Genomic DNA, 144,179 nt, shown 5'->3' on the forward strand with positions numbered 1-144,179 from the left:
ATATATATATATATATATATATATATATATATAAAATTTGTGCCTGAAATAGCCCAGATGTTGGATTTACTGAAAATGGACTCACATCCTTTCAGGCAATCCGCTGATAATTCACTTACTTCAAACTTTCCACATCAATTTCTTTGCAAAATGAAAGGTACATATATATCTGGAGTGCCCTTTTTATCTTCCATCTCCGCATGGCCAAGCAAAATGCCACCTATTCCCATAAAGATTTTGCTTAGTAACCTAACCATAAATACTGTCTTTTATAAACTCCTAAAGTAATTGTTTTTTCTTACAAATATGGTATTTTCTATTATGTTTTCATATCTTACTTTATAGCAACTTTTTTTACATTTCTATTTTTTCTTTCTCATTAGAATAAAACCTTAGAAGATAGTATATTACATATAGCCTTGGAAACATGTCAGGCATTTAATAAATGTTTTCTGAATGATTGTATATATTTAAAAATAAATAAAATATATGTAAATGAATACTATTGTCTTATCTCTTTTAGAGAAAGAATTATTTATACTTTTATTTTTCCCCAGTATTTTCTAATAGACTCCCTTGTGTATAATAAGACTGTATTAAATTACTAATCTGAATAGGACACCATTTTATAATGTTAGGTTGGAATTATATTTACTGGTCATTTCCATATGTTTTAACACTTTAAGTATTTACAGAGATGAGTGGACAAAGACATTGACACTTAAATAATTTTTAACCAAATTATTTTCTAATGTCAAATATTTATGTTGGGATACATTATCTAGTATACTAAAATACTTCAGTCTTTTTTAATGCATACCTAAGTCATACTGAATATAATTGGTGTTATGGGTTCCTAACAAGAACCTTCATATCATCTACCTTGAAATACTATAGTCATTTCATTTGTTGATTGACAAAGCAAAGGCAATTATGTTGACAGAATTTTTGACACATAAAGCATCAGAAGAATGAGAATCAAGAATTATCAGCAGCCAATCTATGACCAGATGTCATAAAAAAGGACTTTGATTCTGCTAAAAATGCACTATAGTCCCTCTGCTACTAGAATAAAATCCCTCTTGGGAAAATTTTCTATTCTTTATTTCTCAAGTACTGTTAAATGATTTACTTTTGAATAATGGAAAAGATACAGTCTAACATTTACTCAAATTCTTATTTCAAAGTATAAACAAATATCTTGATTGGATTAGTAACAAAACATAAAATAAGGTGAATCATGCTTGGAGATTACTGATAATATAAACCTGAAATTTGTTGGAATAACACTTGTGGCTAGAATTTAAACTAAAGCAATATAACAGCTAATATTGCTTCTTAAATTTTTCCTTTCATTTGCAGTCTGTAAGATGGTTACCATGCAGCTTTTCTGTTTATCCTAATGAGTGGCACTTTCTGGAAAGCATTTTATGAAAAGCAGCCCCATTCTACTATTTATTTTGATACCCACCCTTTACAATGGGACATGAATGCATTAAGTTCTCACTTTTCCCCCATTTGAAGATTTTAGAAATGAATATATGCTTACAAGAGGAGGTACTGAGGATTTGCTTCTATAGTCACTATGTCTATATTGCTTCCTTTTAATTTCATCATAAAAACGGTCGTCTTTTAAGAGAGACAAGGAACTGAAAATGTTGCTCAAGGAGGAGGAGATCCAAAAGGTATCCAAAGAAAGTTGGGAACCTCCCCGTCAAAGCTGATGAGTCACAGCACAAAGACAATAAAACATCCTCTATCTTTAACATAACATTATGACTGTGTTTCCTAAGGAATTACTTCAAGCTCAAAGTCCCACCAATAAAGGGCAATTATTGAAAATATATTTGCTAAAGAATATAGGCAGCAATAACAAAAATAATACCCTTATCTGAGCATCTGGGTCTGGCAAGATTTCAGGAACACTACACAGTTGGGCTCATAAAAACAGGAATGGAATTTGGGAAGTGATGGCAGTATTTTCCAGCTCAGCAGTGGGTCTGGAGCTCTCTTTTTCTGTTTGACTATCATGCTGACTTTGGTGAGTCTTGCCTCTGTTTCTATTGCTCTTGCCTCTGACAAACACCTTCTCCTTTTTTTTTTTTTTTATTTTTTTTAAATTAATTTATTTATTAATTAATTTATTTATTTTAATTTTTTTTTATAAACATATATTTTTATCCGCAGGGGTACAGGTCTGTGAATCGCCAGGTTTACACACTTCACAGCACTCACCAAAGCACATACCCTCCCCAATGTCCATCACCCCACCCCCCCTTCTCCCAACAAACACCTTCTCTTGATTGGCCTTTTCTTTGCTTCCTTGCTTCAGTTTACTCACAGTCTGCTTCCTCTCCATTGTTGCTTATGAATTGCTCTTCCTCATGTCTTCTGCTTGTTGCCTTTTTCCCCTATATTTTGGCTTCTGCCCCCTGCCACCAGTCAGTCACTCTGTATGTCTTCAATTCAGATTCCCAGAATCCACATGCAGGTCTCGGATCACGGGCACAGGAGGAGGCTTGAGATTTGAACTACAAGAGGGAAAACTTCATTCTTTGAGACTGAAGGGGAAAAGGTGAGAAAGATACTTCTCTTGGTTTGGGAACAGGAAGTTGAGAGCAATCATGTCTAATGATTTTGCCTCCTTAACAGAGTAAGAGGGGTGCCTGGGTGGCTCAGTGGGTTAAGCCTCTGCCTTCGGCTCAGGTCATGATCCCGGGGTCCTGGGATTGAGCCCCGCATTGGGCTCTTTGCTCAGCGAGGAGCCTGCTTCCCCCTCTCTCTCTGCCTTGCTCTTTGCCTGCTCATGATCTCTCTCTCTCTGTGTGTCAAATAAATGAATAAAATCTTAAAAAAAAAAACACAGAGTAAGAGACAAGACTGTCTGCTAAGAGTGAGAAACCGGGTTAAGGTAAGGTGTGTGTGGAACTGTGGAGTTTGGACTAGTTTTAAAGGGGGAAGTGGAGAGGAATTGGCCAGGAACAGGAAAAGGGCGGACGGTGGAGTTGAGAGCTGAGGTCTGAGACTAGATGAGGCCAAGCTTCCAATCCATTTGGTTAATGTGCTTCCTCTCTGACTGCATGATTTCAGTACTGCCAATGCCAGCGCAACACCCTTCAAATCCCTAGGTAGAAACGATGAGGGCAGACAAAGGATGCCCAGGACATCAGCCATTTGCACTGAGAGAGAAGAAAAGTTAGGAAGGGGCTGGGAAGCTGGAGAGGTCAGGGACAGGAAGTCTTAAAGAGGTGGATGCCAATGCAGAAGGATGGGTGATTTGGTTTAAAAAGTAGGACATTGGAATGAAGTGAACTGGATTTCAGAGGTGATGCCATGATGTGGTCAGCTGTACAGCTCTTTTTCACTCTGCATCTGAGCTGGGCTTAGGAGTTGCTCTGACCAATAGAATGCAGATGAAGTCATGTTGGACAAGTCCTGGAGCGTGAGCCTTGAGAGGCCCAATGGTTCCTGTCTTCCCCCTCTTGGGACACTGCCCGGACTGCCATAGCCTGAAAAAGCCCAAGGTGAAAGACTCTGCAAAGAGAGATCCAACCATCCCAGCTGTCTCAGCTGGGCCCATGCTCTCTGTACCTGTTGCCAACCAAATGCAGCCACAGGAGTGAGCCCTGTGGACATCAGCAGAAGGACTGTCCAATCAACCCACAGACACATGAAATATAATAAATATTTATAAAATATGGCATATTTAAAGAAAAATTAGTAATCCTGTCTTCTTTGGGGCCCAGAAGGTAATCCAGAGCAACTAAGAGATGCAGTGAGAGAGGATAAGAGTGAAAAAGGCGATGATCATGTTAAAGATTACTGTAAAACATGGACTTCTGCTTTGTAATGCAAAGCCATTCAATGGATTCATGCAGGGGAATGACATGATCTGACTTGACTTTTAAAAGCATCACTTTTATGAATAGCTACAATAAAACATCACATGTAAATATGATGTGACATTGCTCTATTTATTAATTCACTGAAGGCTGATTAGCATGTGAATACAAAAAAGTATGGATTTGGCCATCACATTGACTACGTTGACAGCTAAATTGGATAATTTGAGTCCAGATATAGACATTTTGGCTTCAGTTTTTATAGATGAGGTTTATGTTCTCATTAACTTAATTTTGCTTCTACAAGACTCTAAGTTACTTTTCCCTGGTATTGTTTGAGTTCACAATCACCCAAATTCTCCAAAGTATAGTCTAGGTCAAGTAAGAAACTATAATAAAGCAGATTTTTGTATGAGAGTCAATCTTCTCTAGATTTCAGTGATGTTTTCCATAAACATAACTGAATGAAATCATTTTTTTTACAAATCAGAAATTTTGGGGTGCCTAGGTGGCTCAGTGGTTTAAAGCCTCTGCTTTCAGCTCAGGTCATGATCCCAGGGTCCTGGGATCAAACCCCACCTTGGGCTCTTTGCTCAGCAGGGAGCCTGTTTCCCCCCTTCTCTGACTACTTGTGATCTCTTTCTGTCAAATAAATAAATAAAATCTTTTAAAAAAATCAGAAATTTTTAAGTAAGTCATAAAATCTTTTTTTCTAAATTCTGTAAAACTACAATTAAAAAATCCCTCAATAATACAATATTTGGGATAATAAAGCTAAATAAACCCAATAAAGCTAAAATGATGTATGAAAGAACTAGAAAATGCTGCACCATTTTAATTTACATTGACAGCCTCCTACAATGACCTCTCCTTGAATATGGCAACATATTTTAACAAACAACTAAATTCTACTAAAATCAGTCTAACAATCTACCTCTAACATTTGATGTAGTAAGATACATTGCACAATTTATTTTTATATTCAGTTATCTATGCCTCGAAATATAATAAGATGCTGAGTTTAAATTTGGCCAATATGACCTCAGTAATGATTTTTCACAAACCATTTTAAGGCATTATCTCAAATTTCTTGCTTGAAAACAAGTGTTGTCAGGAAAAGGTTTAAATAATTACAAGGATAAGAGGAAAAAAGACAATAAGAAATCAAGATAACATTTGGAAGTGCAAAACTCACAGTCTGGAGGAAATAGATGCTCTAAAAATCACTTCAGCATGATTTTAAGTCATTTCTCCAAGACTCAGACAAATGTTTATAGCAGGGTAGTGCATTCAAATATTTTTGGTGCATGTATTCTTTTCTTCTTTCTTTTTTTTTTCTTTTTTTTTTTTTAAGATTTTATTTATTCATTTGACAGAGAGAAATCACAAGTAGATGGAGAGGCCGGCAGAGAGAGAGAGAGAGGGAAGCAGGCTCCCTACTGAGCAGAGAGCCCGATGTGGGACTCGATCCCAGGACCCTGAGATCATGACCTGAGCCGAAGGCAGTGGCCTAACCCACTGAGCCACCCAGGAGCCCCTCTTTTTTTTTTTTTTTAAATTCAAGGTAGCTAACATATTGGTAGTATTGGTTTCTGGAGAAAAATTTAGTGGTTCATCACTTACATGTAACACCCAGTGCTCATCACAACAAGGGCCCTCCTTAATACCCATCACCCACATAGCCCATCCCTTCACCCACCTCCGCTCCAGCAACCCTCAGTGTGTTCTCTATAGTTAAGAGTCTCTTACAGTTTGTTTCCCTCTCTCTCATTTTTTTTTCCTTCCCTTCCTCTATTTTCATAAGTTTCCTTTTCTTTTCTTTTTTTAAGATTTATTTATTTATTTGAAAGAGAGCGTAGTGAGAGAGCATGAGTGGGAGGGACAGGAGGAGAGGGAGAGAAAATCCCAAGTGACTCTACACTGATCATGGAGCATGACACAGGGCTCAATCTCACTTCTGAGATCATGACCTGAGCTGAAACCAAGAGTCAGTCATTCAATGGACTGCCCCACTGAGGCACTCCTCATCTGCTTGGTTTCCTAAGTTTACATATGAATGAAATCATATAGTATTTGTCTTTCTCTGACTGACTTATTTCGCTTAGCATAATATACTCTAGTTCCATCCACATCATTGCAAATGGCAAGATTTCATTCTTTTGATGGCTGAGTAATATTCCATGGTATTTATATACCACCACCTCTTTATCCATTCATCAGTCAGTGGACATTTGGGCTTTTTCCATAGTTTAGCTGTTGTTGATAGTGCCGCTATAAACACTGGGGTGCATGTGACCCTTAGAATCAATACTTTTTATCCTTTGAATAAATACCTACTAGTGCAATTACTGTATTTTAACTTTTAGGAAACCTCCATACTTTTTTCCAGAGTGGCTGAACCAGCTTGCATTTCCACCAACAGTGCAACAGGGTCCCCTTTTCTCTCATCCTCACCAAAATCTGTTGTTTCCTGTGTGGTTAGTTTTAGCCATTCTACCAGGTGTGAGGTGGTATCTCATAGTGGTTTTGATTTGTATTTCCCTGATGCTGAGTAATGAACATCTTTTCATGCGTCTGTTAGCCATTTGTATGTCTTCTTTGGAAAAGTGTCTGCTCACGTCTTCTGCCCATTTCTTACCTGGATTATTTATTTTTTGGGTGTTGAGTTTGAGGAGTTCTTTATAGATTCTGGATGCTAACCCTTTAGCTGATATGCCATTTGCAAATATCTTCTCCCATTCCATAGGCTGCCTTTTAGTTTTGTTGATTGTTTCCTTTGTTGAGAACAAGATTTTTTGTCTTGATGAGGTCCCAGTAGTTCATTATTGCTATTGTTTCCTTTGCCTACTCAATGTGTCTAGTAAGAAGTTGCTGCAGCAAAGGTAAAAAGGTTGCTGCCTGTTTTCCCTAAAATTTTTATCATTTCCTGTCTTATATTTAGGCCTTTCATCCGTTTTGAATTTATTTTTCTGTATAGTATAGGAAAGTGGTCCAGTTTCATTCTTCTGCATGTCACTGTCCAGTCTTCCTAGTATATTAAAATACTAATTTTTTGTATGTTACATATTTTCCCATACCCATATTCTTTTTTTTAAAAGATTTTGTTTATTTACTGGAGAGAGAGAGAGAGTGCACAAATGGGGAGGAGAGGAGGAAGCAGGCTCCCCACTGAGCAGGGAGCCCCACGTGGAGCTCAATCCCAGGATCCTGAGATCATGACTTGAGCCAATGGCAGACACTTAAACAACTGAACCACCCAGGCATCCCCCCGAAACATTCCCATATTCTAAGACCTTTTATAATTCCTTGCCTTAGAGAAATTTCCTGTTAGCAAAGCAATAGTTGCTTTGAACTTCTATTTTGCACAAACTTTTATTTTCAAGTTTTCAAACTTTCAATTCTGGCTCTTGTTTTCCTAGAGCTTGAGGTGTTGCATTAATTATGCTAGGAGGTCACAAAGGAAGACCAAGGGAAGAGTGAGGCAGAGCAGCAGATAGTGGGAAGTGAGATGTATCCAGCCTGAATACTATAGGTCTGTCTGGCTTTTACTGGGACCAGAACCTATAAGGTGATTTGACCTCAAGAACAGGCAGTATAGGGCGCCTGGGTGGCTCAGTGGGTTAAGCTGCTGCCTTCGGCTCAGGTCATGATCTCAGGGTCCTGGGATCGAGTCCCTCATCGGGCTCTCTGCTCAGCAGGGAGCCTGCTTCCTCCTCTCTCTCTGCCAGCCTCTCTGCCTACTTGTGATCTCTTTCTGTCAAATAAATAAATAAAATCTTTTAAAAAAAAGAACAGGCAGTATAGTACATCACGGAACCTAGACACTGGCTTGGGTGCCCAAGGTCACCACAGCTTGGAGTACATCTAGTGTTGTCCCAAGAAAGCAATGCACTGACCATTTTGGGCAACTGAACCTCACTTGAGAAGTTTTCTTCATACCTTGGTGACTTTTACACAACTCTAGGGTAGCAGGAACCCCAATATTGATTGAAGCTGAATAGCCATTAATTTACATAAAATGTTAACTATAGATTCCTGTCAGGTAGGTGAACTGGCTTGAGCTGTCTTATCCCAATTCAGCTCTCAAAAACTTGAGAAGAAGAGTGCAGTGTGAAATTGAGTAACCACCCCTGACAGCTAGATAACACAGCAAGAAAACTTTTGGGAGACTGACTGCTTCCTTGAACTACTTTATGTTGTGTGATGAGGTGTGGGGCATTACAGCCTGGGGCAGAAGGAGGAAAGACTAGAAAAAGCTTTTAGCATATTTAAGGAAATCAGCCTGTGAAGTGAGTTTCAGTATTTCACACCTAGGTTGCTATTTGCTTTTTAACTATTCTTAAGCCATGTAAAAGTTTTGGACATCAGTGTGTGTTTTTATTTATTTTTTGGGTTTTTTTAAAAAAGATTTTATTTATTTGACAGACCGAGATCACAAGTAGGCAAAGAGGCAGGCAGAGAGAGGAGGAAGCAAGCTCCCTGCTGAACAGAGAGCCTGATGTGGGGCTCGATCCCAGGACCATGAGATCATGACCTGAGCCAAAGGCAGAGCCTTAACCCACTGAGCCACCCAGGCGCCCCTTCAGTTTGTGTTTTTAAAGTTCTCTTTTTCTTTTATGGCATCTTCATTTTGGTGTTATCTGGAAAGACTTATCCTCACTCCAAAGCAACAGAGACTTCTCCCATATTTAATTCTAGCACTCTTAAAATATTAATTTCTACATTTAATTATGATCTGTTTGGATTTTATTCAGGTGCATGGTAAGAAATATAAATCCAAATTTATCTTTTTCCAGATATTTATCAAGCTGTTCCAGAACTACCTTTTAATTATTATTTTTAACTATGTTAAAATACACATAATGGGAAATTCACCTTCCTAAAGATTTTTAGGTGTACAGTTCAGACTGTCGTGCAACCATCACCACCATCCACCTCCAGAACTCTTTTTGTCTTATGAAATGGAAACTCTATACCCATGAAATAATAATTCTCCCTACCTCCCTCAATCTCTGGTAACCACTCTCTACTTCCTGATATTTCACATAGCAAAATATCCGCAAGTTCATCCATGTTGTAGCACGTGTCAGAACTCCCTTCCTTTTTAAAGATGTATTGTCTGTATATGTATTGTCTGTATATGCCACATTTATCCATGTTTCTGTTGTTGAACTCTTGGATCATTTGTTTTTGTGAATAATGCTGCTCTGAACATGGATGTACAAGCATCTCTTCAAATTCCTGCACTTAATTATTTTGAGTACATATCTATAGGGATATTTGCTAGGTCATATGGTAGTTCTATTTTTAATTTTAATTTTTAATATTTAAAATACACATGTTTATATATATATATAATATATATATATTCATTTATATATACATAGCTTCCATATCCAGCTAAAAACACTCTGAAAATAAATACTAACAAATACTTCTTTAAGATTAATATGTAAATATGTGATATATATACATTTATATTTACATACATATATATATATATATAGAGAGAGAGAGAGAGAGAGAGAACCAATCGCAAATTTAAAAAACAGGGAAGTTTTGCTACTAGGTGGAAAGGTGTCCACTAGTAGTGTCCACTACTAGGTGTCCACTAGTGGTGTCCACTACTAGGTGTCCTTTTGACACTAGCCAATTCATTAAAGAAAAAGAATAAAGTTCTAAGAATTTGAAAGAGGAGGTAAAACTATTACTATTTGCATAGAATAGCAATACTTTAGATATGTATACCTATATAATACAATAAGCATACAATAACATAGGTATCAATCTATATAAAATGTAGATATCAGTACTTTTATGTAAGTGTGTATAGGTATGTTTGTAAGTATATATAAGCATATATATAGATATATATAAAACTATGCTAGTGTGTGTATATAAATTTCCATATTAATTTTAGAGAAATGTTTATTAGAATTTACTTTAAAAATATTTTTAGTTGAATATTGAAGCTTTGTTAAAGGCATTTTTAGTTACCTTAGAGCAAATTATAAGATATTTCTATTTTGCTGCATAAAATATGATCAAAGTCACACTGATAATATTCCAAGAGTGAAGCTCTTTGCATTTCTAAAAATGTTATCATGGTATGTAATTGCTTAATACATGATGCTGAATACTACTTGCTACTATTTCTCTTGAATTTTTTCATCAACTGATCTATAGTTTATTTTAAAGAATTCTAGTAACACTGTTGTATTGCTTCATGAAAAAATTGAAAGCATTTTTACTTTTTTATGCCCTGAGAAAGTTTAAACAACAGCGATTCTGCTCCTTAAACATTTGATAGAAGTGTCCTGTAGAAGCACTGGAACCCAAGGCTTTGGAAGGAAGGGAGTTTAGCTCATTTGCAACTTTCTCCATCCTCCCATGGAAATTACACCTGTTTCAATATCTTGCAGACTGCTTTAGTAAGTCTATTTTCCTTGAAAATTACCTATTTCATTCAAGATATCTACTTGAACTGCCCCCTGCATCAACAGTTTCTTAAGATAAAGTTTTAAGATCTCTAGTCAGGAAGATTTTTTTCTCTGACTTTTAAAACTTTGATTTCTGGGCTCCTGGGTGGCTCAGTTGGTTGAGTGACTGCCTTCAGCTCAGGTCATGATTCTGGAGTCCCAGAATGAAGTCCTGCCTCAGGCTCCCTGTTCAGTGGAGGGTCTGCTTCTCTCTCTGTCACATCACCTTGCTTATGCTCTCTCTCTCTCATTCTCTTTCTTTCAAATAAATAAAATCTTAAAAAATTTTTTTGATTTCCACTTTTATTAAATTTTTATCCAAGAATACTATGTTTAATTTTTTTTTTAATTTTTATTAACATATAATGTATTATTAGCCCCAGGGGTACAGGTCTGTGAATCGCCATGTTTAAACACTTCAAAGCACTCGCCATAGCACATTACCTTCCCCAGTGTCCATAACTCAACCGCCCTCTCTCAAGAATACTCTATTTATTATTTTACTTATTTGAGATTCATTAAAATTTGCTGGTGGTCTTTACATTTGGTCAACTTTTGTGTATTTTCTATGGGCAGGTGAAAAGAAGGTATATTCTCTATGTTAAGGTATAATGTTAGATCTATATCACTTGGATTTACCACATTGATTTGATTCTATAAGTCTTCTATTCCTTACATATTTTTGTTCATGTGGTATGTCTTTGAACATGAAAGATACAAACCTCCTCATATAATTGTTTCTGTATATTTCTTTTCATACTCCTTTAATTTCTGTTTTATAAAAATTTTTGATAAATTACTTGGTATAAAGATACTTAAAATGTTACATCTGTATTATGATTTTACATTTTGGCAAAATAATTTGTGTTCCTCTGTCTGATTTAAGAATTTTTAGCCCAAATTCCACTTTGTCTGATAGAGAAAGATGTATTGCATTTGCTTGGTATTTAACTAATAAAACTTTTAACATTTTGAAACTGCTTTGTTTAGTGTGACACTTATATGTAACAGAGTTGTTTTTTTACTTTGTGACACAATATAGAAGTTTTTAAATAGGTGAATTGAGCCTAATTACATTTATGGAAACCACCTTTCATTGACTTTATCTAAGTCATATTATGTAATTTGCACTCTTCCTGTAATTTTAAGGCTTTCACTGTATTATCTGTTTACATTGTTTTGTGCATATATGTGTATGGATAGCCTTTTTTTTGTCATGGCTGCTATATCTATACAGAATTCCTTTGGTAATTCTAATTTATTTCCTATTACAAGCAAAAACGAAACTGTTATCTCCTCTCCCTTCATCACCCAAATTAATTCTGTAGTATTAATATTCTTTACCTGTATATTCTTTAAACTTCTACCACTGTATTTATCCACTTTAATTGATGTTGTTTGATTTTAAATAATTAAAGATTTGTTAATTACTCATATCATTTCACTTAACCTCTCTTTGTTTCCCATTTTTTTTTTTTTTATTTTTTATTTTTTATTTTTTTTTTTATTTCCAGCATAACAGTATTCATTATTTTTGCATCACACCCCGTGCTCCATGCAATCCGTGCCCTCTATAATACCCACCACCTGGTACCCCAACCTCCCACCCCCCGTCCCTTCAAAACCCTCAGATTGTTTTTCAGAGTCCATAGTCTCTCATGGTTCACCTCCCCTTCCAATTTCCCCCAACTCCCTTCTCCACTCTAAGTTCCCATGTCCTCCATGCTATTTGTTATGCTCCACAAATAAGTGAAACCATATGATAATTGACTCTCTCTGCTTGACTTATTTCACTCAGCATAATCTCTTCCAGTCCCGTCCATGTTGCTACAAAAGTTGGGTATTCATCCTTTCTGATGGAGGCATAATACTCTATCCCCAGGGGTACAGGTCTGTGAATCACCAGGTTTACACACTTGTTTCCCATTTTTTTGATAGTTGTATCATTTCCTCCTTGTCAGAACAGATGGCATGTATATTTCATTTGTCACTCATCCCACCTTCACTTTTCTTTAGGTTTCAGCTTAAATTATTCAAAGTTCTGTAGCTGTCTTTTGCTATAGTTTCCTGAAAATATGCCTGGCTAAATGTTGCTCTCAACTTTTCCCAGAAAAGCATCTTTGAATATGAATATAGTTGCCTGACTTCCTCCCCCACCCCCAATTGGCTTTTTTACTGGAAAGACATTAAATATGATACACATTAGGTAGTTTCAGTGGCACGAGGGAGAAGGAAGAGTGATGGAATAAGAATGTGAATAAGGGGACCTATAATAATATAACTTAAACCGTGGTTAAAATGCTAAATACTACACCTGATGAACACCTAAATTTGAGAGGTGAAATTTTTATCACTCAATATCATCATTCTAGGCAATAAATCTTTCTGTGTCTAGAGATGAAGTAAAACTGTGTGTATTAATTTAAAATGATACTAATGTATGACTTGTAATCATAGGCAATAAACATTCATTAGCCAATATATCGTGTAGCAACATGATTCTGTGTGCCAAGGTGCAGCAGCGAAAAAGGCAGATTCTGACCCTTGCCTTTCTAGAGCTTACATTTTTTTTTTTTTTAAAAGACAGAGAGTGTGTGCACAAGAGTGGAGAGGAGGGGCAGAGGGAGAGGGAGAGAAAGAACCCTGAAGCAGATTCCCCCACTGAGCAGGGAGATTGCCGCTGAAGAGCTTGATCTTGGATCCTGATACCATGACCGGAGCCAAAATCAACTACGTACGCAGTACAACTTGAACTTAACCCAGTGGCAGGCGCCCCTGAGAGAGAGAGAGAATGTTAAGCAGGCATCATGGCCAGCAGAGAGCCTGCCAAAAACCCTAGGACTGACTGAGCTACCCAGGACCTCATTTCGGAACTTACATTTTCACCAGTTAAAAGTATTTGTACTTCAAAACCTTTCTTTATGTAATCTTTGGACATTCTGTTCTTCTGAGTCTGAGACAGGTGCAGAATTTTAACAAAATGTATTTATATTTGTGAAACATCTTTTAGTTGTAGAAAACTATATACAAGTCACTCATTTCACTCATAGAGTACTGTTTTTGCAAATAATAGTGCCAGCTGTGTATGTAATAAAATGTATCAATCAGTAAATAAAACATCATATTTTACAAATAATGATTAAGATCCACAAGCACCATGGACCTCCATGCCAGCTTACCTAAATCAGCCAAACATGTAGGTGACTCTAATCCTTCCACCTCTTAGGTATTTTTATTTAGTAACACTCTTTTTTTCATTTTATTTCATTTTATTCTAAATGGAATTGGAGAATGGTGAGCCATGCTTTACTGGAAGCTGTTCAAATTCTACTTACATACCCTTTGTCAACACTTTATGTATACCTATATTTTAGTTCTTGCCATATGATGCTGAAATTCTCTATTTCTGGGCCCAACTCTCCAAACGGAATATAAGCTCATCCATGGAGGCAACACAGTGCCCCTTTGTTTTTGTATCTCTGTACTCAGCCAGGGTCGGGCGCATCACAGGCCTCTCAGTAAGTTTGCTGCCTTGTAAAGCGCCTTTCCTTGCATGATGAGAGCTGCAATGATACTAGATTTGCTGTGAAAATGCTTATATAAATAATAGAGTACTTTCCACCTAGGTCCACTTCTGTGTTTTTCTCCAAGCACTGCAGAGTTCTTTGCTTATATTTCCAGATGTGGGAAGCCAGACCTGCGTGGCAGAGAGGAAACTAGGTCCCAGGGACCACGAAGGCTATCTACAGGGAGCCCTGCATCTCAGTTCCATGACATGTCATCTCTACGTGAGACCTCTCCAGTGCCTCACCCAGCATGTGTGTGCAGGAAGTGGGGACCCAGTCCAGATCAGCGGCCAGTCTCCCCGATTCCCAGTCCCCTAGTTTTACCACGATGTCAGCCTCATACAGGATGCTTTCCTTAAATTCTCTCCCTTGAGCTTCATACAATTTAGTCATGTCCTAAATAACTAAGAAGTGGAAAATGGATGCACAAGGGATTGGCATTTTCTGCCAGGCAGCTGAAAATAGTGTGCCATCAAAATGTGAAACCAAACTGAGAGTCAGTGTCAATAATGTGAAGTAGCAGGAAGCGGAAGGTCAATGAGAGAACGAGCCCTCATGTGCTCCCGGCTGCGCTAGAAGCCGATAAACCTACAGAATCTGAGGACCCAAGAGATAGAAAGAATTTCCAAAGTCAGCTAGAACCTTCCAGTTCCCATTCAGACACCACACCCCTTCTGCATTGCCCAAGCAGAAGGCCATCAAGGCCATTCTAGAACAGTTAGTATCTCTGCTCCCTAGGATATGACTCCCCAGGACTACATGTGATAATGGAGACCTAGGAATAAATGCATGCTAATTTATTACATTGTGAGGGGTAGAAAACTTCATTTGTAATACACAGAGGTAAATTTTAATTATTGAGTCAATGACTAATTGAATTTAAAAATACATCTTTGCCCGGAATGCACAGACTCTTTTATACCTTGTATTACATGAATTAACCCCACTTGGTTTTCTAAAGTAGCATTATAAATAGAAACAATTCCTCCTGACTTCTAAAACCCCAACTTGTTTTTTAAACTTTTTTTTTTAACTAATTCACAGTAATACATTTTCCTTCACATCTTGATACACACACACACACACACACACACACACACACACAAAACTGAAATTCAAACAAAGCTTCACAGGACAACACTCACCTTTGGTCTGGTGCAGCCTGATGTTTTCTATTGTCTAATATTCTCCATTTTTGTTTTAGGAAATCATCAACACTGTAATTTTTGCTCATTTCAACTGTACATTCTAAGCAAGCTGGGGCCCTTCTACACAGTGTCTTTCCACCGGGAGCAGTGTCCTTCTAGAACACTGTCCTTTCTTGTGCCATGTGGAGAAACCAGATGCCGGTTCTTGAACCTTCTGCTCAGAAGGATACATTCCACTCACATACATTGGCCAAAGCAAGTCACATGGCCAAGAGTGATGTTCCTAGGTTAGGGAGGCATAATCCTCCTTCAGAGAGAATTCACAGACATTTGTAAAAAAATAATGCAGCCCACCTCAGAGCTTTCCATACATACATAATTTTCTTTAAACCATACAACTCTTAAATGACAAAGTCTGGATTCAGAGCAGACCTGCAGTGTATAAACCCATTCTTATAACCTGGACATTTTTTATTACATCCCAATAGACTGTTTTCTTTTACAAAGATCTAAAACCTAAGAATTATGATAATGAAAACACCAGCTTTATCAGGTTATTCTTATTTTATTATTTAAAAATAATTATTGTCTTACTACTGTGAAAGATTCAATCTTAAGTTTGGAAAACCCTACACCACGGAAGTTCAAAGAGGTTCAGAATGTGGAGAAATGTTTTCCATAATGACTGATTCAAAGAAAATAATATTACATTAATAAACTAATGTTATAAAGTTATGAGATACCAGGAACGATGAATAAACACTGCCTTCAATTCTACATACAGGTAGAATTTTACATACAGGTACAGACACTTTATCAGAAAAAAAAAAATTGTCTACATTAAAATTGATTTATGTGTGAGGTAGCTATCTTTAAATAATCACCATAGGAATGTGGAATAAAAAAATACCTACGGGGTGCCTGGGTGGCTCAGTGGGTTAAAGCCTCTGCCTTTGGCTCAGGTCATGATCTCAGGGTCCTGGGTCGAGCCCCACATCAGGCTCTCTGCTCAGCAGGGATCCTGCTTCTCCACTCTCTCTCTGCCTGCCTCTCTTCGTACTTGTGATCTCTCTCTCTCTGTCATAAATAAATAAAATCTTTAAAAAAAATTCCTGCTAACAATATTTAAATAGTTAGCAATCATCTATTTTTCTGCAATTTGTTGACTTTTACCTTTGAATGATAATAATTTCCCAGTCTTTTGGAGCACATACAATGGATATGAAACTTTGTTCTAAGTGCATTCCATATCTTAATTAACCTACACAGTAACTTGTAAGGCCAGGAATATTGTTACCTTCATTTGAGAAATATGAGAACGTGAGACAGAAGCTAAGCAACATGCTTATGCTCACTTGGTGAGTGGGTGCCACACCAAGGCTCTTAGGCTCTGAAGAATATGTTTTATTTTTCTAATGGTGATAATATATAAAATGGCCTAAAGTTTACCATTTTAACCATGTTTAAGTGTGTTATTCACTGGCATTAGGTACATTAACAGGTCTTTTCTGAGCCTGAAACTTTCCCTGGACATGAGCAATGACTTTCTAAATTCCCCTTTATATGTAATTGCTTTTGGATGTGCTAATCTTCAATTGTCTGGCTCCCAAAGTAGAAAAAGAAAAAAATGAAGAAGGTGGTGGGGGGCACTACCTGGCACCTAATCTTCAAATCCCCTGAAAGTTACTCCATCAAGGAGAGGAGAAGTTTGCAACCGCCCGTGGTAAAGACTGCAACAGTATCTGCCCATCTCTGAGCTAGCACCACCACCCACAGAAGCCTCAATCAGCCAATCGAAAACAGACCCCCAGTATGTGGAGGACAGGATTCTTGCTGCCCACCCTGACACTCGCAAGCTACATGCAAAGTCCTTTGGGAACACACGCACGGCTTCCCACCTTGGGCTATGGCATGGGAGATAGGTCATTGCGGCCCTCTTTGGAACTGAATTGAACAAAATTCAGTGCAGTTTACCATCCAAGACCTCCCTGAGATACTATAAGCTTTCAAGAGACTCCAGAATTCCAAAGAAGTCAGATGCTGCCACTGAAAGGTTGTCCTGGCAGAGAGTCAGAGTCCTGGAGCCTCCTGCACTGCCGAGTGAACCCTGAGTGTACGTTCTTAACTACTGCATTCCTGTAGTTTTTGTTCCTCTTCTGGGCAAAATTTACCAATTGGTCTCTTGATACATGGAGTAGGTGAGGTAAAGAAATAATTGTCTGAACTTTCAAAATAAATCAAACTCTATAGACTTGACCTTGGGCTCCAGCTTCAGGGTCAGTTCAGGAAGCACTGTGATTTCCCAGCCCATGCTCCTGCTGAACTAGGGCTCTGCCACAGTCCTTCTTTCCTGCCAGAATTAGGACAGGCCTTGCTAGGTGAATGAGGAAGGGCGTTAACTTTATTTCCTCATTTTCCCTAAAAATTTCATTTTCAATACTCATTTCCTCTCAACAACACACAGGAGTTTGGGAGACCAGGGAAAGGGGGTATAGCTTTTCCCAAACACTGAAGAACTTTAAGTGTGGTTCTGTTGACTCTGTCTCCTTAATGTCCCTCTGTCCCCCTTCTCACTGTGACAGCTTCTGCCACTAGCCTAAGCCAGCCCTTCCCCACCTCTCTCCTTAATTATGTTGTTTCCTAACTGCTTTCCTACCCCCACTCTCTCCCCCTCTAACTGATCTTTTATACAAAGGGGATCTTCCAAAAACACATGTCTGATTATGTTACTCCTCTATCTAAGAACCATGTGCTGGGGACGAGAACACAGATATTCACCTGCTGTCGTTTTTGATCACCACAAGCTGGATGCAGCCTGACCCTCCACCACTCTAATATAAACACACACACACACACACACACACACCCTTAATTATGCCTTAGACTCTGTAACTATTACTTGTACTGATGAGTTTCTGTCTTTCTCTATATTCTAGATTAAAATTCCCTTAAGATGGAGGCTACATTTTATTCTAGCTTCTTTTCCCCAAACTGAACACAATGACCACTAGGCAGATGTCTAATAATATTTGTTAAACAAATAAATCGAGGGAAGAAGAACATCATGGTCTCCTTCCATAGTCAGGATGCTGACCAGAAAGGTGAACTGTTTCGCAAGGTCACCAAGCTAAGAAATGAGTCAGCACTAGCTAAATCCTAGAACAGAGCTCCCTGATACAGTGCATTATGTAATCATGCTGTCTTCACTTATTTTCAAACATTCACTGACTGTCCATGATGTGCTTAAACTTGTTCACAGATCTGGGAAAATACAGAGATGAGTAAAACACAGTTCCTCTGCTCAAATCTAGTACATCAATAAAACATATCACATATTTATAATATTGCAGGTAATGTCGTGAAAGAAAAACAATAAAATGTTTGAGAGATTTAGAAGAGAGGTTAGCTTGAATATAGTGTAGGGTAGAAAAGTTTAAGAGAAAATATTTGCATGGACCTTAAAAAAATGGATGGAAAGAGGGGGAAAATGTATGGAAAGGTAGGAAAAGTGGGGTAAGAGAAAAGAAATAATGAATTAGATATCACAGAGGCAAGAAACTGTGGTATAAGGTAGGTGAAGAAATGGAGGGAGTGAATGCCTTTCATCTTTCCCCTCCCACTCCATTCCTGTAGCCATCATTGCCTTAAGTCTATTCTGGTTTACTGGTTCCTGTGCCTCTATATAGGCTTCATCCCCTCTATCCAATACCCTTCCATTTATTTTCCACCCTACCACATGAATTATCTTTTAAATATAAAATTTTTAACTAATATTTTTGCTTAAGATTCATCAAAGTCAATTTTTACTTCAGTTTAAAAATTACACACTTTGGGGGTGCCTGGGTGGCTCAGTGGGTTAAGCCACTGCCTTCGGCTCAGGTCATGATCTCAGGGTCCTGGGATCGAGTCCCGCATCGGGCTCTCTGCTCAGCAGGGAGCCTGCTTCCCTCTCTCTCTCTCTCTCTGCCTGCCTCTCCATCTACTTGTGATTTCTCTCTGTCAAATAAATAAATAAAATCTTAAAAAAAAAATTACACACTTTGACTTGTTTAGAGAAACTTTCTCATGATTTTCCCATTACCTGTTTTGTAGCCTCAGCTCTTGCTTGTTTCTAATATGGACCTTATGTGTCAACCATAGCAAGCTCTCAAATGTGCCTGAACATCCTAAACTCATCCTTCCATATCTTAGTACATACTACTCCCATAAACTGGCATGCTCCCGGTTCTCTCTCTTTTTCTTTGCTTTCCTAACTCATTCTTTTTAAAAACAAATATTTACTGAACGTTAACTATGTGCCAGATATAGGACTAGACGTAGAGGTCCAACTGAAAGCAAATATTTGTCATTCCTTTCCTCATGGAACTTGTGCACATTGTCTTCTACAAATACGTTCTTGTCCCTTCAACTAAAAATTAATGACCTCTCTTTTGTGTCCCCAATAACACCTCATGTTTAAAAGTTCTTTCTTGCTTTCTGCATTGTATCTGTTGCATTATAATGATCTGTTTATTTTGTCTAGTATTGCTGGTACTCTGTGATATCCTTGAGGACAAAGATTGTGTCTTTAAAAAAAAATCTGTTTTCCAAGTACCTTAAGAATATAAATAGATAGATAGATAGATAGATAGATAGATAGATAGATGACATGTCTTTCTTGGGAATGAGTGAAAAAACTATTTCCAGATTCATTTCTAGATTTAGTCATTCATCATTAGTCAATATATAGAGTCATATAAAGAGAATAAAACAGGGAAAGTACCGTACTCATGGAACTCAAACTCTATTGGGAATTACCTTTACTAAAATTAAGTTAGCACCTACTAGTAGTCACCTACTCATCAATTACCCTGTTCTCCTTATTGACAGAAAGCTATGTTTTGAGAGTGGCAATTTACCCACATGGAAACTCCTTTGCCATTGCCTTGAAGCTCAGGGTGATCAATGCTATGTAAAGGGAGGTTTTAGAGTAAGGTCTCTAAAGCATTGTGAAGGCTGATTCTGTTACCTCATATTGCCATTTACCTTCCCTCTCCCCTTCTCTATTCCTGGGAACCAAAGAAAATGGCTGGAGCCACAATCTGGTCACCACAAGGAAGAAAATCAAGGATGATAGAGAAGGGAGACGGAAGAGAGCTGAGGTATTGATGACATTCTGGAGACACGATATTTTTCTGGACTGTCTGCCTCCAGATCTGAGTGAGAGAGAAATACCTCCCCATCATGTTTAAGACACTGTTCTTCAGGTGATAGAACTAGCAGTTGAATTAAATTCTTAAAAACTATAGTAGATAATATGGAGCTATTAATATATTTGAGATGGATTGACAGAGGAACCGGATGAAAGACAACTTGATGATTTTAAAGTGGTGTGGCAGAAGGTAGAGAAGAAAGAAGGTGCAAAGGATATTCCAGATTTTATCTGAGGAACCAGCCAAGGAAGAAAGCAAAAACAAGATGATAAAGGGAGTTAAAGGGGTGGCGTATAGGTTAGAAACATTGCCAGACATGGGACTATTGAGGGGTATTTTATTTGGTAAGACAGAATCAAAGTCATTTTGGGTAAACCGGTATTGGGAGGCCAATGAGATATCCATGAAGTCATGTCTATGAAGGTCAAAGACAGTTGGGAATGAAGTTCACACAGATGTCTCGGTTCAAGATTAATACACAGACATCATGGGAATGTTCAGTGTTACCACGGAAGAGTGAAAAAGACAGGAAGAGGACCAAGCACTGGTCTTTGAGAAGAAACAATCACCAAAAGGGAGCAGCACTTCACTTATTTGTGGAGCATAACAAATAGCATGGAGGACAAGGGGAGTTAGAGAGGAGAAGGGAGTTGGGGGAAATTGGAAGGGGAGGTGAATCATGAGAGACTATGGACTCTGAGAAACAATCTGAGGGGTCTGAAGTGGTGGGGGGTGGGAGGTTGGGGTACCAGGTGGTGGGCATTATAGAGGGCACGGATTGCATGGAGCTCTGGGTGTGGTGAAAAAATAATGAATAATGTTATGCTGAAAATAAATTAAAAAAATTAATCACTAAAAAAAAAAAAAGAACTTGAGGGGGAAAAAAAAAAAAAGAGGCAGCATCAAGTGGAAGCCAGAGATATCCTTTTTGACAGAAGAACCTGAAGAACTCAGTGTCATGTAACAAACAAAACAAAACAAAAAAGTGGTGCTACGTGTACCTGCATACCCTCCAGTCAATTTGATCATGTTTAGATTGGAGACTCTTTGAAGGTAAAAGATAAAGACTGTAGCTTAAGAAATATCTTTAATCATCAAATTTCCTAGCAAAATCTAGTATGTAGTTGGTATTAGAAATTTTGCTATTTTAGTTTCTGTTGATTCACTCAGGACAGGGCAAGTCTCCATGCTTTTGCAGACAACCAGGCGCTTTTGGATATTTTCAGACTGCTGATGCTGAACTTTGCATGTAACTTGCTCTACTCTTTGGGATACCTTAGAAGTGAAGTATAAATATTTTAAAAGGAAAGGGTTATGAGGTTATATTTTATAAGGAAAGGTTACTGTTTTCTTTGATTGATATAGGTGAGGAAGGAAAACTTGAACATTTAAAGATATTCTACATGTTCTGCCTTTAAATCAACTGAAATAACATCAATCACCTCTCAGTTGTTCTGGTAATCAGTCTTTTTTAAGGTGACATCTGATCTAACATAGATTCTACACTATTATTTTAATACGTGGTGAGATTCTGAGAAATACAGCTTCTCCCTGCATACCCGCAAGAAATCAGTAAATGTTAGAATAAACAGACTGCTATAAACATGGACTATCATTAGTCAGAACAAGTTCCCTTAATTTATATGTAGGAGTGATATTTCTCTAAAATGATATGAACCGGAAGTGAATTTTTTCCAGCCTTTTACTGTAAAGGATAACAATGGCAGAACCCAGAGTATATATATATATGTATTTATTAAATAAGCTTTAGAAAACTTGAAAACCTGTAAAGATTGCACTTCACAGAGGTTTCCCTGATTTCCACATCGTAATCTATCCTCCTTTACAACCCGAATCTGGTTTTGTCCAGGGGTTATATCCCAAGCCCTTTGGTGCTTCCACTGAGTTATTTCTGTCATTTTACATGTCTGTGTCCTCCAGAATCCCTGAACATTAGTGCTATTATAATCTCTATTAAGGAGACAAGAATACATGAAATTATGAAGATTTCATCTATACTATGGAGAGGCCACTGCATTTTGCTTACATTTTTTGGCTAACCTCTTAAGGAGCAGTAACGTGATTACTGGTAAGATTTTTTTATCTTTAACTTCAAATTTCCTATAAGTACCTAGTAGAGTTGGCATTTATTCATTCCTATAAAGCAGAAGTAAAGAGCTCAGAGCTGGGTTCAAATCTCTGTCCTTCTGATTACTGGCCGTGTGACCTTAGCCCAGTCACTTTATCACCTTAGACTTCCATTTTCTTATTCACACCACAGACACAAAGAAATACCTGGACTATGAGCTTTGCGAGAATCAGTATAAGTAACACCCTTTGTAAAGGCGAATCCCTGGATCACAGTAAACCCTCCCAAAACTTTAGCAATTGTTTTTCTTAAATATCTATTAAGCGATTTCTACTCATGGAGCACATATATATTTTACTGTGGGAAATAGCTGGTCAGTTCCTGGTCATGAGGACTGTGTTGTGAAAGTGATGTCTCTTCTGAAATACTCCATCTCCAAAATTCTGAGTCATATATTATATATCGTTTGAAATCCAAAACAAATACCTGCATGGAAAATAAAGTGTGAGACTATTCTGTTCATCTCAAGTGGAAGAATCTCAAACCTAAATATTTATTTCACTGGCATATGAGTTTAAAGTTGTTTCTGTCGGCTTTTATTTTTTCCTTTGTTTCTGATAGTTCCAAAAGAAGGTGCCATTGCCAGTGAATGAGGCCACACACTGCTGGTTTGCAGGCTATCACTTTAATTGCCCTTATGAAAGGCAAAACTTGGTATGTCTTTAGATGAATATTTATGTGAGAATTACCAATTACTCACAGCTCTTTCTCAGCCCATTCAGTGTTACATTTTTTCAGGGGTGGTGGGTGGGGGGAGCTTCAGCAGATCTCTTGAGAGTGCCAATGCACTGATTTGAAAGAAAATGGTTTCCACTGGAATTTTATTAAGTCAAACTGGGACAAGCTGAATACAAGTAGGAAATGCTAGGAAATGGTATGAAAAATAAAGTCTGAACATGCTCAGTCAGTATATTTTAAAAATTATATCTACTTTAAGTCCACAATTTCCTGTAGTCTTTAGGAAGATTTCAAAGAGAATATTTTAAATGCATGTTCTTTTCAATCTGAAAATTAGCATGCCATGCAGTAGATGAAAAATCATTTTCTTTCTTCACATGTGGTATATTCATACTGCTTTTATTTGCAATAAAATTAGGATGAATACTTACCTTCCATGTTTAAACTCAAATAATTTTCAATATATGATGATGAGTTTAGTATCCATGAGCTGATGATGAGTTTAGTATCCATGAGCTGTGGCCAGAGATTTCTCTTTATATTGCAAATGTGTATACATAATGTTTCAAAGTCAGGAAATCCTTGAACTTTTATGGTTTTTGTTCACAGCACTTAGATACCCTCTGAGAAACAAGTCTATAAAAAGAATTATCAGGACTGAAAAAGCCAAAGTAAACAGCCCTCTATGCTGCTGGTAATATATAAACTTGTAAATAAACCGAACAAATGAATATGGGGAAAATAGATGATTTAAAGCATTAATGGAATATGATGTGTTTATTCATTCTTTTGACTAGCATATAGTACACTAGTGGGTTTCAAATGCCAAAAATAAAATGGCAAGTAAGACAAGAACACAATGACACTAATGTCTAAAAATCTTCTAGGTAGGTACCCTTAGATGAGTTAAGATGCCTAAGGGTATCTCCATGCGGGAGGGTAGAATGATCTTGGAGTCATTGCTGTTTTATTGTTTTGGTGCTTTGAATAAGCTGTGGGTGTTTCATATAAAGAAAAATATCAACTAATAACACTATCTTTCTGCCTTTAGATGTATAATATCTGCATATAGAAAGTATATACAATGAAATGTTATAGTCATAATATTTTCAGACATTATTTATGCCTGTCTGTGTAACCAGGATTTTAATCTAATTAAAAAGAGTAAGTTCTGGATGCCTGGCTGGGTCAGTAGGTACAGCATGGGACTCTTGATCTCAAGGTCTTGAGTTCAAGCCCCACGGTGGGCAGGGAGCCTACTTAATTTTTTTTAAAAAAAATAAGGTAAGTTCTGGCATAATAACAATAACATCTTTTAATGTCTGTTCACAACTGAAACTAAAGAAGTGACATGGTTATTATAAATATAGAGGGTAATTACATAAGGGCTAGTGGTTTAAATGCAGATGTGATGACTGGAACTGTAGCATATTCTGGGGACCAGGAAGCAATAGTCCTGATGAAGAAGAGCAAACATGGTGAAAGTGGTAGAAATAAATAAACTCTTATTTGTTTAACTCACTGTCAGATGGGCATTTTCTTATTTGCAGCTGAAGACATTCTTCAGCTAACATGAATGAAACACAAGATGTGGATTAAGAATTTCTCACACCTCAACACGGAGGCTATTTAACATGATGGTAATATGCCTACACCAGGGCTGTGGTCTGACCCAAAGAGAGGAACCTGGCTACTGATCCTATGGGAGAGCCAGACTGGGATTTGGGGATCTGCAGGAGGCACAGAAAATGATGAGTGGGTTTTACATAGATAGTGAGAGCGGCAATTTGCTGAAATAAAGAAACTCAAGGGAAGGCTTCACCTGTGATGAAGGTTTCAACATAAGGGGAAGGGGTGAATCCCATGGAAGAAATAATTCCTCAATTCCCGTTTCATCTCCATGCTCTGTGCACCCAGCTATGAAACTAATCAAGCTTTCCTTTCCCTTACATGCATTCATTCCTTCCTGGTATTAATTCGTATGCAACATTGATTGCATTAAGCAGTGAACCTTCAAGCAGTAAGCAGTATTTTCTACCTTGGAAAGAGTAAAATTAATTAACACCTTTGGCATTTGAAGACTATAAAAACTTGCCTAAGGTCAAAAATGAACACTCGTGGGTCTTTATTAGCAACTTTTTGCTTAGTCCACTGGGTACCTGTAGGTCTATTTTTGTCAGAATCCTTAAAGAAATAAATTATTTATATCCTAATTATGGAAAGTTATTATTTCAGCTCGTTGTTAAAAATGGCCATAGGAAATATATCAACATATGAAGTAAAACTCTATTCATTGGTCGTAGAAAGACAGAAGCTTTTTTTTTTTTTTTTTTGAAAAAAAAAAGATGGTGGAGTTTCGGAAAGATATAGATAAAAGATATAATTAAAAAAAAAACAAGAAAAACAAGATACTAAAATATGTATAGTGCATTCTAGAGAGAATTTTAGGAAGAAAAAAAAGATTAGCAGCCTAAAAAAGAAACCTTAATAAACATCTCTACAGGTCATCCTTACAAAGCAAACATTGAATGCTTAAAGGTTTTGTAAATTGTTTCCAGCCACAGGACTTAAGAGAGTTTGACTTCCTAAGAATCAAGAGAGTTGCAAATATGATACAATGATACAATCTCTATAAGGTTACATATTGTGATGCAAAATCCCTCTTCTAGGAATATTGCCAATGATTTTGCTTTTCCCTAGAAATGTAGCAAGGTAAAATCAATTCCCAGTCCCCAGTTTATTATTGATTTTTCTTTTTTCCCCACATATAAACTTTCCTGTTAAGAGCGCTCCAGAATGGCCAGGAATTCAATGAAGAGGACAACAATGTAATGTATCTATTCAAAAAAGCTTTCCATTAGAATTCGAGACACAATTTCATTTGAGAACAATACCATATTGCTAGGCACCATACTTTCTTCTTTCAGCACATTTAGTGAAAAGGAGTAATGGGGGTATTAAATAAAAGGTAGAGTAAGATCCCAAACTACCTGTATCTCATTGCCAGTTAATCTGAAGGTCAAGAAAACATAGCTTTCCTTTCACAACATCAGCCAACCTGAAGTGTTCTGCAGGCTGGTACTAGTTGACTTCATCTGTATGCCTTAGTTATTAAAAATAATAATAATAATTTCCTTTATATAAGTGCTAAATTATAAAGATATATTTTATGATTTGGGGAAAATGAATTGAACCCCTTGCAATTTATAAAGGATGTGTATAATAACTTTCCATCAAAAAGTAGTTGGTTGTATTGTTCTTTATAAATAGCAGGAAAACGCAAATTAAAACCAAAGTTCAAAAAAACAGCAACTGACTAAATAAAAATCACAGAGTAAAATAATTTAAATGCAATATTTAAAACGTTTAATGTAGAACTTATTGATAGAAAAGATGTGTGCTGTATTTTAAGTAAAAAAAAATCAGGTTTTAGGTCAGTAAAATCCCATTTTTTATAAAGGAGAGTTTGTGTATGTGGAGTTTCTGCATTCTTAAAATACACAGAGAAAAAGGTATAGAAGGATGTACAATTATAACAACACTAATGTTGCATTGTGAGATCTTTTAGCAGATTTTTATTTTCTTCTTTCTGTTTTGCTTTTGGCTTTGATAAAGAGAAATAAAAATCCTATTTAAAACAAAAATACTGATAGTGCAGAACTTAAATTCAGAGAGAAATTAGAAGTTTCCCCACTCTCATTTTCTACCAAGTGTTAGAATGCCTTCTGCAATATGTTTACCTTTGGATAACTCAGCTGTTAGTCCAGTGCCTCTAGGCAAACATAGCTCACTTAATTTCTAGGCAGGCTGAATGGAAAGCTTCAATCATGAGAAATGTCTTTTATATTTTTAATTCAACTCTCCCTACTTATGACTTCTCTTTGGCTGTCCTTGTTCTTTGTAAGTAGAAAGTGGGTTGAACAGGCTTATTCCTTCTTCTAAAAAGCATGCTTCCCAATACTTTAGGACTGCTTTGTACTCCAAGTCTTTTTTTTTTTTTTTCAAGTCTCTTTAATCTCTTGCAACAAGCAGATGGTGAAAGGTGTTGGAGAGCAAGGAGATCAAGCAGTCAATAATGCTGCCCGAGCAGACCTCGATTCTGACAAGGAGCTTCTTGTCAGCTTTTGACAAGAAGCTTCTTGGAGCTTCTTGGAGCTTCTCTTGCAAACACCCCATTTTCTACAAGTGGTTCTCTTAGGGGCTCCACCACAGGGGAATGGAAGTGAGGTGGGACACACCCTATGTGAGGGAAGGTAAACAGAGTGCATCCATCCTAGTCTAGAACAAAGAATTTTGGCTCATATTCTGCCTCTAAGAACTTTTTTTTATCTCCAAAAGCATCCAAGGGACTTGATGAACTCACAGTGAAAGTAAAAGAATGGAAAGGGGAATTAGACATAGCAGAGTGGAAGACAGAACCTGAAAAAAAAAATTCTGAAAAGGATTCTTTTTGTAACCCACAACGGTTTCCACGTATTTTAAATATTTTCACCATTAGATTGTCAAGTAGTTGAGTACTTGAAGGCTGAGATGTTTCTTTGAGTCACTAGTAGTACATGCTTCAGACTTTCCCTGTAATAACACTCAGTGTTATTGCCTATGCTTCATACATGGTATGTCATGTTATGTTATGTTATGTTATGTTATGTTATGTTATGTTAGTCAATATCCATATCCATATTCCTGCACACAGAGACCCTCAGGATTAGAATTACAGGCACACGAGTTTTCCTCAGACAGGTGTATCAGAAAATTGGCTTTCTGAAAAACACCCACATTGAAAAACAAACATAATTACACTGCTAGATTAAAATATACACAGAACATGAATGAATAAATTTTCAAATTATTCTATCCGCTATGGATGTGGGCTTTGTTACAGCATTATCAGTAAATTAGCCTAATTAGAAATTAATTGAAGAAAATTCCCCATACTATTTGCAGGGATTAAATGGGTACCTGCTGGTTAAAGTTGGGATTTTTAAATACCCAGTGGTTTTCATTTGGACTCTGGATGTAAGCACTGGTTTCAAATTGTCCCTGGAATCTTTCTGGCCAAAGAAAATAGAGCAATACAAGAACAGATTCTAATTTAGCAAAAACATGGGATGAGAAAAATTAGATCCCCTGAAAATATTACCTCCTGTACATTATACAGGTAGGTAATAACACAAAATGCTATTTTCTAGGATCCCAAAACTCCCACAGAGGCCCTATTTCTTTGGGCTTTCAAAATAGCTCTGCAGAGGATGGAGCATGAAATGCATTCGGGCCACTGCATGGGAGCATTACCGCGAGTCAGCAATGAGTCACAGTTCTCTGTCCCGCGGGTCATAGATCAGTCTGTTCCACATCCTTAGAGGGAAAATTCCTGTCAGGTTATCTAGGGTGAAAATTCTTCTCTCCCTTAAGCAGAAGGAGGGCAACTCTCCAAAGGACTGCTGTAGTCCTGTTACTCACTGCTTACCCAGGGACATCCCCAGCTCAGATTCTAGATGGTAACCAGAAAAAGCTGGGGTCACTCACCCGTGCATTTCAGAACAGGGCAGAGATACAGAACCAACTCTGATTTGGCAACTCAGCCTCATGGCTGAATATAAAGGCAGCTTCCTGAGCCCTAGGAAAAGCTGAGTCCAAATGGGAATAGAACCACGCAGGATTAGAACAAGGGTAAGAGAAAAAGACATGTCAAGATCTCCATATTCAGGTATTCCTGCATATAACTCTGGGGTAAACTTATGTCTGCCTCCTCTTCCTCCTTCCGCCCATGGTATTTTTTATTTCAACTACTATACACACTGTTTCTAGAAGTGCCATGTTGTTCTCAAAAGTGACTGTTCTTTGGTTTTTGTTTTTTTTAGAAGTCACTATTTCTCTGGTCACATTTTATTTCTCTAAACCCATTAAACCTAATTATTCTCTACTTTGTGTCTGATAGTTCTAATATCTAGTCTTGTGAGTCTCTTCAGCTCTGTGTTGTTTCTGTTGATTTTCACTCTCGGACCTCGATCTGTGACTTTAGACTCTAAGTGAGGCACTTTTCCTTCAACTTCATTTTTGGAAATTTGTGACGATGTGAGCCAAAGTGGATTTTCTCAGAGAGACTGGGCTTTCATCAGCCAGCCTGTGGGGGCACTTCTGATCCACAGCCACTCATAATTAAATTATTAGCTTGAAGTGGTTCGGTTCACCCTGATTGTGTGAATTCGGACCACAGCTCATGAAAGACACCCAGTGTTAGGAATTCTCAATATACAACTTTCCAACACCACGCCAAGCTATAGCAGACTTCTCTCTCCAGCTGGCAGGGTTTGGTTCATCTTATACTAAGGCTATAGCCACCAGCACCTGTGCAGGAATCTGTTTCCAGATTTCCCATCATGCCAGCTTAGTCCTTACCTTCTGTCTTCTCTACCCCATGCAGCTATCAAAAAGGAAGGCTAATTTATCTCCCAGGATCCTGACTCTCACATCATTTTTTTTTTTCCAGTTTTGAGTCTTCCTTATTTTTTGTGCCAACTCAGCCCAGCATTTTAATTATTTCAAACAAGAGGGTAATTCAGGATATGTATTCCAGCAAAGTGCCAGAAACAAAAGTTATTACTGCCTTAAAATGGTTCACATTCTGATATATTTCCCCCACTGGGCAATATTAGTAATCAGTCTCTCTTCCAGGACCAGGCACAGAGTGGCCCGGATTGTGGGGCGAAATAAAACTGGGATGAGCAGAACAAACACATTTCATGACATTTAGCCCTCGTGGATTCCTACCTCAGCTACCCTGGCTTCTTTTGGTTGTTCCTATTTGTTATGCTCATTCCCACATCAAGACATTGGCAACACCTATTCCTTCTTCCTCTCCCACCTTCAAGAATTCCAGCTCAGAGATCTAAGAGAGCTTTCTCATGTGCAGACAAGTCATATGCCTAACGTTTATGTGGCGCTCCGTGCCTCTCTTTTGTGGTATTATCACAATCCTAATGAAAAGATTAATCTGAGGATTAGTTGTTTGATGTCAGTCTCCCTGATAGCTAGACAGCAAGCTCTCGTGCACATAAACAGTCTTGTTCACAGAAAGACTTCCAGTGCCCAGCACAGTGCCTGGAATAGAGTAGTCCTTTGTTAATTCTCTGTTGCATGGATTTTTAAATGAGGATGTGAAAGGCATTATATAGACATTCTAAAAAGGGAGAAATTGCACAGTAACCTTTTTCTTACCTTTTATTTTAAGTGTATAACAAATGTGGGAGTTAATGGCCATGTAGATGATCAATGGTGTGTAACCAATTCTCCCTTCTAATGAGGCAGGCAGATGGATTGCTGTTGGGGGGGGGGGTGGAGGGCTGGGGGGAAATTGCTTATCTATTCAGGACCAGAAAGCTGCATGACTTACAATCTGAGGGTTTAAAGTGGAGAACAGCACTTATTTAAACCATTTAAATGATATAAACTTTTTGTCACCTCAACTTTATTTGAATTAAGATGCCGCATGCTTTAGGTATCTGATTATTTATAATTCAACCTTAAAATATTCCATATGATTCGTTATAAAGTAAAAATAATACAAAAGATAACTGATTATGTATAAGCAAGGGAATACACCAAAACCCTAGCACCAGTAATCAAATACATATTTTCCCTTTCACTGAGTTGTATGATTTTTGGTGTCAAATAAGCCTTGTGACAGTTTCATTTGATGGATTCCCATCTCATTCAAGCATGAAACAAAACTTTAAGGAAAGAAAACTCAATAAAATAAAATAATGCTGTCAAGAAATATTGTATTTATTCTGGATTCCTTTAAGAACATTCTCTTTATAATATGACAAGAATAAGAAACTCCTCTTAAAGATATTGACAATAAGTTTGTGCTAAAACCCTAAAGCACTAATTGAATATTCCATAATAAAATGCATAATCATTTCAATTAGAATATTCCACAATTATAATTATCTCCGTATATTTGCATGACAAAAGGATTTTTTGTTTCCAATTTTTCTTGTGAAAAACAAAAATAAAAGCAAAGACAAAGCAAATTCCCTAACCCAAGCATATATAAGTTTACATTAAAAAGAGAATTTAAAAGATAATTTTTTTTTCTTTTCTTTTTTTTTTTTATTTATTTTTATTTCCAGCATAACAGTATTCATTATTTTTGCACCACACCCCGTGCTCCATGCAATCCGTGCCCTCTATAATACCCACCACCTGGTACCCCAACCTCCCACCCCCCGTCCCTTCAAAACCCTCAGATTGTTTTTCAGAGTCCATAGTCTCTCATGGTTCACCTCCCCTTCCAATTTCCCCCAACTCCCTTCTCCACTCTAAGTCCCCATGTCCTCCATGCTATTTGTTATGCTCCACAAATAAGTGAAACCATATGATAGTTGACTCTCTCTGCTTGACTTATTTCACTCAGCATAATCTCTTCCAGTCCCGTCCATGTTGCTACAAAAGTTGGGTATTCATCCTTTCTGATGGAGGCATAATACTCTATCCCCAGGGGTACAGGTCTGTGAATCACCAGGTTTACACACTTCACAGCACTCACCAAAGCACATACCCTCCCCAATGTCCATAATCCCACCCCCTTCTCCCAAACCCCCTCCCCCCAGCAACCCTCAGTTTGTTTAGTTAAGCGCCACCTTGCCCAGGCCCCAGTAATCCTAAACTGTATTTTCATGGTAGCTCACTCTTCCTCCTCCCGTACGACTCATGATGCCTTGCCGGCAAGGGACTGTGTCTTCTTTATTTTTGAGCTCTTAGTCCTCAGTGCAATGCCTGGCACATGGAAGGCATTCGAATGTTTACCAAATGATACTGACACCTCCTTTTCAATGTTTGAACACCTGGTGATGGAAGACACCTCAGGAATACCCAAGGCGAGCAGGGGCTAGAATCGGGACCTGTGAGTGACACTAATGCAACACAGCTCTTCCTATGCAGTGGGAGAAAATATTTCCAACAAATCAGAAGTCTTGCAAAGATAGAAAGGCACCCCTGGGCGGAGAAGCAAGGAAGACAGCCAAGCACAGGCTGAGGAAAGAGTCTGGTCATGAGGAGTAAGTTGATTCAGTGGGTCTTTAAGTTCCCTTTAATCCTGAGTCTAGGACTTCTCTGAATGTATCACTGCAGCTGCTGAGAAGGTGCTGTGCACAGAAACATGCACTAATGGTCTGGGGGAAGCAGTCTCCTCCCAGGGCCGGGAGTAGGAGGGAATTCTACTTTAATAAATTGGCTCTTGAGGGAAAAGAAAATAAGAAGGGCCAATCTGGTAATTAGTGTAGTTCTGATGACTCTTGCTGAGGTTTTCAGAGTGTTCCTAAATCACTACAGTATTTCACACAGAAACACTGCCAAGCAATAAAATGTCCTCAGGTTCATAACCAGAAATAGAACCCACATGCCTTGTCTTATTGAGGGAAAGACATTATGCTCTGTAAAGTCTCCAGGAATCTGGGCACCTTGAATTAAAATTTATACATAAAGACCAAAAATAAATATGTTCTGCAATCTGAAGAGAAAATCACTTTAGAATTTACATTTTTTTTTTTTTTGGCTTGCTATAAACCTTCTCTCTCGCTCGCTCTCTCTACCTCTTATACTCTCTTTTGCTCAGGTTTCTAGCAAACTTGGGTCCTGCATCCTCTCTCTCATATAGCCGCAGAAAGATTCTCTGAATTCACTTTGTTTCACTCAATTGCAGAGACAAGATGCTGCCTAAAACCGTGTCTTCTGCTAATGCAGTTACAGAGCTTCTACCCAGAGACCACCTTGACCGATGAATGGGCAGATTTTAATTCTGGCCTCACATCGCACCCTGAGTTTCAAAAAATCCAGAAGAATGGCATATGCTTCTGCAATTTCTGGGAGCCACAGTTTTAAAAGACTAGTGAGTACAGAGATCAGACCAAGGGATAACCTACCTAATTAAGTCAAGATCTACAAATACTAACATGTGGTCCCTGATGAGGGCAACTCTTCTCCCAAGAGCTTCCATGGCCTTTTCTCTGGAGCAACAGTCAAGGCAGTGCTTTGTGCAGACCCTGGAATCATAGGAGCCCTTGGATTCACATACAAATGTGACCACAACAGCAGCATGTGGGAAGCTCCTTTACTTTTCTCTGTTTGTTGCCATGTACATCACAATCATAGTACTTACATCAGGGGTTTTTTGGTAAGGTTCATGAAATTAATCATTATGCAATGCCCCATATCTTAAGTGTTTAAAAAGTGCCTTTTGAACAATTTGTTTTAGTATTAACACTCTTCTGAGGCCAAATGATCTCCAAAGTGTGCAGTTATTAGAATAAACTACAGCCCGGTTTATGTTTACATAAAAACAACTGCATATAGGAACTGTATGATACTTTAAATGAGTCAGTACAAAATCATTCCTACTACTGTAGAGAAAGAACTCAAATGATATTAGATACATATCATTCATTCATTTTTTTTTCACTCATAACACACATACTTATTGATCTCCATCTGGGTACTAAGGATTTATAAGAAGGCCAGCTCTTTCCCTGAAGAGCTGATGGGATGCAAAATTAATGTTTCCTTTGGCAACTGTGAGACAAAATGAGCAAATAAGACCTACTTCTATCTTCATTTTAAACATATCTTTCTAGGTATGGCGTTCCCAAAGAGTTGTCCCCACGCATCCATCGTTATTTTTGTTTCCTTGGGTAAAAGCAAATAGATTTCATACTATATAAATAAAGTGCCTCTGCATAGTCCTAAGTGATGTAAGCAAATGAGACAGAGCAAAAGCCTCAAGAAGCATTTTCATTATCCATACATGGCTAAATTTTTATCGTTGTCCAATGTGACTGCAGGGCCAAGTAGACACTGAATTTTTAAATATTGTGCGCATAGGTGATAGGTCATGATGGTCCTGCCCAGATTCTGTCGCCCAAGTCCAAACTCATCACCAGCCCATGAGCAGTAGAATGTCACAAAGAAGACCAAGTATTTCTCTCTGTTTCTTTCTCTGTCTCTCTCTCACACACATGCCCATGAACAAAAACTCTTTTTCATGAGAGAAGAGCAATTGCTTGTTAGCTCTCACTTTCCTGAAGAATTACTGGATTTGGACTAGAAATATTCAATTGAAAAATTCCGTTCTCCCCCATGAACAGTTTTACTTAGAAGAATTTTTCTTAGATTGTCAGTTAATATTCAGAAACTTCTATTCTATGACCATAATGAGGGACTTCAGTTATTTCTATTATGACAGGGATTCTGTTTTACTTTCCCTTTCTCCTGAATAAAGCAAGGCCTTCAAATGTAACTGTAATTCAAGAAATTAAAATCTAGTAGATTCCCACTCTCCAAATAAAGTTTCATTAGATCTACCTTTCATTCTGAATTCTTCTCCATTTCTTACAAATTTTCACTTCTCTTTGGCATAGATGATTAACAAATTATCCTAATGAGGCTATCTGTGTTTAAGCTAATGCCCTGTCTAAAGGAATTAGAGACTTATTTTATAAAGTGAGGAATGTGACTACCAAATCAGAGGGCAAAGAAACTGTCAGAGATGACAGAAACTGTCGAGAAATGAGTTTTGGGGGCTGGAATAAGAATGATTTTTTTGTTTCAGATTTGCTAAAGTTATACCATCTGACTAATGGTTATAGTAGATCTCAAAGGTGAGCTGCAGCATGTTGAATAAAATCCTTGGTAGAAATAGTACACAAAGGACATAGCTTTAAGCAATGAGAAATGAAAGAAAGAACTGTCTCATAAAATTTTACACAAAAGATCAAGTTAAATTTTTTTTTTATTTTTTTTTTTTATTTCCAGCATAACAGTATTCATTATTTTTGCACCACACCCCGTGCTCCATGCAATCCGTGCCCTCTATAATACCCACCACCTGGTACCCCAACCTCCCACCCCCCGTCCCTTCAAAACCCTCAGATTGTTTTTCAGAGTCTATAGTCTCTCATGGTTCACCTCCCCTTCCAATTTCCCCCAACTCCCTTCTCCACTCTAAGTCCCCATGTCCTCCATGCTATTTGTTATGCTCCACAAATAAGTGAAACCATATGATAATTGACTCTCTCTGCTGACTTATTTCACTCAGCATAATCTCTTCCAGTCCCGTCCATGTTGCTACAAAAGTTGGGTATTCATCCTTTCTGATGGAGGCATAATACTCTATCCCCAGGGGTACAGGTCTGTGAATCACCAGGTTTACAAGTTAAATTTATTTTAATACAGAAGAACTTAAAAGAAAATAGTTCTTCATGGTTTAGATGTATTGAATAATGCTTTGTTTAAAAAATATAAAGCTATTTTATCTGAATGATGCACAAAGGATTGTTTCCTATTCAGAGCAGGTCTTTATTATTCTTTATATAACATGTTTCAAAACTTGGCCACATCATTCTGTGCCCTTGCTGAATCCAACTTTAATGTCTTTCAGGTAAAGGCACAAAACTCAACTTGAAATATCAACCTTAAAAAAAAAAATCCATTTCTCTGGCTGAAACCATCCCCCAATAGGCCACATGGCTGGGTAATTTTAACAATCCCACCACTCAAACCATCAAACCATCAGGGCTCTGTTAAAGGGTACCTACCAAATGATAACTTGGTTCTTGCCTTCCCTTAGATCTTTAATGGCCATTTTATTGCTGTTACTTTTGGGCCCTGACTTTTTAGCATCCTGGTGAAGTGTGTGTCTTCCAGGTTCCAACAATTCTAAGTCTAGCTAAGGACAGCATAAGGACTTCAACCTAGGCCACTGTGGGAGGATGAAGTCCCTATAAATCATTAGAACAGTCAGTCAGTGAGAGATTTTTACATCTATAGAGGAAGACGGGGACAACGGCCCAGCTCAGAAGGAAGAAGTTACAGATGAAGAGACCACTGCTCTTCATAATCCTTTAAGAATAATGAGGATAGGGGCGCCTGGCTGGCTCTGTTGGTTAAGCTTCTGCCTTTCAGCTCAGGTCATGATCCCAGGGTCCTGTTATCAAGCCCCAGAGCAGGCTCCTTGTTCAGAGGGAAGCCTGCTTCCCCCTCTCCCTATGCCTCTCTCCCCTGCTTATGCTCTCTCTCTCTCTCTCTCTCTCTGTCAATAAATAAAATCTTTAAAAAAAAAAAAAAAAGAATGAGGATAAAAATCTCAGGAGGGGAGAGGAGACAGTACAGGAAAAGCAAGAGGGACTTGACTCCTGTAAAGCCACAGTCTGAGGCAAGGGCTAAAAGTTCCCATAGGATTAGAGATAAATACTTCTTTCTGGGAAAGCAAACAAACAAGAAATAACAGCCATTAGGGATTAATGGTTGTCTGGGCAAAATTAGAAGTATCAATTTAAAGCCTACTTGCACAAGTATCTCTATTTTCCAGGAGCCCTAAAAGAATGTCAACCATGGAAATAGGCAGTCTGTGATTGTCTCATGTCCACTGAAAAGTAACAACCACAAGATAATGACCATGAGACTAAAAAATGTTTCCCCACTCCTTGGCAAAGGGCTTTTATAAGTCTTGGGCAAAGGGCCTTTAAAAGTCGTGCATGCTACCCTTTCCAAAAGCAATATTCCTCTTTCTTATCAGATCCCTCATATACGAACTATATCTCTAATAGTCTCCACTTGCTTTCTTTAAAGGGAAAAAAAAAAAAAAAGAGGGCCTTTCTCCTCAATCTCATAATTTTGGTTTCGGGTAAGCATGTTAATTTTGGTGTTCACAGATCAAATTATGGAATTATCTAAAGATTTTGGAAATGGGGGATTCGTTTGTTATAGTATGAGAAAATTTCACCTATAAATAAAAAACCTGGAGAAGACATATTAAAAAAAAAAAGAAAAGAAAAGCAAAAATCTTAAAGTCTATGTTCTAATGAATTCAGTTGAAAAAAAAATCTATGCTGTAAACCTATAGCTGCCGTTTAACAATCAGAGTTTAAAAGACCAGATATTGTAACCTAATTTATAATAGAACCTTGATAAATATAAAATAATAGCTTTCTGGTCACTAAATAAACATAGGTCACGTTTTCAAAATGTAACCTAAACACTACCAGCCAGGGTCGTAAATCTCACAATTGTTTTGGTATGACAAGAATGTATTTCTGATCTGAAAATTCAGCAAGTAACCAGATATGCAAGTTATAAATGTATTGATTCTCTGATCCCAAATTACTAACTTCAATACATGTCCTACCTACCTCCTTCCAGCGTCTCTCCTTTATGGTGAGTAGGGTACTAGACCTTCTCAGTAGGGGGCGCTGGTGAGATACAAGATAAGAAGGGACTTGCTATTTCCGTGGACTGTGTTGTGCGTCAGCCACGTGTGTATGAGAATGTTTGCCTTACCCTGTGTTCCAGAATGCGTGGTCCCTCAGTAACCTTGCAGTTTGGTTTGGCAATAACCTTTCAGCAGCTCTCTCATTCCAGAAACCAGAACCCCAAAGGGTTTCTATCCAAACTGTTAGGCGAAGCTACTCCACCAAACGTAACTAACAGTGAAGTCATCTCAGCCATCCGGGCACCCATAATACCAATGCAAGCCTGACTTCCTTAAATACCAATGCAAGCCTGACTTCCTTAACTCCGTGGGGTTCCCATGAAACCGCTATTTTCTTGTCTGCGGCCTGGGAAGGTCTGAGCCATCCTGCTCCCTTGGCGTGCTCCAGGTCCCCTTCTGTTTACCCAATCTCTGCAGACCAACTTTAGTCCTGTTAAACCAGCAAAACTCTTTGCTCTCCAGTGAGTGGAAATACACCTTCTCCAGCAAATTCTGAACACCTTCTAAGTTTGTCCTTCCTTGGGTACTCTCCTCACCCCCACAGGACCATATTAAGTCTTCCTGTATTTTACGATTACTCTCTTACCATACTTAAATAATTTTTTATATTAAACCTATGCTGTTCAACCTACTGTGGGGGTTCTCACTCTTCAATGATCCTAGACTGATACATCTCAATGTAGCTCTAATCTGTACATTCATATCAGGAATAGTAAAAAAAAAAAATTAAATATCAAATTCAGGGCCTTCCAAACTGGCTTCATGGAATCTCTTCTCACTTTTCAAGATCCTCTTACTGAAAGGTGAGTCTTTCTCTTGCCATGAAAAACACAATTTGGTCTAGAGTTTTAAACTAAAAAGATAAGATGCAAGTAGGTTGCCAGTGTTTTAACAATCACTATTTAATTTTATTTTAATTAAAAATAGTGATCTCTAAGAATTTGTATATGGCCATATTAGATTTGGTATTAGATTTATTCTTCCACCATAAACACTAGGAAACTGGACAAAGTATATGAAAAACTTTTTCAGGCTTTGAACAGCATGTAACACCAGACTTCCACGCATGAGACGAAGGGAAACAATATATGCCTTTTAATAACTTGATTTTATGTTTTGAGGCACTTCCAGATCTCAGCATAGGTTGAAGTGATAGGTTAATTCAATGTCCTTAGTAGTTGTGGAACTATTCAAAATATTTATTTCATATTGGGTGAATTGTGACAATTCATATTTTTCAAGAAATTAGTCAGTTTTATCTAGGTTTGTCCAATTTGTGTCTGGAGAGGTTCTTCGTTTTTGTTGTGGTTGTTGTTTTGTTTCGTTTTTTTTTTTTTTTAAGTATTTCCTTCATAACATTTTGATGTTTGAAGGCTCTATTTCATTTCTGTTCTTTTGGTTGTTTCAAATGTGTTCTTAGTTGCTTAATGAAGCATTTTTATAATGAATTCTTTAAAATTTTTATGAACTAATTCTAACATTTCAGCCTTTGCTCGTGTGTATCTGGTAGGGAGGCTACGGTTTTTTCAGTGGCATTTGGCCTCCATAAAGCAGTTATTTTCTACAAGCTTTGGTCCTCAGCTAGGGAGAAGCTTTTAGTTTGGGTTTGTTTGGTTGGTTTTTTGTTTGTTTGTTTTGGTCCATACCCCTTTGGACTTCCCAGGTTCTGGCTTTTCTAGCATATCATGTGGGATATATGAGGCAAAAATAAAACCCAGAGAACTCACCATCATATTATTATTTGGGTCCAGAAATCCCAAGCCAGCCTTCCTTCTTCACTTTATCTTTGAAAGTGTTCTTGTGTTTTGCATATAATGTCCCTGGTTTTTAATTGTATTTAGCTAGAAGAATAGAGAAAAAACATATACTCCATCTTCACAAAAGCATAGAATTTTTTAAATAAATAAAATGCAGAATGACCACAGTGGGGAGGGATATCGACTTGGGATCAGACTGTTTGGTTTCTAGCTCTACCACATTTTAGCCTTGTAATCATGTGATAAGGAATGTATTATTATGCGCATCAGTTTTGTCATTTCCAGTAGCTGGATTAGTACTGGTAGCTATATCACAGGATTATTATGAAGGGTAGATAAGAGTCTGCATATGAAGCACTTATCCCAGCGCCTGTTATTTAAACAATTAATTTAAGTAATAGTTTTTAATGCAGGGAGTTAGTAACAGGACTGCAATCTATTCCTGCCCTTTATTGGAGAATGTCTCATAAAAGAAAGAGAAGTCACCCACGTCAAATCTCCTTGCAGACCAGCTAACAGAAGACTTCCTGACAAAAGCACTAATGATATTTCCTCGCAGGACTGTTCCTATCTCTGGTTTCAGCAGAATGTGCCATTTCTGTTTAGAAATGTTTATGGAAAAGAAACCTAGAATGTACAGATTTATGAAGTTGGCTCCCTGGAATATGTCAGTTTTATTATTTACAATCAGTTTTGTAAATAATAGAACATAAAATGGAGATTTTTTTATGATCAAAACAGTTCTGGTAAGTGATGGCCACATACATCTCCTAGAGACCTCATATGTTAAATCTACATCAGAGCACAAGATAGGACCTGGGAGTTATGTTGACAATCCTGGATTTCTCTTAGCTTTGTCTGTGTCTCACAATTACCCAAATCCTTGAAATTAATAGTAACTGTTGACATTGGGTAAATCTCTTAATTTTAAGTACATCTGATTTGACAATACAACTCTTTGTATTTTCCACAATGGTGTATAAAAAAAATTATCCATAATTCTATACCATCACCCATACAAAGCCACATTTAGCATTTATATTTTTCCCCATGTTTGTGTATAAATACTACCAAAAAGGAACCATACAGTATATGAAAATATTTATTTTTGCATTTCTTTTTTACTTTTTATCATATTTTGAAAATTCTTTATCATTATACATTCTTTAAAAACAAGATTTTTATTGACTATATAAATTATTCTATCCAATGGTTATTCCTTTTTATTGAATCATTCATATCTCAATGGTCAAAAAGGTTGTTACATTTTTATAATAAACACAAGTAATATTTCAAGGCTTATTCTTATATGCTTTTCCAATTATCTCTTTAGAATAAGTACTTCAGATTTGATCTATTGGAAAAATGTTTATGATGATTTTTAAGGCTCTGATAGTTTGCCAAGTTTCCCTCCTCAAACTTGTGATTCTTTTATATTTCTGTTTGAGTATAACAATTCAATACAACTGCACAACACTGTATATTAAATATTAAAATATTTAATATCATTTTTGAAAATAAAGAGGTATTATTGTTTTAATGAGCATTTTTATTCTCACTGAGGTTGAAAATATCCCAATTAGTAGCTGTCCTTTCTTAAAGTCCTAATTTTTTGAACATTTTTTGAATAAATTTTTTTTATCGATTTGTCCAATAGTTTTACTTATTTAGAATATGAGTACAGGCGCCTGGGTGGCTCAGTGGGTTAAGCCGCTGCCTTCGGCTCAGGTCATGATCTCAGGGTCCTGGGATCGAGTCCCACATCGGGCTCTCTGCTCAGCAGGGAGCCTGCTTCCACCTCTCTCTCTCTGCCTGCCTCTCTGCCTGCCTCTCTGCCTACTTGTGATCTCTCTCTGTCAAATAAATAAATAAAATCTTTAAAAAAAAAAAAAAAGAATATGAGTACATTGTCTACCAAACGGGCTGCAACAATTTTCTCTGCTTTACAATGATTTTAAAATTCATGTTTTGATTTTTTTAAGATTTTATTTATTTGTTTGACAGAGAGAGATCACAAGTAGACAGAGAGGCAGGCAGAGAGAGAGGGAGAAGCAGGCTCCCTGCTGAGCAGAGAGCCCAATGTGGGGCTCGATCCCAGAACCCCGAGGCAAAGACCTGAGCCAAAGGCAGAGGCCCAACCCACTGAGCCACCCAGGCACCCCTCATGTTTTGGTTTTAATAAAACATTTTTTTCTGATTATAAAAGTAGAAAACTTACAAAATAAAATATAAAGAAAATAAAATATAACCCCTACCTATACATCTTTAGTATTTTCTGTAATTATTGTCTATTTTCTGTTTACTACTATTTTGCTGGAAATTTCCATGGGAATCTGGGAGGAAGAAAATTGGAAGTTGTGTTCACAAAATAATCTCAATACATTATCTATTTTTAGGAGGGATGCTGTTCAAAATATAAGCACAAGAAAGTATACCAGAGCCACAAAAGATGAGTCTCCATTCTTCAGGCATGAGGACCTTTATGTAGAGAAAGTAATTGAGATTAATAAGAGAAAGAAATATGCAAGAAGACTCCGTCCTCTGGTTGACTAATGTAGCTCCATGTGACATTACTGTAGCTATTGCTATCAGGAAGCAGAAAGAAGAAAGAATCAACATTCTTTGCCACTTTTTCCTGCATCTCCAATGCAGGCTGCATTCATGTAAGAAACCTGAAAAAAAAAAAGTATAACTTTAAATGTAGCACTTCCAGCTGATGATTTAAGAGCCAAGATAATGCATAGCCCCTCTCTCTATAGCTGGGCAGAGGCAGAAAAGGGAATTAGGATTCCAGCATAGTATGTTTTAATATCAAGTTAATAAAAAGACTGAGGGGCACCTGGGTGGTTAAAGCCTCTACCTTCGGCTCAGGTCATGATCCCAGGGTCCTGGGATGGAGCCCCACATAGGGCTCTCTGCTTGGCAGGGGGCCTGCTTCCCCCTCTCTCTCTCTCTGCCTGCCTCTCTGCCTACTTGCAATCTCTGTCTGTCAAATAAATTAATTAATAAAATAAAATAAAATAAAATAAAATAAAATAAAATAAAATAAAAAGACTGAAAGAGAACTCAAAGTCAGGAAGGGCATCCATACTCTTTGAACACAATAAGATCAATTACAGGCAGGGGGATTACGAGTCTTACATGTGAAATCTTACCTGTAAGGGCAACCGTTGTCAAAATATTAATCAGTCCTGTGCAATATGTACTTAATATACCTAGATGTTCAGGGGAAAAGGAAAAGAAGGAAAAGGAAAAGAAGAACTGGAGGTGGGGCATAGTGCAGGTTTACAACCCCCGTCTTTTCTCTCTGCTTCCTTGCCTGGCATTCAGTTTGTCGTGAGCTCTGCTCTCAGGAGTACCGGTGGTGGAGGAGAGAGTAACTGTTGCTGACAACCAGAGCTGGGGCTGCCAGTTGTAAAATTTGTGGACTACAAGTTGAGGCTTGGATAACGTTCGCTTCTAACTGGAAGGGTATTGAGCTTGAGAAGCAGAGGATTTAGTGTGTTGATTTAGTGGTCTTAAATCAAAGACCAGAGGGGTCGTAGGTGGGCAGGTGAGCAATCATGAGAATCGTTCAAGTGGAACACACTCCACTGGCCTAGAAAATATCTGTGTGTAGACACCTCAGTGTTGTCGGCAAAGTGATATAATCATTTACAGATTAAGGATTAGAATGATAATCCAATTCTAAGCTTTAATACCTGAGGCGCTCCACAGAGTACAATTTTAATTTTACTACTGGAAGCCTTAAATAAATAGATGCTTAAAACTTCCTTGAAATACATGTTTGTGAATATTTCCTAGAGGGATCAAGGTGGGAACTGCTGAATGGAGGACTGTATCCCTTCCGGTCCTTTGCAGTCAGTGTCGGGGATGTCGACTTCCTTAACAGAGCAAGAGTGATAAAAAAAAAGATGAGCTATGAAGTCATAGGATTCCCTTCCCAAATCTCAATGCTCCCACGATTACCCTCCACCCCTGGAGAGTTACAAAGACCACGACAAAAACAACTCCATGGCTTTGAGTACATTTCTGAATGATAGGTTAGAAATTTTTATGGATTTATTTTTATAAAAAAATATATATATTCTTTAATGTATATATTTTTATATATACTTATACAAAAAAGCAGGCTTCCCGCCGGGCTCTCTGCTCAGTGGGGAGCCTGCTTCTCCCTCTCTCTCTGCCTGCCTCTCTACTTGTGATCCCTCTCTGTCAAATAAATAAGTAAAATCTTAAAAAAAGAAAAAACACACATGAATTTTAAAATCACTGTAAAGCAGATGTAAATTAAGGAAATGAGGATAAAACACAACGTATAAAATTTTTAAAAATCTGAGGCAGCAGTCAGATAACATTAAGCTAAGTATTTAACATGCATTTGTTAGTAAGTCAGACCTCAGACGTAGCACAAAATGACATTATGCCCAACCACTTGGATTTTATAAGGCAAACAGAGACCTGAATACCTAGACGCACAATTGCGTGCGTCTAGTGATGTGGAAGTAGATGGCACCAATAAGCGCTGACATCAACCTGGGCATTGTGTAGCTCTGCAGTGGGGAAACATTGTTACAATAACTTTTCATCTTGCTAAACAGGCACGGCTGCCAGAAAATGGCCCTACAGAAGGATGAACCCACCATGGAAAAGTGACTGTTCTGCATCAGCTCCAAGGCTGAATAAATAGAAACAGCCTACATTTTTAGTTACTCTCTTGAATTAGTTGTACTATGCTTCAGGCTATTTAAGTGAAACAAAAAAATGAACATAAGTAAATAAAATTAGAACCATGAAATCAAAATGCTTAAGTTTTAAGGGGAGAATTAAAAAGGCCTAAGTGTGTTTAGATAAAATATAGTGATAGCTAAACATGAGAGATTACATATGCATGATGGGGCAGATTTATCTGATCCAGGTCTTGCAAGAAGACCAGAATTAGAATAACAAAAATAGAAAAGATACAGAATATTATATGGGTATCACCAGAGGATCTGTCTTCTCTTCTGAAATATAGCTGATAATAATTTTTACTCCCTTGAATTATTTTTCCTTAATTCTTATGAAATCTTAAGTCTGTATCTAGCCTGGTTTGGGCCTTCTCAATTACTAGATCATGGAATTTTAAGAAAATAATTTCTCTATTCTATCTATATTTTAGTCATATTTTGAGTGCCTACTTCTATACGCCTATCAGAAATAAAAGATTCTGGATTTATCCTCAAGGAACTTACAGTCCAGTAACAAATATGATGAGTGATTCATACTATTCCTTTCATTCAACTTGCCCATTCTGGTGGGGAAATAGGTAACTTAAAATCAAGATAGTATTGTGTGTGTCAGAGGACATGTCTTTTGCCATCCAAGAATTAGACTTGACCCAAATCTGGGTGACTGTAAATGTCTTCTTCTTTATAGTAATGGAAAGTTTTCTATTCATCTGACCCCTATGAGTTCTGGACTGGCATATCAATGTCTTTACTTCTTAAAACTAATAGAATTTGAACAGCATGAATTCACTGAATTCTCAGCAATTAATTTACAATCACATCTTGCACCAATCTGATACCAAGAATGATTTAGAAAAAGCTCCTTGTTGAAGCTAGAATTTCATCTGATATGAAATCCATGGTGTGAATAAGAAGATTCAACAATATTTCTTGATTCTTTTGAATTAAAAAGAGAGTATTTATAGACTTAACAACAACAAAGAAGAAATTCCATATGAACAAGTTTGAAATTCCATATGCACAAGCTTGAAATGTTGAATATAAATAATGAAATAAAAAATATTTTCTTCAAATATGACAATGTGATTAGTCTTAATATTAAATTAGCTTTCATAAACCTATGTGTTTTTAAACAACTAAGAAACAAAAGAAAATGGAAAGATCAAGACACCTTTATAGGATTCATCAAGAAGAAATAGAAATAGTTATTGATCATATAAATTTTATCAATAACATCTAGAAGGTAAATATCTCAAACTACTAGGAGAAATTATTTCTGATAGTAAACTCATGGCTGAATTTTTCATAATTCACAATATCTCTAAAATTTCTAAAACATACATATATTATTTTTATCATTGTAAAATGCTGCTTTGTTTTGTTTTGTTTTAAGTAGGGAGATGCAGCCAGTGATTTATGGTATTTGTCCTAATCATTCTGCTTTTTAAGAAGGTTACTCACATGGTGGAGAACAACAGCACCTTAACCTGCTAAAAATATGTGTTTTTAAGAATTCCCTTTGGTTGAGAAAAAGGCTTATTTGAGAAAATTATAGCTGAAAATTTACCTAATCTGGGGAGGGAAACAGACACCCAAATCCAGGAAGCACAGAGAAATCCCAAAAAAATCAATAAAAGCAAGCCAACACCAAGATATATTGTAGTGATATTTACAAACTACAGAGATAAGGAAAGAATCTTAAAGGTAGCACCACAAAAGAAGTCCTAATTTACAAGGCAAGACAAATAAGATTAGCAGCAGACCTCTCCACAGAAACTTTCAGGTAAGATAAAAGTGGCACAATTTATATTCAATATACTGAATGGGGAAAAATATGCAGTCAAGGATACTCTACCCAGCAAGGCTATCATTCAGAATAGAAGGAGAGATAAAGAGTTATCCAGAAGAAAATAAATAAATAAATAAATACATAAAGGACTCTGTAACACTAAACCAGCCCTGCAAGAAACATTTAAGGGGAACTCTTTTAGTGAGAAAGCAACAAAGAGTAGAAAGGAACAGAGAAAATCTACAGAAACAATGAGAAAACAAGCAATAAAATGGCACTAAATTTGTATCTATCGATAATCAATGTAAGGGCACTAAATCCTCCAATCAAAAGACAAAGTGTCAGAATGAAAAAACAAGATCCATCTATATGCTGGCTGCAAGAGACTTATTTTAGACCTGAAAGCACCAGCAGATTAAAAGTGAGGGGACAGAGAAATATTTATCATGCCAATAGACATCAAAACCCAGAGTAGCAATACTTATATCAGACATAAAAGATTTCAAACCAGACTGTAAAGAGAAATGAAAGACACTATATCACAATAAAGGGGTCTATCCAACAAGATCTAGCATTTGTAAATATTTATGCCTCCAACTTGGGAGCACCCAAATGTATAAAATAATTAATAATTAACATAAAGGAACTCATAGATAATAACACAATAATAGTAGGGAACTTTAATATCCTACTTACAACAATGGACAGATCATCTGAGCAGAAAATCAACAAGGGAACAATGGCTTTGAATGACACACTGGACCAGATGGACTTAACAGACATATTCAGAACATTTCATCCTAAAGTAGCAGAAAACACATTCTTTTCAAGTGCACATGGGACATTCTCCAGGATAGATCACAGAGTAAGTCACAAATCAGATCTCAACAAGTACAAAAAGACTAGGATCATACCATGCTATTTTCAGACCACAATGCTATGAAACTTGAAGTCAGCCACAAGAAAAAATTTGGAAATACCATAAATACATGGAAGTTAAAGTACACTCTACTAAAGAATGAATGGGTCAACTAGGAAATTAAAGAAGAAATTTTAAAAAAATACATGGAAACAAATAATGATTGAAACACTACAGTCCAAAACCTTTGGGATACACCAAAAGCATAGGAGGACAGTATACAGCAATAGGCCTACCTCAAGAAGCAAAAAAATCTCAAATACGCAACCTAACCTTACACCTAAAGGAGCTCTAAAAAGAACAACAAATGAATAAAAAGTCAGCAGAAGGGAAATAATACAGATTAGAACAGAAATAAATGATATAGAAACAAACAAACAAAAACCAGTGGAACAGATCAATGAAACCAGGAGTTCATTCTGAAAAAAATTAATAAAATAGATGATTTCTTTTTATCAAAGAGAAAAGAGAAATGACCCAAGTAAATAAAATCATAACTGAGAGAGGAGAGATCACAATAAACACCACAGAAAAACAAGCAATTATAAAAGAATTATTATGAAATATTATGTGTTAACAAATTGGACAATCTTGAAGAAATGGATAAATTCCTAGAAACATACAATCTACCAAAACTAAAACAAAAAGAAATAGAAAGCTTGAACAGATTAATAACCAGCAAAGAAATTAAATCAATAATCAAAAATATCTAAACAAACAAAGTCTAGGGCCAGATAGCTTCACAGAGTAATTTTATCAAAGAGTTAAAGAAGAGATAATATCTATTCTATTCAAACTGTCCAAAATTAGAAATGTAAGGAAAACTTCCAAAGTCATTCTACGAAGCCAGTATTACTTTGATTTCAAAACCAGACAAAGACCCCACTAAAAAAGAGAATTACAGACCAATATCCCTGATGAACATAGATATAAACATTCTCAACAATACTAGCAAACTGAATCCAACAGTACATTAAAAGAATCATTCACCACAATCCAGTGGGATTTATTGATGGATTGCAAAGGTGGTTCAATATTCACAAATCAATCAATATAATACATCACATTAATAAAAGAAAGGGTAAGAGCCATATGATCTCCTCAATAGATACAGAAAAAGCACCTGACAAAGTACAGCATCCATTCTTGATAAAAAAAACCTTCAACAAAGTAGGGATATATGGAACATAACTCAACATCATAAAAGTCATAAATTAAAGACCTACAGCTAATATCATCCTCATGGGCAGAAACAGAGAGCTTTTCCTCTACTGTCAGGAACAAGACAGAGATGTCTATTTTCACTATTGCTATTTAACATAGTACTAGAAGGCCTAGCCTCAGCAATCAGAAAACAAAAAGAAATAAAATGCATCCAAATTGGCAAGGAAGAAGTCAGACTTTCACTATTGGCAGACAACATGATACTTTATGTAGAATACCCAAAATACCCCACCAAAAAATGCTAGAACATATACACAAATTCAGTAAAGTTTCAGGATATAAAATCAAGGTACAGAAATCTGTTGCATTTCTGCACACCAATAGTGAAGCAGCAGAAGGAGAAATCCAGGAATCACTCCAATTTACAATTGCACCTAAACCATAAGATGCCTAGGAATAAACTTAAACAAAGAGGTAAAAGATCTGTAGACTGAAAACTATAAAATAAAACACCAATGAAAGAAATTAGACACAAAAAAATGGAAGACATTCCATGCTCATAGATCAGAAGACCAAATATTTTTAAATGTAGATACTACCCAAAGAAATCCACACATTTAATGCAATCCCTATGAAAATACCATTAGTACCTTTCACAGAGCTAGAACAAACAATCCTAAAATTTGTATGGAACCAAAAAAGATGCCAAATATCCAAAGCAATCTTGAAAAAAGAAAAGCAAAGCTGGAGGCATCATGATTCCAGACTTCAAGCTATATTAAAAACCTGTAGTCAATACAGTGTGGTACTGGCACAAAAACAAAACACACAGATCAATGGAATAGAATAGAGAACCCAGAAATAGACCCACAATTATATGGTCAAAATTGACAAAGGAGGAAAGAATATCCAATGGTAGAAAGATACTCTCTTCAACAAATAGTGTTGGGAAAACTGGAGAGTAACATGCAAAAGAACGAAACTGGACCACTTTGTTATACCATACACAAAAATAATTCAGAATAGATGAAAGACCTAAATGTGAGATAGGAACTGATCAAAATCCTAGAGGAGAATAGAGGCAGCAGTCTCTTTGACCTCAGCCCTAGCTACTTCTTACTTGACCCATCTCCTGAGGCAAGGGAAACAAAAGCAAAAATGAACTACTGGGTATGTGCTTTGGTGAGTGCTGTGAAGTGTGTAAACCTGGTGATTCACAGACCTGTACCCCTGGGGATAAAAATATATGTTTATAAAAAATAAAAAATTAATTAAAAAAAATGAACTACTGGGACTTCATCAAGATAAAAACCTTCTTCACAGCGATGGAAACAATCAACAAAACTAAAAGGCAACCTACAGGATGGGAGAAGATATTTGCAGATGACATATCTGATAAAGGGTTAGTTTCCAAAATACATAAAGAACTTATAAAGAACAACCAAAAAACAAATAATCCAGTTAAAAATGGGCAGAACACATGAATAAACATTTTTCCAAAGAAGACATCCAGATAACTAACAGAAACATGAAAAGATGCTCAACATCGCTCATCATCAAGGAAATACAAATCAAAACCACAATAAGTTATCACCTGATACCTGTCAGAATGGCTAAAATTAACAAAACAGTAAACAATAGATATTGGCAAGGATGCAGAGTAAGGGAAACCCTCTCACACTGTTGGTGGGAATGCAAACTGGTGCAGGCACTCTAGAGAGCAGTATGGAGTTTCCTCAAAATGTTAAAAATAGAACTACCCTCCAATCCATCAATTGCACTTCTAGGTATTTACCCAAAGGATACAAAAATACTCATCTGAAGGGATACATACACCCTAATGTTTATCAACAATAGCCAAATTATAGAAAGAGCCAAATGTTTGTCAACTGATGAATGGATAAAGAAGATGTGGTGTACACACACACACACACACACACACACACACACGGATATTACTCAGCCATCAAAAAGAACGAAATCCTGTCATTTGCAATGATGTGGATGAAGTTTGAATGTATTATGCTAAGAGAAATAGTCAGAAAAGGGCAAATACCATATGATCTCACTCATATATAGAATTTAAGAAATGGAAAAGATAAACATAGCTGAAAAATAAAAAGAGAGGCAAAAAATAAAACAAACTCATAACTACAGAGAATAAACTGAGGGTTGCTGCTGGGAAGGTGGGTGGGCGATGGGCTAGATGGGTGATGGGTATTAAGGAGGGCATTTCTTGTGATGAGTACTGGGTGTTACATGTAAGTGATGAACCACTAAATTCTACTCCTGAAACTAATATTATACTATATGTTAACTAACTAGAATTTAAATAAAAACTTGCAACAAGAAAGAAAGAAAGAAAGAAAGAAAGAAAGAAAGAAAGAAAGAAAGAAAGAAAGAAAGGAATTTTTCTTTTGTCATTTTTTGTTGACTAAAATTATTTTTTCCAAAATTGACTTTCTCTATAGTGATTTTAGAATATATAATTCAAGAACTTGATTACTTTTCTGCCTATTTTTGTGTTTTTTTCTTTCATATTTATTGTCTATGACTAATCCAAGAATCTGTAGCTGCTTAGTTAATATATAATGCAAATGAGTATTTGCCTGATTTTGTTTTTGAGGTTATGAACCTTTTGTTAAATATTTTAATGCATTAAATATGCTAGTATTTCTATTTCATATTCCACAAATAATTTTATTTAACAAGGACAGTGAGCAAATTTAAAAGTCTGACTCTATACATTTTTTAAAAATTTTTTAAGGATTTTGTTTATTTATTTGACAGACAGAGATCACAAGTAGGCAGAGAGGCAGGCAGAGAGATAGGGGGAAGCAGGCTTCCTGCCCAGCAGAGAGCCCAATCCCAGGACCCTGAGATCATGACCTGAGCCGAAGGCAGAGGCTTAACCCACAGAGCCACCCAGGCACCCCTGACTCTATACATTTTAAAGAGAATTTTTTTATTGATCTGAAAAAAAAGAGTCACGTAAAGATTTTTGTTTTTTTCTCCAAACCTGAATGAATAAAAATTAGCTATGACATTTCATCAGCAATTTCAACCTAGCTTCATCTTTTGTCGTCTAGAATCAAATTTGGGTTTCATGAAGAAAGTAAGGCATAGTACGCAGATTCAGTAGCTCCCTATGATCATCACAATTCAGTCACTATAACCATTGCATACGTGCCAAATTGCCTCACCCATTTATGTATTTCTTTAGTTTTGTAAGAACATGTGTTTTATTTCAACATGTAGGACTATATTGTTTTGGAAATATACATAGTGCAATAAAAATGCAAAATACATAAATATTTGTTTCTGCTGTTGTATTCTAAGGACTGTTATCCATAGAGAACAAAGAAAATGTAATAGATCTCCCTTTTAGTCCAGAAGTTTTCCTGATCCTAGAAACAGAGAATAGGAGCTATTGATCAGGTTGCTAGAGTAATTCATTTTTTTTTTTTTACCATCAACTATGGAGGGTTTTTTGTTTTTACTTTTTTAAAAATTTCAGTGAGTTATTTCAAACACATGACATTCAGTATGAACCAAGGAAGAATCAATATTGAATTTAAGTTTTCCTCCTATTTGGATTTAAGCAGCAAATTTACATTTTAATCCAATTTTAATCATGAAGACACATCAAGTCAATTTTTTTTCTTCCTTAGAATTTCCAACCTCTCCGCCTATGTTTCTCTTTCTATGGCCCAAGTAACCAAGAATTCAACTTTTTTTTTTCTTTTTTAATCAGTCTCTATTATGCCCTAGTGCATAGTGTCTAACCTAAGGCACAGGTCTTGAGAGGCTGATGAGTTATGTGAAAGACAAGAACATTGGAAGTGTCAGAATACAAATTGTTTATCAAAAGTTATTTGTTATTAGTAATTACCTTCTAAATTCACCTATTCAACTTATCTATTTGTTTAATGCTGATCTCCTTACCTGAATTGCCCCAGCAGCATCTGTGTCAGCAATGTCAGCCTTGGATTTTAAATTCCCAAGGGGCAGATTATGTCTGTCTAACTTGCTGTGCAGAGCAACTAATAATGCTTGTTATGAAAATAGATTCTCAATGTGTTTTGATGGTGATAAACTTCACTGAGTCCATTTTAATATCTTATTCTGGTTATATTTTAAAAGGGAAACATCACTATCAGTATACCACACAATTAACCCTTATGCATTTGGAAAAAAAAAACACCAAGATATGAAATGTACTTGAAGTTTATATCTGAATTTTCTAAACTATATTAATTTTGCAGGAAAATCTTGTGTAAGATGAAATCCAGATGTCATTGAATGGACAGTAATTTAAAAATACCTTGAAGATTAGGCTTCCGTTAGTATTCAGTTAATGATCCAATAGTTTCATCAAGGAAATATGTTTAATTTAGTCTTTATTCATTTAAAAATTCAGAGTTAGATTTGGCCCAAGGCTATTGCACTTTCTGTGAGGTGATACCAATAATTATGTGACTCTGAAGTGATTATTAGCATGCTGCTATAGGTATTCTTAGTTTATTCTAAGGTTTCAATTTTAAACAGAAAAGTGTCAAGAACACATTAACAAAACAAATAATGACATGTCACAAAATTGTCCTAAGTCAATAGTGCTAACTCATACTCTAGTGAATTTAGGTACAAATTTTTCCACCATATTGCAGGGTGAATTTTTTTTAAAGAGATTTTTAAACTAATTGCCAAATTTATCTTTATCCAATGTAATTGAAAGAATAATTTTTGTGCCTTTTTTTATACATAGTCATCTTAGAGTATGTCTAATTCATTTACTCCAGAAATTTTAAGAAAAAGACCAACTCTATTAGGGTTTTGCAACACGTATTTCCAGTATGTATTGTGCATATTTTGGATAAACATGAACCAAGAGAAAGCTCCGTAGTTCTTCTATAATCTACATTGTGCAATGTCACATCAAATACAATTTTATTTGAATTTCATTACAAAAGCACTTCCAAAGGGAATTAAATATTTCATTATTTTAAATAATCTAGAATTGTTCCTCTTTGTTACTTCAGTTAATTAAGGAATGGGAAAATATGTAGAGAGCTTTAAAGTCAGATTCCTTAATCACTCTGTAAATCAAAACCCCTACAGTGAAGCCCTTGCATTGCCTTTCTGCTAGCTCTACTGCTGCTCTCATCAAGAACACCCCAGCCACACCCTCAGGAATTAGTACAGTTAGGCAATTACATAGCCGGGAAGTCTGTTTTCCCTGCCATGTTGCTTTAGCTCTAAACCCTCTCTGGAAACAGTTTCTTTTCTCTTCTCAGGATTGATTTCCTGTACCTCCTACAAGTTTCCAATTCAAGTCCTATGTTCAATTTAGCTTCTTTGACCATTCTCTTTTACAGTCCTCTTAGACTATGCCAGACCCATTTACTTTTAGTTGCAAAATAATTACCATATAGGACACCTGGGTGGCTCAGTCCCTTAAGTGTCCACCTCTGGCTCAGGTCATGATCCCAGAGTCCTGGAATCAAGTTCCGAGTTGGGTTCCTTGCTCAGCAAGGAGTCTGCTTCTCCCTCTGCCTCTGCCTCCCCACCCTGCTCATGCTCTCACTCTTTCTCTAATAAATAAAACCTTTAACAAATTATCATAAAATAATCTCATTTTTGTTATTTAACTTTCATATTAGTGTTAAACTTTGTATGTTCCTCTCTCTCTGCCTGCCTCTCTGCCTGCTTGTGATCTTTCTCTGTCAAATAAATAAGTAAAATCCTAAAAAAAAAAGAACAGAAAAGAAAAGAAAAAAGGTTAAAGTTTGATAACACATGTGACTGAATTCTGAGAAAACAGTTACCCTTCTACATTGCTGTTAGAAATGCAAATTAGTACACATCTTAAAGAGAACAATGTCTTTTAACATAGTAATTCCAATTATATATAATCATAGCATCATGTATAATAAGAAGGTACAGCATAACTCAAATAGTTAAATAAAGTATTGGACAGTTATACAATGGAATGCTGCACCGTGTGGCTATATAAAGAACAGGAACTCTATATAAACTGATATGGAAAATTTCCAAGATACAGTGCTAAGTATAAAATAATCAAGATGTTGATGCCTTTGGCATAAAAGAAGAGATGCTGGATGGCATATTTCTGTATGTTTGTGTTAACACACAGAATTCTAGGCAGAATAAACAAGATAGCAATGACCCAAAACGATGTTTATGATGGATCTTCACTTCTTCCCTTACCCAATCCCACTAACCCATCTCAACCTGCATTCTGTTATTCCCTAACACATCATTGGATCTGCCTCTCAAAGATACCTCTATTCCACCAAAAACCTCATATGAGTAAGTCATCCTGGATATTCTGATCGAGCCAAGCCCTCAGAGGACTCAGACCCCAAAAACCATGTCTGACGCAATCTCAGGAGCAATCTCAAATATGAACTTCCCAGTTGAGCCTAGCCAAGTCAAAGATCTGGAAGAAATAATAGTATATTGTTCTTGTAAGCCACTAAATTTTGAGGTGGTTTACTTTGTAGCAATGGATAACTGAAAGAGGGACTACATGTTTTTTACTGTAGTTTTGGTAGGTTGTGTCTGTTAATATCATGACAAGCAAAGGAAAAAGAGAATATAATTGTTTAGTTGAGCATGAGGCTAAATAAAACGTTTGTACCAGCTTCACATTGCTTTGTGGAAACTCAGGTTCATTTGATACCTTTGAAGACACTTCTCCACACATGAGTCTACCTATCCATTCATCTGTTTGTTCTCCCAACCATGTGTCCATTCAATCTTCCTTCCAACCATCCATCCATCCATCCACCCATCTATCCATCCATCCATCCATCCATCCACCCACCCATCTATCCATCCATCCATCCATCCATTCATCCATCTATCCATCTATCCATCCGTCCACCAATTCATTCATTTAACATTTATGGAGCCCCTACTCTGGGGCACACCCTTGGACAGACAATAAGAATGTAAAATTGTGGGGTGCCGCAGTGGTGTAGTCAATTAAGCTCCCCGTATTTGGTTTTGGTTCAGGTCATGATCTCAGTGTCATGTAATTGAGCACCACATGGGTCTCTGTGTTTGGCACAGAGTCTGCTAAGATTCTTTCTCTCCCTCTCCCTCTGCCTCACTGGCACTCTCGTATTCTCTCTCCCTCTCTGTCCAATAAATAAATCTTTATTTAAAAAAATATATATATAATTGCATGAAAACAATATTTTTGTTTTCAAAGAGATTCCATCTGATTGAGAAAACATCATTAAAAAAACCTATAGGCCGGTTGTGAGAGTTAAAAATAGAAGATTGCATTTTTCTTTGTTTCCTTTCCTTTTTGGTATTTTTGAAAACAGCTATTTTCCCTAAAGTCTCAGATAGTTCTGTTAGACTACGATCTCAGACACACTTCTCTGTTCTCACTAGGAAAAACAAGCCTTGACTGATAATAGAAAATAGTCGGGAATCTACTGAGGAAGATGGATTACTGCAGGGGCTGAGTCTGGAAACAGAAAAGACAGAGTAATTCAAAAAGAGAGTTTGTGCATCATCCTCAGAGCCACCGTCCTCCAAGACATATCAGCAGGTACAGGAGAATGATAGCCAGAGAAATAAGGGGACAATTGTTTGGTTGCCCTCTGAAACATCAGACGGCCTATTCACATCAATTATAATTTTAAGATTTTACCAATTTATTTATTTGTTCACATGGTTTTACATGTATACATCTTATGTATCTACAGTATCAAAGACTATGGCAGGTTATTGGCAACATTTGTCCTCAATGGAGGCTATATAATATAGCTGATATTAATTTGGGGGCCATATTCAATTACTTACAGGATTATTCAGGCAGTTCTTCATTTCCCATATATTTTTATTTGTGTTTCCCATATATTTTTATTTAGAGTGTCACTAGCTAGAGTGACATGACAGCAACCTAGTCTTTTGATCTGATTGTAAATATCTTCACATTTTATTTTTTGCCATTCTTCTATCTGCCTCATGGTTTTCCTACAAATACGTTTATCTTCCATAGTCAGACCATGCGGCTTGCAGTTACTCATTAAAAATTCATGTTTCTCAAGTTCACTTCAAAAGCACTACCTGATCTGTCAAAACACATTTAAAAATGTCAAAATGCCTTTCTATTATGGCCTTTTTTGATGCCGTGGTGCTTTACAATCCCATTCTACAGGGGACAAGAAAAGGTGAAAAGACTCACATAGATCCTTTCTTCTATGGAAGGACAAACATCCATACATTGATATGTGCAGGACTTTCACAAACCAGCCATGATTTAATAATTTATGTTTGTAAAATTATGTAAATGCACATTCAGACCTTGGGGGAAAAACATTTTCAAAAACCGAAATAAAATTAATCAGTATGTATACCACATCTCGATCTCCCTGATATGAGGAAGTGGTGATGCAACATGGGGGCTTAAATGGGTAGGAGAAGAATCAATGAAGCAAGATGGGATTGGGAGGGAGACAAACCATAAGTGACTCTTAATCTCACAAAACAAACTGAGGGTTGCTGGGGGGAGGGTGTTGGGAGAAGGGCGGTGGGGTTATGGACATTGGGGAGGGTATGTGCTTTGGTGAGTGCTGTGAAGTGTGTAAACCTGGCGATTCACAGACCTGTACCCCTGGGGATAAAAATATATGTTTATAAAAAATAAAAAAATAAAAAAAAATTAATCAGTATGATTCTTAAGTAATTTAAGATAAAACTAACAAGATCAGCCCCTCACTATTAACACCCTTAATCTTAGTGTACACATTAATTAGTGAAAGTTCTCTCCACCACTAGGGGTGAAGACACTGACAGTTTCAGTCTTAATGTGTACTTTCTTTTGCAACTTAAATTTGGAGTATGAAACAGGAAAATGAGTATCAAAGAAATTGGTAAGAACTGCCGTACTGTCATTCTATAAGTGGTACTCATTGCATTTTATTATTTGCCACTCACCTTGAACTACATCATCATATGCTTATCATGTGGCTGCCAAAGTCACTTGTTTTCCATCCCAGCAGGGCTAGCGAGACTTGTGCAGGTTTCCGACCTTCAGGGTCTCTAGCACCCCAACTTCACTCTCTATTAAGAAGTCTGTAATGAAGTCTTCTGTATGTTTGTATGTCTATTGCATAATATCAGAGCAACTCCATCATTATGTGAGAAAAATAATCTCACAAGGAAACCTATCCTCAGAGTGAATCCATAACTACAATTAGATGTGGGAGAGCTCAAAATGATTCTTACATGAATTCTTACCCTCATTTTATATAGATATTAAACAAGTGTTTATTATGTGACAGATACTGCCCTGAGAATTGAGGGTATTATAGCTGGGATGCAGTATAGACCTGTTTCTTGCCCTCATATCAGTAAGGAAACATGATGGAGAGGGAAGTTTAGGGACTTTACATTTTACCTAGGACCTTGGCCTAAGATGACCTCAATACCTAAGCCATCTATGTTCAGTGTGTGACAGGTTACTTCAACAAACGACCTGATATATAATCTGTCTTATGAGAAAAAAAAAGAGTCCTACAATACAGATTAAAACAAAAGAAATTTAATACAAAGCAACATATAAGGAACATTAACTCAGTTATGGTATATGGAGATAATATGTGCCATATACGTCCCTCCAAGCCCAGTCTCTGGATGCCTCTCAATTAATCTCCAAGGAGGAGACAAATATTCTGGAAGGGTCCTAGAGATTGTCTACTCATTAGCTTCATAATAGGGCTTATCTCACTTGTCAGGTCTGTGCTGATAAAGTTCTTCATAGGGATCTTAGATAAATTATCTTGGCAACAGGTGCTCATAACTTTATGGAAAAAATATAGTTATCCTTCGTTTTTTTTTTTTTTTTAATGGAAGCAGTCATCCTCCTGTACTCTCTGAATCACTTTGAGATAGGGAAGGAGAAGATGGGCAGTGGGCAAAACCCAGTCTCCCTTGAGGGTCTTGTATCTGACCCACAATTGCCAGTAAGACTTCTGTGCCACAGAGGCACTTAAACTAAGCTGAGCCTTTCTGGCTTTGCATTACCATCTTTGCTGAAATATTGATTTTGTTCACTTTTCAGTTTGTACTGCTGTTTATCAACATCTCTTCCACACCTACCTCAAATTGCTATGCTCCTTTCCTTTCATTTTCCCCAAGACAATCTCATTTGTTCAGTTGTGTGTATAGCAGGTTGCATTACAAGTTTAGAAAAAAGGAGCTTTAAAAAATATTTAAAATATGACACTTTGAAACTTTGATGCTGTTTCTCTGAAAGTCATGCTTGCCTGTTTCCTGCTAGGCTGTGCAACAGTTTTTCTGCTGCAAATTCCAATGCCTTGCATATTACTATGCTGAACATTTCATTCCCTCTGCCCAGCTCATTCATGTTTGCCTGCTAAGGACTATTTATTCATGCCAGATGTCAGTCTATGAGCAAAGACCTGCCCAAAGTTTTGTTTTGCCTTTAACCTTTATTAATCAATCTCTGTTACAAGATAGATGAGAATAGTATTCTAAAGAGAGCTAACTTTTCACTAATGTGAACTATGCTGCTTTCAAATGGAAGACAATGGTATGGTTAAATCCACATTGGGTTTTAAGTAATTTTTCACTGTATTGCCAAAAAAAAAGTTAGGGACCTCCTTCTCACTCCCACAGAATTCATCAAGGCACAGATTATACTGCATTGTCATAATCTTTTTAATTGTATCTCCTACTAGGCTGAGACTTCCATGAGCAAAATCGCCCTGTATATTTTTTTCACATTCTTTTGTAACACTTAGCATTGGCCGAAGTAGCCCCTCAACAAATACTTCTTATGTGAGTGAATGAATAGTATCATGTCTCTAACAATGACAAGAACTTGATTTTCAAAATATTCTATATTTACAAGCTAGTGGGTAGCTTTCCAGAGGCAAGGTTTGATTGTTTTTGCATTTCTTTGTAAGTAATGTGGGATATGAAACAGCTTCCCCACCCTTGGTTGCTTGAGATGTCTTTTCAAGTTTAGAAAAATAACCCAGGAGGGGTGCCTTTCTTGGCGAAAGTACACTGATTTTCTGAGGGCATTTCAGGTTTTCAGAAGCTGTTCGTGGACACTAGGAAGCTTTAGTTCCATGAAGGTGATTTAAGCTGTTTCCTCTGGGCATGGAAGGATTAAGATTTAAGAACCATAAGTAAAATTGATTTAAGAATGGTAAGAATTAACCACCAAATGCTGCTTGCTTGTTTATTTGTTCTACAGATGTTTCTTCCAAGAAGTATTTTTATGGCACATAAGAGATGAGAATAGTTGGAAAAAAACTGATAATCCACAAGATTAGAAAAATCTTCTTGGGGACAACCACTAGATATTTAATTTTCACTATGTCCTTCCCCTCTTCCTTAAAGTTTCTCTGCATCCTGCCTCTCCTAAGCCTCACTCCCAACCTCTCCTCCATTCACACCCTACATACAAACTATAGACAATGGCTAGAGTGTATAATGAGAGGCCATACATCAAAAAATCATCTCCATTCAAACCCTTACTCCATCACTTTTTAGCATGTGACTCTTAAATGTGTGACTTTTCCAGCCATATTGATGTTGCTATTATATTATTTCCCCACTTATAAAAAAAAAAGGAGAATTATAAGCAGAAATAACTGAGTTATTGCATCCAAGGCACTTGCCTGGAACATAATAATTGACCAATAAATGTTACCTAAGGTGGACAACACCTTATCTGCAGTTCCCAAACTGCAAGTGTATGAATTTTTATGTAGTTCTTTTTTTTTTTTAAGATTTTATTTGTTTATTTGATAGACAGGGATCACAAGTAGGCAGGGAAGCAGGCAGAGAGGGAGGAGGAAGCAGGGTCCCCCCTGAGCAAAGAGCCCAACATGGGGCTCGATCCCAGGACCCTGGAATCATGACCTGAGCCTAAGGCAGAGGCTTTAACCTACTGAGCCACCCAGGCGCCCCTATGTAGTTCTTTTGTAACAAATCCTGACCTAACCCAAACTTGTTTGATAGTAAAGCCCAACCTGAAAAGATGTGAGACTGCCTCTAGTCTATATTTATTCCACTTAGTACAAATATATGCTTACTTTATTGGAGAAATTAATTAGTTTGATGACAGGGTGTTGTACCAGACTTCACTGGGTATTATAGGATATTTTATAATTCTATATTGTGCTTTTCAAATCTAAAAATTTCTGAATTCTGAAACATATCAGGACCCAAGATTCTGCATAAGATACCATGGGCTTGGATTATAATACTTCAACACAAGTCTCCAAATAGGCTATGTTTGCTTCCCATTCCTCTGCTCCCGCAACTGAATGTTTGTGTTACCCTCACCCTAGCCTTGTACAACTCATTCAGACACCCAGATCCAGTGTGTATAACTCTGTGAAATTTCCCTCATTACTCCAAGCAATTGAATTTTTCTTCTTTTTATTCCCTCATAGTTCTCAATACTGTACACCATAAAATTTCCTTTGCAACATTTTGTGTATTGTATTCTGAGAAAATTAAGCATCATTTCAGTCAACATATACAATTGTCCCCAATGAATATAGCCTGTTAACAATTTACTTGGTAAAATTAAACACAGAATTTTTAAATATCTGTTTTAAACTTATACTGAAGTGCTAAATATTTTTAATGGTAAAATTAACTATGTAAATAATAAACATGCTTTCTTCTTTGTGGTTTGAAAAAATAAATTATATTATTGTTATGAAATGTGTCCTAATGAGTACTTGTGTGTAATTTCATGAAAACACTACCGACAACAAAACAGCAGGCTTCTCATTGCCAAAGGAAAGACTATTCCCATTGAGTACTGAACAACCACAGATGTTTCCACGATATAGTACTCAAGTTAGTCATGTGGGAATAATTCCAACATAATATCTAAGGGCATTTTAAAGCTTTATGAAACTAAAAAGTCATTATGCATTATGATCTTTAAAAATTTATGTCAACATATTTTGAGAATTTTTCTTTTATTGTCTTTTTACAGCATTTATTATTTTCTGTTACAGAAATAATATGTCTGTTGTAGAAAAATTAGAAAATATGTATAAAAAAGAAAATTAAAAACTGCTAGTGATCTAAATATCCAGAAATGACATTACTTACACATTTATGGTATATTTGCCTATATATGCTCATGTAAATAATGTGTGTGCAGACACCTGGGTGGCTCAGTCATTAAGTGTCTGCCTTTGGCTCAGGTCATGACCCTGGGGTCCTGGGATTGAGCCCCACATTGGGGCTTCACCCTCTCCTACTCCCCCTGCTTGTGTTCTCTCTCTCTCTCTCTCTCTCTCTCTCTCTCTGTTAAATAAATAAATAAATAAATAAAATCTTTTTAAAAAATTTAAAAAATAAAAAATAATGTGTGTCCAAGTATGTATTTTATATTTTAGTTATATTTTGGTTATAGTAAATAAATGCTATATTTTAGTTATAGTAAAATAGTTATATTCTACTGCAAAGATAGCAATTATATGATGGAATCTCTGAATGTAATTATATGTGGTCTGGAGGAGAAAAAATAAATGTCACAAATATATAAGTATATAAGCATAAATTGTGCTTTTCTATTGAGAAAATAAACAAGGGGCTGAAATAAAGAACACCAGTGCCAGGAGATAGAGTCATTAGGAGACAAGCCTCTGAGGAGAAAAGTTTAGACACCAGTGTAACTTTCTAGAATGCTAGGCAGAGTAGAGAATGAAACAAGACAAAGATGGAAAGGCTGGAAGAGACACATCATGCAGCATCCTAGAGTCCAGATAAGGATATCAATTTACTTTGATGAACAATGGGAAAACATAATGGAGCTCACTGCAGAGAGACTGATGTGATTTGGTTAAATTTGGGTTATTCAACCTCAGCACTACTGACACTTCAGATCAGATAATTGTCTGTTCTGCAGGACAGTCCTCTGCATTGCAGGATGGTTGGTAGCACTCCAGACTCTATCCGATAAACAGAGGCCAGGAACATCTCCCTAAGATTTGACAAGCAAAAGTGTCTCCAGACATTACTAAACATCCCCTGTAAATTAAGAGTGAGATCATCCTGCTAGGAAACATCTAGTTTAAGTAGTTACAAATTATTCTGGCTACTGGTGAAGAACAGATTTGCTCCTTTTCTTGTGGGCGCATTCCTCCCGATCACAACAGGAAGCCATGCGGCCACCACAAGACGGAAACTCGCCTTAAAACAACACTAGCTAGTTGATCTCAGGGCAGCAATAATCTGGATGCTTGGTGCATCACTGAACTGCTGAAACAGTCAACCTGAATCTGAGATTATGATAAAATCTATTAAAATAATAAGTATAATGGAATGGAGGATGGGGATGAAAAAATAAAGTACAAAATGGGAGGCATCTGGGTGGTTCAGTCAGTTAAGTCTCCAACTCCCAATTTTGGTTCAGGTCACGATCTCAGGGTCTTAAAATCGAACCCTGCTTTGGGCTCTGTACTGGGTGTGGAACCTACTTAAGAGTCTCTCTCTCCCTCTCCCTCTGCCCCTCCCTACACCCCCACATAGGTGCTCACTTTCTCTCCCCTCCACCAAAAAAAAAAAAAAAAGCAAGAAAGAAAGAAAGAAAGAAAGAAAAGAAAAAAATTTTCAAAATGGAAGACAGTGAGTTGAAGTTAAGGGGCAGCTAGCGGTCCATATAGGAGAGAACAGTGTCTTATACTATAGGGACTTGTCCTCAAGTTTTGTCTATGGTGTCTTGACTTTGTAGTTAAGGAGAAATTGTAACAATTTGTTTGTAACTAGAATAGACATGACTTGAATTTATACCCCAATCCAGCTATCACCCCATTCCTTTGCTTCATTTCACTGCAAGACTCCTTATAAGAGTTGTCCATTTCCTAGATAAAGAGTGAAAAATGAATGTCGTGTGTGTATTATCTTAAAATATGACCAAGGTTACTATATAAATCAAGGTGCACAAAATGGACTGTTCATTAAATGTTGGATCAAATGGCACTCTAAATAATTTTAAAAATAGATTTTCTACACCATACCTTTAAAAAATAGAACCCAGATTGATAAAAGACATAACTTTGGAAAGCAAGACTTTAGAACTATGAGAAATAACAAAGCAGAAATTCTCCATGATATTAGGATAGAAAGGGATATTTAGGAATGATATAAAAGCAAATCTCATAACATAAAAAATAATTGCAACATATGACTACATAAAAACAAAATTTTTTCTTTTATGAAAGACTCTATAAGCCAAGCATAAAGGTGAGAGTCTTTAAAAATATTTTTATAATACACATAGACACAAGGATTTATAACAGAAAATACGAAGAACTTCTTCATATTCAAAAGCAAAAAACAACCTAATTGAAATACATGCTAAGTAATTTCTTTAAAAAAAAAACACCCGGCATGGAGCCCAATGCAAGGCTTGAACTCATGACCCTAAGATCAAGCACTGAACTGAGATGAAGAGTTGGACTCTTAGCTGACTAAGCCAACCAGGTACCCCTATATAATTCCTAACAGAAGTATCACACATTCTCTTTCCCCATATATAAGCAAGCTCTCCAATTCCACTCTTAACACAAGCCAAAGCAAACTCAGTCTACTTCACTCACAAAAAATATATTCACAAAAAACATTCATAAAAAATAATCCTGACAATTTCCAGTTAAGCACATAGAATGCAAGTAATTTTACAGTTTCTAGTGAGAACAAATTAGGAAAACTATTTTGCAAAGTGATTTGTAAATATCCAGTAACAATTAAAATAGTTGGTTTTAAATATGAGAAGCAACTTGACTTCTGGGTATATGTGTAACTTAGAGACATTCTGTGCAAGTATATCATGAGACATTGCAATATTATTTATAACAATAAAAATAAAATATTAATATTCACATAATGAAAAGATCTAAAGCTGTTAAAGTGACTATATCCATATATCAATAGCTAGAACTGGAAAATATAATGTTGACTATTTTTTAAAAATTTTTTATTTATGTATTTGACAGACGGATCACAAGTAGTCAGAGATGCAGGCAGAGAGAGAGAGGAGGAAGCAGGCTCCCGCTAAGCAGAGACACTCCCCCCCAATATGGGGTTCGATCCCAGGACCCTGAGACCATGACCTGCTCCGAAGGCAGAGGCTTTAACCCACTGAGCCACCCAGGCACCCCTAATGTTGGCTATTTTTAAAAATTCTGGTGAACATTCTATAGCATATAATTTTGGTGCTCATGTATATGCATTTCTGTTGGATATTCACCTCAAAGTAAAATGCTGGCTTATAGAGTGTTTTAAATTTCACTTTACTAGATTGGATTAATGGATTTAGACTATATCAGTTTCAATAGTTTTCAAAGACATTTTTCCAATGAAGAGATCCAGATGGCCAACAGACACATGAAAAGATGCTCAATAGCACTCATCATCCAGGAAATACAAATCAAAACCATAAGAAGATATCACCTTATACCTTTCAAAAGGACTAATATTAACTACACAGGAAACAACAGATGTTGGCAAGGATGCAGAGAAAGGGGAACCCTCTTACACTGTTGGTAGAAATGCAAACTGGTGCAGCCACTCTGGAAAACAGTATGGAGTTCCTCAGAAAGTTAAAAATAGAACTATCCTATAATCCCACAGCTGCACTAAGTATTTATCCAAGAGATACAAAAATACTGATTTGAAGGGGTACATCCACTGCAATGTTTATAGCAGCACTATCAGCAACAGAAAAACTATGAATAGAGCCCAAATGTCCACTTACTGATGAATGAATAAAGATGTGGTGGAGATATATACACAATGGATAATGGAATATTACTCAGTCATCAAAAACTATAATCTTGGGGCCCCTGGGTGGCTCAGTCAGTTAAGCTATGGCTCTTGGTTTCAGTTAAGCTCTGGCTCTTGGTTTCAGCTCAGATCATGACCTCAGGGTCCTGAGATCAACCCCCATGTCAGGCTCTGTACCCAGTGAGAAGTCTGCTTCAGGATTCTCTCTCTCCCTCTCTCTCTCTGCCCCTCCCCCCACTCATGCTTTCTCTCACTCAGATAAATAGATAAATCTTTAAAAAAAGAAATCTTGTCATTTGTATGATGTAGATAGAGCTAGAGTATATTATGCTAAGAGAAATAAGTCAGAGAAAGACAAATGCCATGTGATTTTACTCATATGTGCCATTTAAGAAATAAAATAGATGAACATAGGGGAAAGGGGAAAAAAAAAGGCAAGCAAACCATAACAGACTCTTAACTGAGACTAAGAGCATGAACTGAGGGTTGCTGGAGGGGAGGTACGTGGGGAATGGAGTAAATGGGTGATGGGTATTAAAAAGGGCATTTGTTATGATGAGCACTGGGTATTGGGTGTTTTAAGTGATGAGTCACTAAATTCTTCTCCGGAAACCAATATTACAATATATGTTAACTAACTAGAGTTTATTTTTTAAAATTTTATTAACATACAATGTATTATTTGCTTCAGGGGTACAGGTTTGTGAATCATCAGTCATATATAATTCATAGCATTCACCATAGCATTTACCTTCCCCAATGTCCATAACTAACCAGAATTTAAATAAAAATTTGAAAAAGAAAAAAATAAAACGAAGTGGTTATACCAACTTATATATTCATTAGTAGAGGAAAAACTAGAAATAGCCCAAATATCACCAGAAGTAGAATATATGAATAAATTGTAGTACATTCATAAAATAAAATGCTATTGAGCAATGAAAATGAAAGAAATACTGCTTCACATGAAATAGATAAATCTCACAGGCATAATGTTGAGAGAAGCTTGATGTAAGAGTTTATAATTTATGACACCACTTACTTAGAATTAAAACAGTAACAAATCTAAGACATGCTGAGAGAAGTCAGAATCATCAGGGGAGTTAAGACTGAGGACTCCAGAGCACTTTCCCTGCCCTGGTAGTCCAAACCAAGACCATGCATTGCCTCTTGGCAAAGATGCATTCAACTTCACACTCAATATTTGTGCATGTTGTGTTTGCTTAAATTCAACAAAAAAGGTTTTAAACTGTTAGTTAAAATGCATAAAAGAGAATGATTGATAGAATATACTAATGTAAATGTAAAATCTTCCAAGGTAAACAAAGTAACAGTAGATTAGATCTCTCTCTGAGAGAGAGGGAGGGAGAGAGAAAGAGAAAAGGGAAGGAAGTCAGAAAATAAACCTAGGAAGTTGAAAATGAAGGACTTCATTATCTGCAGGGATAATAACCACACTTACCTCACAGGATTGTTGTGACAGGTGAAGTTAGAGATATAAAACACATGGAACAGGGCTAGGCACAAAGGGATTGCTGCCTAACTTGTCTGCTTCTACTGTCCTTTTTCTGTGGTTATGTGTGTGCGTATATAGATAAAATATTCTCTGAAATATTTCTTGCTGTAGACAATATAATTAAATGAAGGAAATATGCTATATTCAGTAACCTCTAAATGGAATAACAAAATGTCTTAAGCAAAATTAAAGTTTAATCTTTAATCATGCTGAGCAACATCACTACCCTTTCTCCATAGATAAATTCTGTTATAATAGAAGATTTAATTATTCAACTTTAATTGATAATTACAAGCTTCAGAATTCACATCTTTTATTTCAAAAATCACAAATAAGACAATCAGCATACAGGACAAGTTTGGGTTAGGTACAATGCATGTCCATATTACTGAACTGAGTATAATTTATATGTTTACTTAAAGCATGATGTGGTGTACTTGCTTAGCCAAAATCATTTTGACCCTTGTCCTTATTCCATTGCTGCTTTATAATCATTACCAACAAGGTCAGAGAGCTCAGAAGTACACTGGTTTTAAAAGAATAAAAAAGAAAGAAAGAAAAAACAGAAAGTTAAAAGTATTCATAATTTAAAGGTAAGTCTCAAAACTGACTTTTATGCCTTAGAAATATCTCCAGGGAAGTAAAAACATCCACAATGTGTAATCATTTACCTACACTCCAGTTAACAACTCTTTTTCATCCAAATATATCTTTTCTGATACTGAAGAGCAACTGCAGTTACTGAACCATTCAAACACTTGCTTTAAAAATAAAATTGTATTACTATTTATTGAAACATACTATATGCCTGACACTTACCTAATGCCAGGAAGAAGTGGTGATCAAATATGACTACATCCATGTTCTCTTCAAGTGTAATGTACTTTAGGGAAAACCACAAGTATGCACATAGTTAATTTCAATACTGGCGAGTGCCCTGAAGGATAAGTACTATCTGGTATGAAAATACTGAAAGGGACAATTATTGTCTGGGGCAGTTAGGGAAAACTATCTCCCCTCTCTCTAAGTGCATCCTTAGTGTCAGCAGAAAACCATTATATTCCTGCTAAATTGCCTTATGAGACTTTAATTGGGGTTTCATGGGATTGACATACAATGTGAATCACATTCCTAAGTTTATTTCTGTCCTTTTCCAATTCCCTAAACTTGATTTAAAGAACTGCAGTCAACCTTTAAAAAGGTAAGGAGAAATTAAGACAAAAAAATAAGTAAATATATAAACATTTTCTTAACATATACACTATAGATTTGATGTTTTTATATTTGAAATGTGTTAGGTGAGAATGCAGCTTATACAATTCAGAGTCACTTAAATTCTTCACTGGTAGGTTTTTAAATTTTTGAACATAGAAAAGAGTAAATAATTCACTCAAAACCTTTTTAATACTACAATATTAAATGCAAAACCAAACAGAATAAATTTTTCCAAACTTTACTTTTGAAGTGAGAAGTGTTTTAAGCACAGAGGTTTAAAAAACTAAACCATCTAAACAAAAAAATTTTAAAAATAAATTAAATAGCATGGAGGACATGGGGAGTTAGAGAGGAGAAGGGAGTTGGGGGAAATTGGAAGGGGAGGTGAATCATGAGAGACTATGGACTCTGAAAAACAATCTAAGGGGTTTGAAGGGGCGGGGGGTGGGAGGTCGGGATACCAGGTGGTGGGTATTATAGAGGGCACAGATTGCATGGAGCACTGGGTGTGGTGAAAAAATAATGAAAATAAATTAAAAAAATAAAATTAAAAAAAATAAATTAATTAAATATTTAAAATTTAAAAAATTAAAAAATAAACCATGATAGCATAAAAATGACCATACAGTATCCTCTACAAATGAAAAAAAAAAGGTATATTCAATTTGCTTTTTAAAATAATTAGTATCTAAACTTTTAGACAGTATATAAATAACAAGTAACTAAAATGTGGAGTGATGTAGTGGAATGAAGACAAGATTTGCTACAGTTCAATTTTTGGAAACTATTCCTGATTTACTATATCTGACTATCCTGGGTGAGCTACTCCCAAGACAGATTTTCACAAAACCTTTTACATGATTCTGATATAGCTTAAGAATTGTTTTGGGACCACTGAACTAAAATGACCCATAGAAGTCTAGCATTGTAGACATTATGTATAATGATAAGAAGGAACTATTAGAATATATATACTTATATATCAGGCAGATATAGTACCAATCAGAAAGATAAATATACCTATTTTGTTGTTGATTTAAAAAAAAAAAAACCTTAACGAGTCCTTTTTTTTCTATTTGTGAAAGAATATTTATGAAAGAAAATGTCTATTTACGAAAGAAAATTTCTATTTATAAAAGGAAACTCATAAAAGACTGAAAGAAGGTCGACCAAGAGAGAAACATATTACAAAAGAAAGATGCACACAAGAACATGTTGCATTTAGCATAGATCAGGTACAAACTTTATAATAGTATATGACTACATATACATACATATATAGTGCATACACACACACACAAACACCAGGAATGGTTTTTAATGGTTTATAAATATTGATACCTGATATTTAACAAATGAAATACAGTTTTATGTCTTCTTTATAGATGACAAAATTTAGGCACAGAGGGTTAAGGTTACTTGCCAAAGTTCAAAGAGCTAATAAGAGGCTGGGTGGAATTTGAGCCTAGGAAGTCAAGATTCAAAGGCCATAACTTAACTATAACATTATGCAGCTACTCCAATAGAGAATCTGAACATAGAGATAGCCAGGAAGAATTATTAAATATATAGGACATTGACCTCAGAGAATAAAGACTTAGATAAATCAAACCAAACTACCTGTAAAAGAAAATTAGAAAATCTGGAGTGTATGGAATCTGCCAGAAGTTATCAAAGAACTAATGCTATTGTGAAGAAATAACAAACCAATAAATGAGACTGACACTTTGAGTTATTGATATAGAAAAAGCAACTGAAAGGCTGGGCAGCATTTTTGATAGTCTCATGGATTGAGGTCACAAAAGTTGGAGCACACGGCACATGAAGAATGGTGTTTTTAACAACTCACTTCCTATTTAGAGTTAGAACTGGAAAGGAATGCATCCAAGGTATAACCATGAGCTGAATATACAACATGGTTTGCACAAATGATAGCTAAATTTCAAATCCAAATTTCTAAAACATTTAATTCTTGAAATTGGGTTATAATTATGCCACATTGTTAGTGGTCTCAGAATAAGGGAAAAAAATCCCTCCTTGGAGGAAGAAAATATCATTCTTGCCTTCAAATAATTTCTGATATTTTACCCAAACTATGAAATATAAAATCAAAAAGCATGAGAGAAATAAATATAAAAAGTCATATGAACTAAAATTAGCAAAAGAACTAACAATGCCTACAATAGCCCCAGAAAATGAAATTATCTGATACTGACTTCAAAGAAAAAGTGATTTCCACATAAAAAGATAAAGATCAAGACAAAATATCAAAGTAGAGAACGGGAAACAGAACACATTTTTAAAATACCAAAAAAAGAACTTATAGAAATGCAAAATATGATACCAGAAATTAGGGACTCAGGAGGGAGTTTCACAGTTGGTTAAAAAAATTAGGGATATATTTGCAAAACCAGAACATAAAGGCAGAAGAAAATAAATTTTAAAAAAAAAAGGCACAGAGAAGTAAAACGATGGAATAAAAGAAATGAGGTGCCTGGTAAAAATATATACCACACATGTTAATTAGCATCCCAGAAAGAGGAGAGAGAAAAACAAGACAAGACTGAAAAGATGTGACTAAGAACATTTCAAAACTAATAAAGACACTAACCTACAGATTAGCAAGCTAGTCTGCACATTCAATCAACCTATAGATTCAAGAAATCCATACCTTCACATACCATAGTAAAAGTACAAAAACCTAAAGAAAAAGACAAAAATAGTAAAAGTTACTAGAAAAAAATTATTACAGACTATACGGAGGAACTTATAAGTGACTACTATATAAACAACAGAAGCCAAAGATGGTAGAATGACACAATCCTAGGTGCTGAAAGAAAATAAATACCAAAATAAAATATCATACTTGTGAAATAAAGATAGTTCCTATCCAAAGCCCAGAAAGATATATTATCTAGCAGACATGCACTAAAAGAAATATAATAAAGGACATTCTTCATCCAGAATAAACCATACAGTACTTGGTAGACTGAAGAAGCAGGAGGAAATGAGGAGATATAAAACGAGTAAATCTTTGATCAATACAAACAAATATTGGCCAGATAAAATATTAATAATCTTTATAATAGCATAATAATCATAAATAGCAATGTACTCATAAATAGTAGTAAAAATCATCAAAAAACCATCCAAGTAGTAAGTGGAACTAAAACATTCTAAGATTTTAATGTTAGCTGTAAAAGATTGATGATTAACATTAGATTTTAATTAACCAAGGACATGTTATCTGGCTTAACATTAAAATAACAATAAAAGAGTGTATGACTTACAAATAACAAAGAAAAGCAAGTTATTAATAATAAATACAGAATAATTCAAATAGAAAGGAAGAACATATTAAAAATTGATCATAAAACAGTAAGACAAATAGAAGGTATTCATTAACATGGTAAATATTAGTGATTATTTCATAATTGGACAAAGACACAAATTTACAAGTAGTATATTTTGGAAGTAAAGTTACATTCTGTTTATATGAGACAAAGATAAAACATATAAACACTGAAAAATAAAAAAGACATATAATATATAATAAAATAAAATTTAAAAAGATATATAATATATAATAATAAAATTATTAATCAAAAGAAAGCTTGGCGGAGGGTGCACCTGGGTGGCTCAGTTGGCTGGGCAACAGCCTTCAGCTCAAGTCAGGATCCTGGAGTCCCAAGATCAAGTCCCACATCAGGCTCCCTGCTTGGCGAGGAGTCTGCTTCTCCCTCTGACCCTCCTCCATCTTGATCTTGTGCACTCTCTCTCTCTCATTCTCTCTCTCTCAAATAAATAAATAATCTTTAAAAAAAAGGAAAGTTGGGGTAGCTATATTAGTATTTAAGAAAATGACTAATTAGACTTTAAGAAAATGATTTTCAGGAATATATATTTTCCGAGACCCCAAATATATGCAGCAAACACTGAAAGAGCTCAAGGGAGAAATAGACAGCAATACAATTCTAGTAGGAGATTTCAATAAATCACTTTCATTAATGCAAAGAGCATACAGAAAGAGGATCAACAGAAAACAGAAATTTGAATAATACTATGGACCAAATGAATCTAACAGACATATACAGATAGTCTACCCAACAGCAGTAAAATAAATACACATTCTTCTCAACCCATGGGACATTCTCCAGGATGGATCACAGTGATGTATATTAAGGAGAGCACTTTTTATTTTGAGCATTGGGTGTTGTATATGAGTGATGAATCACTAAATTCTACTCCTGAGACCAATTTTACACTACATGTTAACTGACCAGAATCTAAATACAAATTTGAAGGAAAAAAAAGTACTACTTATACTCTCAGGTCCTCATTCAGAATTGGTGAAGTGCCAAGACATAATGAGATCTCAAGGACAAACTTGATATCTTTGCATTTTAATTTTAGCTCAGATTAACCTTGTGAACCTTGTCTTTATTTTTAGCTTTCAAGCATTTTAAGAAGTTTGTCTTAAATATTTTCATTTTTATTTGAGAGAATTGATATAAATTACATATTTTGATATTCTAGGTTGTCAGTTTTGATTTACTGAATTGACTCAGGCAAAACATTTATTTAAGGCAATTTTATGGTAAAATTCAACTTTTTAACCTAAACTTGTAACTTAAAATTAAACAGAATATTGTTCCAAAAATTAGCATCTTCTCTATCTGAGTGAACTCTAGTCTTCCATCTTAGAACCATCTCAGCCTCTGAAAAATCTACTCTCAGGATGCTCACATGAGGGAGGCCACTGTTTTCTTTTAGATTCCTTATCCTGCACCTGTAGTTCAGACATTCCTTCTAGGCAGAAGCCAGGATGATTGTGGGATTCATTTTGTTTTCATTTTTTCAGGGATCACAGCTCTGTGCTACTTCTGTTCAACGTCTGAAAGCAGCTCTCTCATATACTTGATTTGGTGTTCTAGTTATTTCTGAGATTAAATTCAATCTTATTTACACCACTTATTTACACCACTATGAATGTTACCACCATTAAAATTCTAGTGTTTTTTAAATTTGTTATTGATTTATAGGACACTTTTAATCTATTTTGGATATAAATTGTTTGTCACAGTAGTTTATGAAACTATGAAAACTCTAATAAGTGGTATCTATAATATACTATTTACTATTATAATTAATAAAATGCACATTTGCCAAAATATTGAAAAAAAGAAAAAAGACTAACCGCATTTAAGAACAAGGAAATCACATCAAGCATCTTTTCTGACCACAAGGAAATAAAATTAGAAATCTATAGTAGAAGGGCACCTGGGTGGCTCAATCGTTAATTGTCTGCCATAGGCTCAGGTTGTGATCCTGGGGTCCTTGGATCGAGGCCCACATTGGGCTCCGTGCTCTGCAGGAAGCCTGCTTCTCCCTCTCCCACTCCCCTGCTTATGTTCCTGCTTTCGCTTTCTCTCTCTCTACTGTCAAATAAATAAATAAAATCTTAAAAAAAAAAAAAAAAAAAGAAAGAAGAGAAAAAGAAATCCACAGTAGAATGAACAGAAATAGGGGTAAATTAAACAACATACTCTTAAACAACCAATGGATCAAAGAAGAAATCAAAAGGGAACTTAGAAAATACAGCAAGACAAATAAAAATGAAAACAAAACATGCTAAAATTTATAGAATATGGCAAAAGCAGTAGTAAGGGAAATGTTCATAGTGGCAAATGCCTACATTAAAAAAAGAAAAAAGATCTCAAGCAACCTGAGTTTACACCTTAAGAACTAAAAAAAAGCAAAACAAAATAAGACAAAACAAGAAACAAACAACAAAACCCAAAGTTAAGGAAGGAGATAAAGATGGGAGCAAAAATAAATGTGAAGGAGAGAAGACAATCTACAGAACAAACCAATCCTACTACTACTAGCAGCTGATTTTTTTAAAGTCAACCAAGCTGGAAATTCTTAGCTAGACTAAGAAAAAAAGACAGAACTCAAATAAATAATATCCGAAGTAACAGAGAAGAGATTACAATTGATGCCATAGGAGGGAAAAGAATATAAGAGACTACTATGAACAATTATATGGCAACAAAGTAGATAACCTAGAAGAGAAGTATAAATGTCTAGAAACATACAATTTACCAAGACTGAATCAAGAAAAATGGAAAAATCTGAACAGATCAATAATGAGTAAGCAGATTGAATCAGTAATCAAAAACCTTCCAACACAGAAAAGCCCAGGACCAAATGGCTTCAGTGTTGTATTCTACCAAACATTTAAAAAAGAATTCATGCCAATTCTTGTCAAAATCTTCAAAAAAAAAAAAAATGAAGAGGAGGGAATAGTCCAAAACTCATTTTAAATGCCAGGCTTACCCAGGATACCAAAACTGGATAAGGACACTACAAGAAAAGACAGCTACAGAACAGTATTCTTGGACATATACAGATATAAAATTTTTCATCAAAATACTAGGAAACCAAATGCAATAGCAGATTAAAATGATCATTCACTAGGAGAAAGTGGGATTCATTCCGGATGCAAGGATAGTTCATTTTCAAACCAATAAATGTGATACACAACATTAACAGAATAGAAGGACTAAAATTTTGTGATTATCTCAATAGAAGCAGAAAGAGCATATGACAAGTTGAACATACTTTTTGGTGAAATCACTGAACAAACTAGGATACAGGGAAATTAACTCAACATAACAAAGGATTATATGAAAAGTCCACAACTAAATCATACTTACTAGTGAAAAACTGATCTTCTGCTAAACTCAGTGGACAAACCCACTCTCAAACATAGTATTGAAGTTTAAACTCCCTGCCTTATTAGGCAAGAAGAGATAAATGTCATCCAAATTGGAAAGAATAAAATTATCACAGATGATGTGATTTTTTATGTAGAAAACCAAAAAACGCACATGTGCACACAAGCACACATACAAACACACAAACTGTAAGGACTAATAAATGAAATCAGTGAAGTAGCAGGATACAAAGCCAATGCACAGAACCAGTTGCATTTCAATACACTAACAATGAACAATCTGAAAGGAAAGTAGAATATAGTTACATTTACAATAGCATAAAAAATAAAATACTTAGGAACTAAAAACTACAATGGTGAAAGACTTATGCAATGAAAACTGAAAAACACTGCTGAAAGAAATTAGACACAAGAAAATGATAAAGCATCCAATATTCATGAATTAGAAGATTTTACATTGTTAAAATGTCCATACTACCTAAGGTGATCTACAGATTCCATGAAATCCCTGTCAAAATCCCAATGGCATTTGTTGCAGAAATTTTTAAATAAAAAGTCCTAAAATTCACATGGAACCATAAGAGCTCAAATAGCCAAAACAATCTTGAGAAAGAGGAACAAAACAGGAGGCATCACACTTTCTGAATTTGAGATATTTTTAGTTATAGTATTTTAAGCTATAGTAATCAAAACTATATGGTATTAGCAAATACTGGGTATGGCAAAACTGTATGGTAGTGACAGACATAAGACCAATGGAATAGAATATAGTACCTAGAAATAAACCCATGCATATATCATCAGATTATCTTTAATAAGGGTGCCAACACTACACAATGAAAAAAATAATAATTTCTTCAACAAACAGCCTTAGAAAATTGGACTACTCAATGCAAAAGAATGAAATGGGACTCTTATGTTACATCACTCAAAAATAAACAGAATGGATAAAGACTTCAATGTAATACTTGAAAATACAGCACTCCTAAAAGAAAAGATAGGGAGAAACCTTCGTATCATCAGCCTTGGTAATGATTTCCTAGATATGACACCAAAAGCACAGATACCAAAAGCAAACACAAGCAAGTTGGATTACACCAATAAAAGAAGTTTTGCACAGCAAAGAAAAAAATTAACATAGTGAAAGGCAACCTACAGAATGGGATAAAATATTTGCAACTTATATATGTTAGGGGGTTAATATCCAAAATATATAAGGAATTCCTGCAACTCAAAACATATAAAAATGGCTCAATTAAAAAATGGGCAGAAGACTTGGAAATATATTTCTCTAAAGACATACAAATGGCCAGCAGGTATATGAAAAGATGTTCAGCATCACTAATGATGAGGAAAGTATTCATTGAAATCACAGTGAGAGATCACTTCACATAAGACAGAGTGGCTTTATTAAAAAGAAAAAGATAGGGGCGCCTGGGTGGCTCAGTGGGTTAAGCTGCTGCCTTAGGCTCAGGTCATGATCTCAGGGTCCTGGAATAGAGTCCCGCATCGGGCTCTCTGCTCAGCAGGGAGCCTGCTTCCCTTTCTCTCTCTCACTCTCTCTGCCTGCCTCTCTGCCTACTTGTGATCTCTCTCTGTCAAATAAATAAATAAAATCTTTAAGAAAGAAAGAGAGAAAGAAAGAAAGAAAGAAAGAAAGAAAGACCGAAAGAAAGAAAGAAAGAAAGAAGAAAGGAAGGAAGGAAGGAAGGAAGGAAGGAAGGAAGGAAGGAAGGAAGAAAGAAAAAGATAGCAAGCAGTGGTGAGGATGTGCAAAGTTGGAATCCTTCTGCACTGTCGGTAGGAATGTAAAATTATGCAGCTGCTATGGAAAACAGCTTGGAGTTTCCTCAAAAAACTTTAAAATCTAATTACTATATGATCCAACAATCCCACTTCTGGTTCTATACCCAAAAGAATTGAAATCAGGATCTCAAACCTTTCTCTGCACCCCCATTTCACTGCAGCACTATTCATAAAAGCCAAGCTATGGAAATAACCTAAGTGCCCATAGATAGATGAATGGATTTCTAAAAGTGGTATATGCATACAATGAAATATTTTTCAGCCATGACAAAGAACATAATTCTTTCTTATGCTACAATATGGGTGAAACTCAAGGACATCATGCTAAGTGAAATGAGCCAACCACAGAAGTCCAAAGATGGCATAATTCTACTTATTTGATGCACTTAAAATAGTAGAACTCACAGAAGCAAAAAGGAGAATGATGGTTGCCAGGGACTGAAGCTTAAGCACAGGGGGAGCTGTTACTCAATAGGTATGTAAGTATCAGTCCTTCAAGATGAAAAAGTTCTAGAGATCTGCATTACAACAATATACAAGTAAAGAAGGCATACAGATGGCTAACAGGTATAAGAAAAAAAGTTTGATGTCACTAATCATCAGGGAAATGCAAATCAAAACCACAATGTGATGTCAACTCACACCTGTTAGAATGGCAATTACCAAAAAAGACAAGAAATAACAAGTGTTGATGAGGATGTGGAGAAAGAGAATATTGGTGGGAATGTCAATTTGTGTAGCCACTATGGAAAACAGTATAAGTGTTCCTAAAACTTAAAAATAGAACTACTGGAAAAAATAAAACAAGACAAAGTCAGAGAGGGAGACAAACCATTAAGAGACTCTTAAGCATAAGAAACAAACTGAGGGTTGCTGGAGGGGAGGGGGATAGGCAGATGGGGTAACTGGGCAATGGTCATTAAGGAAGGCATGTGATGCAATACTGGGTATTATCTAAGACTGGTGAATCACTAACCTCTAACTCTGAAAACAATAATATATTATGTTAATTAACTGAATTTAAATAAAAATAAATAAATTTTTAAAAAGTAAAAAATAAACTAGCAATTGAAAAAATAGAACTACCATATGATCTGGCAATTCCACTTCTGGGTATTTATTCAAAGAAAATGAGTTGTGAATACATATTCACTATGTATATATGAACTATAACAATATATCCAGCCAGAAAAAGAAGAAAATCTTTCCATTTGTGACAACACGAATGAACCCTGAGCACATTATCCTAAGTGAAATAGTTAAAGACAAATACCATATGATTTCATTTACATGTGAATCTTAAAACAAAAACAAAGCCAAACAACAACAACAAAAAAAACACAGCCTCATCTCTACAGATAATAGATGAGGCAGGGAGTGGATGAAATGAGTAAAGGGAGTCAAAGGTACAAACTTCTGGTTGTAAAATAAATAAGTAATAGCAATATAAGGTACATCACTGGGGTCTATGGTTAATAATACCATATTGCATGTTTGAAAGTTGCTAAGAGTAAATCTTAAAAATTCTCATCATAAGATTGGGAATAAGAACTGAATCACCATTTCTATTCTTTTTTATTTTTAACTGTTTTCCTTAGTCAATTAATGCTATAATAAAAAAGTATAAAGTTTGAAAAAGAAAACATAAAACTTCTGTTGCATGATTTTACATTAGAAAATCCAAGAGAATCCACAGATAAGTTATGAAAATCAATACTAATAGTTTGATCTGCTAAAAGGTAAACTGAGGAACAATATTAAAATTTTGAAGATTTTATTTGAGCAAACATGGATTGGAACCTGACTGCATGGAGCCAAAGGTGTTTAGGAGCCCTCCGTCCACCGGAGCTAAGGGGAAGGTTTTCTTTAGGGAAGACATGGAAGCAAAGCATAGAATCTATTTGGTTGGTTATAACTTTAGAATTTGCCGTATTTGGGAATGCCTCTGTGGCTGTGTGTGATTGTTTAATTTTCTTGGATTCCAGTGCATCAACTTGGCTTAGGTATTAGTTTGTTTATGAAGGCTACCAAGGCATTTAAGTCGCTTCAGTTAATACCTTCCTTGTTTAAAGACTTCAACAGAGTAATTGTAAGAATTAACACATTTGCTAGATATGAGGTCTAGGTATATCACTGTTTTTCTATATTCTAGCAACAAAGATAGAAATTAAAAATTGAAAAAAATTTTTATTATAATATACAAATTGTGTATCAAAAAATAAAATACCAAAAAATAGATTATAACTTTACATGGAGAAGACTAACTTTTTTGACAAAAATAGAAGAACACAAATAAACAGTGACAGAGGTCATATTTATGAATTGGAAGTCTCAATGTTACACAAAGAAATCACATCTGAAATGTGGACAAATTTTACTTTTTTCCTTTTTATTTTCTTTAACTTTTTTTCCTAGAACTTAGCATATTGATTCTGAAGTTTAAATGAAAACATATGCATTAGTGCAAACATTTACTCTCCTTAAGAACATAAGGGGAAGGGGCGCCTGGGTGGCTCAGTGGGTTAAAGCCTCTGCCTTCGGCTCAGATCATGATCTCAGGGTCCTAGGATTGAGCCCCACATCGGGCTCTCTGCTCAGTGGGGAGCCTGCTTCCCTTCTCTCTGCCTGCTCTTTGTCTACTTGTAATCTCAGTCTGTCAAATAAATAAATAAAAACTTAAAAAAAAAAAGAACATAAGGGTGAATACTCCCTCTGTCACATACAAAGACTTATAAAACTAATTAAGTATGCCTATGGACACAAGGATAGGCAGAATAAAAAATCCAGTAAGAATATGCACACACAAAAGGATATAGGAGTTAAAGCAAAGGCAGCATAACAGGTGGTAGAGAAAGAACAAGGAGAATCTTTTCAAAATAACATGTCTGGACATTTGGATATCCATCTAGGGGAATAAATAATTTGGACCCCACATCGCTGACACAAAAATAACTTCCAGGCACATCACAGATCTATATGTGAGACATAAGATAATAATGCTTCTAGAAGACAGTGTAAGCAAGTACCTTTATGTCAGAGAAATACTTCTTAAAAAGTACACAAAACACACTGACAGTAAAAGGAAGATATAAATCAATTTAAGTACATTAAAAGTAAGAACTTTAAAAAAAACATGTACTGATGTATAAATACATCAGGTCCTCACGTTGAACTCCTTAAATATATACACTTTTTTAAAAACAAGATTTATTTATTTATTTGGGAGAGAAAGAGACAGAGTGCATGCAGGGAGAGGGACAACGGGAGGGAGAGGGAGAGAGAATCCCAAACAGATTCCCTACGGAGTACAGAGCCTGACAGGCTCAATCTCAGAATCCTGAGATTATAACCAACAGCCAGATATTTAACCAACTAAGCCACCCAGGCACCCCTATATAATTTTTATTTGTAACTATACTTCAATGAAGCTGTTAACATAAATAAATAAACAAACAAAAATAAACACACATCGGGAGAGTAAAAAGGCACATTAGAATATCAGTAGAACTTTGTAACCTGCAATTGATAAAGGACTTGTATCCAGATTTTATAAGTTACAAATCAATCAGAAAACAAATTTAAGAATGGAATTCCCAGTACTAAAAGACAGAGAGTGACTTGAATAGGCACTTTATATAAGAGATATCAAATATCCAGTAAACGTGATAACACTTCAGCAAAAATAAGAAAAATGGATACTAAAAACTACAATGAGAAACAACCACTGACCACCAAATAGTTAAAATGAAGAAGACCAATACTACCAAGTACCGTCAAGGGTTGAAAGTACAGGAACTCATATATATGGATGATGGAACAACCTGTTGAGAAAGCATTAAACATTATTTAAACGCATATCCTTGAACCACGTTAAGTCCACTTCTAGATATGTATGCAGCACAGTACTAGAAGCTATATATATTAATGTTCGCAACAGAATTGTTTATAATGTTCACAAAATAGAAACAACCCGAATAGCCACCAAAAGAATATGCAATTAATCTTTACATATTCATAGAATGGAGAATGGGTGAACTACAGCCACGTGCATGGTGTCATCATATAAACGTAATGCTAAATGGCAATAGACACAAAATAATACATATTATTCCATTTATAAACACTACACTAAGGGGCAAAATTTAAGCTCAGTGTACAAACTTCCAAAGAGGAAGTGATAAATAGGGAAAAGCAAGGAACTGATTTTCATTTAAGTCAGGATGGCGGCTACCACTATGGGAAAGCTTTAGATACGACTGAGAAGGAGGCGTATGAGGAGCTGGTCTCTGGATGGGCAATTTCCTAACCAGGACTGTAGTTACATAGGTGTTCATTTTATAATACATTAAGTTGATTATTTATGGCGTTTTTTTGCATTTTTTGATGTGTGTTAAAAATATAAAATGTGGGTTAAACTATTAAAATTACATATTTGTTTGATAGTATATTGGGGAAACTAATCTTTTACTGATATGTTTTCGTATGTACTGCTTAAATAAAAAAAGAATGCTATAATGAAGTTTGGGTCAAGAAAGGAACATCGTTACTATTTATCTTATTATATCCTCAAGAAAATATAAAAAAGGAAATAAATCCAAATTTGCTTCTCAGTTGTTTTGAGTTTTATGGATGGGAATAAGCACTGCTATTTTGTTCTGTGCATGTTTATGATGAATAAATACAATGTAAGATATGTTTCTTATTGTTAGTATAATTGGGAGCACATGAATCATCTGGTCTCTTAAAGATCAGTTTAAGATTATTAATTTTCAGACTCTAATTTTGAGCAGACTCTAATTATTGCTTTACTAGACAGAATTTTCTGAGGTGTCATACTGATACACCCTTAGCAAACATCCTAAAGGAAAAACTGCATCCTTCCCTTTAAGTTGTTCCAGCAATTTTTTTCTGCTTTATTTTTCAGTTACATAATAGCACATTTTAAACTACAGCAATCCACATTTAACTCACTGTTAATCTTTCATATACAAATTATGCATATGCTTGACAATTGGGGGTAACATAATATAAACGAGGTCTGACATATGAATGAATGTATATCCATTGGTTACACTTGTTGCACTATCTTATTTATGCTATTCTATATAGTCTTCAAAGGAATGCTGATCAACTTTCTGTCAAATTTAGTGTGATCCATTAATAAGACAGCATATTCAGCTAATACAGAGAAGCATCAGTTCTTCAATGGAGTGTAGAAAGACTGTTCTAACAGATTTGACCAAATATGATGTGTAAATGCTTCTAATTATTTAAGTATATAAAACCAAGTTGAACCTAAAATCAAGCCCATCCATAAAAACACCAGACACTTAATGCATTACCCATTGACGATTTTCTGTTCTATTTTGATATTCATAAAAATATCCCATAAAATAATTGCTATATCATTTACCATGCAAATTTAAGTATTACTCCCATAATTTCAGAAAAAAAAACTAAGCCCTTCCATCAACAAAAATTTGTAATTTAACCAATGTCACATAGCAAGGAAGTTGCAGAGGAGTGAAAAAGTTATTTTCTTTCCAAATCAGTGCTGGTTGTGTTTTCAAACACAGACATCTTTTTCCTTTCAGAACACTCCTTCTGGAAATCTGTAGTCTGTTGTTCATTATTCCACATTTTTTGTTTGTTTGCTTGTTTGTTTGTTTTTTACTTCAGGAATTAAATACTTCTCTTTTCAAATGGCATAACCACTGATTCTAAATTGTTTCCCAAGGGAGAGTTCAGTATGGTATGTTTCTCACACTGAATTATACAAATAATACTTCAAAACATAGATTATCTATGTTGGTATAAACAAAAAATAGATCTAAATCTCTATATACTTGGAACACAAGGATATGAATATATTTCCTTTTCTGAAAAATATAAATTAATTTATTTAAAAAATTCAAATGATTATTTCATTCATAGTTTTTCATCCAAGTGCAAACTGTCTTTTAAGAAGTAGTCCTAAGACTTATATGTCACAGAGGAATAATGCTGTGTAATTATAGAAATACTTTATTCTGATTACAGTTATTAAATACATATTTACTTGGTAAGTGTTCTTCGGTAGTAAAAACATTTCCTAATTATGTCTGTACAATAAAATGTAGGAGGTCATTCCTTTGGAATTGTCAGATTAAGACCCTGTTTATAGAAAGAAACCTTGTTGATTTACTGTTCCACTAATCTCCTACACCTGTAATTCTGTATTTAGTCAATGTTAGTTCTACTCTTCTTTGCTTCAGTTACTTAACTAAATGCTTAAGTAAAGTTTTCACTACATGTGTATTGCCAAGAATCACCACAGTTACATGAAATTATATTTATTAATATATTTCTAGCAGTATGCTGAGCTGAGAGCATGCCCACAGCCAGAAATCTCTCTGAGTAATTTTCTTTCTGCCCAACAACAGCAACTATTTGTATCAAACTTCAGTGGCTAATATGAGGGCAACTTGTGTTATAGAAGACTGACATCACGGTATGTCTTAAGCCTGTATCTTTATGTATTTTTTTAATGCCATACTCCATTCTTTTGCTCATATTCCTAAAATTCCATACCATAGCAGTTCACTAGGTTTTGACCTCAGCTATTCTTCTGAGGTCACTTTCCCAGGGAAGAACTTGGGCTTTTTCTGATTTTGGTATTAGGAAGCATTTCTGATCATGTAAAAAAGGCTTGAGGAGGGTATAATCACAGATGTAAGTTGGGAAAGACCAAATGTCAGGCTAAATAATGATAATTTGATTACTTAATACTCCTATAAATAGTCCATTCGAATTTCTTAGTTAAACCTCCACCCCTGCTCCTCAAAGTTTAAGACAAAGGGCAGCTAACGTTGTTTAGAGGGACAAAATACTACAGAGTGGAAATTTTCATCTGACCTCAGTGTACAAAAATATCTTCTGGATTTTTCCCTCTGATTTACAAGGTCTATGTTTAGAAATCTGGCTACGGGATGACTTTGCAAAACAGCACTCTGAAAAACACATAGTCAGTGCTTAGGCAACTCATACTGGCTCTTATCTAGGACAAGTGCTTAAGTGTTTCTTATTTTCTTAATTCAAAGTCGTTATTTCAGCTTGAAAGTACTCTTTAGTCTCCATAGTAGTCCTTTGACGATACAGTAACATGATATTAAATATCTTTGTATTTGTTCTGAAATAAAAGATCCTACTGTCTTTCTTATTACTTGAACACTTGGGAAGAAAGGATGAAAATGCTCCAAAATAATTCTGTGATTATATAGCTAAAGGGTGGAAGCTCTTTAACAAAAGTTCCTGCTTATTTACCTGTTGGAGTTCTACGAAAAGAAGAAATCTGGGAACAAGTTCCCATATATATCATAGCCCCTGTTCTCAGAAAGTTTTAATACTCTATGGAGGATTTAGAGAACACAAATACTTCGTATACAAATAGATGAGATACACACACACACACACACACACACTTTATATATCTATTCAAATATGTATACATATATATAATACACACACCCACACACACATACATATATACTTTATATTCAGAATATGTAACCTTAGACTATGAACACTATGTAACCACAGTACATAAAAACATTTTGCAATCATATTGTAGACTAGACAGAATGAACTAAACTGGAAAAGTTTACTGAGATAATCTGAGAAAAATAGAAAGGTAGGGCATTATGTTTTGTACTTTTTTTAAAAATGGTGATATTGATACGTACGATGCCTAATAAGTACCATGTAGAAATGTTTGTGTTAGACCTAAAAAGCTATTTGAAGTCAGAGATGTGCATAAAAGATATCTTAAATGATAAAGAAAATGGATTGTCTTCAGTGAATGAGGGAGAGAGAATCAGGTGACAGCAATCAGATAAAAGCAAGATGGTGAAATATAATGATGTTAGCCTCAAAGTGTAACATCTAGAGCAGTGAGTTTATACAGATGGACACCATATTCAGTAGGCCAAACTGAGGAGTCTTTATTAAAAAGCTGGCAGCTGCGAGGGGGCTCATGCACTCCAAAATCTCACAGCCCAGAATGAGCTAAGGGGTAGACTTATAAAGGCATAAACCACATCCTGCTGCCAATTTCTAAAATTGCCAATCCAGTACAGAAGCAAAAATTCTGGGTTAAGCAAACTTTTAGGGTAGGGGTACATTTCCTTAAATTGTTATGTCTGGAGTATTTTGTGTTTCATTGTTGTTGTTGCTTGTTTGTTTGTTAAAGGTTGCAATAACACAGGTATAGTAACATGACTGTGTTACAAAATTCCCACTTTTTATAAAAATGGCATGACTTATACTAAGTCCATTTCCTAGGTGTCTCATTCCCCACTGGTTTTAAGACAGTGAATCAAATCATTGATTCTCCTCCATTTTGTAATGGGTCATATGTTTGTTTTATCATTAACAATTTGACTGAGGCAATTTGTCTTTTGAGCAGGCTTATAAACCAATTTATGATACGGGGTCCTATTGTAATGGCCATGAGTAAGAGAATGAGAGGCCTTATTGTGGCCGAAACAAGGGTGGTTACCCATGGGGACAAGTTGAACAGGTTTTCGAACCATTTTGTTGTTCTTTTTAATTTTTTTTTTTTAGTTTTAATATTTTTTCTGACTACAAAGAGACTTTCTCCTATTACCCTGGAATTATTAGCATAAAAACAGCAATTTTCTCTTAGTGCTATACAAAATCCACCTTGTTGAAGGAAAAGGAGATCTAGCCCCTGCCTGTTTTGTAAGACCATTTCTGCTAATGAATCCACTTGGCTCTTGAGGCGGGAGATGGAGTTTTCAAGGTGCCCTAGGTCTATTTGGGTTGAGCGTTTCTCTATATTTTTTCTTTTATTAAGGCTGAAGCCCCAACTGCGACAGATCCTGCAATTCCCAGCCCAACCCAGATGGGCACTAGAATGGGAGCTCATCTCCAGTGGATTGAGGGCGACGGGGAATGGATTAAGTTTCGCCCTCCATCCCCATGGTATACAAATATTTGAGGTAAAATGTAGACCAGGATACAAAGTAGAGGTCTTGACTGACTTGTGAATTAAGCCCCAGCAGTGCATTTTGTGAGTCCATTAGTGTGGGTTAGCTAAGACTGATTCAGGGCTTGAAAAAAGTTTGAGAGTTACTGTTATTAATTTGGATAGTAGATAGGAAAGACCATCTACTATCCAAGACCTACTTGGAAAGACCTACTTCTATATAATCTGGGGGTTTTGAGTTAAAGCATAGCCAGCAATCAGCTCCCAAGTTTGGCTGGGAATCATTTATAAGTCGATGGATAGCACTGATTATGTTTAGAGGAGGCAGCTCTGGTTGAGGATTTGGCTGAGGGAGCAGTAGCTGATCTTTTGATCTAGGGATAATGTTTGTAGGGGCAGCGGTCAGTTTGGAGGGAACTTTGCCACTGGTATTGATAAAGCTAGATCAGCAAGAGGGCCCAGTGGTCTTTCTGGTAGGGGTGGGGTTTTCTTTTGAATGGTAAACAGGGTTCTCTGGTCACTCCCAGATACATAAGTCTTATTCCCCAAGTCTTACCTGTTTCCATGAGTTGTAAGTTGAGTACCATCTCTGGTTGTAAAGGTTACTGGATTACATTTTCTTATTACTGAAGTAGAGGGGTTGGGTTCCCTTCAAAATTTTAGGTGGATGTCCTCATTTCTGTAGTAATTGTCAATAGTTGATAAAGTTTCACATCCCCAATGGGGATAGAAAAATTCCCCTGAGTTTAAACATTGCCAACTAATTTGTCCTGAACCCTGGCAAATTTTTATAATCCTTGTTCTTTCTTTTTGTCCCACATCCCCAATCTTTTACCCCTATTCTTCTCCCCTTTGGGATGTTCTTGTTTCTCCAGTTATGGTAATGGTATCTTTAAACAGAGAGCATAAATCTAATTCTAGTTCAGTCAGTCCCCAAGTAGATTTAGTAATATTTGGAAGTATTTTTTTTTCCTTTATCAAAAGCAGACCAACAATTGGGGACTATTTCATCTTTTTGAACAGAGAGAAAGCTGACTTACAATCTTATATTAGTGCCTTTAAAATTTATTCATTTTAATCTTAGTCCATCCTGACCACACCTAAAATTTGTTTTTAAAGATTTCCCTTTACAAATTTTCTACAACTTTTCTTTGCATTTAGATTTTGTCCCAAGTTATTTCTTTTTAAATAGCCATCTCATTTAGGATAAAATTAACTTTTTTACATTTTAAAATGCATTTCCATCCCTTATCCCTTTTTTTTTCTGAAAACTTTTCACTGTGCATATAATCTCATTTTCTTTTATGAATATTTCCTTTATATTCTGATATAAATATAGCCTTTAGATATATATATCCTTTCTATTCTATTATATAACATCTACATATGTATATAGATATCTATATTTATCCATATAGATATAGATTATATATATATATATTATACATACTGTATATTTTGGTATAGTGTTATATCTCCTATTTTTTATATACATAGTATTTTCCTTACTTTTTATTAGTCTTAGTTACAGTTAGTAGAATTTTTATTTTTTTCTAAACCTTAATCTCCAGTGAAGACCAAGGAGTAACCAGTTATGAACTATTACATCAGGATTTTTTGGATGGCAAATTTGTGAATTCAGTTAAGTATAAAATGTGTTTATCAACAGATTTAAATATCCTTAGTTTCTTTGTAGTAAGAAGTCAAAAGCACAAACCTATGTCCAGTAATTAATGACTTAGCACTTTATCCTATTTGGAAAAGACCTAGATGTCTGATGAATTTAATTCCATCCAAGGAGAACCTTAAAGTTTTAGCTTACCAAAGACCTAGAAAGCTATCTTAACAATTACACAATAAAACTTTGAGGCAATTAACCATCAATGTAGTAATTTTCCTGTTAACAGATTACAACAGAGATTACATGAGATTATTTGACTTTTAGTAAACCTTCATAAAATAAGTCTTACATTTACTGCTCTTAGCTTTAAAGACATGTCTATCTTAATTAAGCTTAATTAGTGTTTATTAAACACTGAATTATGTTCCACCTGGATCCTCCCCATGGTCAGTTTTCACCTGAGACATGTGGGGAAATCTGGAGTGGGTGGTGTTAGGTCTAGGGGGTGTTCTTTTTGCTAATACCATAGCTTTTAAAGAGCTTTTAGCCATGGTGAGCAGGGGCCTTCTTGGTCACCCTGTGTGTTCCCTCTCTGTGTCATTGGCATCAAGACAAACAAAAGGGTGTGCCCCTCCAAAGGAGAGACCAGTCAGATGGCCACCTGTCTGCCTTCCTGGAGGAGGCCTGGGTGCCTCTTGGCCATAGTAGGTCCATACAAATCCTGGGCTGGCACCCTGAAGGGGCTCGCCTTAGACCTTATGAGGTCACCATAGAAACAGGTTGGGGCCCACTTGGACTCCATAGGCTTTTGGGGACCCTAAGGGTGCCTTTCTACAGAGCCACAGCATCAGTCCGCCTGACAAGCCAGGTCAAACTGCATATTCATTCACACATTCACTCCAGAAGGTATTAGAGTTTCTCCCCCTGGGAGGCCCTGACCTGTGGAATTCCCTCCAGAAATTCCTTTTTGATCCCCCTTTTGGGGGTTTCCAGACCTGAGGGATCTTTCCCCTTGGAAGTCCCTACCAGTGAGACTCTTGGAGGTCTCTGGGAAGTGATCAATTTCCCCTTCTGCCCTGACGGGTGGGCCTGACTGGGTCCTGGTAACACTGGTAAAAGACCAAAAGTAAAAACAAAGCAAAAAGTGAGAATTTTCCTAACCAGATCAGTCAATGCATGGACCTGAAACAAGGATGATAAGGAGAAAGGTAAATAGTGAAATCTCTGCTGGACTATAGTCCTGAAAAGTCCCCTGGAAAGACAGATCAGTAATCCAGGAGGAGAGATGGTCACAGAAGGGAAACGGGGAGAGACCGAAACAGGTCTTCTAAAATAAGACTGAGAAAAGAACTAAAGTGACACAACAAACAAACCATTCTCATACACCAAATTTCCAGAGACTCTCTCTAACATCTTAGAGGAGTCTTTGGAGGGGAGTTAAGACTGCATCCAGTCCTCCGAACTCCACCAAGTTGACCAGTCCCAGGTTAACAGAAACATAAGGAGGTATTACCTACCTTATAAACGTGCAGGTGACTCCATGAATTTTTGAGCATCAGGTATCGTCTCCCATCCAGCTGTCAAAGCCTCATAGAGATCCTTCCAGGGCCCTGGAGTATCTCAAGGGGTGCCCCCCTGAAGATCTCTCCGGATCCCGGCAGTACGGGCAGGGAGGCCACCCGTCCGTTAAGGTGTCCTACCCAAGTGTTACGAGGACACTCAGAAATCTCACTTTGGGGTCTCCAAGTTGTATCTAGAGCAGCGAGTTTATACAGATATACACCATATTCAGTAGGCCAAACTGGGGAGTCTTCATTAAAAAGTCAATGGCTGGGGCTCCTGGGTGGCTCAATGGGTTAAGCTTCTGCTTTCGGCTCAGGTCATGATTTCAGGGTCCTGGGATGGAGCCCCACATTGGGCTCTCTGCTCAGCAGAGCCTGCTTCCTCCTCTCTCTCTGCCTACTTGTGATCTCTCTCTCTCTCTCTGTCAAATAAATAAATAAATAAAAGTTTAAATTAAAAAAAAAGAAAAGAAAAAAAGCCAGCATCTATGAGGGGACTCATGCACTCCAAAATCTCGCAGCCCAGAATGAGCTCAGGAGTAGACTTATAAAGGCATAAACCACATCCTGTTGCCAGTTTCTAAAATTGCCAAGTGCAGTACAGAAGCAAAAATGCTGGGCTAAGCAGACATTTAGGTTAGGGGTACATTTCCTTAAATTGTTATGTCTGGAGTATTTTGTGTTGTTTGTTTTGTTTTGTTTTGTTTTTTTGTTAAGGTTGCAATAACACAGGTATGGTAATATGACTGTATTACGAAATGCCCACTTTTTATAAAAATGCCATGACTTTTATACTAAGTCCATTTCCTAGGGGTCTCAAATGTAGCAGTGGACTTTGCTTATTCATGTTAAGAAAGCTGAGTCTTTGTGGGACAGCTAAATTCAGTAAAAATTAGAAGGCAGAGGAGGTGTTCAAGAAGGGGGAAGCTGAGAATACACTGCTGATGACCCCACCATGATTCTGGGAACACAGTGGAAGGATATGGGTAGCACGGGAGGTGTGCACAGTTCACAGCAGCACAAAGGTAGGAGTTCCATCAATAATGGGCAACAGTGAAATATCAGAAATCTCACAGTGCCCAAGTTAACTGTGCATAGATCATGGTGGCCTTTGTTCTGATAGTTTCTTAGAGGAGAGCAGTTGCTCATTCTTGTTCTGGAGTAAGGTGGCATCAGTAAGATGGCTTCCCAGAAGACCCCCACCCTCCCTCATACAGTGTTTGGCAATGATTGATGCTTTCAAAGGAAATGGCACGAGGGATGAGAGTTAACAGACGAACTGGTGGTTGCAGATGGACAAGCCCAGGACAAGCGTGATAGAGAAGAGGGTACTGTTAATAAATATGACTGAAGTGATGAGTAGTAGATATGCCCTTAAAGGAGACAGGAACTAGATATAGTAGTGGGGAAAAGGATACACATAAACACAAAGGTCCTGTCTTGGCTGATTTCTCCATCCTTAGTTACTTGGGCAGAAATAGACAGCTGAGGACCAAGCCATCATGTAACCCCACGACCAGGTTACAGACCATGTTTTTAATTTTCCTCATCTTCTTTCCGTATAAACTGGAACCTGATAAATTGCTCTATCCCAGAGGCTGGCAAACGATGGTCCACAGGCCAAATCAAATCTACCACGTTTTTGCAAAGAAAAAGTTTTGTTAGAACACAGCCTTGCTTACTCACTTCTGTTTTGCCTATGGCTCCTTTCACATTACAAGGGCACGGATGAGTAGCAACAGAAACAATATGACTGGCAAACCTGAAAATATTTACCATCTGGCCCTTTACAAAAAAAAGTGTAGTGACTCCTCTGTTCCATCTATATTAGTTACATCTGCAGTAGAGATGTATTTTCTATTGACATGCTTACTTATATAGCTTACTAATTAGAAATAGGGGCTAGACATTTTTTTTAGCTCAATTCTTTGGCTTCATTTAATTGGACAAAGCTTAAACATATTAAAACATTATCAGGGTCACTAATTTTATAATTAGTACATAGTATTTTGCCTTTTCTCATACTGCTTATAAATAAATTTGAAGATTATTCTTTGATTATTCATGAAAAAGTTTGAAGTTTCTTCCCCTTTTCCCTAAGAGGAGATGATTATGAGTCCAAATACGAGATAATCACAAGTAGAATGATATTTTTCTATCCTAAGGGTTAAAAGGTCAATTATTTGCATGAAGTGGGTCAAACTTGGTGAAGTGTAAACAACAGGTTCTAGATTTCTAGAGTTGTAACTAATTCCACACATACCTAGTTACACTGTATTTTAAAAGACTTCCAGATATAACAAAATTCCTAAATAAAACATGTCAAACATGTCAATTGGTGGAGTGAAGCCATAGACTATCAGTTTGAGACAGTCATCATACAGAATAATTTAAAAATATAATACTGATGGTAGGAACACTCTGATGAGCACAGCATGTAGAGAAGTCAAATCACTATGTTGTTAATGTAACTCTGTGTCAACTATATTCAAATGAAAAAATATTTCTTTAAAGCTGTTCTGTTTTTAAAGATTATTTATTTATTAATTTGTCAGAGAGAGAGAGAGCTCCAGCGCATTATCAGGGGGAGTGGCAGGCAGAGGGAGAAGCAGACCCCCGCACTGAGCAAGGACCCCGATATGGGACTGGATCCCTGGACCCTGGGATCATGATCTGAGCTGAAGGCAGATGCTTAACTGACTGAGTCACCCAGGCATTCTGGGAAAAAAAAAAAATTTAACTGTAATAATGAAAGTTCAGAGAAGTAAGCTAAATTACATTATAAAAACAAAAACAAAAACCTATGTTCCTATGAAATATTAGGTCAAAAAGTAAATAAAAATAATTATAAAAATGTATAAAATTATGAAAATGATAGCATTTTACAGAAATGTTTGTTATACAGTCCAAGTTCACATAGATATAAAATTATTGCATAAATTATTAAACAAAAAGCTATTAAAATAAATTAATATTGTAAAACATCAGAAAAATAGTAACAGCTAAATGCATCTAGAGAAAGCAAATAGAGGGAAAGAAAGGAAACAATTGATGAAATTGGTTTGGAGCTACAGAATAAGAATGGTCATTGTAAGGTGAGAAAATTATTATTATTTACAGGTAATATTTGTCTGCCTATAGCACACAAGAAATATCTGCAAAAAAAACCCTGTTAAATTAAAAAAGAATTTGATAAACTGTCTACTTAAAAAAATAAATATTCACAAATTAGAATTTATTTACATACTACAAAATCTCAGCGAATCTAATGAGAATATAATAGTTTTTTAAAGTCAATGAAGTTATTTCAAATAACCTGTAACCATCTTAACAAGAAATACAAGAAACGTTAAACAGCTCTAAAATCTTTGCTAAGAGGTCTTAGAAGAAGACATACAAAGTGGAGAACAGAGGTTTATTATCCTGAATATCAAACCATGGTATTGTAAAAATTCTTCCTAATAAATATCTATAAATATTTAATGTTCTTGCAAATAACATCTCCACAGACTTTTTTTAAATTACTCTGAAGTTCATCAGGATGGAATAAACAGGAATGAATAAGTTTTTTCCTGAAACAGTGATGAATGAGCCAATCTTCTCTCTCTAGAATATTAAAATGTAATTTAAAGACAAAATAATTAGACTTCTGCTTGTAGGTAGTGAATTAAACATGTGCATTTTCTTTTGCTCTTTTCTGAACCCCCTGAAATAACAGTAAAAGATGCTTTTCATTTTCTGTAGTCACAAAATTGCAGGAATAAAGATACTGGAGGAAGAGATGACTGAAACAAAATTCAAGAAGCTTGAGAGCAAACGAGTGGTAAATGACTTAGCAGAATACAAAACACTGAGTCCTAAGCAGGCCGTGTGGCGAATCCAGTCGCACTGCAGAACTTCCTAAAGGTTCACTGAGGCCCCTACTTACGTAAGTCCTGGACTCTCAGGCCAGAATTCTGTTATCGTCACAGGTCACAGTGAAAACGCTTAGTTTGTTGCAAAAGGGATAAATAAGAGAGACATTTTGTCTGGCACTACAGAGGCCCAATTTCTTTTCTTTTCTTTTCTTTTTAAATAATAGCCACACAATGTGGGGCTCGAGCCCATCAGGAGTCAGATGCTGTACCAACTTAGCCAGCCAGGCATCCCAGCCTAATTTCTTTTTTAATTGTACTTTCAACCAATCCTGTTTGCTCCACTTTCATCCGTAATGGACATGATGCCATCCATTCTTCAGGTCCTGGGTCAGACAGAATTACTGCCGACAGGACCCTCTGCGAATCTTTACTCAATGACATATTGACACATCTAGCATGACTTTTCCCATTGAGCTCCGAGAAGGTTGGCATTTTCTACCCTACACAGAGCTGATGGAAAAATTCTTTTCTGGGGAAAAAAGTTCTAAAGATACACTGGGGGCAAAGCAGTTCTTCTGAAGTTAAGTTCTGTGGGAGAAGTAAACCCTATGCTCTAGAGCTCCCATCGTACACAGAGAGATTGTCTTCTCTGAGTCTAGAATGATACTAGCTAAATAACTCCCTCAGGACAAATGAAAAGCAGCCACTGATAGAACATTCTGTAGAGTCAATTTCTCTCTCAGACACTGTTGAGAAATGCCAGGCCTACAATGAAGTCCAGGTCTGCAAAACCCACCCTTGCATAGAAAATGTTAATCAGCTTCTTTGTGTTCTTCTCTGAGGTATGCAAATAGACGAGGAGAATGTTTGAGGGAATATTCCTTTTTTTTAAATTAAATTTTATTCATTTATTAGACAGAAAGAGATCACAAGTAGGTAGAGAGGCAGACAGAGAAAGAGGAAGGAAGCAGGCTCCCCACCGAGGTGGGGCTGGATCCCAGGATCATGACCTGAGCCAAAGGCAGAGGCTTTAACCCACTGAGCCACCCAGGCGCCCCGGAGGAAATATTCCAACAGAAGAAACTAGACCAAAATAAACAAACAAGCAAACAAAGAGGAGGAAAAAAATGTAGAAAAGCAGACCATGTGAGGTTTCTATCGTATTGCATCTATGAAAGAAGAACGAGGTGTTTTGATAAAGGAATAAGAAAAAAGAACTTCAGAAATCATAAATGTATTAGCAGAAATGAAAAAAAAAATGATTGAAAGATAAAATTAATACACCATTCTGTTACCGTCACTAGAGAAAACCCTCAGTCTATTGCAAAAGGGATAAACAAGAGAGACCCCTCTGCCTGGAATCAGGGAGGGGATATGGAGACCTAATTTCTTTTCTTTTCTTTCCTTTTCTTTCTTTCTTTCTTTTTTTTTTTTTTAACTTATTTGACAGAGAGAGATCACAAGTAGGCAGAGAGGCAGGCAGAGAGAGAGGGGGAAGCAGGCTCCCCGCTGAGCAGGGAGCCCTTTGCAGGGCTTGATCCCAGGACCCCAAGATCATGACCTGAGCTGAAAGCAGGGCTTTAAGCCACTGAGCCACCCAGGTAGCCCTTTTCTTTTCTTTTTTGAGGACTATCCACCCAATGTGGGGTTATGAACCCATCAAGAGTCAGATGCTCTTACCAGTTTACCCAGCCAAGCATCCAGAAGAACAAACAAGGGAGAGGCAAAGGGAAGGACAAATGGTAAAAGGAGACTCCCAGGTGACAGCCTTGCCGTAGTCGTCGGAAGCAGCCAGTCCTGACTGAAGCACATCGGGAGCCTCAGGAAAGGTGTCTGGAAGAAAATGGACTTAATAAAACACTGTTGTATTTAAAAGCATCGAAGAGGTAATTTAAGCAACTGGAAAAGATTTGGGGGACACACTCCGTAGCAACAAATGAGGATGACTATTATCTTCAGGGGAAAAATTTGTATGGGAAAATAGTGTAATCTTACTGTGCCACATGGCTCTTCTGTGAATTCATTTCACATAGACAAATACGTCAAAAGTGACAAAACGGCCCTGGCCAGTGTTATAGCATGACCACCCTGGAAGCACCGGGAGACAGTAAGCCTGCACATAACTGATAGAGTGATAGAGAATGATGGTACTTATTTTCAAGAATGCAGAATCAACAGATAATGATATATCATGAAGCACACAGTTTATAGATACAGAGGTAAATACCAGAAGAAACCCCTGAAAGAGTTGCGAGGGCTTGCCCCTTAGAGCACACAGACACTCCCCTCCCCCTGCTCTGTATGCTAGTGTCTCCTGCTCCAGAGTCTGTACTGACAAGGCTCTTCCTGAGTCTCCAGTCCTTTTTTGCACATTAACTACTACTCCATTTTTAGCTCTCCTGAAATTCCTGCTTCCTCAGGAAAGTCTTCCTGAGCGTTCGGAAATTCCAGACTCGTTCAGATTCTCCTGTTTTGCCCCTCACAGCATTGTCAACGCCTCTGTGTAAAATACTTCATGGTTCCAATTGTACTTCATGCTGTGGGATCCACATTGGTTTTGTGATCTGTTGTACTCCTGGCACCCAGCATAATGATGACAGCAAAGGGAGCGCTTAAGTATTTGTGGAATAACAATCAAATACCACAAGTCATTAGTTATTTAGAATAAAAATGCAAACCATAAGCAAACTTAAAATATTATGGATTTTAAATTCAGTAGGACAAAGGTAAATACCATATGATTTCACTCATGTGTGGAATTTAAAAAACAAACGAGCAAAGGGAGAACCAAAGACAGAGAGAAAGAGAGAGAAAGAGAGAGAGGCAACCAAGAAACAGACTCTTAACTACAGAAAACAAACATGGTCATCAGAGGGGAGATGGGTGGGTGATGGGTGACACAGGTGAGGGGGATTAAGGACTGCACGTGTGATGAGCAAAGGGTGATGTAAGGAATTGTCGAATCACTATACTATATACCTGAAGCTAATATTACACTGTGTGCTAGTGAAAGACCCCTGCCCTGGAAAGTCCCCTCCCTTAAGAGATAGATAGGAGAACTAACTGCTCTTTTGCCTTTCTGTAACTGCTTGGCTTTTAGGGTGTGACACTTGTCGCCTGTTCAAACAAGATACCTTCTGCTAAGAGGCATAGTCACGTAGGCAGGGGGCCACATAGTCAAGTAGGCAAGATATTTTCCTGCTGAGTAATGAGGCCCAACCCCCCTCCTTGCTCCCCCTTCGCGCGCACAAGCTTTTTCAAATGTACTCCCCCTTCGCGCGCGCGGACCCCCGAAACCAATCCACTAACACCGAGGGTGCCTCTTTCAAAAGTTCAAATTGTCAGCCAATCAGCTCTACCCCACCCAAAACCTGTTTGTGCCAATCTATAAAAACCCCGCTTTCCCCTCGGTTGGTGTGCTCGGTTAGCTGGAGCTGCCGACCACCCGCCGGTACCTGCGTCCCAATAAACCTCTTGCTGTTTGCATCCAGTGGCAGTGTTGGATTCTTGGGTAAGGGGATCCGCGGGTCTTTCACTAGCTAACTAGAATTTAAATAAAAACTTAAGAAAATATTATGGATTTTAACATCCTAAATCATATATTTGTAAATAAAATTCAGTCAAACATTAACAAATTAATTCATCTTAATTTAGCCAAATTTATCCTGGACTGCATTTATTACAAGAATGTATCTAACGTGATCAATAAGAAAAAAAAAAAGTGTGCCTATGTCACCACCAGAAAAGATAGGATTATCTTCAATATTAGAAAGTCTAGAAATACATCCCACTATTAACCAAATTATATCTTAAACAAAACAGAAAGAGAAGAATAACCATGAGACCAATAGTCATCATCATTATACTTGCTTGTAAGGCACTATTTATTCACTTTAAAGTAAAGAACAAGAAAATGTGCTTATTTACTCAACCATTACTTAACATTGTTCTGTGCACTGCAGAGACTGCAACTGAAAAACCGGGGGAAAAAATCCAAAAACTAATAGAAGAAATCTTTCAGTAGGATCACAATTCTTTTAGTTTCTATCTACAAGGAAAAGTATAATTGAAGAGTGGGAAAAGATTATTTTTGCAATAGTAAAAACAAATATAAAGAAGTTAGGAATAAACTCATACAAGTGAGCAGTCAGAGATATTGCAGGAAACCGTTAGTGAGGTATTATTAGATCAAAAAGAATAAATATGTTTTAAAAATGAGGGGATTTCTAACAGTGTCAATAGGTGGTTAGAGCCCAAGTAAAATTGCAGCTTAAATATAAACACTGGATAGCAAGACAAATAATTGGACCCTTGGTGAAACTCCTATGTGAAGAAAACCACAGAATTTTATCAAAAAATGTCAAATGCTTAGCCAATAAGAAAGTATACCCTGTTTCATGATGAAAAGACTGTTAACTTCCTAGAGATTGCTATTTTAAATTAGTGCAAGTTCATTCAGTATCATAAGTATTATTTTAGAACTCAGCAATGAATGTACAGATTATTTGTTTTCAACATGATAATATAATCTATGTTAGCCCAAATTCTTTATCCTTAATGAGAAGCACCAGATTTCCTAATTAAAATGAAAAGGGAAAAAAGGATACTGCTATTATCTCATGTTTTATTTTAAATAAAATAAGCTATAAAAATTGAAGAAGAGATAAAATTATTATTTTCAGAGTATAAGAGAATTCAGTAAGTTAGCAAGGCATAAAATTAATATACACAAATCAGGGTCATCTATATAATCAGAATCTACAGTGAAAAAAAAAGACTTGATTTCCTAAAGCCACAGAATATATAAATATTCAAGAAAGAAACTTAACTATAAATGTGAAAAGCCTCTATGAAGAAAAAATTTTAAATACTGCTGGAGAACACGGAAGTCCTGAACAAGTAGAAGTGTGTAACATGCTCTTACTGAAAATTCCAAAATCCACATTAGGTCATCACCCTTAATCTATTTTAACAACTTTATTATGTTTCTAATTTTTTAAAAAAGATTTCCTTGGAAGTAGACAATTGATAATAAGTATCGAAAAACAAACAAAAAAAGAAGAGTTAGAAAAGCCTCTGAAAGAAGAGTAATGGGTTAAAGACACTTTAGCAGAGGTTCAAATGTATTATGAAACCTCCATAGTTAAAAGAGTGGAAAACGGGGACGCCTGGGTGGCTCAGTTGGTTAAACAGCTGCCTTCGGCTCAGATCATGATCCGCAGTGTCCTGGGATCGAGTCCCACATTGTGCTCCTTGCTCAGCAGGGAGCCTGCTTCTCCCTCAGTCTCTGCCTCCATTCTGTCTGCCTGTGCTTGCTCTCTCTCCCTCTTTCTCTCTGACAAATAAATAAAATCTTAAAAAAAAAAAAAGAGTGGAAAACGTACACGAACAGACAGACCATTGGAATTAGAAAAGGAAGCCCCAAAATAGATCCCCAATAGAAGTTGAAATTTAATATATTATCAACATGTCATATCAAATCAGTGGGAAGATGGGGTTGATACAATTTCATTCCCAATTAGACCAAAAGTATGTCAAATCCATACTTTAAATCATACAGCACAATAATTACCAAAAATCCTTAATTTATATTTCAAAATGAAGTAATAAAAATATCAGAAGAAATCATACAGTTCATTACAACTTTCAAGAAAGGAAGGCTTTTTATGACTCAAACTTCAGAAGCCATAAAAATTTGACATAATTTAACCACTTTTTTAAGATCTAAAAAAGGAATGTGAAGATAACATACTGGGGAAAAGTATTTTCAGCTCAATCACAGTGTTTTGCTTTTCCCTTATTTGTAAAGAGCTCCTAGAAAAAAAACTCCAAAAAAAAAAAAAGTGAGGAAAAAGAAATACAGTAACCCTTAAACATAGGAAAAGATATTTAATATCACTCATATAATTAAATGTGATATGATTTTTCATGATCAGATTAGCAGAGATCCAAAAATTAGATAATAAACAATGTTGTTAAACCAAGGAGGAAATAAGTATCCACATACATTTCTAGGGAGAGTGTAAATTTATGTGACCCCATACAAAAGGCAATTTGGTAAGATCTATCAAAATTATACACGTTCATGCTTTTTGACCCAACAATTCTATTCCCAATAAATTATTCTACTGATACAATTTTTCTTTCTCTAATTTGTGTATATGCAAGTTTACTAACGGTAGTATTGTTTGTAGTGGCAAAATACTGGCAAAACATAAATGTCAATCAATAGGGGACCAGTTATATAGATTATGGTACATCCATAAAATGTTATCAAATTACAAAAAAAGAAAAAGAATTATAAAAAAGAATTTTAAAGATTTATTATATAAAATTATTAAAAAAAGGAATAAGAATGTTGCCTATAGGAAGATATTCCTAAATATTAAGTGGTAAAAGTGTATTAAGCAAGTTCCATTTTAAAAAGAGGGAAATTAAGAATCTATAATTGCAAAAAAAAAAAATCTATAATTACTTTAACAAGCAAGAAGTAACTTTGAAGGATACATATGAAACAAATGTTAATGGTTAGTGATTTGTGGGAGACGGATGGCGTGGGAAACATAAAGATGGCAAATGAAAAGAGGAATAATTTTCACCATATAGCTTTTACCTTTTGGCTTTTGAACACCACGAATGTTAAGAATGCTTATTTTCATACTGCCAAAAGATTTTTAGATTTACCAGGAAGAATAAATAAGTAGGAACAGACAAAATTGTGAGAAAGATGTCTTTCCCTGTAGGGTAGCAAAATGCACTCTAAAAATACAGCTGTGAATTAAAAATGAAGCTGTGCTATATTGACCCAATAGAAGTAGCCATGGCAGTGGCAAAGAACACAGAAACACACCTACATGTTTACCACATCCAGTACATTAAATATGATACGGGGTGCCTGGATGACTCCATCGATCCCAGGGTCCTGAGATCAAGCCCAGAGTCCAGCTCCCTGCTCAGCCGGGAGTCTGCTTCTCTCCTCTGCCCCTGCTCAGGCTCTCTCTCTCACTTGCTCTCTCTAATAATAATAAAATCTTTACAAAAAAAGAAATAGGATACATGTCAGTAGAAAAGATAGATTATTCAACTAATGGTAATGGAATCAATGGACAACAATTTAAGAGAAAAATAAATGTAGATCCCTACCTCATACCATATTATGAACTAATTCTAAAAGAATAAAAGAAAAGAATTAGGCACTTTCAATAATCGACCGAATGCCCAAAGAATTTTTGTTTATGAAGATATGGTGACTAGAGCTGGACTCCAAGCCTGAAAACCACTTGAAACGTTCTGTGAATAAGCCAAATTAGAACTCCCTCAGAGAAGCAGACCTTCATAAACATCTCAGTCTCAATGACCCAAAAAACCCCACTTATTTCAAATCAGCTCTTCGCAGGCAGTTAAACAGAAACTTATGCTGCTTATGCTGCAACCTATTTTCCTCACTAAAAAGTCACAGCTATTCTCTGTTGCCAGGTTGAACTCCCCAGCAATAGTAGTTTTGAGTATTCTTTTTAAGTTTCGTCCTACAGCAGGTACCTGAGTGGTTCCTTTAATTGGCCCATCTTCTACACTGTGCTGCAGCTATCTGGGTGTTTTCCTAAAAGGGCTCTTGATTTGCACCAGAATGCTAATCCTAGATTCTCAGCATGAAATTATTTTTCTTTGACTTTTTTTTCCCCTAGCATCAGTTTCCTTCATGAATTTATAGTTTACCTCTCACTGCACAGTCTTTGAGTCTTAACACTTTATCTTGTACGATAGGCAATGACTACAGAAAGGAAAGCTACTTTTACCTTAAGATTTCTTTCCCTTTTCCTTGCTCTGCTGTCCTTTCTATCCATCAAGGACTTTATTCGTTAACTCCCAAATCTGCCAATTATATATACGGAAAGAAAAATATTTGCAAACAAATGAGGTGTCTGGGTATATGGGGAGTATTCCTCCTAATTTTTTTGTTTGTTTGTTTGCTCATTTCTCTTTTTGTTTGCTTCCTTGTTTGTCTCAATTAAACAGAGCTAGGGAGTGTAAGTGGAGTCAAAATATACCTGGGTTCAATTCTCACATTTGCCTGTTACATGAGAGATCACGGATGCATTACCTAACCTTGCTGAAGTTCAGATTCCTCACCTCTCTGCAAGCACAGCTTTGCCGCTGGGCAGTGCTCATCCTTTGGATGTAAGTCACAAACATCTATTCTAGACCCTAAGAAAGTAATGTTTTTCCTAAGCTGCGATGCTCAGGGGATGCTTTCAGGGCAGAGAAGTGGAATTCTTTGGAACCATCCTCCTATTTCAGAAGCGACACAGATTGGTTTTTAGCTGCCCACAGAGAGCTATATTCCTTCAGAGGCGGAGACATGATCTCTGTGGGGTCAACCTGAGGAAGATTAGGAAATGGACTGTGAGTAACAAATGCCTTGTCGCATTGAGCTCTGGTTCAGGAACCCACCCAGGGCTCTGAGAGGGACAGCCAAGTGCACGGCACAGCACTGCGGGTTCCCACAGGAAACTAACTGGATGGATACACTATTCCCTACGAAAAGAGTTGTTTCAGGACTGCAAACCTGTTTATGGGGGTTCCTTTCCTGAAAGCATGCTCATAACCTATATGAATCAGTGATTCAAACGCCCACTTGAATATAATGCTGACTACAAAGAAATTACTCAAGATTCACAATAGGTTCATTAGGTTCACAGCTGGAAACCTAAATCTACAGGGTAGACACCTGCAGCCACCTAGCAAAAGCTAGTTAGCCTGATCTGCGGTAACTTCTGCCAAAGTAATGCATATATGTTGGTGAGGCTAAGGGGTTCAAGAGGCAGGGTGGACATCAGAAAATATTAGAAGTCTACAGTGAAGAAACATGGCGGGGGGGACGGAAGGAAGGAAGGAAGAGAGAAGAGGAGAGGACAGGGAAAGAGAGGAGAGGCGAAGAGAAAAAAGAAAAGGAAAGGAAAGAGCTGGACCTGGGCTCTCTTAGTTAGTGGATAGACAATACAAATACATAGATATTATTTGTTAAATTTCAGGTTTGGGAGCTAGAAAAGGACATACACAGATCTGAGATACTATAGAGAATGGGAGGGAATTTCTTTGAGGAAAATAATAAAGATGGTTCCTCTTCTAAATCCAGTGTATTTCTCTATCTTCTCACTCAAGTATCCACAGCCACAAGTGACAGAGGGAAAACTGATGGGGTTGGAAACAGAGAAATTGCCTTCCCTAAGGTCCCACCACCTGGTTTCACTGTGGACATGATGATGTCCACCACTATCCTTAAACATGCCATTTTAAACATAACCAAGAGTAATGCCAACAAATATCAATGTGGGTTTAGCAAAGAGATGGTTACTTATAGATTTTACTTCTATTTTGAGGAGAAATTGATGTAGGAAAGATGATGGGATTTGGAGCCGATGGCCAAGAAAGAATTCTTGAGATGTCTTTGGTGCAAAAAGGTGGTTTTATTAAAGCATGGGGACAGGACCCATGGGCAGAAAGAGCTGCACCTGGGTCATAAGTAGTGGCTGATTATACACTTGCAAGCTGGGAGGGGGTTAGGGATAGCATAAGTCTCTAGGGAAATTGGGAAGCAAGGTTTCCAGGACCTTGTGGGAGCTGGTTATTGTTAGGTAAAGGTCATTTATTACTACCTAATAAAAATCTGTCACGAGACCATTCAGATGTATATTGGTGGGCCATATGCTTGGGGGATGATTGCCAACATGTATCTTGGGGAATAGAGATAAAGAAAGCTTCCAAAGGAATTTTTATATGTTAAAGTAGACTCACAGCATCCTGGGGGGACCCGGCTAAGGTTGATTTTTGCTCTTAACAAAGCATTAACATCCAAGCAGTTGAATTCCTAGGGGAATATCACACCACCTATTTCGAGGACTTGTCAATGGACTATAAGAAGTAAGGAAATTCAGTTTTTCTTTTGCCTCTGTTACCTACAGCAAAATGAAATTCGACTAAAGTCTTTAGGAGATCTACTTGAAGAAAAGAAAAAAAAAAGTGTCTTAAAGGCAGAGAATGCAACGTCTGTCACCTCCTTGGACTCAGCTTTTCAAATAAACTTTTTAAAATAGATTTAACAGAAATAGATTTAGATTTACAGACAAGTTGCAAAGGTAGTATGGAGAGTTTCCATACGTCCCCCACATAGTTTCAACCACAGTTAACCATCTTACATTGTACGGTACATTTGTCACACCTAGTAACCCAAACTGCTACATTATTATTAACTAAATTTCATATTCCCATTAGTTTTTCCTAATGCCTTTTTTCTGTTTCAAGATTTCATCTAGGACAAAAGAGTACATTAAGGTGTTATGTCTTAGGCTTCTCTTGGCTGTGACAGTTTCTCAGACTATTGTTGTTTTCATGACTTTGACAGTTTTGTGGTCAGATATTTTGTAGAAAGTCCCCTCAGCTGGGATCTGTCTGATATTTGCCTGATTTGCCTTCTCACCCCATCATATCAATTGTACATACTATCAGCCTCACTTGTCACTGATTATGCTAACCTTCATCACCTACCTCAGGTAGTGTTGTCAGGTTTCCCTGTTGTAGAATTACTCTTCCTTCTCCTTTTCTTTTTTATTTTTTTTTTTAAGATTTTATTCATTTACTTGACAGAGAGAGAGATCACAAGCAGGCAGAACAGCAGGCAGAGAGAGAGGGGAAGCAGGCTCCCTGCTGAGTAGAGAGCCTGATGCGGTGCTTGATCCCAGGACCCTGAGATCATGACCTGAGCCGAAGGCAGAGGCTTAACCCACTGAGCCACCCAGGCACCCCACTTCTTTCTCCTTTTCCATATTGTACTCTTTGGAATCATGTAATCAAGCAGACCCCGCACTTCAAGAGTGGGGAGTTATGCCTCTTTGAGGGGAAAGTATCTACATAAATTACTTGGAATTCCATGCAAGAGATTTGTCTTTTCCCTTTTTCTTATTGTATCATTTATTTATATTACAATTGACTCATGGGTATTTATTTATACTTTGGATAATCATCTAATCGTCTAATACTACTTTTTTTTTTCTTGTTGCTAAAACTACTCTTGGGTTGGCCATTAGGAGCTCTTCCTACATTTTGTTCTTAGAGCCTCTCATTACCTCCAGGTACTACAATATGCCACACTCATCTTGTATATTCTCTGTCCAGCAGGAACTTGGTTTTCAGCCTGGCATATTATCTAAGATTTCCATAATATATTTTCACATATAAAATTAAACCATAACTTCAGAGAAACAATGTCTTTGCAGATTAGTTCTCACTAAATCTAGTCCAAGTAAAACAATGTCCTTCAGTATATTCAACAAACTATAACATTATATAGGACATTTTAACTTTCAGCTTACATGGGTTATGCCTGGGAGACATCTTCAAATTTACTTTACCTGGAGGGAATAAAGATATTATTCACAGTTTTTAGGATACTGGGAAATATTTCTTAGCAAAAGAATAATAATAAAAAAAGACAAAACAAAAGGAAAAGAAATAAAAAGATGGAGCAAAACACGAGGCCAAAAAAGAAAAAAAAAAAAAAAAGAAAAGGGTGAAGATAAATGTCCAGAGGGGCTGCAAAAATTTAGGTAGCACAGAGAAGGGTAAAGCCTGGTATGGGTCAGAGGACCTACAGATGTGCGAGCATTGAGTAAAGGCAGCAAAAGCTGGGCCATTAAGCAGATTTCTGGAATAGAAATTGTCTATTGTAGAGACTCTTCAACTCTTATAAAATAAAGGATGTCACCTAGAGACAGCGTTCATTTTAGAGGTCAACCTTTAACTCTTGAAATTTTATTTCTGGAAAAGAAAAAATTTCTTAGTTCCCTTACATCAACTATATATCCAAAGCTTCAGCACTTGAGTAAACAAAAATTTAATTTTATTACCTAAGTAATCAGTGGCCACCTATCCCTATTATAGGATCCATTCCAGGCACTGTGAATATAGCTGTGAAAGAAACAAAGTACCTGCATTTGGGAAATTTACATTCTAGTGTAGAAAGATAAGCAAAATAACAATAATAATAAAAATAATAAAAGGAGAAGTAGTCTAGTGGTTATAAGCACTAAGAAGAAAAAAGAAACATGAAGATAAAGTAATGCAATGGAATGCAAGGTCTAGTTTATATACTGTGGACAGAGACTATCCCTCTAACAGTATTGGAACAGAAACCTAGAAAAGTGAGGAAACGGGATATGTGGGTAAGTAGGAGAAAAGCATTCCAGGCAGAGGAAAAGTGAATACAAAGGCTAAGAGGTGGGCAACTTGACTTGTTAGGAAAAACAAAGAAGACCAGGGAGTCAAGAAGGTGACAGAAGCTACAGGGAGGAGAGCCGGATCTGAGAGTGTCTTGCAGGCCTCAGGAGAAATGGGCAGCTATTCGAGGACTTTTAGAACAAAAATGACATGATCTGACATATTTTAAAAGACTTATCTGGCTGCTTTATGTAGATTAGACTGGGGAGAGAGGGAGGACAAAGATGTGTTTTTAAACATAGATTTTATTATGATTCATAACAGACCAGGATACTTTGTTACTTACAGTTCAGAAGAGGAACAGACATGCCAAGTTCTGCAGGGGATAGGTGAGGAAGCACTGGGCTTGGTCAGAAGGCAGAGGGAGCTAGAGGAAAACATGGGCAAGCCCCCCAATGTGGTTTTCGTGGGAAAGGTAAGACAATGCAGGCTCTGAGGGTTTGGGCTTGACTAGTTTGAATAATTTCAGCAGGCTGCAGGGTGGCTCCCTGGTTGTTGGTTAGCTAGTGTGGTAGGGTGATTAGGGCAGGGAGATAATGGTCTGGAGTGTCATAGCTCTATAAAGGAGCTGATTGGAGGTGTGGACTTGTTGGTTTGCATATGAAAGGAGTACTTGTAGGCCAGCACTGTTTGGATCTCTAGAAACTGGCTAGCCCTGGGGGGTGGCAATCTCTTCAGGGTCAGCAAGACCTCAGATGTCAAAACATCAGAAACATGGTTAATAGAGGATGGAAGCCGGAGAAATACTTACGAGGTTATTCAGTAACTCAGGAGAGAGGAAATGGAGATAAATGACTGAGTTTGGGTATATTTTAGAAGAATAGCTGACAGGCTTTGAAGATGATTTAAGTGCAGTATATGAAAAAAAAGTCAATGATGACTCCGAGATTTGGGGTCCAACCTACTGCAAGAAGAGAGTTGCCATTGACTGAGATGCATAAAACTATAAAAGGAAGAAAATCAAGAGTTTTGTTTTGAACTTACTAATTTTAGGAATCCTGGGCAATTGTACATATGTGTCTATAATCCAGGAGATGGTCCTAGCCAGAGATGTAAACTTTTGAGTCATCAGAACCATAACTAACTCAGAGATCAATTTATTATTGATAGACATGAAATAATAATAAGAACAGAGTATGGGTTGTTCAAACATTTGCACCTCAGGAACATGAAAAGAATCCAGTCGCCAAACAAAAAGGAATACAAAGAGAGAGTGGTCTTCGTTGCTGAGGGATCTGAACCTTGGTTTTCCTGCCTGTATTAAGTTTCTGTAGACTTCCACTAACTTTACCACTGGATGTGGTAGCATTAGGAGACATACACAAAAATTCCCTGAGATTTAGACATATTTTTCTTCCTCACTGCAGAGCAGCAGTCATAATGACTGGTAATAAAAATCAATCACCCTAGCCAACATAGCCTTTTTGGCTTTTGGGTTCAGTAGTGTCAGGGGCCTAAAATGGCACTGTGGTGTCTCAGCTTCCAGTGTAGTGGAACAATTGTTGTTATGCAACCTTTAAACCAGCAGAATTCAAGGTCAAAAGAATGGAGGAAAAAAAAACTTGCAAATGGGTTAGGGCACTGACTCTTTCACATACTCCATGAGTACCATATATCAGCCACAAATTCAAAGAATATATTAAATTCTGCAGGCAGTACTCTAATCAGGGAATGTATTAGCCTGAAGCTAATGCCATAACTGACTATTCAATAATCCATTTCTCCACATTATAAGGCCAGTTGCTTCTGCATACATGTAAAGTTAGTAATTCTCTTAATAGTCAACTTGCTATTTCACTTCTGTTACTATAAAACAAATTCCTTGATCAGAGGCAGTAATAGATGGGATGCATGACATTGAATAAGTCATAGATGTAAGCCACAGGATGTTGTTTGTTTCTGGATAGAGAAAGCAAATCCACAATCAATATAAATATTCATTACAGGAAGGACAAATTATTTTCCCTTCCATGTTAGAAGCGATCCAGATATAATCATCCAGCTACCAGGTAGCTGACTGGTCCTCCATATTCTTTATCTGTAGCTCAGCATTGTCCTCTGCCATTGGCCAGTGGGTCCTCAGCAGCGACAGTAGCCAGATAAATTTTGCCTAGATGTCCATGCTATAAAATACATACTTGGCCAGCATCCCTGATACCATTGCCACTTTATTGATGAGCCCATTGAGAAAGCATGAGAATTGTAGAGAAAGAGACTGACACTCACAAAGTGAGTTACTTGTCCGATTATTTAGAGCCATCTCTGCAGTAAGTGTCATTAAGAAGGCCTTTTTAGGGGGGCCTGGGTGGCTCAGTTATTAAGCATCTGCCTTTGGCTCAGGTCATGATCCCAGGGTCCTGGGATCAAGACCTGCATTGGGCTGTCTGCTCAGTGGGGAGCCTGCTTCTCCCTCTCCCACTCTCCCTGCTTGTGTTCCCTCTCTCACTGTGTCTGTCAAATAAATAAAATCTTAAAAAAAAAAAGGCCTTTTTAGGGAAAATAAATATCCTGTAACATCCATCCACATAGCTCTCCCTTCTTGCCTGTATATCTTGTCATCATCAATCCTCCAATTCTATTCCTTCTAAGCCCCTGACCACTTGACCATACCATTAACAAGGCAGCATAAATCCAAACCTCAGATTATCTCAGCTCCTATGCAAAATAGACAACCAGTTCTAACTGTGGAAGGATTTATCTGCCTTTTACATCCACCATTAAATGGGATTATAATTCTCAATAATGAATTTATGGCAGGTGCCAGTGTGTCATATACAACCATGCATAAGCCAGAATCTAATGTATTTTCTTCCCTACTCAGCTACTGATAGGAGGCTCCCTAGGTGGCTAGAAGATGCACTGAAGTCTGGGTGAAAGTGCAAGGGAAGGTGCCCTGGGAATATGGATCACCTGCTTATATCATGTACATGTACTCCAGCCCAGAACTGAGTGTACCATTTCTATTTGGTGAAGGTGTGTCACTTGGACACCCAATTTTATAACTTGGTAGATAGAGTAATACCCAATCAATAATGGGCATCTCGAGTCATCTGGTCATGTTTGGTCTTAAGGTTGGATATTTAATCTCAGTTAGGTACATTTGCAAACAAAATTTTTGGCCCAAAGAAGAGTGGTTGTAGAAGACTGTATGTTTTTATAGGAAAGTCTAAGGGACTTTGGTTCCCTTATCAGGGATTTTCACAGGCTCCCTTCAACATCCTGTCCTACCATAGACACTTAAAGCACATTGAATATACTATGGCATAGGAGTCAATGGGAGAGCTTCTTGTATGTAAGCTAGAATGAGCTGAAGAGACTCGTCCTGCTCTGCAGTCCACTCACACTCTTCAGGATTACCAGGTAAAAAAGTAACGTACACTGATAAATGCTGTACATCTATACATCTTCCAAGTTCCAAAGATACAAACAAAGCTTCCTTTCTTATTAGTAATAGTGTCTTAAAATGTAGCATCTTGTTTTTTACTTTATGGACATCATTACACAGTATCCAAGAAACTTTACTGAGATTGCAGCCATTAAGTGTGGGATTTTATCTCCCAACTTCCAAAATAATTATATCCAGGGGCATTTATGTTTCTTGCTTCTTCCTCTTACTGATCTCCCATCAGCATGACATCAACATTACAGACGATTTTTTTGTACCATGGGTTGGCATGAAGATCAAATTAAACAAAGAGCTAGAGAGTTAAGAGGACACTAACTAAAGACTAAAAATTGTCCTGATATCTCTATTAGGGGAACTCAGGTGTATATGTAGTGTTCATAGAAGGTTTGTTTTATATGGTCCAGTAAAAGAAGAAAACTTCTGGAACAGAAGCTGGGATTGTCATCCTCATCTTATTAAGTTTATCCATCCATTGTCATTCTTCAAGATACTTGGAGCTACAAAATATAAGAGATCCTTTAACAAAGACATAGAAATTCCCCTGTTCTCTGTTTCTTGAATTTTAATCTGTAAGTTTTAAGTTCTCTCATACATTTGGAAATAGCCAGTTTGTTCTGAGACATTCCTCATGTCCACCTCGGCCAACACACATACTACCACAGAGATTTCACTAGAGAGGACAACAGGTATGAACTGAAGAAACTCTTTCCATCCATTTCATGGACTACTGGAGTCTCATATACTCATTTTTAATATTTCACTTACTAGAACACTTTCTCTGCTCTCATCTCCAGTGAAATATTCATAAGATTCATTTCTAGTTCCGTCTCTACAGGACAGTCTTGCTTAAACAGAGTCTTGCTTAAATAGAAGATATTCTTTCATCCCTTGAATTCTCTTGTAATAGTTAAAGTTGTAATTGAGTTCAATAAAATCATATCTCTTCTGGCAATTACCTAAGCTCTTTTCTTAAGACTGATGTTTACATTCTGGTATGTGTACTTATAGTTGCTTTTTCAAGCTAGATTTTAATTATTTTAAAGGCAAGGATAACATCTGATACGTGTTTGGTATCTTTTGTATCTTGAAAGGGTTCTAGTTGTGTGAACTGATTTCAATGGACAACTTATTTAAATCAAAGTCACTTAACTGGCTATGGAAATTGTTATCAAAAGTATATACACACACATACATCCTTAGAAATATATATTATATATGTATATACTTATATGATACATATACACACACACACACATATACACACACACATACTGTATTTTTTTGAACAAGAAGTTTTTTTGGACAGGAATATTTAATTGCATTGGCAGAATATTACCTCCAGATTATGTGGAGGCATTTTTCATGTGACAAACTTTACACCTTTCACCATCTTCTTGGGGGATGGGTCGAGATCTTCATAAGAGTTTAAATATTTAGCATGCACTAAATTGTGTTTACCACAAAATCTTTTAGAGTTGTTCTCTTTATATGACAGCCACTGCCTTCATATTCCACTAAGAAGAATACCAATGACATATTTAGTAATATTTCTTTGTAGTAAAATTGCTATACTTTTCTAAATTCACATTAGACTTTTGGGAACTAAATATATTGAGAAGTTACTTAATGTGAATGGATGTTTATCACTTATAAAATGCAATTACAGTGAAGAAGACTGAAAAGAATATCCAGTGGGTACTGTCAGCCTTTCACAGAGGGAACCATGAAAGATGAGATACACCATACTATTGAAGTAATTAGAAATGATTCACACACACACACACACACACACACACACACACATACACAGGGGATGATGCAATTTTTGTCCTTCAAACAGACATGCTGCTTGCATGCCAGGTAAGACTGCTTCTCCCTGAACCTCCCTGAAACTTAAAAATGTTCTTAGCAAAAATGGCCATGCCTTTTTTAATCGAAGTATCATGAATGAGAGCAGTTATGTACAAGTTGACGATAACTTTTCTTGTTCTCTTTTAAGTATGTATTTAGGTTTTGCTGAAAACTGAAGAATAAGCTCAATTTTCTTTTCTTTCTCTGTTCTTTCTCTTCCCACAGTAGAGGGGGAGCAGGCACACAAAATAATAAAATCATTATGTGTTTAAACAGAGACTGGAAACAACTCTATGTGGGACATTCCCCATCTGTGCCTCTGCACCAGAATTAAAAATGAATGTTCTCTCTGTGTACACCCCTCTCTCCTGCCACCACTTCCCCACACACAGAAATTGTTTTCTCTCTACTCAGCTTGAAGGGATGTAAATGATAAGGCATAATGTAAACCTTACCCAATCAGAAAGCATTTGTTTTGTTCTCAGGAAACTCTCCTCAGCATGATAGAAAAACCACTTGGCAACAATGGGTGAAAACAAAGAACAGAAATGATTTCCACATCAAAATGCTAACGCACCTGTTAATTCCCTGACATAGTCATTTTTAAGCCAACACTTAAGAAATAAATCCTACCCTGTAATTCATTACATCTGCTATGATAGACATTAGCTAGAAATAATACTTATTTACTACTGCCTGGCTGAGGTAGTCAGCCATAACCAGGATATTATTTTGCGTACCAAAAATTGTGAGCTGTGATATTCAAAAACTAATGAATAACTTTTATCAGAGTCTATAAATTTCGCTTGCATAAGAAAATACTTTCACTTTCTATGTGTTCTACCATCGCACTAAAACTGATTAAATATTAAAGACGAAACTTACTTCTGTAACTTAGAAACAAATGAATTTTTATAACAATTTTATTGGTGGTTGGTGTATGTTTTAATTTCTTTTATAACTGACAATGTATGTCTATTGTCTTTGAAATGGCAGTACTCATATTTTTACAGCCTTCTTCACTGTACATGCATTTTATAAGTGCTAAACATCCATTCACATTAATTCTTCAATATATTAAGTTCCCAAAAGTCTAATGTGAATTTAGAAAAGTATAGCAATTTTACTATAAAGAAATATGACTAAATATGTCATTGGTATTCATTCTACTTAGTGGAATATGAAGGCAGTGGCTGTCATATAAAAACAGTAACTCTAGAAGATTTTGTGGCAAATACAATTTAGTGGATGCTAAATATTTAAACTACTGTGAAAATTAGGAAAAGACGTGTAAAGGGGTAAAGCTTGTCCCATGGAAAATGCCTCAAAAATAATCTGAAAGTTGCATGGGGGCATGGGTGAAATAGGTGATGGGGATTAAGGAGGGCACTTATGGTGAGCACAGTGCAATGTATGGAAGTGTGGAATCACTATATTGTAAGCCTGGAATCAATATCACACTATATATTAACTAACTGGAATTTGAATAAAAATTTAAGAAAAATGAAACAATCGACTAAACTGTTCCTGAATTCCTGACCATAAAAACTGCTTAAGATAATAAGTGCTTTTTGTTGTTACCAAAAAAAAAAAAAAAAAAAAAAAAAATCTGAAAGTAATATTCTGCCAATGCAATTAAAATCAACTACATAGAGAAAGTGAAGGTCACAGGTTTTCTTTTCCCTTTAAAATTCTGAAGAAGTTGTTCATCATCCTCAGATTTTTAATATTGGGAAGTCTGAAGCCAGTCTGATTTTCCTGTTTTGTTGGTTAGACTGCATTCTTGTCACATTCTTTATAAGTAACATGGAGACACATCAAAAGAAAATACTGTGAACTTGGTATCATTCTAATAACTTCTCGTATACTCAAGGGACCCTTTTGATGTTACTCAAGAGTGGGATTTTTTTTTTCTTTTCAATCAATTTGTATATTTTCATTTTGTCCACTATCTATCCTATTGTTCAACTTTTCCTCACAAAATTTGCAGGAGTTACTGAGGTTCTGCTAGGGTTTTCTCTAGAAATACTGCCCAGTGATAATGACATTCTATTAGAAGGGAGAATTGCAAGTTGATTCAGTATATCTTTGTTACCTACACTATTTCAGGTGCAAATTCTTATAGTTTTAGTAAGTGAAAGGTATTACTCCACTATCACTATAAATGATGTAGGTTGTCTTTCATTTGTGTTTTCTATTGGTCATTGCAATGACAACTTGGAATCAGGGATTGGAGACCCCCAATGGGCTCATTTTATCTCTTGCGATAAGTACAACTGATACTTTGTAACCTAGTTTTGTTTCCACATTAAGATAATACATCATGTATAAAATATAAGTTCTATTGATAGATTGAAACACATGTGATAGATACATTTGATGCTGTTACTTAACGTTTTCAAAATTATTTTATCAAAAGCACCTTTTTCAGCACAATAGAGAAGACAGAATAAAAAACCCATTCTGTACTGACTTCCCGACTGAAACATAAGATTCCCCAAACCCAATCGATATTCAAATTATTTATACTTGACAAATCTTTTTAAATGAATTTTAATCTGACACTGGACTTATTGGGGGAGGGGAGATTTCTAAAATGCAGAAGCTTTGCACTCACTCGTTCATCTATAACATCATAATTAAAGGTAGTGAGCCTCTGATGTTTATTTGTAGTAGTCCATATTAGTGTGCATTATTTATTTTATTTTATTTTTAAAATATTTTATTTATTAAGAGAAAGCCCACGCATGCACATGAGAGAGAATGAGAGAACAAGTGGTGGGGGTGGGGGTCAGAGGGAGAAGCAGACTCTCTGTGGAGCAGGGAGCCCAATGTGGGACTCCATCCTAGGACCAAAGGATCATGACCTGGGCAAAAGGTAGATGACAAATCCACTGAACCACCAAGATGCCCCTCGTGTGTATTTTTAAAAACAAAACATCTGAGTTTCTGGTGACTGCAAAGATAGAGTGAGCCAACTGCAGTCTACCTCACCTACTGACTACAACTCACAACTCTGGACAGACTATAAAGAGCAACTCCCTGAAGTCTCTGAAAAGCAAACGCCAGCAGAAGAACTGAGGCCTGAAGTAAAAGCTTGAAAGAGATCTCTAATGCATAGTGAGTTTCACATTTCTCTTTGTCCACTGGCCTGTGTCCCTCTGACCTGTCCTCTGTGAAAAGACTTGGAATCCAGTCCTAGTCTCCTGGCTCCATGGCAGTGTTGACATCTCAGCTTAGCCTTGTAGCTTCTTAGGATCCACTTCTCATTTCTAATATCAGCACAGCATGTAATTAAGCATACTTCTACAGAGCACTGGGTTCACCTCTCTTTGGTCCCCTTTTTCCCAGAGCCTTAGCCTAGAAGATTTTTTTGAGACACAGAGAGACAGAGAAACAGTACAAGTGCTTGGGGAGAGAGAGAGGATAAAGCAGACTCCCTGCTAACCTGGGAGCCCCACGTGAGGCTCAATCCCAGGACCCCGAGATTGTGACCTGAGCCAAAGGTAGATGTTCAACTGACTGAGCCTCAGGTGCCCCCAACCTCGATGATTTTTTGGTCCAACTGTAGCTTTTTTCTGGGACACCTCCATGAGCTCTTAGTCTCTGCTTTCTACTGGGCAGCTCTAGCACACTTGAAAACACAGAGAGGAAGGCCTGGTGGAGAAGACTGGCCTCTCCCTACTCTATGGCCTTGGCCTCCATCTCCTAGCTTTCCTTTTTTCAAATTTTTTGTTTCAATCTAACTTTCCTTTTTTTTTCCATTTTATTTTATTTTATTTCTTTTCAGTGTTCTAAAATTCATTGTTTATGCGCCACACCCAATGCTCCATGCAATACGTGCCCTCCTTAATACCCACCACCAGGCCTACCCAACCCCCCACTTCCCTCCCGTTCAAAACCCTCAGTTTGTTTCTCAGAGTCCACAGTCTCTCATGGTTTGTCTCCCCCTCTGATTTCCCCATCTCACTTCTCCTCTCCATCTCCCCATGTCCTCTGTGTTATTCCTTATGCTCCACAAGTAAGTGAAACCATATGATAATTGACTCTCTCTGCTTGACTTACTTCACTCAGCATAATCAATCTAACTTTTCTTATTGGCTCAGTGCAATAGCCGATCCAACGCAAGATACCCCAATGTAGCCAGAAATGAAAGTCTTAATAATTTATAGTTTGTGAAGTTGTTAGTTATTAATTTTACTGCCCAAACATGTTCCAAAAGAGCTTTGGAAATTAATAACCCCTGGGGCACCTTGGTGGTGGTGTTGGTTAAGTGCAGGACTTTTGGTTTCAGCTCTAGTCCTGGTCTCACAGTCATGAGATTAAGCCACAGGTAGGACTAAGAGCTCAGGTGAAGTCAGCTTGAGATTCTCTCTTTCCCTCTGCCCATCCCACTTCATCTCTCTCTCTTTTTAAAATAAATAAAATAAAAATTTTTAAATAAATAAAATTTAAAATAAAATAAATAAAATTTTAAAATTTGATTATTTAAAAATATATAAATAAATAAAATTATTAAAAGAAATTAATAACCCTTAAATATTTGAAACTTAAGCTCTGTGATTTTTCTCAGCTTTGGCAGAACTCATAATGGACTGATATATTTATTTTTTATTTTTTTAAGTGCTTTTATTTATTTATTTGTTTAACAGAGAGAGATCACAAGTAGACAGAGAGTTAGGCAGAGATAGAGGAGGAAGCAGGCTCCCTGCTGAGCAGAGGGCCCGATGTAGGGCTCGATCCCAGGACTCTGAGACCATGACCTGAGCCAAAAGCGGAGGCATAACCTGGAGCCATCCAGGTGCCCCTGGACCTGGACTGATATAATTAAATGTACCTGCTTTTTTTTGCTGTAAAACCAATACAGTGTCCACCCCTTTTTTGGAGATTCAGTAGATATGCACCTCTACACCTCCCCTTTTTTCTTTTCTTCTTTCTCTATCTCTCTCTCTCTCTCTTTTTTTTTTTTTAAGTGAGAGCACATGAGTGATCAGGAGTGGTGGGGGGAGGGTAAGGAAGGAGAGAATCTTAAACTAACTTCATGCCCACTGCAGGGTTGATGTGGGCTCCATCTCACAACCCTGAGATCATGACTACAGCCAAAATCAAGAGTCGGTTGCTTAACCAACTGAGCCATCCAGACTCCCCAGACCTCCCCTTTAATGTGAAAACATATGTATGCTCAAGAAAATATTTTCTGAGCCCATGCAAATATTCACAAATTATTCTTAAGAAAATATTCCATACGTTGAAGTAATGATAAATTATTGAGTGTATATTTAGTATATGGTTGCTTGGGGTTTTTGGTCAGTATTGGGTTACAGGCTTCTCAAATCCTATGTAATACAGCGTGAAAAATATATAGGTTATATAAAATGGATTTAAATGTAAAACTGCCTCCCCCCAAATAGATGAAACTTGATTAAACATGCCTTTACATACACCTAAAGAAATTTTAAAGACAACTAATTTAGTAATCTCTGTAAAGGATGGGGAACAATAATTTAATAAACTGCCTTATGCCAGAAAATTCCAGTCCTGCTGCTGCAGCATCTGTAAGTCTGATCTGATTTCAAAGGTTTTAAAACCTCAAGATCTGAGATACCAATTATACATGAAGATTCTTTATGAGACCATTATTCTCACTAAAGCAAAAGTCTTTTTCAGAGTATTTTATGTTTTATATGCCTCTGATGTCTGAAAAGTTGCTGACATGAAGGGTTGAATTACCTTTAAGTATTAAGTGTCAGCTTTCTAGTGGCTTTAAATGAAGCAATGTGGAAAATTCACCTCTGGGAAATTTGTCACACTTTGATTTACAAATTCTTAGCTGAAATAAACAAGAAGGGTGGGAAGGTGGGGGAATTTGATTGGCAAGGTACCATGAAAAATTTACCCAGTGGCTTTCACATGCTAGAGTTTCATTGAGGGAGACAGCTTCCGTCATGTAAGATCCTATCAGATTTTGAGAGGTAAGCTACAGACTCAAATCACCAGTTTCATAATGTGTTATTTTCTGGTCTGTCTTCTCCAAACCTATCTCCTAAATAGCCTCTAGGATGTTCTGGTTTTATGAGAAAGAAGTCTGAACTTCTTTGTGTAAGTAATGATTACAACCCCATAAACTCTAACTTGACAAATCAAAGCATCTCCCTTGATGTGGTATCACTAAGTAAAGTTTCCTTTTCCTTGGACAGGTGGACCATATCCTAGATGAGAATACCCAAAATGACATATCGGTCAAAGGACACAAAATTGCAGTTACACAGGATGAAACCTAAAGTATAGCATGATGATTATAGTTAATAAAACTATATTATATGCTGGAAGTTAGCCAGGAGAGTCAATTTTAGGTGTCTCATCACACACACACACAAAAGGTAACTATATGAGGAGATACACATTAATTAATCTGACTGCAACAATCATTTCACTAAGTATATGTTTATCAAGACATCATATTATACACAATTGCATATTTATATACAAAAAGAACTATATTTTATATAACTTTACACTAAGAGACACCTGTCTGGATTCACCAAAGCTTCATGGACACTCAGTAAAATCACAAGGAGACAGACCTCATGTCAATTACTCACTCCAAACTAGGTGGCACAATTGTCTAGAACACACCCAACCACTCTTCAGTTTATTGCCATCAGACATTTGTAGCTCATATTAAAATTTGGGAGGTATTTAAATCATGAGGATGGAGTTTCCACGAAGATGATTAGTGCCCTTACAAAAGAGACCTCCCAGAGTTCCCTAACCCCTTCCAACATATGAAGATACAGTAAGTCTATAACTGAGTGCAAGTCCCTCACCCAGCTATGCTGGCACTCTGATCTCATACTTCCAGTCTCCAGACCTGTAAGAAACAGTCTGTCATATTTCATTATTATAGCCCAAATGTGTAACATAAGGAGTAGCAGGGAGGACCATAAGGGAAGGGAGGGAAAACTGAATGGGAAGAAAGCAAGATTTTATATTTTAATCCCTTTCTGGTGAAGAAGTTGAGACCTACCAGCAGCCTTTCTTCTATCCTCATGCAAGGAAATCATCTGAGACAATACAGGTGATATGGAGAGAGACAGAGACAGGCAAGAAGGAAAGAGAGAGCTTTTTCAGAGTTGAAGTTATTAGTCTAGCTTCCCTGAAGCTTAGTTGTATCTCTGCCTTTCTCAAGGTTAATTAGGTAAATAAATAAATTGTCATTTTTGACTAAACTGATCAAGTTAGATTTCTGTCACTTGAAAACAACAATTTCCAGACTAATCTGCTGTTTCATACATATGTAATACAGATTTTACCATTTCTGCCAATTTTCACAAAGATTGATATATTGGATTTCCTAGAAATTACCTCTATTTTCCCCCTCATAGAATTTTTGTCTTGAAGATTTATTTTGATTTTTTCTTTTTATCTTCAGATATTTCCTTCTTTCCATACTTAAAAAAGCTACACTAGCTGTTCAATACTAGACACAGTCACTGATTTAATGATTTATTAATATTAACATTTTTCAGCTAAAATGCATGACTATTTGTAGTATTTTAATTGCTTTAGTCAATTTATTCCAAAAAGTCTTACAAAGGAAGTATTCTTCTGTAATGACTCAGTGCTAGCCTTTGAAATTTAATACCTCTGTCTTGGTGTTTAACTTAGTATCAAATTTCAAAAATAAATGAATATATATCTGTGATAATATAAAAATCCCAAGGCACTAGTTCAGTATTTTAACATACTGATAATGTAATGGTCAAAGATTTAAAAATTTAATGGATTAATGAAATTTTTCAAAATCAGAATTAACACAAAAATTACACACAAAAAAGAGTAACATGTATAATACTGGAGGATATGATCTTAAGGTTCAGGTCTTTTTTTTTGAGATTTAGAAATATAAAGTAAATTCTTGGTGTTGTTTTGATGGTCAATAAGTTATAATAAAGTGGGTTATACTTCTGAAGTAAGAGATAGGGCAATGGAAAAAAATCTAACGCCATTTCCCAAGAACAATAAAGTATCAATTGTTACAATGAACCAAAACTATAACAAAATATGTGTCTAAAAATCTTGGCAAGGATTTAAAGAAACTAGATGCTAAATAAAATTAATGTTTAAAGGACGTTGTTATTTAAGTGTTTTAGAAAAAGTAACAGTGATTCGTCAGATGAATTTTTACTTTTTTAACTCTCTCTCTAACTGGATTTTCATAGGTGCACCTTGACTTAACACCTGTAATACGTTAGTTATTTAAATGCACTGTTTTTTTACCTCTCACTTCCTAACTTGCATGGACATTGTCTTACAAAATAAACTAGGTTATGAGTAAAGATTTGCCAGTGGCATGAAAACAAACTATGTTCCCATTTTGTCCAATATTAGGTAATTTTAAATCTATACATATATCTACAAGCAATCCACAGTTTTCTTTACAGTCTAATCTGTACTACCTTTTTAAGAAAAAACTTTTAAAATATTGGTGCTTTAGCTCTAATTAAACTTATTTTGCTTATCTAGAATTTGCAGATTCAAAACAGGAGTTCTTTCCTATTATGAATAATATAAAAGATTCTCAAAACGTAAGAAATTACACTTGCTTTAAATATTAAAGAGCTTTTCCCCTAGACCTTTAATATACATTCCTTTAATGCATATTAGAGTAAGACTTTGATAGCAACCTAAACTTGGTATATATATATATATGTGCCCTAGTGCCTCTTCCAAGTCACCCTATTAGGGGATGGAGACCAAAGTTCATGAAAAGGCAGGGGTCAAGAGTAGAAGGTCTCAGAGGTGTATTTATCCATCAATGTCTTACATATCTGCAATAATATCTCTCATTTGAATGTTTAAAAGACAATTCTTCACATTGAAATTAATATAGATATCCCATCAGCAGTTGGGTCATCTCCATTTGCCACTTCACTTTTATCAATAACAGTTCTATGAACCCCCCAATTGGACAAAGTCTTATAGTCTTTTCTATCTGGTCTCATTATTTCTATTATCTATCTACATATATAATATATATACATGTGTATATACATTTTTCACATGAAAATTGAGAGGTTTTGTTCTGAGTATATTAATGGCACTACTGTGGGATTTTAATATTTATGTAAGGAACTTAGAGTATCCCTAATTCCTAGGCCTATCATCCTAAAACTTGGGGAAATAGGACAGCACTTGATATCAAAACTTGGACAAGGAGTCAGAAATGATTCTACTAGCCACTGCCTACCCACTTATTCCTTCTTTTGACATCCTCAGCTAAGAAAATTATTCTGAAAAAATTATTCTTCTAATGCATAAACCAAATTTACTTGTCTGCTTTATTAATTGTTCTTTGGGTGGGGGGGCCACTAAGTATGGCAAATAAGCCTAATTCATTTTTTTTGTGACTTAAACTTTCCCTGTTCCTACCAGACAATATTAACAGAAGACAGAGACCAAATTCAGTTTAACACAGCTGCATTTGGTACTTATTAGGATAGCTGATATAACAACAGCAGCAACAAGGCAATGACTTAATAGAACAGTTTATATATCTTTAATTTAATGAGCCAATATAGAGGTTATTGTTTAGCAGACAGCTTTCCCAAATGTCACCATCTCTTCCATCTGATAACTTCATCATCCCCCTTGTACTGGAGAGATCTCTGTATTCAGGTGAGAAGGGAAAAAGAGAAGGTAGAGAAATCATATCTGCATTTCATTTGTCATGGCCCAAAAGTGATAGGTCATTTTCGCAAGCCATGTAGCCCCATCTAGAAGCTAGGGGGTGTGGGGCAGAGAGTTTAGGAAATGCAACCAGCAAAAATTTTATAATCAAAGGAGGTATGCCATAGGTGCCTGGGTGACACAGTTGGTTAAGCATCCAACTCTTGGTTTTGGTTCAGATCATGACCTCAGGGTGGTGAGATGGAGCCCTGTGTCAGGCTCTGTACTTGGTATGGAGTCTGCTTGGGACTCTCTCTCCAACTTCCTCTGTCCCTCCCCGCTGTGCTCTCCCTGCTGTACTCTCCCTCTTTCTCTTTCTAAAATAAATAAATAAACTTTTTAAAAAGGAGGTATATCACTATTTTTTTAAAGGAGGCAGATAATTTTTTCATGGATAGACTTTATTAAATAATAAAGAGTAACACCTTTTATAAATTACTAAACAAATACCTAACTACAAATCACAATGGCATGATACCTAGCCTCGTTTTCTTCCACAAGTTCCATCCTATGAGTTACATCCCTATCCATATTTAGTTTCAAGATGATCACCTACATCACGTAGCCTCACCTTTACTTTTGTTTTCCTAGAGCATTTCATACTAAAGCTCTCTGTGCTTTTGCTCCAGACTGAATGAGGTATGTTGCAAGCTTGATAGGAAGGTCACCTGTGGAATTCCTTTGGAGGCAGTCCTTGGCTCTGCTCCGAAGGGTCCTGTGCTTGGTTTAATGGTCTACTTTGGCTTAATGTCTTGGAATACTTAATAATTGTTTTTAAATGGTGTTTCATAACTGAAGCATGATGGGACAATGGAACAGTGTTGGGTGCTCATACATGGCTGCAATCTCCTGCCATCTCCCTGCTTTCTTGGGATGGATACTCAGCTATCCACTCTCCAGGACCCTCGTACACCAGGCCTTACCTAGTGATAGTTGCTGCTGTCCACCCCTAGCAGGGCCTCTTTCCAGCACAGGGTCATAAATATTAGGTACTTGGGTACCAAATCCCAATGCAGAGTTGTAATACTTGAGGTTGCCCTCTTCCTGGGTTGGTGTGGCAATTCCAAGGGATAGGAAGTTGCCTGGCTTGACTTGGTCATCCTTGGTTAGAGCACAGCACATCCTTAGTAGCTGGCAGCAGAGGGCTCGGGGAGCCCCCAGACAACCATGAGGCTCTGAACTCACAGTGCCAGTGTCACCATGTTCAAAGAAGTGCACCATTAACTAATAAAGAAAAAAAATCACGACAGGTTGAGAGAGAGATACTGTGTAATGAAGGAAAATGTTCATATTTTAGTAGTTTGAGTGATACTTTTTTCTCTGCTTTTTGAACAAGGGACTCCCATTTTCATTTTGCAGTAGACCCCACAAATTATGCAGCAAGTCTTACACTCAGGATTTTAAAGTCTTCTCCTGACATATACCTTTATGAATTCACCACGATGGACATTCACAGGGTCTTTTAAATTTAGAGATATGTGTACCCTACTTAGTTCTTGATGTTTTTATTATATTACATCACTGATCATTTCTTACCTTCCATTTTCTCTTAACTTCCTTCTTTGTGCCTTCTATCCCCTGTCAGTGGTTAGACATCCAATCTTACCCTATCCAATCTTTCTTTCTTATTTTATGTCTTTTCTTTATCTTCTTTTTCCTAGGACATTTCCCAGACCTCGTAGGAATCTTTGGACTACTTTACTTTGGCTAATGTATTTTTTATCTCCAAATGTTATTGTTTTGTTGTTAGTAAGTATCCTTTCCATGGAATCTCATTCTGTTTTTATAAATGTAATATTGTCTAATGTCCCTAAGACTAACAATAGTTTGCTTGTCTGTTTATTTATTTATTATGATTACTTTTTGTGTTCCTTCTATTTCTTGCACTCTCTTTGTTTCTTTAGGGTTTCTTTTAGAAGTATTTCTTTTGGCCTATCTCTTTTGGGTAGACTCTCCTTAGAAATCTATTTACATTTAAAAGTGACACACATAAAAGAAGATGATACTTGACCTTCTGTAGGGCTTGCTAACTTGAATGTTTCAAAGGAAAATAGCAAGGTTATAGTGATTTTTTATTGGTGCCTCACAGACAGAAGTATCTAGAAGTTTATACTTCAGGCTAGATCGGGGGGAATTATCTGATCTTCAAACTGATGGGCCTCTGAGGACTTTCCTCATGCAAATTTTCACCTAATCCCCATATGTTTAGTCCAGGGCCTCACTTCAGCTTTGTTTTTCTGGTATCATTGAGTCCAGAACTTCTCTTGTAACATTTGTCTAGAAAAGCATTTTCCTAAATCTCCTACCTGAAAGTGGCCCAGAGAGGTAGATCAAGGCAGGTGATAAGAGAGAGAGAATAGATGTCCAATGATTCTGTGTACAGACTTTCAAATCATCCCTCAGTTCTAGCTACACACCTACTCCCTGTAGTGCCTGAAGCTTCTCAGAGTTCTGCAGGGTAAGCATGCTCACAATACAAAAAAGACCTTCTGCAGGGACAGTCCAGTAGTCACTCCACTACATTCTATCTTCCATCTGCTTTTTCTCTTTCAAAAACTCCTTGATATCTCTTCTCCATATGTTTCATATCTTATTCCCTCTGTACTTGTATCTGTAAAGTCTTTTATTTCTGGACTGTCATTTCAATAGCATTTCATAAGGTAGAGAAGATAGGTGTGTGTTCAATTAGCAGCTTGAACTGGAGCCCTCAGTCATCACCTTCAATGGTTGTAGAGCACCTGCCTGTTGGAATGAATCATGCCTGACCATACAAATGCCAACTTCAGAAACTTTATTACTGTATATTCACCGTTAGGAGCAATATCTCATGCATACATTCTTACACAATAATTCCCTAAGAAAAATTTTTATAGTGACATTGTTGAGTCAGGCTGTATGTATTGTTAAAATGTTGATGTATATTATTTGGGAAAAAATTTCTATCGGTTACCATTAAGAATGGAGTTGGTTAATGACTTGACAGGATAAGAGTTTTCTTTGCAATTACTCTTTCACAATGTTATCAAACACCTGTCCATTTTATACTGAGAACATATCTTTTATTTTCTGTGTACTATTAATATAAATAATTATTATAAAGATAAACTATCTTTGAATTCCTGGGAGAAAAATCCCACTTGATTATGGCATTTTATTCATTTAAAATAATTTGATTCCTAGTTGCTGTCATTAAATTTGGACTTTTGCATATTCATCTACAAATGTATTTAACTGGAAGCTATTTTTTTTTAACTGTTTTAAAGATTTAGTACAAGAACTACATTTGCCTAGTAAAAATAATTGGGAACTTTTCTTTCCTAGCTAAAGTTCTAGCTTGCGCTTGGAAAGCAACATGACATAATAATATAAACTCTTAGCTTCAAACTAAACAGCTCCATCTCTAAGTTGTCTATAGTACTTACTGACTAAATAATTTCTCTGAGCCACATGTAAAATATAGTAATAACAATGATTAAATAAGATACTATATGTAAACTGGTGGCAGAATAGTAAAATAAATAGCATCTTTAATTATATATGCAGTAAAATCCATAAAAATATCCCTCTTTAAAATAACACTATGATATTCTAGGAATAGAATTGAACATAAAAATGTAGGAAAAATTTTACTATACTGTAGAATCTACCAAGAACTAACTGTGTTTTTTTTCCCTCATTTTAAGTGTTAAAAACATCTAGTAAGTATCTTGAGCATCAGAAATAAAAATATGGACTTCTTGGCAGGTGAAAATGTCTCAGTAGATAAGTTTAAAGATTGAGAACTCTTGATGGAAATTTCTGACCTGAAAATCATTAACAGAGCCCTCTTTAGACTCAGAGCAGAACCAGAGCTATGCTTATATATTTTATTGTGCAACAGAATCACCTAGAGGGCTCCTTAAAACACAGTGATTCTGATTCAGCAAGTCTTGAGTGGGGTCAGATAATCTGCATATCTAACAAGTTCCCAGGTAATGTGAATGCTGTTGGTTTAGTAACCACACTCAGAAAATTACTGCTATAAAGGAATTAGTACTTCCTTTCATGAAGCTATCCCCTGAGACAAACTATCCACAGTGGTCAAGGTTGACCATAAATTGCATCTCTTTTGGTAATCACAATTTCATTAGATGGTCAGACACTATGTAGGTACTAGTGTCTCCATTTTTCACATGAAGCAGCAACCATAAGATTTTTCCCCCAATTCATAGCCAATATCATTAATGAAAACATTAATGCTTTGGCCTCTATCAAAAGAAACTTGTAGGCATCCAAAGCCCTTTAAAACTAAAAACTCCATAGTATATTTCAGTCACCTTTTTTAATGGTGAAATCTCTTATAGTTAGAGAATTCATCCTTCTACTTAACACAAATCCCTGAGGTTTTTATGTAAGTCAAGGAAGATTGACCAATAGAGACTTTTTAAAATATAATTGTAAGCCCCTTGAAAGCTAGGACAATATTTCTGAACCATCAGCACTTAGTTGCATTCGTGTCTTAAAACAGAAATTTGATATTTTTTTAGTAAATAGGATAAACCTATATTTGTTTTGGATTATTTATGTTTCCTTTATTTTTGTGATATCACCAATTCTATAATGAACTATGCCTTAGTGAGACCTATTTGGAATGTCAAGGAAATAAATTTAATTCTGGCCTGTCATTTGAGGAAAACCTACAACAAACTAGGAAAAATGTATTTTGATAACTCAAGAAAGGTCATTTAAAAACAAAACAAAAACAAAATTATAAATCTAGCTAGCAATTGATTCCAAGAACAAATGTTTTCAACATCCACCTGACCTTTATGTTTGTTTCCTCTCCAATTAATATGTGCTGAGCCAAGGCACAAAATTGTAAAGTTTATTTAAACTACATTGGTAGTGCTCTAAAAGGATGTTAAGAAAACTCAAACTTTCTAATAACATTTATCAGAACTTTTTTCTAAAATATAAACTGTATGGTTTATTGTAAAATATTTCTAAGATATATATTATAAAATATAAAATATAAAATAAATATTATAAAATATTTCTAAATATTCTTAATCTAGAATTATAAGTTTCTATTTCAACCTCCTGCTGTCATAAAATGTAAAAAGAATCCTAGTTAGGATGCATCAAATAAGTGGAAGGGTCATATTATAAGTCTGTATAAGTCTGTATTATAAGTCTGTACCCTGTCATTATAATTTCTCAAGAACTAGTAGCATTCTGGGAGAACTGGCCAGCAAACCTTGACTTTTTTTCTTTTTTCTTTTCTTTTAAATGGAACCCAGCATGGGGTTTGAACTCACAACCATGAGATCAAGACCTAAGCTGAGATCAAGAGCTGGATGCTTAACTGGCTGAGCCACTGGGTACCCCAGCCTGAATTTAACTGGGTGTGGAGTGGCTTGCTAACAAAAAAAATTTAGCCAAGTATTTAAGATCATTCACAAACAAATCTCTCTGTCCCTGAAGGTTACTTGGAAGGTTACTTGGAAACCTGAAGGTTTCCAAGGGAAAATTATTGCAATTTTACTACACATTTCAGTATTTGTCATTGGCATTTAACATTAATATACACTGTAAATTTCCTAAAAAAGAATAAAGCATGTAACATTTCCCAAACGTTTTTGGCCATTCTGTTAGTTTCCTACTACTACTGTAACAAATACCACATATTTAGTGGCTTGGTACAACACAAATCTATTATCTTACAGTTCTGGAGTCCAAAATGTATCATATGTGTTTTTTCTGAAGGCTCAAGGGAAAAACCCATTTTATTGCCTTTTCTAGCTTCTACATGCTATCTGCATTCATTAGCTTGTGGCTTCATCCTCCATCTTCAAAGCCAGCAATGTAGTATCTTCCAATCCTCTCTCTCCCTCTTGTCACGTTTCTGACTCTGATCCTCCTGTCTCTCTCTTACAAGAACATCTGTGATAATACTGGACTGACTTAAATAATCCAGCAGAATCTCCCCATCTCTTAATCACATGTGTAAAATCCCTTTAGCTATGTAAGGGAACATATTCATCGATTCCAGGGAATAGTATGCAGTCATCTTCAGAAAGCCATTATTCACCCAACCACAGCTATGGCATCTTTCTCACCCCCTGCCCCATGGAAGTTCCATTATAATCTTGCTGAAATAGAATTCTATAAAACAAAGTTTGGGAAACTTGTGTTTTTATAAGAAGATGGACATGTCCCAGACTCTGAAGCAGAGGTAAGAAAATGAAGAATAAGATGCCAGCAAAGACCAATCTCTGTGGAGAAACTGTAATTGCTGGAGCCCTGTGGCTTGTGACAAACCAACTGCATCAGCATGAATAGTCAAATGAGGTAACAAAAAGCACTAGGGCACTAGGACCCTATCTTGGCGCACCTCCAGATTCCTTAGGTGCTATGTTAAATGCTCCTAATGATAATTAGAGAATTATGCAAAAGTATAATAAATAAACGAAAAATGAGTGTGAGTACTACGACCTGTTGGATTAAGCGAATTTGTATGTTTAATGAGGATGTGCCATGGTGCTCGGTAATGAAGGGTAATTAGAAGACAGGATTTGGAAAGTTCATAAGGTTATGTGAGGTTGATGTGATTTGGGTATGTCATGTCGTGCTAAAACTATACTATACTCCCTTGGTTAAGCCAAGGCCAAAAAAGAAAACAAAAACAAAAACCCTAAAATCTAGGTTCAATAAGAGGCAGCATAGTGTGTAGTGGCTACCTGCCCATGGTCTAAGGTCAGACTGCCAAGTAGAATTGTTACTCTATCACCTTAACTGCCTCTACCTCAATAAAATAGTTTCCTCATCTGTAAAATGAGAAATATATCTGTGACATAGTATTTGTAATGATATGGTGCATTATATAGCTTGGGTTCAATACATTTCATCAATTGTTCTTAACAATTGCTCTCATTTCTGGGGGAGAAAGTAAAGGGCAACAATGATAGAAAGAGACAGTCCAGAGGTAAATGTGAACATGTCTTCTTGGCATTAGTATTTATACAGGTTCCTTGGTGATTTTACATCAACTCAAAGAATTTTATAGCAATATGAACTCAGGAGTAATGAAAGTGCAGACCTGAAGCAATGCCCCCCCCCCCGGCAAACTTAGTTAGCAATTCTTTAACCAGCAAGTGCAGTGCCTCCCAAACTTTGCTGTACATTAAAATCACCATATGCTACAATATGGATTAATCTTGAGGACAATATAAGTGAAATAAGCAAATCACAGAAAGATAAAAGCTGTGTGATTACACTTGTATGAGTTACCTATAAAAGAATTAAATTCATTGAAACAGAAAGTTGCATAGTAGTTTCCAGGGGCTGGGGTGGTGGGGGGGAGAAATAGAGAGTTGCTATTTAATATTTATGGAGTTTAAGTCATGCAAGATAAAAAAGCCCTAGAGATCTGCTGCATAAAATTGTGCTCATAGTTAACAATGTGGTACTCCACACTTAAAAATTTAAGAGGGTAGATCTCATTATGTGCTTTTTACCTCAATTTAAAAAAATGTACTATTTAGTGAAAACTAGATTTGCCAGCAAATAAGGTTCTCCTGCCACTTCCTCCACCTAGAATGTCTTCACTTGGAGTTCCAGCTATAGAAATCTTATCAAATCTTGAAATCTTAGTTCCAGTTTATATTCTCTCTTGGTGCCTTATGTGGCAGAATGTCATGAGCCTTGCCCACAGACATAAAATCTCAGGGATATGGCAGTGACAAGAGAAAGAAGAAAAGACATGGGCTACTTCTAGAGAATCATCAAAGACTTTAGTGAAAAAAATTTGTTCAGAAAACTAATGGATGAAAAATGAATGAAAAATGAAAAATGAAAAACTTGTGAGAATGGGGACAGGAAGTGGAAATAAGGATACTGAATTTCCACAAATTGCATAATAACGAAGCGCAAGGACAGGTGCAGCAGGAAGCACAGCCCCAAGCAATACCGCAGAGCCTGAGCATCTCACTGACGGCATTAAGATCAGCTGAAAATAAAATGATGGGTGTGCATGTTGGGGAAGTTTGGTAAAAGCACAATATTGCTGCAAGCAATTAAATGTTCAAATTAAATTATGCTTACTGCCATTTTATTTATATCCAATTCAAACTGTATATAATTAAAGGAAGAAGCATAGAGATTGGCATAAGCTGTTTTCTTGGCTTCCTTCTTGGCACACGTTATTGAAGGAAATAAGCAGAAAGAGAACTAAGACAATGGGGCACCAGTCTCTATTTGTGTAGATGTAGTAGTATATTGAATCATATTACATTAGTTTTTATTAAACTCTTTTGACCTGTAAAAATGGTGAGTTCATATGCAGTGACTCTGAGTAGCATTTTTGCAGAATAGCTTTTGTCCTGAACCACCTGGACGTCCATCAGTGAATACATGGATAAAGATAACATGGCATATACATACAACTGAATATTATTTGGCCACAAAAAGAAAGAAATCATGCCATATGTTACATGAAGAGAAGATACCTGGCTACCAATTTAGAGCATGTAAAGGACCGTGCTTCCTGGGGAAAGAGGTCTGTTAGAGATGGGTTGGGTGTTACGAAGGTGTTCTCCAAGATTCAGTAGAAAATAGCAGCACTAGATAGAGAAACGGAGGCAGAATCTCCAGCTGAGGCTGGCACTTGTGTTTTGAGTACATTTGTGCTGAACATCATCGAAACTACATGGGATTCTGGGTCTGAACCTCTGTCTGCCTACATACTGCCAGCTTTTGCCAAGAGGATATCAACAACTAAAAGGTTCTAAACTGCTGCAAATAAGAATAAGTGGAGGTAAAAGCATTAAAAGCACAGTTAGCTTTGGTTAATAATTATCTTATGTGCTCAACATATTCCTTATACTAGACAGTAAACACCTTGAGGTCATGGATGATGCCTAATTTATATTGAACCCCTGGAGAAACATGTGCTTATTATAAAATTGGGAGATAAAAGCACAGAGAACTGTGGAAGTTCCTCCATAACAGCCAGGGCTTCCTGATGAATTTGTATCTAATTCCATTTTGCAGACACATTTCTTCCTGAATTATAATTGGTACATCACTGCCATCTGGCATTTCATGGCTAAGCAAAGCACCTTTTCCAGAAAGCAAAAAGTCAGTGGTAATAAATAGCAGATTGTGTCCACTGTGATGCAATAACATAGTTTGTGGGCACTAATTCACTGCCGTAAAATGGAAAAAAATTAAATACAAGCATTAAAAAACAACACCTATCATAATGCATAATGCCAAACAGAGGAATGGGTGTGACAATGTATAGAGTTTATTTAGGGTATGATAATTTAGTTTGGCTTGTAGTTAAGTAATTTGTTTTTCAAGCATTCAACATGTTTCCACCCATGCAGTTTAGCTCAGACATCTCCTTGCTGCTTCAAGTCCCGCCCACCAGCATCACTGTTGAAGATTCTGCCCAGACTTCCGGCCTAAGTCAAATGGTATCTCTTACATGAAGCTTTTTCTGATCTCCAGACCTGTAAATGGCATCTCATTGACTATTTTTGACACTCATCCTTAACCATTTGTCTAAATATCAGTGGCCCCTGGTCTTGGTGTTTGGACTTCTTCTCTTCTCTACTCATGCAATCATTGGTAAGTGATCTCATCCATTCACAAGGGTTTTAATCTCATCCAGAATTATTGAGTTCTCCATTTCTTTCTTTCTTTTTTTTTTTTTTTTCCCTCAGCCTTGACCTCTCCCTTGATGTAGTCAATTGCTTACTTTACATCTATAAATGTATCAACAGAAATCTCAAATTTAACATTTGCAAAGCAGAACTTTCACTATGGCCCTCCCAAATTATCCTCTTCCATTCCTCTAAACAAATTAAGAGGAATTTTTTTGATTCTTCTTTTTCTCTCAAATGCACATCCAATGTACTCCAAGTCCCCTCAGCTCTCTCTTTCAAATTAAGAGAATCAGGGAACACTCATCTTTCCACCACCACCAAAGCCTACACCACCATTTTCTCTCACTTGGACCTCTGCCAGAGTCTCCTTACAGGTGATTCAGATTCCACTTCTTCCCTAACCTTTCTCCACCAGGCAGTTGGAATATTTCTTTCAGACTTTAAACTAGATAATTTGATATCCCTGCTCAGAACCATACAAGTGAATCTTATCACACTTAGAACAATAGGCCATGTTCTTTATAGCGACTATAAAGCCTTACATTCTGTTCCTCCAGGACTGTCTTCCAAATTTGACTTCTAACACCTTACCCTGCAACTCACTTATCTCCCCCATGAACTTGCTTCTTGTTGCTTTTTGGACATCAGGATTTACCAGACTTTGGGGCCCTTTCATTTGTTTCCTTCTTACTGAAATGCCCTTCCCCTGTCCTTCTATGGCGATCTCCCTCACTTCATTAGGTCTCTGTCACATGTTTTATCTTCTGAAAGGCCTATCTTGGATTCACATTCTAAAAGAGCTGTCCTGACCCTACCGTTACTTTTTAATACCCTTATCTTAGTTTATGTGTCTCCATATAATTTCCATCTGGAAACATAATTCGTATTTATTTATTTGCTATCTTTCTAACTCCTTTAAAACATTAGCTACTTTGGGGCAAGACTTCTCCTTTGATGTTAATATCCCAACATCCAGGATGGTGACAAGCATAGAGAAGGAATTCAATAAATATTTGTTAAATAAATAAATGGAGTGTTATAGCAGTTTCTTTGAAACCTATTTAAAATATTTTTATTTTTGTAGTCATTGAAGTGTGTATTTCATCTTCCCTGGAGTGTTGTAAGCTTCTTAAAGGCAGGAAAGGTCTCTATCCATGTATCCTGAACAGAATCTAGCTTATGACTTTGATTTACTGATACAGAAGAAATATATTTTTACTAAATTCACCTAAAGAAAAATAGAAGTAGTACTTAGAAGTTTAGCATTTCAAACTAAGAAGATTGAAAGCTGAGAGGTAGTCACTGCAGAGCAACTTTTTAGGTTCTAGGAGAAAGACATGGTTATTTGATTCCTTGAGTGACGAACCCATTCTCTTAAAAAATATGAAGCATAACTAAAATACTTGAACAATTACTTAATCTGTTAAGCCTGTGATATAGAAAGAACTGGAGGTGAGGGAAAGTAAAGATAAAAGATCAATTTAGAGAATGTTACAACAGCCAAGGTGAAAAGTCATGAAACTCAAACTAGGCAATGCCATTGAGATTAGAAAGAGAAAAGTACAAGAGGTTCTTTAGAGGATTACTTGGTACTAATACTGGACCACCTTTGGTCACAGTTCAGAGGTGAAAGACACAGAAACAAGAGGCATCAAACCAGTTTTAAAGTTTGCACCTAGGTAACAGAGAGGACAATAATGTCAATAAAAAAAAGTTATGAGGAGGCAAAGATTGAAGGAGAAAAATAACGCAGTTCAGACAGTTTGGATCAGAAAACAACAGGGGGAGGGGTAAAAGAATAATGATAAAAATGGGAAGAAATTTGTAAATATGCTAAGTACTAAAATTCTACTTTTTAAATTATGATGAGTGTTGAAGATGTAACAGAAAAGAGGTGATGGGTGGATGCTGACCCCAAATTTGAAGATCTGGAAGAGAAGACAGTGCTCTGAAATAGAACACTTTATGATCACGATATTGTACCTTGCATAAAAAGCCTAAACTAAATGGTTTTACAAAAAAGAATAATCCACTGCAGTGTGTTGGGACTTCAATATAACTGAATCTTGCAGTGTCACCATTCTGCCGTTAAAAATGAACTACGACCTATGTAATACTAAATTCTGAAATTCCTCTCTTAAAAGAATGACAACAACTTTCTTCCATGTTGTAGAAGGAGGTGCAAAGAAAACCACATTGATTTTCAAGCCATTCAAATGAAATCCAGGAGGAGTGCCTGGGTGGTCGGTTAAGTGCCTGACTCGATTTCAGCTCAGGTCATGATCTCAAGGCTTTGAGATTGAGCCCTGCACCAGGCTCCACACTGGGCATGGAGCTTGCTTAAGACTCTCTCTCTCTCTCCCTCTCCCCCTCTCCCTCTCCCTCAGCTCCTCCCACTTCCCCCTCTCTATTAAAAAACAAGGACAAACAAACAAACAGAAAAGATATCAAGGATACATGAGTTGCCAGGCTTATGTGTAAACACATCTAAAATCAAAAATTATTGAAGTTCCCTATGAATGTGTATTTATATAAATAATTTGAAGGTGCACAAAAGCATGATTTTTCTGAGAATGAGAATTCATTTAAATCAATGTTATAACACAGATTTCATTAGCGATATGGTACGTCTTTGCTTTGCCAAACATGACCAAGCTCCCAACTGTCTCCTTAGTGTCAATTAACAAGCTTTGTGATGCAGATTTATAAATTTTTGTCTGATGTAGCTTCCATTCTATGGCTGACTCCTCTACAATATCATTCTCTAGGTAAAGTTAATGTAACAAAATACATGTGTCTTTATTTTTATTAAATCTCAGGAGTTTTGACAGGTAATAATTTTATATATGTGGTTTTATTATATATTTTAAATGGTCTTGGATATCCATTGATGTGTCCTGAAGTTATTTCATTACTTCCACTTTGGTCTAGAAAATTTGCTCAATATTTATCACCTCCAAGTAAGGTTTTTGACAAAATTGTGGCATAGATAAAATCTGGTTTACTGATAACTGCACATTTTAGTGTCCATCTAATTCAAACTTCTTATTGCATATCACTTGCGTATGTCCTCACTGTTTGAAGGCATTTTATTTTATTTTTATTTTTTTAAAGATTTTATTTATTTATTTGACAGAGAGAGAGATCACAAGTAGGCAGAGAGGCAGGCAGAAAGGGGGGGGGAAGCAGCCTCCCCACTGAGCAGAGAGCCTGATGCAGGGCTCGATCCCAGGACCCTGAGATCATGACCTGAGTTGAAGGCAGAGGCTTAACCCACTGAGTGACCCAGGCACTCCTGAAGACATTTTAAATATGCTTGGTCTGCACCAACAAACTGCAGCTAAATCTACCTTAATTTCATGCTGGGAAGGAAATCTGCACTTTTACCTAGAAATTTTTCTATCTCCACTCTCTTTTGACTCTGCCAAGAAGTTTCTTCCATTTTCCAGGACTTACCTTCAATGTGAAGAGCAACTCCCCCTTATTACTTCTTACTTTGGCAAACCCCCTTGTCTGAAGCAGAATTTCCCAATATGTTCCATCTGGTTGGTGAATAGAGCAAAAACCATTCTGATGGTTTGCAGTTGCACCAATAACTGTTAAGTGCCACTGTACCTAATACAGGTTACTTACTGTGAGAGTCCAATAATCCCAAACCAATCCTTTATGATAAATTATAAAATCTGAGCACTGTATAATTGTATGATGAGCACTATGTAATTGTTAGATTGCCATGCTTCTCATGGAAGCCCTCTCAATCAAGCTATGCCAGGTTACTGTTCATTGCACCTAAAAGATACCTTTGGAAGCCAAGGAGGGGTGCTATAAGAATCAATACAAATAGAGAATTGAAAGAGACTGACAAAAATTTTATCTTCACAACTCTGCTCTCATACTGCATAAAGCTAACAATGAAAGGCTAGGCAGCTCATTAATTTTTGTAGATTGTCCTTTCACAGTGGCATATACTGCAAACCAACATAGCATCAGCTGTTCCATTTTTCTCCCTTGGGAGGTCAGTTTGAGAAGTTCACAACTCTTCACACAATATTTTTGGTGATCCATGAGCAAAAAAGTGATTGCAAAAATTACTAAATTTATTTTTTTTTTCAGATCCATCACTCAGAAACTGTTTATAGACTTAAACTGGATATTGGAAGTTCCTGAAGAAAGTTTCTCAATATGGCTTGAGCAACGGCAAGAGGAGTGGTAATGAAAATCATCCTTCAATGTTGCCACCTCTTACTAACTCCCATGAATGCAATAATAGGCGACATCAGTTTACACAGTCAGGTATAAATGTCTCTGCTATACAAGCAAGATGAAACCATCCCTATGACCTGAATATGGGCTCACCTGCATTATACAATCAGAGAACATGCTGATAACAGCAACAATAAAATAGTTTCTCTTACGCCTGGCAAGAAAAAAACAAACAAACAAACAAACAACACACTATCCCTGTCACCCCAAGAAGCCCTATTATACTAGATCATCTGTGTCTGAATCACAGAAACCCTTAATATACAGTACTAGGAATTTCTGATCACCTTTGAAAACCTGATGAAAACACCATCTCAATAATATTTTCAGTTAGTTCTTACATTGATAGAAAGTATAGCTGGGCTCGCCTGACAACAGGAATCAAGATAAAAAGTTCTCAGGAACAGGATCCCCAGAGTATAATTTGATGAAAAGATTTTAGAGGGTTTTTTTTTCCACATATAAACTAAATAGAGATAGATAGCAATATGATCCCCAGATAAAAGAACAAATACTTTACAAAGTTTAATAATGGCTCTGGGTTTTGAAATTAAGCACAGCAGAAAATAAGAGTTATGGATTTCAAAAAACACTGTACACTCTTCTTTAAGCTTCAGTTGGCATATTTCTGTAAATTCCAATACTTTTGTACAACTGCAGACACAGCATAAGGTAATGTGGAGACTCTACGGAATGCTAGTAGGTAGACTGAATGTTTAAAAAAAAATATCTATGCCCCTGAGATTTCCTCATGTTTCATTTCATTCTGAATTCTTACATGAAAATCAAGATAGTGTTTCTGACTGAGAGCCAGAAACTCCACTGATAGGAACCTAGTGATGGTTCCATATGTGATATATTCTATTCACAAAGATTTATGAATCACATTATAAGTCCCAGGCAATGTCCAGGGTGCTAGAAATACAGCATGAATAAAAAAAAATAAATGTATATCCTTAAGGACCTCATTCTAATTGAGGAATATACATAAGATATCTGCACATAGGGTGATGGTAAAAACTATGGATAAAAGTAAAACATGAAAGGGGAAGAGTGCTGAGGAAAAAGGGAGGTTGCAATTTTAAAAAAGCTACCAAGGGAAGAATTTATTGGAAGGGTGAGCTGAACAAGGATGGAAACCATGTAGATGTGTAAGTAAAAGCATTTGAGGCAGAGGGAATAACAAGTGCAAAGCCTTGAGGTGGTTCATGGCTGATATGAACTAAGAAGAACAAAAAGCCAGTGAAAATGTATAGCAATGAGCAAGGGTATAGATGAATGAGGGTCTTACAAACCATTTGGTAGATGTTGGTTTTTACTCTGAGTAAGATGATAAGGAGAAATGTTTTCAACAAATATTTTGGTTCCTGAGCTACGAATAGACAGGAAGCAAGGGCAGAAATAAGGCACATTCAGAAGGCGATTGAGGTAAGAGAATATGGTAGCTTGAAACAGCATTTTAGAAATGAAAGCGGTAAGAAGTAGTCATATTCTGAATTGATTTTGAATACAGAGACAACATGGTTTTGCTGGCAGATTGGATATGGGATGTGAGAGAAAGAGAGGCATCAAGGACTCTTATGTGTTTGTGCTGGGTAACTGGGAGAAGGGCCTGGCGTTGTCATTTGAAGAGAGGGAGTACACTTGAAGGAGAATCACTTTCAGGAGTGGAGAGGAGAACGGAGTTTAATCGGGACACATTATGCTTGTAACTATTACATGGCTAGTGTTGACTGAATGATGAAACATCTAGATGAGAGACATAAATTTGGTTTTCACAAGAATGAAGGTTGTTTTTAAAGCGAGGATATAAGTGTGAAACTGAAGGGCAAAGAGAAAGGGTCCTAGAATTAAGTCCTGGAGCCCATCAACCTTCAGAGTTTGGAGAAAAGAGAGAGGACAGTTAAAAAGAAAGAAAAAAAAAAAAGCAACTGAGCTACAAAGGGTGATTAGTGAGGTATGAGGAAAAGTTCACGCATGGATGGGGTCTTAGAAGCCAGGTGAAGAAAATATTTGAAGAAGGAGATAGAGATCAACTCTATCCAAACTATGTTGAGTGGTCAGCAAAAGAGTCATTGGATTTAACCCTCTATAAACTATAAGTATTATAAACTGTAGAGTGTTTGTGACCTTTCCATCAAAGGGGTTATGAGCCAATGAGTTTTTTCCAGAGAAAATAGGTAAAGGGGAACAAGAGTGAGCAAGTTTATATTATTTTTTGAGAAATTTTGATATAGAAGGGACCAGAGAAATGAGTCACTGGAAGTAGATGAAGGAGGGTCAAGAAATATTTTATTTTAAGATGAGAAATAACAGCATGTATGTATGCTAATAGAAGTAATCCAGTTGAAAGCATTACCAATAAGTCAGCTAGTATGAAATATGTATTCTTAGAAATGGTATACTTCTTTTCTAAGAGTAGACTAAACCACTAAACCATCAATTGCTAATGAAGAATAAAAACTTTTAATATATTTTTATAATACTAAATTGAGAATATAAATGACCCATTTCTATGTGTTGTCATTTTTTTCAGTGCAGCAAACAAATATTCATCATTGACCATTACTTTGGCCAAGAAATTTTCCACAATTTCACTTACCACCATGAGCAACTTGCCTGATGAGCACACTTTAAACAAATCCTTCACAAATATTTGATATATTCATAAAGGCCCTTATAATCAGAGTTCTAATCGGGAATCTTCTCTAAGATTAGAGTTTCTGGGAAAAGGAGAAGTGACTTTGAGGAGCTATATGTTACTGGAGAAATGCAGGACTAAGGGCCAGAGGTGACCTTGATTGACTGAGAATCAATTCCGGTGAACACTAGAATCACTTGGGAAGTTTAAAAAATACTGATACCCTGGATTCCTCCTCAGAAATTCTGAGGTTTACATGGTCTTGGATAAACCCATGTATCTGAATTTTCAACAGCAACACAAAGAATTCCAACAAATAGTATTTAAGAACCACTACTCTGTGCACATATTCTTGATAGCTGTCTCTCAGATAATCTTCCAAGTTCTCAGGGGTTACTGTCAGGGAATAAAGGAACCATGAGATGACCTTCTAACCTGCTCAGGAGGTAGTATGGTATGGTAGGGTCTCTGGTTCAAGAATGACATTTATCTTTTTGAAAAGTCCTATGAATTCACCTTAAACAACCTTGTGATTATCTAAACTGCTCTGAACAACTCTGATCTGTATCTCCCCTGAGTTCTTCAAAACCCAACTTAAAGTCCAAGTCAAGGGCTAAATTATGTCTTAGAATATATAAGAATATCCATACTATTGATTGAAAGTAATTTTTATTTATACTACCTGGTTGAGCAGAAGCCAGGACAGAAAAGTAAAATCCTTCGGATGCTAAGACCCTGTGTATAAATAGTATGCTTTAATTTTCTGTATCTTTCCTTTTTTTTTCTTGTGTTACTCTGATTTGTTCTTTGTTTCCTCTAGCCTATTGTGGTATTTTCTTTTTATTCGGTGGTTTCTTCTTTCAGTTCCTTTAGCATCGCGGGCACAGCTGGAACAGAAAGATGAAGAGAAGATGGACTCTAGGAATGTAACATCTTGGAAGGTCCTTTTAATCATTTAGAAAGCATTTCACAAAGAAAGGAGATGCAAAAAAGTATCTGTCAGAGCAATAAAGACTAGAAAATAAGTTCCAGTGCAGTTGAACCATTTTGTCAAAATAAAAAAAAACCAAGAAGTGGAAAATCACATACATTATATATTCACATACATTTTAATCATACAATCTACTTATTCAATAGATAATATTATTGCCTAACTACGGGGGAAAAAATGAAATAGTGGTTCTGTTGCATTTTAAGTACCAGCATTCTCCTGAAAGAGTGATTTACAAAGCAATCATAGCATAATCAACATAGCAGGCTTCTAGACCCACTGCCTGTATAAAAAAGATTCTTTAAAAGAAACTGCCTGGAAGTGAAGAGAAAATAACATGCAGTATTTACATACAGTACTTAGCCTTCAGTCCTATATTAATTTAGTGCTACTAAATATTGGTAAATAAATGAAGCTTTATAATAATTCTCAAAGAATTCAGATTAAAACATTTAAAAAGTCCTCTTTATCCTTGACATTATCACATCTCTATGATAAAGCAGATGTTTTTCAAAAGCAGTGAGAACTTCAGGCAATAAATGCTAGAGAGCCACAGCATATTTTAATCCATTCAAATAACTTAATTAAACATGTTGGTTGCATACCAAAAGTCACAAACACCAGCTGATATAGGATGCATCCACACAATAGGAAAATGATTTTAGGAGGCAGAAAAAAAAAAAACCAACAACAGCTAATTGAGTTTCACAAAGGAAATGTCTTTATGATTCCAATCAAGGTGATCATTTTATCTTTTGCCAACACTATTTAGAAGTCAAACTTAAATTGTCAAAAGAAACAGCCAATTAACTGTGAATCACAAAAATGTTAGTCCATATTTCTTCTATTTATAATGACTTGGCCAATAATTTAGTGGTAAATAGACTTTCAGAATTTGGGCCATCTTACATAAAAATGCTAAGGATTTTGGAGCCATCTGATTAAGCTTTAAATGAACCATTACCTACTTTAATCATGTAAATTTATTGTGATGTCAAATACAAAATACCTTAATGTTTAATAAAAAGGATCCTACAAAAGGTATACAACTTGGACACATTCATTTATTTTTTCTCAACTGTTATTTATTTAAACATCTATATATCTGGCATATTGCTTCTTAAGAATAATGTCTATTCAAATCTTTGACCCCAGTAATTACAACATTGCCTATACAGTTGATATTTGATAAATGTTTATATATTGGATTTCTTTGTTCTTTGCACAAAAAGACTATTCTGTTTGTTTGTTTGTTTAAGATTTATTTATTTTAGAGAGAGGGCAAGCATGAGCTGGGGAAGAGGCAGAGAGACAGTGGAGAGAAGCAGACTCCCCACAGAGCAGGGAGACCCATGTCAGGCTCCATTCCAGGACCCTGAGATCATGACCTGAGCTGAAATCAAGAGTCAGAGCCTTTCACCCACTGAGCCAGCCAGGCACCTCAAAAGACTAAATTGTTTTAAATTTTACTCTACAGATATGAAATACAAAAAGCCATCTGTCCATTAATCATTTTCCTCAGTGGACTATCCTAAAGCAGGGTCTCAATCTCTGGTCTACAAGATTTATAGAGCCACAGAATGTTTCTGGTCATTTCCTTTGACCTAAAGTGTTTGAAAAACTGTAACGAGGCAGGTGGTGTCCCTTCAGTGGTAACAGTGTCTCATTCCCGGACTGCTTCATTCTACATCACAACATAAATCCTGCATGCATTCAAGTTTATGGGCCGTACCTCCTATAGTCCAGAATTTGAGAATTGTAAGAGCTACAATAATTCATCTACTGCAGCCTAAATTCCAGAAAGTATCTGCATGATTCTACAAGAATATGTGGTATATATGATTTTTGGCTAAAGCATTGTATTTATTTTTTAATTGTTGTGTAACAGATTACCACAAACATAGTGGCTTAAAACAACACACATTTTGTCAGTTCCTGTGGGTCAGGAGTTCAGACCCAGTTCGACTATATCCTCTGATAAACCTCTCACAAAGTTGTAATCTAGGTGTCTTCTGGATTTTGTTCCTTTCTGGAGTTCAAAGTCTTCGGTCAAGCTCACATAATTATTGTCAGCATTCAGTTCTTTGCGGGCATAGCCCTGAGGTCCTGGTTTCTTGCTGGCTGCCAGCAAGTTACTACTACTCTCTGAGCTTTAGGGACCAACCTTCCCTGGTTCCTTGCCATGTGACCCTCTCACACACCCTGTCCTAACACTTGTTCAAAGCCAGCAAGGGAATCTCTCTCTTGAGGAAGAGTATGCTCCTCCCACAGAGAGAGATGACAAGCAGGCAGAGAGGTAGGCAGAGGGGCAGGGGGAGAGGAAGCAGGCCCCCTGCTGAGCAGAGAGTCTGGTGCTGGGCTGGATTCCAGGACCTTGAGATCATGACCTGAGCTGAGGGCTGAGGCTTAACCCTCTGAGCCACCCAGACGCCCCCACACTCCCCCTTTTAACGACTTTTCATTTGATCAGGTAAAGCCCAGGCAGGATAATCTTTTTTTTTGATTAAACTCAAAATCAACTAACTCGGGACATTAATTATAGTTGCAAAATAACTTCACCGTCATCATATAATGTAACCAAATTATGACAATCCCATCTATTCAGAAGTTCCACCCATACTCAAGGAGAAGGGACTACGCAGAAGCCAGAAATCTTGGAAATCATCTTGGAATTCTGCCTACTACAATGATAAATGTCTTTCAGATAACCTTGTTTTATGGGATACAAAAGTTTGTTAACATTTATATTTACATGTGCATATTTATATAATACATAGACATAATATCTATTATATTTGTTTAGTTAAAAATATTGCATATACATACCTATATATGTAGGCATACATGTGTAGATACATGCACACATATATTTATTTTTCCTTCTATTTCTCCTTCTCCTCTACTTACCCATCTCTTCTCTCTTTCTCTTCCTCCCCTCCTCCAATTAAATACCAAGTAGAGTTAATTTATATAAATTTCCAAAAAGCAAGAGACTTTATCATGATAGTGAGAAATTAAAGGTTTTCAGTTTCATTCTTTTTTTTTTTTTAATTTATTTGACAGAGATCACAAGGAGGCAGAGAGGAAGGCAGAGAGAGAAAGGGGGAAGCAAACTCCCTGCTGAGCAGAGAGCCCGATGCGGGACTCGATCCCAGGACTCTGGAATCATGACATGAGCAGAGGCTTACCCAATGAGCCACCCAGGTGCCCCTTCAGTTTAGTGCAACAGTATGGTAAACCATGTGTTTGTATGTATAAATGAGATGGGGCTTACTTTTTACACTGGAGAGCTCTCTAAAAAAGAAACCGATGTATCCTCTTAATCGTGCGTGATTACATAAAGAAAAATACACCATCTGTAAACCAGTTTCCTCAGGGAAATTAGCGGCATTTTTAGAGGATTCACAATAAAGTGAAATAAAAGTTTGATAGGACCAATTCTCTACTTTGTTCAATAAAAATCCCTGTTTAAAGAAAGTGGATTAAAGTGACTTTGCTCAATGTATTTGTCTAATGGATTTTCTCAAATTTGCAAAGCTCAAGAAGATAAAATGAGTAAGAAAGTGAACTGTAGAGATTTCCCTATCTAATCAGAGATTTAGAAGTCATTTTATTCATAAGTATTCAGGAGTAGGAATTAAAGGGAAGATTTTACAGGGTGCCTACTTTGAAATGGTAAGAAAAGCAAAAGTATGTATCATCAACTGAGCCACAGAGGGGTCCAAGGAAAGAGCACCACTCAGGGAGTGGGAGTCTTAGTTAAAGGTCAGTTCTACTATTAACTAGTTCTGCCATTTAAGGCATGATCTCATTTTCTTCACATGCGGATTACGAATAACACTAACTTCTCTGTTGCCTTATGAGTAACAGTGGCTTCTCTGTCCACTTCTCAGGGTTACTGTAATTAGCCATCATGATTTAATGAAGAGAACATGGAAACACAGTTCAGAGAAGATTTTTGTTATAGTTCTAACTTCACCCTCTCTAGCTATGTGGACCTGGGCAATCAATGTATCTAGTCTTAACTGAATTCCCTCCTACGGAATATAACATATAGTCTCTGGATTATTTTAAGGATTAAATCATTTCTATAAACAAAGTGGATAATCCATAAATCAGGTCTATTACTAGGATTATGAATTTAAAATATTATTAATATGTAAATTATAATTATTAAATATAATTTTTAAAGCATAGATCTAGAAAGATACCCCAGCTAGAGCAAAGGATGTGTGTTATTCTGCGTGTCCAAGAATACAGTGCAAGGGACACACATTTTCACATTCCCCTACAACTTCATTTCTGTATTTCAAATCCAAATATATAAAGCAAAAAAGACTGGGGAATGATTAGAATTCGTTTTACGAATTGAGAATATTTTAAATGATTCTATATATATGGATTTTGAAATTGTTATTTTGTTTCATCATTGTTTCAGGATATTACAACCATTATTCTTTTTTTTTTTTAAAGATTTTATTTATTTATTTGACAGAGAGAGATCACAAGTAGGCATAGAGGCAGGCAGAGAGAGAGAGGAGGAAGCAGGCTCCCTGCTGAGCAGAGTGCCCGATGCGGGACTCGATCCCAGGACCCTGAGATCATGACCTGAGCCGAAGGCAGCGGCCTAACCCACTGAGCCACCCAGGTGCCCTACAACCATTATTCTGTATTAATTTTATTTTACAGTATAAGGAATAAATTCTTTGGAATCTCCTTCCTCCAATAAAATATGTTTTTAGGTTTTGTGACTTATTCTCTCTAAACCATTATTACCTTATATATAAAATGAGGAAAACTTACCCATGCTCTTAACATTTTGCTTGCTATAAAGTATAAAGAATGCTCTTTACTAAGCAGGGATCTATGTTTTGTTCAAATTTTACACAAAAATATGCTTTGGGAAAATCATTAGATGGATGGCAATCAGAGTGCCTCTGATAGATAATAGATAACATATTAATATCTAGGTATCAAGGGGAAAGAAAATAAAATCTGAATCTCCATTTTTAAACTGGGAGAGGGGACCCCTTCTAGTTCAAAGCGATTTGCATACGCTCAGCATGTGAACTTTTGCTGTGAAAACTTCATTAAAATACTCTCTTGAACCTAAGCTGCTGCTAAGGAAGATAAAAGACATCTACTCCCATATAATCACAATGCCTGGTTTTCAATGAAAACAAATCTCGGACTAAATTCTGCTGCTGCCATTTATAAGTTAAATCCTTATTGAAAAGTAGGCATAAAAACACTCATATACCTTGTTCCTGTCAGCTTGATGAAGACCCAGCTACATGTTTCCTCAGATTAAGCAACCACTTTTTGCATAAAAGGTTTTTCTCTCCCAACAATATTTTAGAAGCAGGACTCAGTGTAATATTTGACACAACCAACCAAAATAGGTTAACCCATGACTACATTAGGATGTCTTGAATGGCATTCTGAAAGATAAGTAAAAAGCTTCCCTGACTAATGTCCTACACAAGCAGTAGTGGGAAGTTTAAAATAGTTGACCAATCTGTATATGTCACATACAACCAAATTCACACTTAATTTATAGGCATACACATTATGCTTATTAAGAAGCGACTAAATTCACCCATGAAAATTCCCTTCTAACATTCATTTGCAAAGCCTCCCTCACAATGTTGATCAGAAATAATCACAGCTGAAACACTAGTAGTTGCCTTTTAAGTAAATGTTACCACCCCTCTTGCGTATGAAGTATTTGCTGTTAGGAAAACTAATTGCCCCTTGATGAAATTGAACTAATACATACATAACATCTTAACCTCCTATGATGAAAGGTTTTAAAGCATACTTCCAGGGTTGTAACACTCAGCTGTGCTTATCTCCAACCAACATCTATAAACTGTAAACTCATAGCAACAGCCGCCTACCACATGTAAGTATTAGCCTCCTAAATGGGTCCTGCCACAGCCTGTGGCCCCCTGTAGTCCATTCCAGTACCACAGACAGAGTGATCCTGTTTTCTTTTGGTAGAAATTGAGAGGTATTCAAAGAAAAGAACAGACCTTATCATCCCTGTGCTCAAAACCCTTCAGGGACTTCTCATCTCAAATGGAGTTGGAATGAACATTACCACCAAATCCTCAAGTCTTCTGACCTCTCTGGTCTCATCTCCCACTGCCCTTTCCCTGCTCACTGCTCTTGAGCCTGGATGGCTGCCTTAATGTTTCCTCAATCATGGCAGCAGGCATGCTACCATCTCAAGGCTGATGGACATGAAGTTTCTCTCTGTCAGGAGTTCTCAGTCCCCACATACATGACCGGTTTGCTCCATCGCCTCCTTTAGGAATGTGTGCTAATGTCCCTGTAGTCATGTCCTGCAGCTACTGTAACAAATTACCACAACCTTTGTGGCTTTAAACAATAGAAATTCATTCTCTCCGAGTTCTGGCCAGCAGAAGTCCAAAATCATCCGGCCAAAGTCAAGGTGTCAACAGGTCCATACACCTTTCAAAGGCTTTGGGGAGAACTATTTCCTTACAATTTCCAGCTTCTCATGGAAGCTGGGTTTGTGGCTGTGCCATGCAAATCTCTGCCTCCATGGTCACATTGGACCCTCTTCTGTGTATATTATATCATCTCTGTCTCTCTCCTAGAAAGACATTTGTAGGATAATCCCGTATAACCTTCCCTGCTCTAGATCCTTAACTTAATCACATCAGAAAAGACTTTGCCATGTGAGATAACATTTACAAGTCCTAGGGATTCAAACCTGGTCTCCTTTGGAGAAGCCATTTGTCGGCTTTCTCAGAAAGGCCTACCATACTTAAAATTTCCACCCCCCTTTCCCACAGCATGTCCTCTGCCTCCTCCCTCTTTACTATTTCCCATAACATTTACCACCTTATGGCACTCTACATATTTTATGTATTCCTTATATATTTGGCCCCTTCAGCTAAAGCGTAAGCACTATGAAGACAGAGTTGCTATCTGTTCTATTCATTGTTCTTTCCTTTGCATGTTGAATAATGTCTGCCACATGGCAGATCTTTCATGAACATTTTAGAGTAAATGAAAGAGGAAAGCGGTTCAGGGTATTTGAGGTGAATGAAAAATGTGCTTAGTGGTTTAAATTTGCCTCTTTTCAAAAGATTTGTGTATGTCCTAATCCCTGGGCCTATGAATATCACCTTATATAGAAAAAGAATGAATAGTACATTATACTGCAAAAGAGGTGATTAAGTTGAAGATTTTAAGAGAAGGAGCTTATTCTGGATAATCAAAGTGAGTCCTAAATCAATCCCAAGTAACCTTTAAAGAGAGAGACAGAAGGAGAACAGAAGAGAACATAGAAGGGAAGACATACAGAAGAGGAAGCAATGTGACCATGAAGGCAGGCAATGGAGTGATGTAGGCCTAAGTCAAGACATGCCAGGGCCCACACTGGAATGGTGAGGAATGTATTCCCCTTCAGAGGGAGTGCGGCCCTGCCAATACTGTGATTTATACTTTGGACTCCAGAACAATGAGAGAAAACATTTCTGTTGTTTTAGGCCACCAGTTTGTGGAAATGTGTTTCAGCAGCCACAGCAAA

This window comes from Mustela erminea, chromosome 4, assembly GCF_009829155.1.
Source record: "Mustela erminea isolate mMusErm1 chromosome 4, mMusErm1.Pri, whole genome shotgun sequence".
Classification (NCBI taxonomy): domain Eukaryota; kingdom Metazoa; phylum Chordata; class Mammalia; order Carnivora; family Mustelidae; genus Mustela; species Mustela erminea.